The sequence below is a fragment of the Anarhichas minor genome, unplaced genomic scaffold, assembly GCF_050575085.1.
Source record: "Anarhichas minor isolate MPS153535 unplaced genomic scaffold, ASM5057508v1 ptg000034l, whole genome shotgun sequence".
In the NCBI taxonomy this organism is placed as follows: Eukaryota; Metazoa; Chordata; class Actinopteri; order Perciformes; family Anarhichadidae; genus Anarhichas; species Anarhichas minor.
In genome coordinates, this window is record NW_027466480.1 from 1,367,613 (window position 1) to 1,490,000 (window position 122,388).

A 122,388-nucleotide genomic window follows, 5' to 3' on the forward strand; every position below is an offset into this window, starting at 1 on the left:
CAAAATTATTACATATTTTCCACCATTAAACCTTGCAAATACAACAACCTGTCTGTTCCTTGGAGGATACGGTGCTGGGAAATATATTGTCAAGCTGGCTGTATAGCTGAAAACTACGTTTTACTAAAACAACTTTTAGTGAGGACAGCACAGTCTATGTTCCTACCCTCACCTATGGTCACGAACTCTGGGTCGTGACCGAAAGGACAAGGTCGCGGCTACAAGCGGCCGAAATGAGCTTCCTCCGTAGGGTGGCCGGGCTCAGCCTTAGAGATAGGGTAAGGAGCTCGGTCATCAGGAGGGAGCTTGGAGTCGAGCCGCTACTCCTTCGCGTCGAAAGGAGTCAGCTGAGGTGGTTCGGGCATCTAATTAGGATGCCTCCTGGACGCCTCCCACTGGAGGTTTTCCAGGCACGTCCAACTGGGAAGAGACCCCGGGGAAGACCCAGAACACGCTGGAGGGATTACATCTCTCAGCTGGCCTGGGAACGCCTCGGGATCCCCCAGAATGAGCTGGAACATGTTGCCGGTGAGAGGGAAGTCTGGGTCAGCCTGCTTGGCCTGTTGCCACCGCGACCCGACCCCGGATAAGCGGAGGAAAATGGATGGATGGTATCGCAAGAATATCGCAGTATCGTGATAATATCGTATTGTGACCCAAGTATCGTGATAATATCGTATCGCGGGACCTCTGGTGATTCCCACCCCTAATATCAACGCCTTGACACTTATTATTGTGTAGACAATATGCTGTAGAAAATGTGAATTTAAATCTGATAGAGTAAATGAAATGTTAAGAATTACTACCAACAGTTAAGCATCATGATTAATTCATTTAAACATAATATTGTTTGGTTTTTTTAATACCAATATATTTTTTGTTTCTGTATTGCCACTTACTGAAATAACAAAACAGCAACATTCCACATAGAGTTAAATTGATTTGGTTTTGCATTGTTCCACACAAAAAAAAAAAACTTAATACATGCGAAACAAAAAGCTTCAATGACTTGTGTTGTTATCCAATTGGAATTTCTATCTTCCCCTCCCCAATTAATCTACTGTACCATATATCCAAGTCTTGAACTAGGATTTTAGGGGATAAATACATATCAGGAACTACACATGTAAATTAGCTTATAGATATGAATAAGCTTAATATCTACTAACTCTTGTGCGGCTAAAAAGCGGTGCACTGCTAAACAAATCAATGAATAGAAACAATATGTGGTTATGACTGAGAACACGAGCCGGGTCTCACTTACTCTTGCGACACAGCCTGCAGTAGCTTGGCTTGAACAAAACAAGGCCATATGCTTGCTTGTACTGAAATAGGCTTTAATTGGTGCATGTGAACCCATGAAATCAAACCCTTAATCCTCACGCTATTAACGCCACACATTGTAGAGCTTTGGGGCCTGGATTAGGCTTACAATATGCAAGCAGTTGTTGTGGCGTTACATCCCAGTGTGTCCACATGGCACAGCAATTGGATGATTGGACAATTACATTCAATTCAAAGGTGTTTTGAATTTAGCAGCCAACCATACACCTAATGAATAATAATAAATCCTTATTTATACTGGTAAGATTTTGTTGATACAATTGTACAAAAACTCCCTGCGCACTTATTGTTATTCCTGCAAGGAGTCACGCTACTCTTACGACATATGCATCGAACTGAGATTTGTAAGATCCGCGGCCAATGGGGAACCTCCCATCGACCAATGGTGTAACTTCAACACCCACTTCGGCCATTGGTGTAACTCCAATCTTTGCTCTTATTTCAATGAAGAAATACCATAGACTGTATATAAGAAGTGGACGTAGTCATTGTGACGTCACCCATTGGTTTGTGTACTGCCATTATGAAGTTCGAGTTCTGCGATTTGACCGTCGCCATCTTGGATTACAGCCGAAGCCATCTTGGCTTTTTGCAACCAGTTAACGAAAGTGACCATATTTGGAATGCGGAGGAGTGACGTAGAGACTCTGTACACGGCTCTGGTAGCGGCAGTGACCTGTCAATCACAGTAGCCCTGCCCTAAAGCATACCCTGCTTTATGGTCTATTTGACTCTAAATGGACCATAATTTACTAAATGAACATCATGCTGTATTGAAGAAGACTTGAAACTAGAGATTGAGACCACGAACTCATGTTTACAATGTTTAATGAGGTAATAAATCAAGTGAGAAGTAAAGTAATTTTCTCATAGACTTCTATACAATCTGACTTCTTTTTGCAACCGAAGGAGACGCCCCCTGCTGGACAGAAGAGAGAATGTAAGTTTTAAGACACTTCCACATTGCTTTCACTCGTCAGAACCGGAGGTTGCCACATGAGAAATACCAGAGACTGTTCAGAAAGGAGACGGCCCACTGAGGGTCAGTTTCTTGTATCCTTGTCACGTGGGCTTTGCTACTGCCCCGCCCCTTTAGGAGACTAGCGGCAGGTCCCGAGTCTCTAATAGGACATGTAAACGTGAACACAAGTTTGTGACCAGTTCTTTTGCCCCATAGTCAGCAAAGTAAATATTGGACCGATTTTTCCCAACCCTTGAACACTAAAATGGCATTTTCCAAACACACAAATCGGGGAAAAGAAATTAACTTTGTTTGAGACCTTTCTATGTCTCAGCAACACACTCTCTAATCTAACCTCGCAGAACACAGGAGTTGGTTCCCAACCCGATCATTTGGACAAACCCCGACATAGTGGTGCTCAACTTGGCCTTTCTGATCTGACAGCAGCAAACTGGTCAGCCAGTGACACTTTGGCTCCCTGGTGTATTTTTGTCTTGCTGCTTCTCCCCCTCCCTAGGCCGATATGCGGCGACACCCCCTTAGAAGTCATTCCAGGAAGTTAAGGCTTGTGTAACAGCTATTTTTTTTTTCTCTCCTCCCACATGGCATCATGGTACGGATAAGTAGGAAACGCCAAGCTGATATGGTCAGAGATTAACATTTGGTTTGGCTGCAGAGCAGTAGGAAGTGGAGTTCAAAGCATATATGGAAAAAAGGCAAATCCTACATATTCAGTTCAGTTGTGATTTGGGGACACAAAAGGAGTCTCTATGGAGGCCACAAACAAAAATCGAGATGATATAGACAAACAAGCACTCTAATCAACTTCCTGTACAGTGCATTACAGGTTTGCCTTCAGGATTACGGTTCCTATTAGCACCTGTGACCTCAGCACTTCGTACCTAACTCCATTATTCACTCACAAAGCCTTCCCTGTCTAGACTTTAGGGGAAGCATCTACATTAAGGTACTTTTTCTTTCATGTGGGATCACAAAAATACTGTTCCAGATACAAGTCACTGCTGGAAAGCGGGTAAAAAGAAATACAATTTAGATTTGCCCCCCCAAAGTTGGGGTTGGGGAAAGTTTTAAATTGCACATTTAGTCAGCAGCTATTATGTAGACGCAGCAGCAGCAACATAACAAGCTTGTTTTCCTGCAATAACTACCATTTAACAGCAGCATTCAAGGATTTGCCCAAGTCCTGGACCTCTGACCCGTTAGCCCTTTATGCTGACCAAGCTGCTTCTTGGTCAGCTCAGATTCAGCAAATATAAGGCACTTGCAACAATTGCTCTTCCTGATGCTTATTCACCTCAAATCCATAATCCATGTGAAAGGAGCCACGCTCACTGGGTGTGTGTGTGACCGGTGGTTGCCCAATTTCTATCTGACTGGAGTCTCACCCGACCGGGTTTCAGGTCTCTGTGGATGCGAAGCCACCTGCTGCACGCGGGAATCAACATGGAAGATGAGGGGGGGGGACACACGCTTGTATCACTACATACAAAACTATACAAGCTCACTGGGAAACTCCTGAGGGACAAAGTCACCTTGAGACACAAGATTGTTCTGCTCAAGTTGGTGGACAAATAAATGGGCCTGTCCACTGTGAAACCTGGTCTCTTCGGCAACTTCATCTCCTCTTTGATGTCCTCCTTTCTGCCAAAAGTTCCAGCTTGTTTGAGTAAACTTCCCCTTTAAGCAACTTGTGTCCATTGTGGGATGAAATTATTAGCAGCCAATCGCCTTTAATTATATATAAATTATATATAAATAATGCAGTTCAATCAAGCTACATTTATTTTAATCTTTATATCTGTGGATTACAGTATGAAATCTATCTGACAGCCAAGTATATTAAATCCAACTATTCATTGCATTGATTGCAGTAAATCGGAGCAGGTTCATATCTGTTTGTCTCATTTCCATCACAGATTATAACTGATTCTGTGACCCAATTGACCACTAAACCTTCGTTCAGGGCCTCGCGCACGTCACCCGTTTGCACCTCCACCGTCTATAAAGTTACAGCCGCGGGATTAATAATTCAACGGCACCTGAAAATTCCCTATAACAATTAGCCACGCGCTAGCACCGCGCACAGACGGAACAAAATTAATAATTTCCCTATATGAACCATTTCAACATTCCCGATAAGCGCTCAATCGTATACTCACGCTCGCGGAAGGAAAGTGCGTCTGTCAGCTACTCACACCGGAGAGTCTATGGAGGAAAAAAAGAGCAGCAGTCCCGTTGCAGTTCTCCGGGTTTTATCCTCAATATGTCGCTAGTGGAAGTCCCCAAAACTATCCTCACAGGTCTGTTGCCGCATTAATGTCGGTGCTGCGGTTCACTTCAGCGACCTGTTCCTCACATGATAGCCGCCGTGTGTCCTCCACCCCCCCGTGTTGTAGACTAGCGTCAAGTCCGCCTGCAGGATAGGGAGTACACTTCCGGTTAGTGTTTCTTTTAGAATAAACCTCTCAGTAATTATTTAATGCTAATAGTAACAATGTAAATATTTCATTGTTCAGCTTGTCAGAAAGAGCAAGATGTTTCAAAACCGATGCGGCACACTTAAAAACATAAATATATGCATGAAACAATACATTAAATTAAATTTAGCAATGCTTGTTGGCTCATTTTCAATGCATGCTTAAATTCTCACACAGTTGGTAATGTACTCCATCAAAAATGTTGCATAATTAATTTCAACACAATACCATAGAAACATAATGTTGGTTCATTTCTGCCTGTAGAGTCATTTTAATTAGTGCTATAAATACATTATTTTCTTATTAATGTGTGATTCGGAAGTAAATAAAGCTCCTCCAAATAGTCTACTTCAACTATAATTTATAAAAAATATTATGTTTGATGGAAGTAGTCACACCTTTACGTTGGGCCAATGTAGGTATAGTTTTTAAATTTAAACTTTTATTTTGAAAGTAAATTTGCTCCATGTCCGGTAATGCTTTGACACATTCTTGACACAGCCGGTGACAGAATTTGAAAAAGCTGCGCTTCCCATTGCCCCTAAAAAAAAGAAGACCTGAGCGTTAAAATTTGTGTGAATTCTGACTGTCAAATGATTTATTTTCCTCGGTCAGCATTCAAGTCACAGAAAAGCAGACACAGAATGTGTCAGTACCATTTTTATACCAGGGTTTCAAAAAGAAAGTCTGTATGAAATCAGGACTTATAGTGTGAAGATAACACTGATTTAATAAAAAAGGTTGTAGTATGCAGATAGCACAGTATTGATCTAGATCCAGGAGGTGGCAGCCACGTAATTGATGCCATAAAACCCCAAAGACGAAGAAGAAGAAGTGTTCTTGCTCCCCCTGAAGAAGACACATGTGGAAACGTAAATAAATAGAGATTGATGAAGTGAACAGGTGTGTGTGTGTGCTGTCCTCCTCCTTCAGCCAGAGAAGAGTTCCAGCAGCAGCACAGGTTTGATGAGATTGAGTTGTTTCTTTGTTTGAAATTCATAAGGCTTCATAAAAGTCTTGTTAAGGGTTATAAAGAATAAAACATTGTGGAAATAATGTTTTATAAGTTCAGCGTTCATGATGCTTTATACCTCCATGTCAAAGTGACAACGATGTTTGTGTGTGTGTGTGTGTGTGTGTGTGTGTGTGTGTGTGTGTGTGTGTGTGTGTGTGTCTGTGTCTGTGTCTGTGTGTGTTTCTTTCCTTCTGCTTATCTTTCTCTCTGCCTTGTTGTCAACAAATTATGAATATAATGGTTTATAGGCAGATGGGAGTTTGTCAGTTTTGGGGACGTTGTGGATGATTGTTTACAAGTTTTTGATAATGACGATAATCACAATAATACTGTTAATATTCGTAGTAATAATGAGAACACATCAAAAAGAAGAATATGAGTCCTGTGTTACACAGCACATTATAACTACCATAACTTTATTCAGTTATTCAGACACATAGAGAACTGCTCCAACGTGTCAGAACAGATTATAATTTCTACGTTTCTGAAATGGAATAATGTGTTACAAACATCAATAACACGTTATAGCATACCTTTATGAGTTTTAAGTGAAGTGACAGCACTGTAAATTATTAGCTATTGTATGAAAGCTACTATAACACTCTTATAAGGACTTATGAACAGTATTTGATGGCTGTGAGTGAAGTGTGAGACCAAATACAAATTCACAATGATGATCAGAGACATGTCAAGTCTTTATATTCCAATAGTTGTAAATATGAATAAGCTGTGTATAAATTGATTCAACATTCATCTTTCTGGTGAAGTAAAGACACAGCTGATGGAATATTAACAATTTCAAATTGCAGAAACTCTGTTTTGGTCAGATTCATTATTAATGAAGGAATCCATGAAAAACTAGGTGTGATTTGAGACCTCATGTTCAGGAGTTCTCAGCCAAAACAGGAAGTGTTTTATAAAAGTCCTCATGGTGGTGCTCTCCCATCAAAAACCATTTGTTCTCTTGTTCATGGCCCAACTTTGCATCAAATGTCATTGAAGTGTGTTATGTTGTTTTTGAGATATCCTGGTAAACAACAGACAAACAAACAAACAAACAGGACCAAATAACTTTCACACTGTCTGTGAAATATAGTATTGTCTTCATACAATGTGTTCAGTTTATGGGGAGCAGCTCTGTGTGTTGTGTTTGATTTGATTTGGTCTGATAGAAATAATAAATGATAAATTCAAGGCAACGCTTTGGTCTGTTTGCCACAATATGAAGAAAATAAATGTAAAGTCTCTGATGTGAAATGAATATAATAATTAAATACAGGCTGAAGTTGGTTTAACAACTTATAAGAAAAGAGATAAAAGAAGAGGCAGATTTTAAGGAGCCCGTTGTAACTTCCATGTGATGTTCTGCTGATTTTCACTCAGACTCTGATATGAACTCACATAATGAACACTGACTTTTGACTTATCACAACATCGTTTTAATTTAGTGAAGAAACTTTCTAATTTAAATGTTTGGTGAGACCGTATTTAATAGATGTAGGCTATACCTGCTGTTATTATTATTCTAATAAACTAAATTCTGTATTTGTCTTTAGTAAACCAAAGAAATCCACCTAAAACTCTTTTTAGACTTACATTAAAGCTGACTTGATTTTTTTATTTATCTTGTCTACATATTATTTAATGAGGTTTGGTAAAATAACGTTTGTACTTGTCTTTACAAATCTTAAGGCTTTTTATTAAAAGCTGGTGATTTGAATGATTGTTCTGATGAAAATAATCTGTTGGTGAAGTCATTTACACAGAAACCTGCAAATATGCCTTTTATTTTTAACCATATTGTGTTCCCTAACATTTAAAATGTATGACAGTGATGATGAAGTTATTAATAATTATCAAAACTTCATAAACTGATTCAGTTACATTTTTTATGTGAAAGTCATCAGTGTGGCTCTTTGCATGAAGAAGTTCTCGATATAACTAAGACAAAAGCAATAATAAAATACTGTAATAAAAACACAACTATGCATACATAATATGTAAATATACAACAATTAATTATACGTAGACGTGACTGTGAAAACAAAATGGACGTAAATGATTCCATCGTTGCTAGGTTACATCTCAGTGCTTCATAAATATACAATGATCATTTAAACATAAACAACGCCTCAGACCGTCAAGAACAGTGTTTTCTCAACTTTCTCTCGACGATTTGTTGCAAAGTTTTGCTTCTACAGACGATTTGTTACATCCCGACATCAACTACAGACTCACAGAGACTGACTGAAGAGACACAACTGACTCCCACCATGGAAAATGTGAGATTTAAACACTTTGAGTGGTTTTTGTGTTTTAGTGCTTAAGCTAACGTTTTAAGCTAGCTAAACGTTAGCTAAGCTAACGTTTTAAGCTAGCTAAGCTAACGTTTAGCTTGCTTAAAAGATAACTTTTAAGCTAGCTAAACTTCAATCGGCTCTGCCATGAACACTCCCTCACTGAAACAAAAAAACGAATTCATATTATCATTAATATGATTCATATCATCATTATAAACATTGTAGACGGTGGTTTTCACTGTAATGATACACACTGTTTGGCTAATGGATCAGGTAGACTACTGTACTGTACCGACTCAGTTCATCTAACTTAGTCACTATAAATACATTAAAATCACTGCCTGACTTATTATAATGTTTTATCATATTATTATGTCTTTTATCAAATAATTCTTATCACAAATTCATATCAACCAGCTCCAAGCTAACACATTAATATTGGATGTTTAAATTTAGCCTATTAAAAGTATAGCTCTCAACTATAAAGTGCTTGAACTTTCATATTTTTAATATATTATAATTATATTTTCCTACAGTATGGAAATACTACATATATATATATAAGGAGGGTCCTGCTTTGTTATCAGACCTCGAGGTTCTGTCTTGAGGAGGTTTTAACTCCTTCACTCTTTCAGTTTTATGAGAACATGCTAAATATTCCTGTAATCATGTTTTTAATCAGGTTACCAGCAAATCTGAAACCAGCTCTAATAAAGCACAGCAATCCACACTGTGTAAGAGTGTGAGGATCAGGGGTCAATAGGGGAAAGTAGCTCATTGTAGCCCAGGGGCCTCCTGCTAACTTAATCTGGCCTCCATGAACTCTTTCAGTGGACTGATAGGCTCATTATGTTTGTGACAATGAATGTTATTATTCACTTTATCTATTGCCAGATGTTTCTTTGACTGTACTAGTGAAGCCTCATTCTAACATGAGTGTGTGTCGTTGCAGTGTGATGTTCCCGTCCACCTGCAGGACAACCAGAGAGGAAGGAGAGTCTCCGCTCGCAGACAGTGTCCATGCTGCAGGGACGGCCAGGTGACACATTTAGATCCTCATATTCAATATTGTTTGACCGATATTATGTGTTTTAAAATTTTAGTGTATAGCTTTCTTTTATATGATGATTTTAATGTAAAGTGTCTTTGAGCATCATGAAAAGCGCTCAATAAATAAAATGTATTATTACTATTATTATTATTAAATAAGTCACAGTGTAAACCCTCCAGAGAGTATGAGACAGGTTTTAGTTTGACATCCTCTCATGTGTTGCTCACCAGGTTCAGACTTTGACCCGCAAGCGCCGGCGCTCTGCTGCTACTGCAGACCGTCCCCAGAAGAGGAGGAGGAGCTCCGTGGCCCATCCTAAACCTGCTGAGACTCTTCCAAAGCCTCGGGCTACCATCCTGCCTGCAGACCTGCTGGTTGCCTCCAGCATGGCCCCCGGCCCCCGGCCCTCCTCGACTCCACTGCACCACGACGGCCTTCTGATCCACAACCGCTCTGACGAAGAGTACCAGCAACTCCACCACCAGGTTGTGGACAATATGCTGAGGTGTGTTGCATCAAAAATCTATCTGATGATTATCACATTTTCTAATCACTTTAGTTTTTCACTCAATTTATTCCATGTATAAACTTTTTATATCATGTCTTCCTCTCCTCACAGGTTCAAGAACGGCCGTCTGCGTCCGCCCACCTTAAATCTGAGAAGTCGCATCGAACAGAAGCTCTGGAAGAGACTGGACCGTCCCACATTAAAAGAGACAGTAGACAAAGACGGACGGGTGCACGTGGACATCTCATACGGTGTCGGTGTTCATCCTCCACATTATTCACTTCGGAAGAACCAGAGATCTAAGACCAGGCAGGTGCCGCCTCCGCCTGAAGATTCTGGCCGACAGCTGAGGTCAAACATCCACCTTCAACCTCCCCCTTCAGATTCTGGCCGACAGCTGAGGTCAAACGTCCACCTACAGCCTCTGCCAGCAACCTGCACGTGTTGCCTCCGCCTGCAGATTTTGGCTGACAGCTAAGGTCAAACTTCCAGCTTCAGCCTCTGCCAGCAACCTGCACGTGCTGCCTCCGCCTGCAGATTCTGGCCGACAGCTTAGGTCAAACATCCACCGACAGCCGCCTCCGCCTGCAGATTCTGGCCGACAGCTGAGGTCAAACATCCACCTACAGGCGCCTCCGCCTGCAGATTCTGGCCGACAGCTGAGGTCAAACATAAACCTACAGCTGCCTCCGCCTGCAGATTCTGGTCGACAGCTGAGGTCAAACATCCACCTACAGGCGCCTCCGCCTGCAGATTCTGGCCGACAGCTGAGGTCAAACATCCACCTACAGGCGCCTCCGCCTGCAGATTCTGGCCGACAGCTGAGGTCAAACATCCACCTACAGCCGCCTCCGCCTGCAGATTCTGGCCGACAGCTGAGGTCAAACATCCACCTACAGCCGCCTCCGCCTGCAGATTCTGGCCGACAGCTTAGGTCAAACATCCACCTACAGCCGCCTCCGCCTGCAGATTCTGGTCGACAGCTGAGGTCAAACATCCACCTACAGGCGCCTGCGCCTGCAGATTCTGGCCGACAGCTTAGGTCAAACATCCACCTACAGGCGCCTCCGCCTGCAGATTCTGGCCGACAGCTGAGGTCAAACATCCACCTACAGCCGCCTCCGCCTGCAGATTCTGGCCGACAGCTGAGGTCAAACATCCACCTACAGCCGCCTCCGCCTGCAGATTCTGGCCGACAGCTGAGGTCAAACATCCACCTACAGCCGCCTCCGCCTGCAGATTCTGGCCGACAGCTTAGGTCAAACATCCAGCTTCAACCTCTGCGGTTGGGCAGAATCTGCAGGCGGAGGCGGCACCTGCAGCTTGCTGGCAGAGGCTGTAGGTGGAGGTTAGACCTTAGCTGTCGGCCAGAATCTGCAGGTCAAACCTACACCTTCAGCCTTTGCCAGCAGATTCTGGCCGACAGCTGAGGTCAAACCTCCACCTTCAACCTCTGCCAACAGATTCTGGCCGACAGCTTAGGTCGAACCTCCACCGTCAGCCTCTGCCAGCAAACTGCACGTGCTGCCTCCGCCTTCAGATTCTGACCTACAGCCTCTGCTAGCAACCTGAAGGTGCCGCTTCCGCCTGCAGATTCTGGCCGACAGCTAAGGTCAAAACTCCACCTAGCCTCTGCCAGCAACCTGCAGGTACCGCGTCCACCTACAGCCTCTGCCAGCAACCTGCACGTGTCGCCTCCGCCTTCAGATTCCGGCCGACAGCTGAGGTCAAACCTCCACCTTCAACCTCCGTCTTCAGATTCTGACCGACAGCTGAGGTCAAACCTCCACCTTCATTCTCTGCCAGCAAACTGCACATGCCGCCGTCCACTTTTTATATATGTCTATGGTTTTGTGACAACGAATATGGCAACCACCTGCCCAAAAACAACAGAAAAATAGATTTCCAGTTGGATCATTTAGGACTGAGCCAGAACATTTAATCATATTTTTTAAAGAAAAAGTGTGAAACAAAATGTTTTTTTTAAAGTTGTGGTGATGCAGATAATTAAAGGATGTGCCCGTGTCTTGACGCTACACGTAATGACCAGGGCCTGAACATGTACTGTAATACATAAAGACAGACAAACACGTTCTAATGCGTCCTTGCATTTTTATTGTCCCGCTCTGCCCTCAAGTGGTGGGGGGGGGGCTGCTATGACATCATAAAGGAGGGCGCCGTCTTCTTTATCCAAAGAGAGATTTGTGAAGTGACAGTGAGGTCTGGATTATTACAAAAATAACAATACAATTAAGTTTATTAATTAATTCCTTTGCATTTAATCTATTTCCCAGAATGACAATAAACCGACACAATTATAATCTGTTTTCTAGACTTTATTAATTAAATTAATATTGTGGTCCCAGGGTGCACATTACTGAATCAAATTCACCATGAATTTATTAGAGGGGGGTTCAATGGTGGCCAAACAAGTCTATCTAACTTGGTTGGTTAGGATGATTTAGCCCTGCGTGACTCTAAACCAAATCCCTTTTAAACAAGATTATCTTAAAATATAATATATTAATATCATGACATTCCTTCTAAATCACACTTTGAACACACTACACACAATTTGATATATTTAACAAATCTTTTAACTATCAATTACAGACCAAATTAAGGTGTAAAAAAGACCTTACGGTTTAAATTGAATCAATAACATGACATGTTCATTTGTACTTTAGAATGACAACTTTACAAATTTACAAGTTCAACCCAAACAAGGAGATGATTCATGGATGTATTAGAGGATTGTAAGAAAATGATAAGGTGTTTTTAATAGACTGAGTGGGTTTTAAAGTTTAAAAAACAAACAAACTTAAAACTGAAACCATAGAAACCAATCTTGATAATTCCTAAATTCAGAAATGGTTTTCGTGTTTGTTTGTTTGTTGGTTAGTTCAGAGATGTTTAAACCTTTGAATCCATTAAAATACCATAAGATATTTAGCCCACAATCAATGATTTTAGATATTATTCATTCTTTTAAAATCCCATTAAAAAAAATAAAATAATTACATCATTACTAATGGGTAAATTATTAAAATTTTAAGGTTTAAAAAACAAAAAAATAAGGGTATCTTATTGCTCTGCCGTGAAAGAATGCTGTATTTAAAAGACAAAGATCATCCAGAGGCTATACTGGGTTATCTGACCTCAGACCAGCCTCTGCCTGGAATGCAATAGATTCTCTGACATGTTCCATGATGCTGTCACTAGAACCTTTGCACCATTCCACATCTTCACTGGAACATTTATTAAGGATAACTGAGTGAGAGAGATTAAGGTGTTTCCATTCAACAAACGTCCAAATATGTCGTTTAAAGAAAGCATCTGACATGTTTCACGACATCCCTCAAGTTTCCAAGATGTGTCCTGAAAAAGCTATTAAACCACAACCGAGAGGGAAAAACTTTGCCCGACCAACATTACAACGCAACAAGGTTGATCTAACTGTTGATTATGATTATTATAAAGAATCATTGGTTGAGACAAGTAATACCAGGGATTGGTCTTTTTCTTGAATTCTTAGTTGTTTTTTATGTCAAACAGTTTCCATCATATCAATGACATGCAAGTGATTTCTCACTAAAATTAGTCATTGTCAACTCTCTATTGGATTAGTGCTCTGGTATTAGTTTTCCAATCATTAAAGCAACTCAAAATAATCAGCTGTGTTTTTTAACCAAAACTGTCCAATTTTGGCCGTCCAGCTCACAAATCAGTACTACTCTCTATTGGGAAAAACCCACTTACAAAAATAATATATTATTAGCTATTTAATAGCTACGTCTATCTGTCATTACAGAAAAGGTGACCACTTGTTGCACAGACTTTGCAATATGAATGGCATATTGACGAGCAGAATTTCTTAACTGCAAAAGAAGAAAAACATGATGAGGCCTAACTAAGTCTTGCATGTCATGCAAGACTTTTCATGTCATTGGGATAGAAAACACAGGGATGTTTATGCTTGAGAGGAAACCGCTCCAAAAGGGAGGCTCTGTGGACTTAAATTCTGTCATCTCATTGAGGCGTTTGACACGTTTCCATTTGATATCGTAATTTGGCTTGGTAAATGGCAATGGACTTGTACTTGTATAGCGCTTTTCTAGTCTTACATCCACTCACCTTTTTGCAATTGAGTTTATGCACACTAGGAAGGTCTGCTTGCTCCGATATTTACGCAAAAATAAATGGTATGCACAATGCTTAAGTCATTTTGGACACATTTTGGCACATTGGCTTTCATTAACTCAGCCAAACCGGATTGGCATTTTGGATTTTGTGCGTTTTTGCGTTTTTATGAAACTCCTGGTAAAGGGTTTATCGTATTAATTTGAAATCTGGTTGGTAAAATCCTCAGACTAATGTGATGCTAAACTGTGAAGGAATAGTCAACGCCTTAAAGGACAGCACGCCGCTCTTCACCAAACAGGACGCTGTTGTAACTTAACTTTACATTGTCCAATCTGCTCCAAATTTCACATCCTCGAGCCCAAAAAAACGCGGCAGGAAATAGTAAATCCCAAAAACAAACGTAACGTTCAGTCACTAGAAACTGGGAGAAAGGCACACAGAAAGGTGTGTCGGAAAACAGGAGGGAAAACAGATTAAATCTTTACTAAAACAGCACATGGGGAGGGTGAATTTCAAAACGGACTACACAAAAACCCAAGACATTACTGTGGGCCAAGTCAATACGGGCCTTTTTCACAAATGACATTTTGAGAAAAACAGAAAAACATATTTGCAAATATCAAAACGAATTGGTGGGCAATGTGATTTTTGGGGGGTTTTAGAGTAACTATACTGAACTTGAATTTTTCTGATACAAGTCACTTTTAATGACTGTGCTGCACTTAGATGTCAGTCACTAAGGGAGATGAAAGTTGATGTAATATAGCTTGACAGTCAGTGAGGATTTAGATTTTGGATTTTCTGCTCAAATCTCCATAAGGCCAATCATGCAACCAATGCTTTAGTGCAATTGTACAAGTGTAACCGGTGCATTAAGTTGCTGCACATGACAGCCTGAAAGTTGAAAAGTCAGTTGAACAGTCACAAACATGTCCACTGTTTTTACTCGTAGGATAACTTCAGCGCGAAAGGCAGCATGACGGCACTGGAGCTGAAGTTTGTCACTAAAAAGGGAATCTAGCGGACGGTGCTGCCACCAATCGGCAAGGGCTCTCATAAAATCCCAAAGAATTTTAGCCGCGTTCGGCAAGCTGTCGTTCCTCCGATCGCCATGGGTCTGCGGAAAAGCCCCTATCAGCCTACTGCGCTCCCACCAATCCGCCGACATGCTATTCAGGTCTGTCCCTGCTACGCATTTATTTATCCGCCTCAGCGTCACCAGCAACAAGATGGTAAGCAGCGTAACGAGACCGTCCCCAAAGAGAGCTGTGATGACAAGGAGAAGCAGAGGGTTGGCGAGGTGCCCGCTGTTAAGACCAGCCATGTCCCCTCAAAGTGAGCGTTGTTTTGTAAATTGAATCCTGAGTACGGAGTCTTTTGTGATCTCCTTCTGAGAGCAAGAGAGAAAGTATCTGAGAGATCTTTTTACCTCATGCACAGCTGTTCTGAGAGATTTCAAGCCACATTTGACAGAGTATGAGCTGGAAGAAATCAAGGACTACAAGCAGGTGTGGTACCTGGGGAAAAGGGCCTGCAAGACTCGTCACTCAAAGGTTTCAGAAACCCAGGATATCAAGTCCTTAATTAAAGTAGTCCAGGGCTACTTTATTGCCTTTGAACAAGCCCTGTAAAGAAACAAGTCAAGTAGTACAATAACATGATAATAATAGTATAATGAAAAAAAGATTGAATATCCTGTAAACAATTTGATTTGGCTGCAAAATAGTAACTCAAATGAAGATTTTTTAAGACCTCTGGTTTCTACAGCAATTAAAAGCGAATTGGCCTTCTTTGTATAATCCCTAGACATGTAAATAGTGCTTTTATCAGTGAACTATTTGTGATAGTCATGTAATTGCGCAAGTGCGCCAAGTTAAAAAAATTCAGAGGTGCACGACCAAGTGCCTCGACCACTTACCTACCGCTGGCTTTACTACGGCGAGTATAAACTAAGCTTTAGTCTGGAAGATTCTAGTGTCAACGCAGCACCCGCTCTTAAAACTAAAAGTAAACGTTAACATTTTGTAACCTTAGGCGCTAGTCACATCACTCGTTTGTCACTTGCACGGGAGTCAGTAATGAGTCAAGTTAATGCCTACGATGCTCTTTTCCTAAAACTAACTTAGTGGTTTTGCAGACATGGTGTATTTTGAAAACGTGCTATATGCACGTAACAAGCGCGTATTTTGACACATTGTCCCGACACGTTGAAAACTAACTCTGGAGGAGTACCTGATGCGTCCATCTGCGGTGCCAAGTGGCAACGACCAAGCGTCGGTATTTGACGAGTTGGGAGTGAGAATGTGTTGGTCCGCCGTTTGGTGCTGGAAACAAGGTTTCCATCAGGAAACAAGGTTGATGAGAGCAGAATTTGCAGGCCTGAAATCCAAAACAAAGAGCTAAAAGATGCTGAAACACACTGTCATTTGACCCGTATTTTATAAAAATATTGATAAGTGCTGACTTTAATTTCATGGTAATACAAATGATTTGAAACATCCCATCTAATCACTTCCGTGCTGGGTTGATTTAAGTTTTTGTCTGGGTTTTTTTTCCACCCTAATGGTAAACTTTTTGAAAAAGCTACAACCCTTTAATCCACGGATCATCAACGACCACTTGGCCTACCACTTTGAGATCCTGGAGGTGATCGGCAAAGGCTACTCTGGCTAGGTCCTCAAATGCATGGACCACAAGACCGTGGAGCTGGTGGCGATCAAAGTCAACCGAAGCAACGACTGATAGCACACCAAAAACATTACAAAACGGGAAAGTCTGACATGTGAGACTCTTTAGCTTTTAATCAGAGGTACCCAGTGGAGTTGTGTTTGTATCCAATGTTTCATCTGGCACATTAGCGTCACCAACAGTTGATTAGTGTGACACTGTCAGAAACTCCATAGGGTGGCTTTAATACTTTAGTTTTTACCTGCAGCCACGTGGATAAAGAATTAATATCATTCTCTGTGGTCCAATGTTGTTGTTTTTTTAGAGTTTATCACCTGGGAAAGGCTGAGGTGGAGATTTTAGAAACCTTGCATGAGCTTGACAGGGACAACGCAGCCAACATTGTCCACATGAAGGAGCACTTCTACTTCCGCAATCACCTCTGTGAGGAGCAGATTGGGAAAACACTTCTGAATTTTATTGGGATGAGTCGCAACTATAGCAGCGCAGGTTGAGTGAGATGAAGAAGTTAAAGTAAGGTGTCTCACATTCATTGTCAGAACGGATCTACATAAATCCTTAAAGAAGACCAACCAGCAGGGCTTCAGTGAGAGAGCGAGGTGAGGAAATACGCCTTGGACGTGCTGAAGTGTCTGCAGATGCTCAAAAAAAATGGGATCGTCCATGGCAACCTCAAACCGGTAAGATCCATTTATTTGCCCTATATGCAATCATTTCCCATTTTCAGAAAAATTAAGGATAACTTCCATAAAGACAGGAGACAGAAAATACAAAACATACAGAGGCACTTTAACTGGGTCAACACAGGGTCAACGCAGGGGGCTCCAGTGTCTGTGTCCCCCAGCCCTCATGAACCCCCCAACACCCACGTCCTGGTCCCCGGATCCCCAGGGCAGAAGACTGAGTCGCCCCCCTCCTCTTCCCCTGTCCCCTCGCCAGTGGTTGAGTCCTCACCCCCTGGTCCCTTGGCCACAGCCCCCCAGGTGGCCCAGCAGCGAAGGCAGAGGAGGCCTTCGGCCATTTCAGAGACTTCCATCGGGGATGGGAAATAGTTAGAAGTGAGAGTCTACGTACCAGAGAGGGCAAGAATGCGCCCTTTCCTGTTCTGTGACGTAAGCTCTGGAGGGTTGTTTGTCATGTTCACTTTTGTGAGTTTGCTTGGCACTGTTTTGTGTGGTTTAATAAACCAGTTCATGCGAGAACTGTACTATTGTCTCCAACTCATAAGTGGAACATTACAATATGATGTTAATGAAGCTAACATAATAGGCTGGTAACAGTTAACAGGTGGCTTGACGTTAGCTAAGGGCGAAACTGTTAGCCGTTAGTGCTGTACTCCAAGCCTTCGCCACTTTTGAAAAAAAGTTATCTTTAAGCTTACTTTAAACTGGCCAAATTATCTGTATAGTTAGTTATCGTGTTACTTACGATAATTGGAAGTGTGCTCCCAAATCGCAAGAAGACGTCATACGTCACCACGCATTAATTTTCTTTAAGCTTTGTGGTTTAGCCGAACCGGTTCCACAGAGGAAGAGATCTGTTTTGACATGGCTTGGGGCTTAATAGAGAAATCTTGAGAGAAATCTTCCATCCCATAGCGCGCTGCCTGCACACCCTTTTACTGTGGAGCGCTCCTTCTGCGCTCTACGGGGGTAAGAGTGAAGACCCCACCCCCCCACCTCACATCACAGCATGTCGTAAAATAATGTTACAAAAGCTATCAGATCCACTTGGATCCTAGGCAAAGGCAACTTAGGGTTAACCAACAGAGCAGTCATGGCCTACGGTTCAATAAGTGTCCCAGTTAGCTCATTCAACAGTATTAAAAATCACAGTCATAGACAGAGACATAGATCAGGCCGGAGACTCTGGGTGTTGAAAGTAAGCGACCAATCAAAGGAGCGAAGACATCAGCCGTATCTAAGTGGAAGTAGCGTAGTGCCATTTTAAGGCCTTGAGCTCGGCATTTTGGCCGTCGCCATCTTGGTTTTTGCAACCAGAAGTTGTTATCAAAATGTTTAGATGTTTTTTTCACCATGGCAGTCAACTCTGGAAATGTATCTTAAATATAAATCTCTGTTTTGTTTCACTCTTTTGTTGACACTGAGTTGCTTATTGAGTGTCAGTTTTGCTAAGAGTGTCAGTTTTGTCTGAAGGAATGCTATCGCATTCAGCAAAACCAATTTTGCATATTTTTACTGCGGTAGTTCAGTAAGAAACAACGAACTGTTGGCCACCTTTTCGCAGACGTAACACCATTTCATGGATATTAATGGTATTGCTATAAGTTGTGAATAGCATGACAGTTTCACCAAGAATCAACTTATCAGTTTTGATAAGCAATCCATGTGCAAGTGTTTTTTTTGCAAAGTGCAGACAACTGCACATACTCTTTTGAATAAATGAGGAATTCAAATCTGTTGCAAATGGTAAATTAAAAGACTGCCGCAGGGATGATGTATGAATAACTTTATTATAATCATCATTTACATTAGGTACATGCATATGAAATAAATTTAACCTCTGCATTTTACCAATCCCTAGCATATTGGGAGCAGTGGGCTGCTGTGAAGCACCCTGGGAGCGATTATCAGGATTAGCTTTATTGGCGTACGCATATGGAATTTGACTCTGGTTTCCACTTCGCTCTCAATGTACATACACAAGTTTACAATAAACAAGAAACAAATATATATATAAAAAATAAAACAAGGGCAACAAAAAAAGTAGAACAGATGTAGGTATAAACATTTTACAACTATGTACAATACTGTAAGTATAAATATATATCCAAAAAAGTATATATATATTTGTATATATAAAAATAAACCTATAAACAACAATGGCAAAGGAATTGAGGTGGTGGTAATAGTGCAAACAGAGGTAGTAGTGCAGTATGTCTGATTAATTGTTCATGAGCATGACAGCCAGTGGAAAGAAGCTGTTCCTGTGTCTGGTGGTTTTGGCGTACAGAGCTCTGTAGCGCCTACCAGAGGGGAGGAGTTGGAACAGGTTGTGTCCAGGGTGTGAAGGGTCTGCAGTGATCTATCCTGCCCGTTTCCTGACTCTGGAGGTGTACAAGTCCAGGATGGAGGGCAGGCTGGCACCAATGATTTTTTCTGCAGACCTTGACAGCCACCTTATCTGTTTGATCTATTATTTATTATTGCTGCAAAGTAAAACGTTGTACATTTGCTTTTAATACACCAGAGGGCAATGTTGATGTATGCTTTAAAGAAAAGAAAGGGGGGAAAATAGATATTGCCTTGCACTTTATCATCAACAAAGGAATGACACCTTACATAAGTAATGTAAACCCAATATTTTCCTCTCACATCTGGGGGTGGGGGGGGGGGGGGGGGGGGGTTCTTCATCACCTTATAGTTTTTTTTGTTTTATTATTAGTATTAATGTATATTTAAAAAATCTGTACTCCGCGCCAACGTGCTATTGTTTTGCCTCCGCCATTAATATTACCAATCCGTTTAGCTTATTGGTTGATACGGCTGTTGAAATACCGCCTACTTTTAGGTGACGCATTTTATTGGTCGTGGCTTCGGTTTTGCATAAAGTGAGTCGCAAGGATTGGTCTACACAAATGTCAATTGTCTTCGGCATATTGTGTGAAGTCCCGCGTACTCTCGCGCTGATTGGATAAGAGGCCAGCCTGCAGCGGAGCTGAGACTGAAGATTGGCTAAAAAAGACGTCAGTCATGATTCAATCAAAAGTCATTGGTTGATGTTAGTGCAGTATTGAGGGATTTTGTTTTCTCCCAAAACCAGTCAGACAGGCAGAGACGGCAAGACATACTTCAGCGATTGTCACATAAATATAATGTTTTTATCAACGAAGCCGACGGTATATGCCCTGTGGACTTAACCCTACACCTACAAGTATAATAACTGTGAGTAAAACATCCATCTTTGTTTGTAGTTCCCACGCGGGCAGTCAGACGCGGACACTGAGTGGACTTATAACGTTAGCTATCTCAACTATGTTGTTGTCAAGAGAAATTAGCTCACTCAACGTTGGTGTTTTTATCAGTGAACGCCCATTTCAGAGCATGAGAGAATAAAGTATTTGTTTCGTGGGCACGTGTCAAAAGTGTGACTTTTAACCAGGTAGGTGTGAGACTATTAACGTTAACGTGAGTTAAGTTGAAAGGTTTGGCTATCAACAACACAGAAGTTGGTTTCACAGCAGAGCTATCGCTACCTCGTGCTACTGTAACGTCACTGCCCAACTTGTTCAAAATTGTAAAGATTTAGAAAGACGTATATATAAGGCAACGCCGTATAACACGTATTAATTGATCACATGTTCAGTTAGCAGCTAGCCAGAATCACACGCTGGTGTCGCTGATCGAATGACCGAGTTATTCGGTTATTAGCTCGGAGGCTAACTGCGAGAACATTTTCCAATCGCTGGGAAATTGTTAAGAATTTAGAGCAACTGGTCTTGTAGAAACCTATTTAATCGTATAACGAGTTAAAGCCGTGGTGTCAGTGAAGTGTCATTATCAGGTTTAGCTGTCAGTCAAAGCAGAGGGTCCCCCTTTGTTTTCACCCGTTTCTTAGTAACATTTCCTGGTCTTTGCAACTTCACGTTATTCTCTGATCACGCGGCCATGCTGGTTAATCATTTAACGATTTAAATGATTCAAGCGGGCCTGACATGGCTCGTGCACACTTCAAAATACAAGTGTGCGTTGACACGCGCACACCCTCTCTGGGTGATGTTTACTTACAGCGTCTCAGTGCCATGGTGTGGTCTCCATGAACATATTCCATTTCATCCTCAAAGGTTGATGAAAGAAATCAATTATTTATAATGAATTCATGTGCTCTGTTTGGATGAAGCTCTATTTATTTTACTTATTTGAGCATCGTTTATTTATTCTTTATTATTGGACATTTTAATTCACAGCTTATTGTACCACAATGTTGTCGTCTCGGTACATTTACAGGCAAAAAAATACTGTACAGTTGGTGTGTGACTGAGTGAGAGAGACAGTCTGTGTGTGTGTTAAGAAGTACAAATTCTTGAGATCTCCTGTCATCTTTGTACTGCCGGTCCTACAGTACAACTACAGTTGGTCACTGGGCGCTGAGGCCATACCGTGGCAAAGCATCAGATGTTGAGGCGCATTGGATTATTCATTTGATGAATTCATGGCCCAACCTCTGAGAGCCGTTACTTTATGACATTAGTGTCACAGAGCGAGAGAGCCTGATCTGCGTCTTTCCTCTCGCTCAACAATAGAGTGTTGGCAGGCAGCCTCCTCGTCTTCTCAACTTCCCTTCCTGCAGCTATTTCTAGCTAAATGGAAAGGGTTGCAAAAAACAAATCTTTAGAGACGACTGAGAGGCAGGCAGGAAAGTAAAGGAGAAAGAAAAGTGTTCATCCTTCTGTACAATAGAGAGAGGGGGGGGAACACATCATGGAGTTGAATTTAATGCACAAATGCTCTGCTTGGATTTCTCAGTTACATTTTGAAGAATTGTGCTTTTGAAAACTCAACCTAGATTTGTGAAAAAGGAGAATTTAGATTTGTGTTTGCCCTTAAGACATTGAATAAATGTCGTGTTTCGTTCTGTCATATTGAAGCATGCACACGTGTATGAAATCTAAAATATATTTTCTTTTTTTATAATTGCACAAAAGCTTGAATCTGGACCCGGTTGTGTTGGACTTTAAGGCCTTGTTCAGACTGCCAGCTCAAATTTGTTTTCCGGTAAATAGATACATTTAGGAAGTCTGGACAGCAAAAAGTCACATGAAATGCAATATTTTTTTTTGCAAATCTTATCCAAACCGCATTTGGAGGTGGTTTGAAATGTGGTTCCAATCGGATGTCTACGATGCGTCTGAGTCCGGACTTTCTGGCGTTTTTATTATCGGATCTCAAAGTGTGGAAGTGCGGAACAGATCCACAAATCTATGCTCAGTAGGAATTTGATTGATTTTGTTATTTGTGTCTCTATATACATAATTTGTATGTTGCCATTTATTGTGCGGCCACTGAGAAAATGACCAGCGTCAGGAGGATGACTTTGATAACTGCTTGTACGGCCTAACCCTACAACAATGACAACACATTAGTCTATAACGCTTTTTTCTCTGACGCGGAGCGAAACTCCAAATGCAAAGGAATTAGACATCACAGCAGTGGTATGTGGGGATTATATCAATCAGATCCATCGGTCCTGCATCTACAGCGCTCAATGATCACATAGGTTCAATTTTGGTTTGCTTCGGTCTGTCACTTTAAGATAACCTCGAGAGACTAATAATATCTTTGGTAGAGCTAACGTACGGTTGAGTGTTGGAGAAATACTCATTTTAAGTATGCAGCTCTTCAGAGCAAATATAGCAGAATCGTTTTTGCAATCTTTTAATGATCAATCCTGCAGCCCCACCATCCATTATATCGTTCAATGCAACTTGAATACATTATTTACTTCTACAGGTCTTAGAATATATATATATATATATTTTTTTATATATATATAGTATAACTGGAAAGAGTTAAAAAGACTTCTCCAGAAATTGGCCTTTTGTTGAAGAACCGTCTGCACACTTGCTCCCTTACTCAGTCACTCACACACACAGTGTGTGTGTGTGTGTGTGTGTGTGTGTGTGTGTGTGTGTGTGTGTGTGTGTGTGTGTGTGTGTGTGTGTGTGTGTGTGTGTGTGTGTGTGTGTGTGTGTGTGTGTGTGTGTGTGTGTGTGTGTGTGTGTGTGTGTGTGTGTGTGTGTGTGTGTGTGTGTGTGTGCGCAGATAGGGGGTATGGCCCTAGGATGCAGAGATCATAATACAAGTGATGACATTTTTACCAACAAGGATTCAGATGAAGAATGGGGCCAATGTCATCTTTAGTTCACTTCTAAATGTGGGTTCAAATTTCCTTCAAGCTGCTTTTGTTGAAAAACATATTTTTCACATGTCATCTGTTCTGTAGTTCTCTTGGTTGCATGACGTTAAAATTACTTGTGATGTTGACTTTGATCCAGCGGCACCGAAACAGTTCTGGTGGTCGATGTGGCACACCCACTCACTACTTTATGATATGAGTCGATACATACAGTGGCGGGTGCATCCTCCCTAAATCTCTTTGTGTTCACTGGTCCTGTGTAGCAGTCCTGGGGATGCAGAGCCCCCCCCACCTCCTGACCGTCAGTGCCTGTGCCTGGGTCAGCAACCTCTGTCACCGTAAGTTAGCCTGCAAGTGGAATGAAGCCCTGCAAACCCCCCCCCCCCCTTTTTTAAATGTCCCTTTGGTGTAGTCATCTCTGCCCCCCCCCCCCCCCTCCCCCCTCCATAAGTCCCATCCATGCTTCGTCAGCCAGTTTGCCGGTGCAACAAGGGCCGTGGTTACGCATGTCTTTCCAATTCCATGCCATAATTTCTTGTTATTGTCGTTTTAAAGCTCTTATCTTAAAGCAGCAATATCAGGAAATGCTGTGTTTTTTATGAGCAGTGACTTCCCTTTGGGATGATGGAGACGTATGATAAGTTGTCCTGATGTCCACATTGCTGTCCACACCTCGCTGAGGTCCGAGATCGATGCCAGCCAGACCACCTCGGCATGCTGATCGGATCCCGATGCGAGTTATCACTCTAATGAAGGCCATGGAGTGAATGGTCATTGACGGCCCAGTAGAGATTGGTCATTTAGCTGCAATGTTTCCATTTTGTGTGTGTAACGGATCACAAACCTCACGGTTCGGTTCGGATACTTTTTCGGATCAGCAAAGAAAAGGGGAGGAGACAAATATAACTTTGCTTTCCATTTATTAATTAAAGAACTTTAAGAACACTTAAAGCAAATAACTTTGGGCTCCATAAAAACAAAAATATTGAAGATGTCCAATTTGAAATAAATAAATAAAAATAAAACATTCAAGAATACTCAATTCTGTTAAGTTTAAGTGCAACATGAGGTATGTTGATACCCTCGTCCTTTGATCAATATTGAAAGAAAAAAACAGCCGGTGAGCTAGCTTCCACTGTTTCAACTGAACTGAACTGCTCGGCAACAACTTTGGTCTATGTTTACTTCCTGTCAGATTATGTCATTCAAATACACAATAATGTTTACCATTACTGTGAAATGGTCTACAACTTAAATTGTTTTTTTCAAAAAGACGAGAATATCTCCACTGTCTGGGTAGAGGGTAGACCTTTCTGTGGTTACTATTGGACCTGTCTAGCTTCCACTCTGCTGCTTCTGTCAGCACCTGCGCCAGGTGTGTGTCTGTGTGGCTCTCACAGAGGGGTCGTGTCTACAGCACCGGACTATGAATCTCCCACTCCGCCGTGATGAAGTGAGCGGTCACTCTTTTCCTCTTCGTAGCGTGGCTCAAGCACTTTAACCAGATTTTGAAATCCTTTTGTTTTCCACAACGGAGTGGCCCCCGTCGCTGACAGACCGGGGTGGTGGCGCTTCATATGTGTGGACATGTCCGATGTACGGCCGTTGTCGTATGTCTTTCTCTTTAAACAACGCCTACATACCGTAATGGTTTTGTCCACCACCCTTATCCGTCATTATAAGTTACAGGGAAGACAAAATGCTCCCAAACTTGCGACTTAAATGACGCCGGGGGCTTCTGAAGTTCCTCCGCTCGCCATGACTTTCATCGTTAAATGCTTTTAACCTGATCCGTTCACGTGAACACACTACTGCTTCATATCTGTTCACTGACATGTTGCATTGATATTCAGGGACTTGTTACTTGAAAAGGAACAGCAGCAGTAAAACTTTATTACACACTGATGATTAAACTGTAAAAATACTCAATTGATACGAACGGGGAGGTGTGATCCGAACGGGGAGTTGTGATCCGAACCGATCACGGCTCGATCCGTGATCCCTTACACCACTAGTTGTAACCCAAGCTTCTCTGTTTGTTTGCATGTCCATGTAAGTCAGAGATGTACCAATCGATCGGCTGACGACCAAAAGCGGAGGGTTTTCAGCAAATTGTGCCGCCAAATTAAGCGGTGAAGGAACAACCCTAAAACACTTGGAACAGCTACCTTAATCAGACACTGATTTTTATTTATTTTTTATTGTAATTCATTCACATGCATGCTGCTCAGAGTGATCACACTGACCGGCTCGTCTGCCTCTCCATAGCACAGTCCTGCTTGTACCGGAGCTAACAGCTAACATTAACGGAAGCTGCATTGACTTGCAGGCTCTGGTAGCGGCAGCAACCTGTAGCGGCAGCAACCTGTCAAACACAGTAAGCCCGCCCTAAAGCATACCCTGCTTTATGGTCTATTTTCCTCTAAATGGACCATAATTTACGAAATGAACATCATCATTGAAGAAGACTTGAAACTAGAGATTGAGACGATAAGCTCATGAGGTAATAAATTAAGAGAGAAGTAGAGTCATTTTCTCATAGAATCTAACTTCTTTTTGCAACCGGAGGAGTTGCCCCCTGCTGGTCAGTAGAAAGAATGCAAGTTTTAAGACACTTCAGCATTGCCTCCACTCGTCAGAACCGGAGGTTGCCTCCTGCCAACAAGCGCAACATAAATCTGCAGAAATGCAGTTTTCGACTGTTTGGCGAGTAGCTGCCATCCTCTACTGCAGGTAACGCTAGCGATGCCATACGGAGTTTGCTAATAAGAAGAGGTTAATAAATGAAAACGAATCATGTAGTTTATTGTTTAGCTGCGAGTGCAAATCTATCGTTTATATACAAGAATAATAAAGCAATGTCGATTCTTTTATTAATTAATTGTCTTTTTTAAGAGTACTAGTATCGATAAAATCCTAACGATACCCGTCCCTATTCAAATGGTATCTTGTTAAATGTAGTTTTGTGCGAGAAACGTGAATAAATACAGTTGTTTGAAGGAGATGTTTTCACTGCAATATAAAATAGACATAAGAGAGAATCATGACCTGTTTGACTTTTTGCTGTTTTTATTGAACGCACCGATATCAGCCAATACGCAAGTCCAGGTATCTGTTGCGAAAAGAAAGAAAACGGTATCGTAACACCCCTGAGCTGTTCTTGTGACTCCCCCGGTGTGCGCCTCACCTCTTTGTTCGTCGAGCCCCGCGCTGTGATCCATGAAACACAAAAACACCCCGTGACTGATCTGTTGTGGCCCCAGTCGGAAACTGCATGTCAGCAAATGTAGATGGACACACACACACTAAACAAAAGCAGCGTTAAGGGTGAGGACACAGCATTCCTTCTCATCCGCCGAGTGTTGTTAAAGTCTGCACGCGTCCATCTGCCTGTGAAGACGTCCAGCTGTGCTCCTGTAGTTTCTTTCAGAGTGGATGTGAGATGATGCTGCTTAATTAGTCGCTATGGTCTGATTTAACTGTCTTGATATTTGTCTGTTTATTTATCGGATTTCCTTTATTTTGTTGATGACTTTCATTATCAGTAAAAGAAGAGACCACAGTTGAACGAATGGAATAATGAGCAGCAGGGCTGAGAAGAGTGAAACATCTGAGTATGTTAATGAAGGAATCTGATAGGGATGCTGCAATAGGATGGAGATTTCAAACTGGTTTTGGGACTTCCAGTACTTGTGTGTTTTGGGTTGTAATGAACAACGCAACCTGATGTATTGGTATTCATTTAGCCTGTAGACTTATATAGTTTTTAAAGGATAAGTTTACATTTATCACGCCCATCACACTCGCATGTACACTGATGAAGCTGAATCAGTTGCTGTGATTATTCCTCCGTTACACAGACTGTGTTTGCTTACTGAGATGGTTAAACAAACAGAATTTTGTACTTCAAAGTATAACTTTCAGCTAAACGTCAGAGGTCATTTTTACACAACCTAGAGGTACGGACTTTGTCATCCATCGGAATAACAAGCGACTACTTGTCCACATTTACTGTCAACTTTCTCAGTAAACGAATTGTTCAGCCGCAAAGCATGCTGTCGGTGCATATTTTTGGTCACAGCTCTTTAATTATCAATCAGTTGTCCCGTTGAATGCATACAAATGCCATTGAATTATGTGTACATGTAGGTTTTGGAGACATTTGTGAATCAGCAGTTAACGTGATGCTGATGCATAGTTCCAGCCCTCTTTGATTTATGATCAAAATGTGTGTTTTATCAACATGGCAACTCTGTTCTTCAACCCCAAAACCTGCCAGCGGGATGGATAAGCATGTTTTCTTCAAACAATCGCCAAAACGACACCGTTTACCACAGCCAGAAGCTGTAAAAACTGTCATAATCTTCAGACGGTCCTCGAACAGAAAGCTGACCTCAAAAAACGCAACCGAAACTAAGCTTAAAATTGTGGTATTTCATCAAATGATTTAAGTCTACATGTCTCATTTAAAATTCCGCATAAATAAACCATTTACTCAAACCAGATGCTGTAAATAACATTCAATTCTGCGATCCTCAGCACTACTAGGAAGCCATGATTGATTTGACTGAGACCAAGGATCGTCTCAGAAAAATTCAGTAAAAGTTGGCCTGAACTGCAGGAGAGGAGGGGCTGTAGAAATGCGAATAGCTTAACGTATGTATAGCCCGTGGAGCCTCCATTCTGAGAGCGAATTAAACCAGATTTTGAGGGTGTAGTCTGTCGCAAAGAGGTACAGGATAAAGTCTACTCGCTCAGTTTCCTTAACTGTTGTTTTTTTTTGTGTCACGGCGGCGATTACGCCCTCTCATTTCCAGGTTTAATGATGCTAAATAATGTGCTGTGCTTTGCTGCCCGCTTCTGAAATGTATACACATATTCATGTCATCGCTGTTGATCCAGCAGCGTGACTTAACTTTTTTCCGTTTTTGCCGCCATGGAGCAGTGGGAGAGATCGTCCCGGGCGACTCCCTGGAGGTGCGAAACGAAGCCGCCATGTCGGTGACCGTTCACGAGAATCGCAAATCCCGCACCAGCACGGGCTCCATGAACATCTCGCTGTTCCACAAGCCGTCGCACCCCGACAGCGTCCTGACCCACCTGAACACGCTGAGGAAGCAGTGCCTGTTCACCGACGTCACCCTGTGGGCCGGTGATCGTTCTTTCCCATGCCACAGGTAAACGCACGGCGACGACATTTGTGCGCCTTTCAATTCAATTTCAACCATCCCGACCTGTGACCTTGACGATTCTGTTGGTCGCTGACCAAATGCCGTGTTTGTGTCTTGCAGGGCCGTCTTGGCGGCGTGCAGCCGTTATTTCGAGGCCATGTTCAGCGGAGGGCTCCGAGAAAGTCTGGACAGCGATGTCAACTTCAGAGACAGTATACACCCCGAGGTACTGCTGCTTTTACTGAGGACGGTTATACCGTACTGGGTGCTTCAGACAAAAAAACACAATCTTTTATTTTTTAATCATTACAATTGTGTGTTTTATGCAAATAACTACTATAGATGTGTATAACAAAGTAAAAGGATACAATTTTGAAATTTTGATAGTTGACACTGACTTCGTTGAATTTATTTTCCTAGACTGGTTGAAAAAAAAAAAAATGTCTGGATCCTTGCTGTTAATTACAGTTCTTAGAAAGAAAATCGTAATCGGCAGGTCAGACTTTTATATAATTGATATCTGTCCAAGAAAATTGCAAAAGTGTGTGTACATGCATACTAAAGAGATTGAAAATAAGTCATGTCCTTTCAATCAAACGGTATTATTAATGCACTATGTATGCCAAAAAGGGTGTAATCATGATTTATTGGGAGAAACCAAGCAATTTAATGTACAAAATCAGACCCTTCAGCACCCCCATATAGCCCAAATGGAATGATCCTTTGTTTTACAACCACATTTTCTTCTGACGGTTTGACTTCTTCAGGTCCTAGAGCTTCTGCTGGACTTCGCCTATTCGTCTCGAGTCATCATAAATGAGGAGAATGCCGAGTCGTTGCTGGAGGCGGGCGACATGCTGCAGTTTCACGACATCCGAGACGCGGCGGCTGAGTTTTTAGAAAAGAACCTGCACTCCTCTAACTGCCTGGGGATGATGCTGTTATCAGACGCCCATCAGTGCAAAAGACTGTATGAGCTGTCGTGGAGGATGTGTCTGCTACACTACGAGACGGTAACGAAGATTTACATTGTCTCCTGGCTTCTGGCACTAACTCAGTGTTGTCAATGTCACCCTTACGCTTCTGAAGTTTTTTCTGATTATCCTCACTTCTTCAACTCTTTAAACCTTTATTTGTGCGATTGAAGACGACTAAATTAAAGTTGGCAGCTGTTCCTCCCTCGGTCTTCTTCTCCCTCCCATCACTCAATTAGAGTTAACAGCTGGACTAGAAATAGACCATAGATGTTTTTGAAGATCCATGCGTTGCTCATGTCATGATCTACAAGTTTAACGTATGACATGTGTAATCAAAATGTCGGTCTGTCCTTTAGGTGAGAGAATCCGAGGATTTCTACAGTCTGTCTAAAGATAAACTGCTGGAGCTCATCCTTAGCGATGAGCTGGAAATAGAAGATGAACAGGTGAGTGGTCCTCTCCATACCTTTCCTGGCTTTCACCAATAGCAACAGTGTCCAGACCAGCTGAATGCTCCTCTCTGAATATTTGATTGTTATTTGTTGACCCATGGCAGGTCGTGTTCAACTCTGTGATGCGGTGGGTCCGGTACGACCTGGAGGGTCGGCGTCACCATTTACCGGAGCTGCTGAGGGGCATCCGGTTGGCTCTGCTGCCGTCCGAGTGTCTGCTGGAGGCCGTGGCCTGTGAGGAGCTGGTCATGGCTGACAAGAGGAGCAGGTATGGGGCCGTGTAAATCGATACAAAAAGCTCTGGAGTCTGTCTCTATTTCAGTGTCTGCGACCTATGACTAGAAAGTACAAAGATACACATTTTTAAATACCAGCAGATATTGCTACACTACCGTCTCACTCCCTCTTGCTCTCCTTGCAGTTCTCATACTCAAAGAACTCAAGTTACATACTGTTACCAGGGGAAACACTGTATAAGCATAGAATAGCACAGCATAGCATGATCTATTCTAGCCTGATAAGAATCATCTGAAGTCCATTAAGGAAACGCATGTTTAGTACAAGATTGGAAAAGCATTGATTTACTGACCCACTGATACATGAGGAGCTTGGTACATAGTAGTACTCACTGTGTTTTTCCTTGTTGAAAAGTTCACTGTGATTGAAATCAACTTGTTAAAAAAACACTGAGTTATTCCACAAATTCCGATTTTAGCATGTGATTGACTTCTCTTTTTTCCTCTCCTCTTTCCCTTTGTCTTATCCTCTTTTGTTTCCTCTCCTGCTTCCTCTCCTCTTTCCCTCTGTCCTCTCCTTTTTCCTGCTGCTCCCCCCTCATTTCCTCTACTCTTTTCTCCTCTCCTCTTTCTCCTCTTCTCTCCCCTCTCTCCTCTCCTTTTCCCTCTCTCTATACCCTTCCTGTCGTCTCCTCTTTCCCCTCTCTCCTCTTCCCCCTCTTTCCTCTCCTCTCCTCTCTCCTCTTCTCTTTCCCCTCTTTCCTCTCCTATCTCCTCTCCTATTTCATCTTTCTCCTTTCCTCCTCTCCTATTTCATCCCTCTCCTCTCCTTTAAAGCCTTTAAATATTGAGTTCTGTTCAAAGTTGAACTTGTCTTTAAAGGACTCTTGTGGGAATTGAGACATGTCAGCAGTTCATGGAGAATTAGGCCAAGCGTTAAGTAAAGACACGACGAGACAAACGTGTCTTCATCTCTCAGACGGTGTTTTTACTCTCCTCTGCAGGTCAATAGTAGAAGAGGCAATGCAGTGTAAGAAGAAGATCCTTCAGAACGACGGGATAGTGACTAGTCCCTGTGCTCGACCGCGTAAGGCAGGCCACACGCTGCTTATCCTGGGAGGCCAGACCTTCATGTGTGACAAGATATACCAGGTGAAAGACATAAACAGTCCTTTTTATACAGGACGACCTGTTTTCATGTATAAAAAGATACCGCATGTGTTGTATGAAGTATCATGTTTACTTGGCTTAAAGTATATCCAACACATGCAGTGTTTAGTATTTAATCCTAGCTACCATCCCCCGTTAAATGTAAATAGATGGGAGGCATTAGCTCAGTTAGTAAAGCAGTGTTAGAAGATCATTGACTTCCAGATTACATACAGCAGCTCAACTACAATGTAAGTAAGTAAAATGTATTTAGTCACAAAGTGCTTAACAGGAGTGGAATTACAAGCATAAATAAAGCACAGAGTGACCATATAGCATTCTGCAGCCTTGGTGCTACTGCCTCAACAGCTCACAGGTCTTAAGGCGAGTGCGGGGGACATACAGATAACATAACACGTTTGACCTGAGAGCGCGAGCGGGTGAATATGGGTGAAGTAGTTCAGCCACATAAAGTGGATCCTAAATGCTACAGGGAGCCAGTGAAGAGATCGGAGTATGGGGGTGATGCAAACAGTTGAGAGCAGATACACTGAGTGAGGAGAAAAGTGAATTGCAATAATCAATGCGTGAAGAGATAACGGCATGTATGATCATCTCTTTTTCAGCTGTTGATACTACAGATCTCAGTTTGCTGATATTTCTTAGGTGGAAGAAACAGGATCTAGACAGCTGCTTAACATGGGGGTCAAACAACACTGATTGGTCAAATATTACCCCTAGATTACGCAGGTTGAAGTCGGCAGCAGAGGAGAGTGGACCAATACTCTGCTTGATCGTAGGGACAATCTGGTGCAATAACCAGAACCTCCGTCTTAGTGCCGTTGTAAGCAGTTGTCTGCCGTCCAGTCTCTAATAGCATTTACACAGTCCAGGAGCCTAGTTACTGTGAAAACCTCACTGGGTTTGAATGAAAAATGAAGTCTGAGTTCACATTACAGGAGTTTACTAGAAACAAGTCTTGCATAATACTTGCTTGAATAACACATGGTGGTTAAACAAGGAGTGTAAGATGCACACCATGTAATCGCAACATCAGCCAGCCATAAAGGGAGGGGTTGGCGGTTCGATTCCAGTGTCTTTCTGTTCACATGTCAGTGCCTTAAGCAATACACTGAAACCCACATTGCTCCTGGTGTATGTTTGTGATAAAGATTTTCAATTCAATTTAATTTGTAGAGCTAAATATCGCAAATTTGCCTCGGGGGGTTTTACAATCTGTACAACAGAAGACATCGTCCCGCAACAAATAAGGAAAAACTCCCCACCAAAAAAAAGCTCTAATGGAGTAAGCTCACCCAAGATGAACAGAAGTGTACTAGATGTCATGTGTACAGAATAAACAACATAATAAAATAACAACATAGTCAATTCATATGACAGAAATGAGAGCAGTAGTAGCAGAAATAATGTGAACAAATGAATATCATTTTAAAAATGTATTGCCACTCCCAGATGATGTCCATTTATATACATTTCCCATACATATCATTAAAAACCAATGCAATAAACCAATACAGATGTCTTTCAAAGTCCACCTTTCTGTTTTCTGCTAGCTCTCAATGTTTCCAAGTCCTACACCTGCTTCGAGCCATCCACAACTTTCCTACAATGAAAGAAATGTCGGATGAATGAATAGCATGAACTGTCTTCAAAATGTGTTTTTTTTTTTTTTTTTTAATTAATTTATTAATTTATTATATTTTTGTTTAAGTGTGTCTTTTTATTGACCTCCACTAATATTCCGTTGACAAACTCAATAGCCACCATTGTTGATGGACCTTCTTTAGGTTGACCATAAAGCCAAGGAGATCATACCTAAAGCAGACCTCCCAAGCCCCAGGAAGGAGTTCAGTGCGTGTGCCATTGGCTGCAAGGTTTACGTCACCGGAGGAAGGGGATCAGAGAACGGAGTCTCTAAAGACGTCTGGATCTACGACACTGTCCACGAGGAGTGGTCTAAAGGAGCACCCATGCTAATAGCCAGGTGAGCTACATATGTTGCATCATAGTAAAAGGAATATCATAGTACTCTACCACTATTAAGTGTGGTCTGGCAATATTTAAGTTTACAAATTCACATAGAAGGGTTCAAATTTATGTGGAGTGGCACACGTTGATATAGAGTGGTATAGATTCTTATAGAGTGGCACACATTCATGTAGATATAGACTGGGACAATAGGGTTGGGGCATTGTACAGATACATTAACAGTAATAACGGTACATTTCTGATTTCTTTTTAAATTTTGCTAATTAAATGGTCTTTTCGGAAGAACAACTTAATGCAAAGTAACACAAAGTTGTGTAAAAAGAAACTCAATTATCCACTTGGCCATGAAGTGAGTCTGACTGTTGTATACAGACAATGTCATAACATAACACAAGTGTTGTAACGGACGGATGATCAGGACATCGGCATTTAATAATGTCACATTATAAACAATCAATCAATGAACAGGAGAGCAGGTAACCGTGGTAAGACCGCTAACGAACGAAGGTTCTGTTTGGTTACATTATGATGCGTTCAGGCTCTTTTCAGTGAAACTGGGTATTGGGCGAAGGTCAATAATAACGTTATGTGTTCACATGTAATCTCGTAAAATGTAGTCTTGGTGAGAAACTTGCAATAAATCCAGTTGTTTGAAGGAGACGTTTTCACATTAATACAAATAGATATTAGAGATGAATTTTGACCTGTTTACACTAAACTCTAAACAGTTTATAATACATCAGTAAGACTACTAATGACAAGATTTGATTTAAACCATGAAAATACTATTTTTCATTTGCTTATCATTTGAATTGTGTATTTTTGAAGAAAAAAAAAACTATAGATTACTATAACAAAGTCAAAAGATAACATTTAGAATTTGTGATGATTTATGCTGATCTTAGGGCAGTTAAAATGAACGTTGGCCAAAAATAAAAATAGTCCGGAGCCTTGTAAACCAGCTGCTATAATCAATCAACAAAGGGATCTGTATCTGCCAATATGGATCATAAATGAGCAGCAATTAGTATCGGCGCCAAAAGAATCATCGGGGATCTCAAACAATTCTATTTGCCGCCTTTTTTATTTTGTACTGATCCAATCTGTGATCCGTTGCACCAATACATAACACAAGTGTCTGCTTGATCGTGCATGTCACAGTGCATGACAGTTGTACACAATAATGATTTTATAGTAGAGCTTAACTTAACTTAATGCCACTTGAATGACCTTGCTTTTGCAGTGACTGCAGTTTGTCTTCTTTCAGGGGGTCCTCCCAAAAAATGAAGGCTAGTTCATTTTCACCATTTGATTGACTATAGATGTGATTAACAGTCATCAGAGGGACTATTCGGATCATAAGTTTTACTCCCCTTCGCGGTTATCTCCTCAAATTAGCGGACAACTATGGAATTCTGGTCCTAATCAACTAAAATCTTTTCCGATGGACGTCCCTACAGCAAAATCTTAGGTCCATGACCTAATGTGTATCCATTAAGGGGTCAAAAAGATTGAGAACCACAAAAGTTTATGTGGGTCTTCTCCTCCAGGTTTGGCCATGGTTCAGCTGAGCTGGAGAATAGTCTCTATGTGGTTGGAGGTCACACAGCCATAGCGGGAGTTTTTCCTGCCTCTCCATCTGTCTCCCTAAAACAGGTATTGACAGTTTCATTTTTTTGTCTATATTCATAAATGTGTGTGTCCCGTACACATACAGCCAGTAATGTTATTGTTATCATGTGAAATATCTGCGCTGGTCTGACTTTGACTCAACTTGCACACATTCTTCACCTCTAAGTCGTATACGTCTGTTGGAAATCAATTATGAAGTTAAAGTGTGACTGTATAACATCCTCCTAGGTGGAGCGGTATGACCCCCTCAGTAATAAGTGGACTATGATGGCTCCTCTAAGAGATGGAGTCAGTAACGCAGCCGTGGTCAGTGCCAAACTCAAACTCTTTGTTTTCGGAGGGACAACCATACACAGAGACAAGGCCTCCAAGGTTGGTGGATTTGTACGTCAACCTTCCTTATAATTCCTCACAATTCACTTTCTAACCAACTAAATAAAACTTTTGTGGCTGAGACTACACTCTAAAATGACGGTGTCTCTATATCTAGGTCCAATGCTACGACCCTGTGGGTAACCGCTGGAACATTGCGGCCGAATGCCCCCAGCCGTGGCGCTACACGGCGGCTGCCGTCTTGGGCAGCCAGATCTTCATCATGGGCGGCGACACCGAATTCACCGCCGTCTCCGCCTACCGCTTCGACTGTGAAACCAACCAGTGGACCCGGGTCGGGGACATGACGTCCAAGCGGATGAGCTGCCACGCCGTGGCCTCGGGAAACAAGCTGTACGTGGTCGGGGGCTATTTCGGGACGCAGCGGTGTAAGACGTTGGACTGTTACGACCCCACGTCAGACAGTTGGAACTCCATCACCACTGTGCCTTATTCACTGATCCCCACCGCCTTTGTCAGCACATGGAAACACCTACCTGCCTAACTGGAAGAACACCAGCAGCCAATAATTTCAGGTACATTGTCGAGACGGACACTAACGGCAAAATAAATGTAGTCTATTTTTGTTTCTTTATTCCGTGCGTAACTGCAATGATGGTGAGTTGGGTGAGCGCTGCCAAAACGAAGGTCACCTACACTCCGCACTGTGCTTGAATGCATCCTTTGTAGACACGCGTAGCTCTGAATCTGCTGAGTAGACAGTTTGCTTCAAATCTTACATCCCACAGCGGATTTGCTTTCCCCTGCATCTTTGCATTGAGCGGATATGGACTTTTCTCTCAAACTCTCTCGAACTCAACTTCAGACTTGTTCATTTAGCTAAATTGAAACCAAAACACACGTGGGTGAGGGAGCAGTCTTTCAAAATGAAATGCAGACTTAAATAATTACATAATTAAGACTACCCGTTTTTTTTACCTATACCCACTAAAATAGCTGGACCTCTCTTCAAATGATCACTTTAAAACCAACGAGAAGAAGCCGTTCTTAAAATATATTATCGGTTCAAAACATTCTCTTATGCTTAATGGAGCTGTGACTTCATATCCTGGCCCGTCACAGTCAGCACTTTGCAGAGAATAACGATGAATGATTGATGGGCCCTGAGTCTCCAAAAGGATTTACAGCACTTGAACTGATTGGTGTCACATGGAGTCGCTGCAATTCAGAAAATTCAGTACGGAAGCACAAAAATCCACAGTGTTGATAAAAGCTCTAGGACTGACTGAGTTCTTATCATTGAATTTATAAGTTCAACTCTTGCTCTAAATGACATGCATTACAATTGAATGCAGAATATAATACTAGGTAAATATGAAGTGTAGTAGGTTGAAGAGAGTCAGACTGAGTGTATTTATGTCTCCCGTTGCTACAGGACTGGGTTAGGTTATATGTTCAACAGAGCTTCCACAGGTCACAGTGGCTCTAAATTGCTCGTGAACGTGAATGGTTGGTGGTATGTGCGTCAGCCCTGTGATTGAATGGCGACCTCCAGCCGAATGTCAGCTGGGATTGTCTCCAGCCCCTCACAGCTCTTTAAGGATAAGATGATGATGGTGATGATGGATAGATGCGACTGGACATAACGGCAAATATACATTTTTCTTTATGTCCCGCAGTCCAGTTGTTGTTTTCTTGGATCATGATTATCATCAATATTGCCCAAAAGTCTATTAGTAAACTAGTAAACAGTTTTTTTATTTATTTTTTATTTATTTATTTTTTTAATAATGCCATAGATATTATAAAAAATCCACTCCAGTGATCCACCAATATTCCACTCTGCAGCGTCGCATCCCTGTGAGTCCGTGAACGAGGCACGTTCCTGGGGTTAGGTCACATGTCTGTATTTAATAGACTAAAGTCAGCTGAACAAGTGATGTGAAGAATAACGTTGTCAACAGCCTACCGGTTACAAACTGGCTCGGTAGTGAATGACACAGGCCCAAACGCGTCTGAACTACACCTATTGTTTTAACCGGCCAAACACGCACCAGAAGCGCGATGAGCATAGGCTGTATATAAGAAGTGGACGTATTCGTGACATCACCCATTGGTTTGTGGACTGCCGTTATGAAGCCTCGAGTTTGGCGATTTCGCCATCTTGGATTACGGCCGTCGCCATGTTGTGTTTTTGTTTTTTTGCTCAACTGATGAACAGAAGTGACTATATTTGGAATGCGGAGGAGTGACGTAGAGACTCTGTATAGTCTCTGGTAGTAGCAGCGACCTGTCAATCACAGTAAGCCCGCCCTAAAGCATACCCTGCTTTATGGTCTGTTTGACTCTAAATGGACCATAATTTACTAAATGAACATCATGATGTATTGAAGAAGACTTGAAACTAGAGATTGAGACCATAAACTCATGTTTACAATGTTTACTGAGGGAATAAATCAAAATAGAAGTAGTCATTTTCTCATAGACTTCTATACAATCTGACCAATAATTACGCTTTTACTGGTTAAAACGCCACATAACGTAAATTTAGTTTGTAACTCAAGAATTCCAACTCCATCTTGTGGTTTGTGTGATGTGATTTTACATGATGTAGTTTAACTTTTATCCATATCATGTTAGTAACTTAATCGATTTATAGTTTTGAACCAGGACCTTCAATTATTTAGATTAAGGTGTATCTGTACTATACAAAAAATGTGCCTAAATAGCGACCTTTTCATAAACTACTGCTCGTTCTATGGTGTTGGCTTCTCACATCAGGTGCCTGCAGTGCAAATGAGGCGCATAAATGATCACCTTCAGTGCGCTTGGGCCTCAACACATTCAGTGTTTTTTGTGTTTTGTGACAATACAATAATAACGTCATTATTTAGTTTAAATTAAAACTCTCACTCGATCTCAAAGAAGGAAATAGCGAGAGTAACGGGCAAAGCAGCTTTAATATTGACGTAGTTTCTTTTAGTGCTGTGCGGTGGATCTGATTTTTGCCGCTGTAGAGTGTGGTTCATGCTAGCTCTATTCTAACACTATAATCACATTAGCACATGTTGTTGTCTGTGTGCATAGTGACCGGTCTATGCTGAGGTCAAACTGAGAAGAAGCCGTCTTCCTGAGGTTCTGTTCTCCTCGTCCTCTCTAGTCCTGTGCAGTGGGACTGCAGCACATAAATATCCTCCATCCATAATCCACCCACTGATGCGTACTCTCCTACATCCCCCCCTTCTTCTCTTCACCCGCCCCACCACCTCTTCAAAAATTCATGTTATGAAACCGGAGTCCCGGAGCAGCCTGTTCCTCCCAGCACCATCTTGTCCTGTGTCCCGGTCTCGTTCATTCGTTAACTCCCTCTGTGTACACTACATCTTTAAATATGTATGTCACGTTTTCTCCTATCTCCAGCTTTTCCGCCATTTCCCCCTGACCTTGTCTCGGTTCTAGCTGTGACGCAAAGATTTGTGATGGATCATTCTGGAGTTTAGTACCACTTCCGGCACTCAGGTGCAGCAGTAACAGCCCCCTCCCATGGGTCTCCACTGAGCCTGGCTAATTGAGAATTGACTGCAGGCGATGTTTGCCTCACTTTGTTTTTATGGTTATGATTTATTCATCATCAAAACAGGACATCGAGGCAAAGACTTTAACAGCCCATTGACATCCATTTTGCTTAGGATTAATTTATCTCAACACCAGGAATGTGAGCAATCCACGCAGATTCCCTTAGCAGGGGCCTCATGGAACCTGATGGCGTGGTACGTTGTAGGAGAGTAAACAATAACTGATCTCTGATAACTCTCGACAAGAACTCGTTCTCATTGTTTCTCTTTCTCGGCTCACGTATCGACACATTCGGCACAATCGCGGAGATCTAGATTACAGGATCGGTAGTGGCTTCCTCTCTTTGTTGCCTTTACACATCCCGGCGTGACTGCCGGGGTTAATGTTTCAAGTTTGTCAGCCAGAACAGGATCAATCGTTGTGGACTTGGACCTGTTTTGCAGAACAGGTAAAACAACTTTCTCGGGTCCTGAAGGGACCGACGGCCGTGCTCTATATGCACCATGGGCACCTTTTAGGGTTTGTACTTATACAAACACTAAACACACACCGGGCCTTCAATCAACACCAATGTAAACCCATCTGTGCCTTTATTATTGCAGTCAACTGACGTAGTATTAGGTGCAATAATATCGGTGGTCGGTCCTGTGATTGTTTGACCCGCCCAACCTCCCCTCCCGTCACCCAGGAGACCCTTGTTTGGGTCCCGTGTGAAACCAAGTTAACGACTTGTTTCACCTTGCTTTTGTGATGTAACTTTCGTAGCCTACCTAACACCAGTTATGGAACAAGCATAATTATTTTATGCAACAAACATGCTTGTTTTAACCCAAACCAATGTTTTCCTAAGCACAAGCAAGTAGATTCGATGCCCAATTAAACCATAGAACTAAGAACCTTCGTTGGAAGTATATTTATGCATGTAACAAGCGGAAACTTTGTTTCCTGTCAACAGGGAAGTTTATTTTGAAAAGACACTATCCGCGCTTAAAACTGACTCTAGAGGGGAACCTAGAGCGTCATAGTTTGAAGTGTTGTCTTTGATGAGTTGGGAGTGAGAATGTGTTGGTCATGTAGTGTACTGTCTACCTTATCAATTGAAAGCCTGTGCCAACTTTCCAACAACACAGTAACACTGTTTCTGCTACTTAATCTCAATAGGACAGCTGCCGATTGTGCAGCTGTGGACATTTGAAATGAAATGAATGATTCATAAGGTTTCCAAGTAGAGTTCAGAACAAGAAATGTCTATTTAAGGCTGCTTGGCTATGAATGGTAATGTCAGTTGGTCAGTGGGTGGGTTAATTAGTTGGTGTCTATGGATTGTCCTGACTGTTGGTGCACACAGTCATGGTCCCATTCATCTAGGATGAATTGTGGTCACTATGACCAGTTTTGCTGGTATTTGGTCCAAATCAATGACGTTCCCATCTACCTCAGCTGTACTGTGATGAGCTAATTAGCAATGCTAACATGCTAAGCTAAGACAGTGAACGTGGAAAACATAAGTGTGTTAGCATGCTCATGTTAGCATTTAGCTCAAACCACCACTGGTTTAAACCCCACAGAGCTGCTAGCATGGCTGCAGGTGGTAGAATGTGAATTTTGACAAACATGAATTATTCTGTCACTGTCGAGGGCGAAAAACTTTGGGTCACCGCACTTTTCTTCAGAAGAATTTGGTATTTTTAATTTCATAGCATAAGGGATGCTTTTCAGTTTTACAGCCTATCGTGGCCTTTTGGGAAAGTGTTTGTTCAAGTTAGTTTTTTCCCCGTCATCTTTAGTGGCATACTTTTTCAAGGTGAATTCATTTATTTCCACCCTTTTAAATGCATAAATTGGGAGTCGGAGACCAAAAGCTCCGGTGTGTCATGTATCCTGAGGGCAGTGCCAACGAAAACGCAACAGGAAACATAACATGCACTGATAACGGTCCACTAGAATGACTCAAGATTTTTTTAAATGTTCCATGGTAAGAAAAAAATAATAGAAAAAACGATTTTGCACTACATTTTGGTCTGTGACTGTGATTTAAGATTAAGAAGCCCTTCTTCTTCAGGCAAGAGCTGTTCACCCCGGCTTATGATCACTTGTGAATATGATTGCTTTAAAGTATCCCTACTGCCTGTCATCTCCACTGCATCACACACACACACACACACACACACACACAATCCTTACTTCTCTATTTTCCAGCTCAGCAGCTCATATTTTCACTGCTCCTGCTCTCAAAGCTTCTTTTTTTTTTTTTTCCCTAGTCGGGCGTCAAAATATTTAGCAGAATGCAAACCGGTTTTAATGTGGCGCTCTTTCTTATGTTAATGCATGACATCAGATTAGTCCCTGATCTGAGACCATCTGCGAGCTGAGCCCAGTGAGAAGCATCGAGAGACACACACACACACACACACACACACACACACACACACACACACAGTTTAAATCTATGTGAAAAACTGTCTTTGAGACTGTAGTCAGACATTTCTGTATATTTCTGCGGTTCGTCAGTGTGTGTGTGTGTGTGTGTGTGTGTGTGTGTGTGTGTGTGTGTAAATCATTGTAGGGATTAAGCGTTGTGTCGGAGAGCCGGCTCAGAACATGTCAGGATTATATTACTGAGAGAGAAAATCCCATAGATACTTATAGCTGAAGTGTCGGCCTTCTGGAAAAAAGAGGAGATCTTAGGAAGGAAGCAGTTCATGGTTTTGTCGGGGAAAAAACTGTATGAAATAAAGAGTCTGCATTTTGTGTGGTCCCAGTGCGGTGTTTGCAGAGGAACCACCCGCAGATATATATAAATGTAAAATCTGCACACCATATTTGAAGGTTTTTTTTTTTTTTCTCAACACACATGTCCTCCAATACAATATATTTCTTTCATGAACAACAATTCTTTTTTGAAGCATTCCAATCTGGCTTTCGTTTCTTTCACAGCTCTAAAGCCGCACTCATTAAAGTGACCAATGAACGCTGCGATTGGCGAGCACTACGCCCAGCGCTACGTCACATGTCGTTAACCAGCTAATAGCACTCCATGGTAATCCAAAATGAACTGAGAGGTTCATAATTGCAATTTTTGGTCTTGCGACAGCTAATGTCACATTGTTTTTTTTTTAAATTGACAGCCGGCATGTTTTCAGCCTGCTGTAAAACACCAAAAAACATTTCGGCAAACCAACTCTGAACAGACGTGAAAATTAAACCTTTAAGCTGCTCTCTCTCAAACCCAATCGATTTGAGATCTTTTACAGACGATGAAGGAAAAACAAAAGCTCATGGATTGATGTGATTGTTCATCAGAAACACTGAACCAGTCGCTGCAGATGAAAGAGACTCACTAGCGAGATGTTCTTTGATTGAGGACGGCACTGATCTTTCTCTTTTAGGTTGATTGCCCTCTGAGAAAGTACTCGGACTGGAGGAGGAGGATCCTCCGAGACTCCAACCCCTGCAGTCGGCAGCCGGCCGAGGCTGGAGTTCCACACGGGACCAATCCTTACAAAAAACACAAATCTGCACCTCACAGACTCTGGATCAGTGCTGGGCGGCGTGGTGAACAAGCCAACAGGCACAGCACAGGTCTTAACACACACACAAAGAGAGAATCACTCTCCGTCTGATGCTTCCTGGATAATGTGATACTCCACAAACAGACACTTGTCTGGTGGACGAATGCTTTTGACGATCGCTCATACAAACCTTTGTTTATTTGTTACGGGGGGAGGTTTGTGTGTGTGTTTCTATAATGTCTTATTAGTCATGAAATTCACTACTAAAACCATTCCAGTGTAAAGACAAAAACTCTTAATTGATGACAGCATTAACATACTCCAGCGGTTTCCCTGAAAAATACAAAGAAACCCAAATGAAATGGTTCCTGTGAACCTGCACCCAGTAAACCTTATTTCAGGTTGCGCTGCACACACTGACTGTGTTTACTAGTATTGCTACCACATGTGCACCAATACGGTGTTAATGAACAGGCTGGGTTTGAGAGTTTTAGATCCCATCATCGAAGAGGATTTAAATGGTCTCTTCATCATTAGGAAAAGTCTGGCTGATTCTTTTTGAAATGTATTTTTACAATTAACGGTGGATCATCATATCAGGTAACTTATCAGTGCACATCAAGAGAATATTTGATTCTTTTTTAAATTTGGGAGGTGTAAATTAAATATTCCCGGTGGATGACTGAATGTTATTTGTAGGTTTTTATTGGATGCTCTGCAGTTACATCAGAAATATAAACAAAATAATGTACAGTTAACACAATTAGTAAAGTGAACATGTTAACGCTGCAAACACAAATGTGTGTTAATTAGGTCGTTATTGACCCAAAAAATGTATCCATTACTAAATACTCTGCTCACTTTATGCGGCGCAATTGACTGTCCAAAAGTCAAAGCAGTCTTTGATGTGTTGACTTCCATTAATTTTCTCAAAGCTGAGTACAGGGAATTCTGTATAGCAGACTGTTTAGTGTGAGAGAAATGGAGTCCTCCATGAAGGGTATAATCATTCTCACTATCCATTCAGACAGCACTGCAAAACAGCCAACACACTACATAGCGGGAAAATGGAAACTCAACACTAGAAAAGTGCACCAAAAAAAACTACGTCTTCAATACTGATGAAAGTGGTGAATTATAAATTGAAGGATGCAGTAAATGGAAGATGTCGGGTTTTGTCCTGCCACACATGTAAACACTAAAAATATTGAAGGGTGACTGAAGAACGAATGCTTGTTCTTTATTAAGAATTGAACCGTTACCATAAGATGACTTGTTGGTTTGCATTGGATCTTATGACCCGTGGTCACAGTGTCACAATGACTTCGTCCACTTCTTATATACAGTCTATGACGCTAATCACGCCATCTGACTTTAACACACCGCATATACCTTCTGCAGGCTGCAATACATCCGTTACTCATTGGTTAAATGTTTTTGCAACCACATTAAAGGACAGAATTGCTTTACGGCAGCTTTTACGAATTCCACAAGGCTCGTCTCACCGGGGTTTAGATCTCGGCCCCTCTATCGCTCCGACAGGTCTGACAAGTTGGTAACCACCTCGACGCATAAACATAATCATTTCATCTGTAAGTGTCTCTAATGTCCCAAACATTTTATCTTTGGGTCCCAGGTGCTATTTTTTATTGTGGACTTTTGAGCACTGCCTTTCAATTGTCATGTCAAAGGATTATTTTTAGCACACTTTTCTACAAGAGAAGAAAAAGTGGCTAACAGTCTTGTGAGGCAGTTAAGTTGGACTTTTGGAATTTGAAACAGAAATAATTTCAGTAAAATTACTAATTTCAGGCAACCAATCAACAGTATACAAAGGACAGCCAAAATAATTCCAATTCTATAAAATAAAGATGTATCATCTCTCTATGCCTCTCACACATTTCATTTAAAGTGACAAAATCAATGGAGAGCGATGAATTGTTTTTCCCTCCGGGTGTGGGCGGGACTTAATTGCGCTCCGTCTCGATACAGAAACTATTGGATGGTGATTTTGTTAAGTTCTTGGCAAAGACCTACTCAAACCCGTAGTGTCAACATAAAGGACCAAATATCTCTTTAGGTCTCATGTGAGACGCAGTAACAGATCTCTGCTGAAGCCTGGACGTGTGCCCAAAAAAAACCTTTTAAATGACAGGAATTTTCTTTTCTTTTTGTTTTATTTACTTTGCTAAGCTCTAAAACAATGTTTTCCTATCATTTCTGTACATGCATTTGCTTCCAAAAAAATACCTTAAAGGCACAGGAAACATGTGGGAGCATGATCTGTGGATTAAACTAAAAGGCACAAAGGACAGTTGGGATGTCTCAAGTTGCACATGCACTCCTTTGTATTTCCAGGAGCATGTTTTAGTGTTGAAGGAACACGTGGAAGTGAAAGGCAACAGGGCTGCTGGTGTCGTGTTGGTCATGGGGAAAGTCTTTTGTTTCGATATGTCATTCTATTTGTGTTTTTTACAGGACGAAGAGCACAGTGTGTCCTGCAGAAACATCACTGCCAAAGAGCCGTTCAGAAGCTGAACCCTGAACTGATTTATATATATTCTTTAATTTTTCTGTAACACCTATGCACTTTTGATATTTATCAATGCATTCGTTAGCGGTGGTGTGTCTTTATTCCACAGGTGTGGAATGTTTTCTACACGCTGGAGATAACACCAGCTGTCACAATATGGAGAAAAAAAGACAGCACAAAAATGGATGAACGAGATTTCTGCAGGACACAGAGATGCACTCTAAAGTCTAAAACGTGGCTGATCCATTGTATCGTCTCTGTGATGCGGTATGTGCCGGTGTTGTGAGTCCGCTGTCTAACAGTGAAAAGAGCTGCCGTGAGGAGGCTGCACAGAGAGCTCAGAAACACTCCACCTGTTCTTCAGAAATCTGAAGTGAAAGTGTTTTTGAAACAATATGGAAAAACTGAAAGGTCTTGGAGAAGGATAAAAAAAAAGTAGATGCTGTATGTTTTTACTGGTGAAAATAAACTCACTTTTTCAACTCTGCGTGGTTCTTGGATGAGAAGGATGATGAACGCATGTCTCACTTTAGGTCAGAGAACATTCATTTATTAGTGCAAGTAAAACTGCTACTTTTGTTTGTTCGTTAAACCTCTACCTGATATGTTTTTTTATTTGGCCAGTAGAAACATATCCAGGGGTTACGAAGCACCATGATCATTCATTTGGATTTTTTCTCTTTGTGTCTCTCCCGCGTATGTTTAACTGGAGTTGCAAGACTTATCAGAATACACACATTTGATTGGCTGAGTAGCATCACGTGATGTGATTTACAACGCATATAATTGGTCTGTGTGTTTCCTGGAGTGTTAAAGTCAATCTCCCCTCCATCAAAAGAACCACACAACATGAGTCACATGACAAACACCATACTCATTTATTTAAAGAGAATTACTGTACATTTAAAAAACAGGAAGAAGAGATAAATAAAGCTTTATTATTTATAATAAAAAAAATTATCATCAAACTAAACAAAATCCAGTTATCAGTACTTTGGAAGTTCAAATTTGTACATAAAACATATTTACAAAATTTGTTGCTTTGCCCTTTTTTCTTTGTACATAAAACAAGAAAAATAAACATTGTACCTTTTTGTTTTTAGTACAAATACATTTCAAAAAGCTCACAGTGCAAAAACTGTAAGGTTTAATGTGAGTGCGTAAAATTCCTTGTGAATGGTTTTAGTAAAATTCTAGTGCACACTGAATGGTAATGTGGAGGAGGAGAGAGCGGGGCCTCAGACCACCACTAAACTCATGATCGTACATCGTTTCTGTGATTTTAGCTTATTATGTTTCAGGCATCCAAAAACTGCAGATTGGGTGTTGAACCGTACAATGGGAAAACAATGGAGAACAGCCCTAAACTCAGGAAAGTGAAACCCACTGAAGGACGTCACTCTGGGGGGTTATCTGGACCAGAGAGGGGGCTGGATGATAAGTGTAAATTAGTATTTAAATGAATCTCCCTCTTTACAGCAGGACTCTGGCTGCCACCATGTGAACGTGTTGCTGTGATGTACTCTTACTAAGAAAACATCACTTGAATCCTCTGTTCCCTTAAGATTGAAATGCAGAACAGTGTTGGAATAAAGACAAATGAAAGAAAGGACACCTTGTGGTTTTTGAGAAGGCGAATAGATTTGGACTATGTGCTTGGTAATCTTTCTAAAGTTTCAGACAGCTGAGGCAGCTGAATTTATAGTGCAGCATTACACCAAATACTGTGTATCAGTGTGATTTTCAAAATACTACTTTAATAGTCATTAGATACATACTTTTAAAAATACTTGCGGCACATCCCGATCCAACACATTAAAGACAACAAAAGTAATAAATTAAAAAGGTTTGCGATCTTAGACAATTATCTTTAAATTTGGCAGTTTTTTTTTTTTTTGGATCCATTTCACAACAGTTCATCTACTCAAGGCTAGCTTTGTAATTCAGTCTGACTGGAATCCCAATTAGCCAATTAATATATATATATATATTAAAGCAATTTTTACATGTATTGCTGATATTTGTATTACTGAAAAGGGAAGAAAAACAAAATCCATACAAAATGCTGCTTCTAGCCAACACACCATGTAAAGAGGCTGGTGCTGCTAAATGTAGCTTAAAAGCTAAGGACAAACAGTGTTCTGTTAGCGGTGGCGTTAAAGGATAACGGCTACATGACTTAACATGTAAACTGACCCGTGTTTATGCTTGTGGGTAGATTTTTTTAAAAACTGTGCACCACAGCTGGCTAGCTAACTAGCTCTCTAGTCTTCAAACTGAAGTCAGTGGTAAAGTTTGAAAGCTAGTTTAGCGAGCCAAAGCAGGAGGAGGAGAGGTTAGAGAGCTGAAGTAGTAGTTCAAAGTCTGTTTGAGGTTCCTGTCCCAGTGACGGTTCTAGCTTTAAAGCAACACAGTGTTGAATTAAATATCCGTTGTAGACGGAGAACGATTAGTTGCACATAGGGCATCGTATTTACAGAGCAGATCTGTATACTGAAGCACAAAATGCACATAACAGGTCACTCATTTGAATCCAATTAAGGCTGTGTGGTACTGGGGTCATTTTTAAATATATTACTGTTGAAGGAACTGGTTTTTGATGTGAATCGGCGTGAAAAAAAACTGTTTTGTTCTCGAGTCTCCAAAGGAACCCAAGTGTGTTTTCTTTGCCCTTGAATCGGAAAACTGAAAGGAAGACCAACCACCGCTGGTGATCACACACATACACAACAGTGAGAGGAGCGCAAGAGAGCTGCAAGTGCATTAAGAAATGGAAGAGTTTCAGCTAGAAATCGGCTCCTCTCAGCAGCGCGGCGGAAAACGACAGAGGGCTGAAATATTAATCGCGCTTTGGATGCATTTGTCCCTTTCAGATGCATTTAAAATGACGGGGACATCTGCAATGCAATGCAGACACTCAAAGGGATTATAAGTAGATTTAAAGTATCTGTAAAATTATTTTGAGAGAAACTATTTTTAAATAGTTATCCTCGTTTCACTCTTGATCCAAAGGACATATGAATTGTATTTACAATAAAATAAAAAAATATGTTTTGAGTAAAAAAAAAAAAAAAAAGGCCCCGCTGTTTATCCTGAGTTCAATTCACACTTCAGTTTCAGTTCAATTCAATTAATTCAGGGTTGTTTGTCCAAATAATAAAATTCTGGCTCTGGATTAAACCTGGTTTTTGGTTTGTACTGTAAATTCTCAAATAATGGCTGGATGTGAAATAACGGCAAAAAAAACAATTGAAAAAGTCCAGTAAATATACTAGACGTTAAAGGTAACGTGGACGTAATGTGTATTTCCATCGGTCGACAGAGTCACCCTCCGTAATCTGAGCGCAGCAATACTCTTCTCTTTTTGGCAGAATTCGCTTCCATTGATTCAAATTTGTTTCTAAATAAAAGACCTAACAGACGGAAGAAGTCTTGAACGGCAACAAACTAACATGACAAATGGAAGTGGAATCAGAAAACAAGTAGTGTCCTACTAAAACACTCAGATCCGATGTGCTTAAAAGGACCAGGGGAGGTTAGAAATAAAAGGCCCGTCTCTGCTTCTCTGTTACACTGAGCTAAATAAAGTCTCCAGCCACTATTTGACAATGTACAGTATTGATGATTGCTCAATAATGATTGGTACCGATTTATGTGACAGTTAACCCTTTAGGATTCATTTTTCTTACATGACTTATTTACAAATTTGAATGTAAACTCAATGATTGTCTCTCTTTGAAGACTTTCTACAAAGTTTGGCTTGGCGATATTATTTTTCTTTCGCATATCAACAATTATGACATAGGGGCAAATGTATACAACATTACTTGTAAAATAATCAAAATTGATTTACATCAACATGGATGTTAGAGGTGCTCAGAATCGTGCCAAATTCAATCTGCTGATGAAGACCGCTCGATGTGGTCGAAAGCTCCGGGAGAGCTGCTAAATGGATCTTGAGGGAGGATTGTTTCCAAAGTCGAGAGTGAACTAGCGAGCTCAGTCATAGTGACATTCGACGAGTGAAGCCCTTTAAATGTGTAAAACATAAACGACTGCAAATTCGTTTTGTTCTGTTTCTTAACTCGCAGAGAGTCGTTCATTTTGACCTAAGAAGTTCACAAAGGCATTAACATGATATGATCACGTCATCTCAATATAAATCCAGGACAAGTCGAAATATTCTGTACTGCTGCTCTCATGGGGCGATGCTTTCTTTTATAATTCGGTCATTTCCAAATGGTTGCCTAGTAATTTACCACAAAGAACGGTGTCAAACTATAGGGACGTGCAAAACTGTACTTTCACAATACAATTTAACATATACTGAAAATAAAGTTTGCAGTAATGAAAGGCAGATTTACTTGGATTTAAATGGAGCTAAGCTATTAGGGACGTTCCCATTTCCCCTGTTTAGTACCAATTACTGAGACTAATCATGATTCAATTATTAAAGGGGAAATGACAGACCCTTAAAATCAAGCATCACTCTCTCGTGTGTGTGTATATAAAGTGCATGTTGAAGATCTCTGTATTCCTCATCCTGTTGAGCTGCAGTTACAGTTGCACTGCTGTGATTGTCACACCGAAAAAGGCGATTAAAGATGATTTGTTGAATGATGAATTCTCTAGAGATTGGCAGTGACTTTCCGACGACATTATGAAACACCTGCTTTGAGCGTTCGTTGCACTGTGGTTGCATCCATCAGACAGAGACTGTATCGGAGACTTAAGGCACTAAAAGTCTTTGGTGATCATTCCCACTCTTGTGTCTCCACGGACTCATCCGTCTCTCTCTGGTGGCCGACGTGTAGTCGATCGATTGCGTCTGGAAGCCTGCGGCCTTTGTTCTGCACACGGTGACCTCGTTCGGAGGTTGCTATCTGCTGACACCACGTGGTGCGGCGGTCTGTTACTCCCTTGACGGACGAAGCCAGAGTTGAGGAAAACGTGCGGACAGACGCGTCACACGTTGGATTAAAAGCTCAGTTTCGGACTCAGGACTGTGTAAACTACTCCCGGAGGAGTCACCGGCACCACAAAGCGCAAAAAGTGAAGTTAGTTGAAAGAAATGGTACTCGTTGGTTTGTGTTAAAGCTACAGTTTGAAGTCTCGAGGAGATTTGAGTGTTCTCCCGACAGCTGGGAGAATTAAAGAATACCGTTTCCTCTCGTTTGATCCTCCTTGGCATCTCTTACTGATGGAAGGTTGTGGGAAGGTTGTGGGAAGGGGGGGGGGGGGGGGGGGATTCTTGGCATATTTGTCGAATAAAAGTCCCCCTGATTGAATCACCAGCTCAACATGACTTCACCTGGAGACTCAGTGAGTAGGTCAGAGTTACTTTTTTTGCCTGGGACGCATGCAGGTTAGTTGGACTGTCATCCCTTAGGTAGGGACAGTGTCCAGAGGCCAGGTCGTCTGCAGAAAAAGACCCCATGTGGGCATTTCATATCCAAATAGAGAGTTAAGGGGACACTTGGGGGTCCTGTCTGCTGCACTGGCCAGGTTAGAGGTTCACATGTGAGTCATCACCGTCCTCAGCAGAAGAAGATGTCCCCGTCGTTCTGAGGATCCGACATCACTGCAGCTTTGCTTTCTGAAAGAGACACAAAGACACAAATCATAATCTGGCCTAGAAATGGTCCGGCACATAATTAACATAATAAGATAAAACATGTTAGTCAGTGAGTTTTAGAGGAGCTGGTAGGTGGATTTTGTTACTTTTGGACACAGCCAGGCTAGCTAATTCCCCCTGTTTCCAGCATTTATGCTAAGCTAGGCTAACAATCTCCTGGCCTGGTTGTACGGATTGTAAAGCCCTCTGAGGAAAATTTGTGATTTTGGGCAATCCAAAATAAATTGAATTGGCCATAGCGTGATATTTACTGTCATGTATTACCAAGAATCTGGCAATACATTATGTATCATGATACAGGGGTTACAATTCAATACAATTGCGATACTGTAAGCAGGGCGATATATTGCAATTTTTCAAAACTAATATTAGGAAAACTATTATAGTGTAGAAGAGAACGCACCATCATATGCATATAATCTGAGCAAAAAAACAGGGTTTCAATCAGAACAGTGGGATTTGCATTTATCACAGATCCCCTTGACATCATAGCACTGCTTTCTGTGCTTACTGAGCCGCTGTCTGCCACAAATCTTTAGATGTAAACTATCTATAAAAAAATAAGTTTAGTGCTGTTGATAAATGATACAGTATCACAAAACATTATAATGCAATACTCAATATTTTCTTCACTACCTTACATTAAAATGGTATCAGCCGGACTCTCAAGGCCTTTACACACCAATGGGAATGAAGAATAAATTACACAAAAATGTGAAATACTCCTGAATATTATATTATATTATATAAAGGACGGAAGGAGTGGATCTGGCGTGCGCTGCCTTTGTCAAGGTTGAAATGAGTAATAAAGTTCGCCATCTTTGTTTAGAGCCTCCAGATCGTTGATTTATAATCCTCATAACTGTATGCACAACTCAACACATTCGGTAAAACATGATTGGTTGATTATTCAAAAGAGAAGAAGCAAAGAGATTCTGTCTTCATATTAAGATATATTCCAGGTGAAGAAACAAGAGGACCGGCTAATACCAGGATAGACTTTGTTCATTGCACCTGTCTGTGTCTGCTCTCCTTTGCCGTTCTTCTTCCTCTTGTCTTTCTTCTCCTTGGGTTTGGCCAGCTGGAGCAGTCTGTTGGGGAGCTGGGACTCCTTCTCGGCTCCCTGAGCCTTGGAGGAGGACGAGGAGAAGGGATTGAAGTTTTTCCCCATCCTCTTGGATCCAATGCGGAGGAAGGGCTCTTTGGTCGGGGCGGAGGATGAGAGCTCCACCTGTGGTACATCAAGAAACAAAGGACAGCTCTTTTTACTTGTTCCGAGACTCGTGGAGCAGCCGACTAAACTGTAGGTAAACACTGGTTTGGTCTCCTTCTGTCAATTATTTTTACCACTTTTTGCTGTTCTGCTGCTTCTTTTGAGTCAAGATCCAGAGACCCGGAGCTGTGGAACCTTATGGAGTCCTCAGAGGTAGTGGAGGGAGTCCGCTGGTACCGCTGAAGCTGCTCCGACTGTAAATTACAGAGACACCAGAGACATGGTCACACACACCGATAACCCAGTAGTAACAGCCTTAAAGGGAACTACTCCGTCCAGCTGTCAGAGCTACCATGGAGCCCACACTGTCACTAACTTTCCACCTGTCTTCTTATTATAGGATCAGTTGTGCATCTCTAGAATGATGTCTTATGACTTTATTACTTCATGCTTTCACTGATATTAATGCTTTTCTATAACCTATGAAAGAATGATCCATTTTCATGATCTGTTTAAGTATGACCTCCTGATTTTGTAGGTCTTATTATTTCATTTTATGTATTTGTTTTTGTCATATTAGGAATCGTTTGATTATCTTGTTATTTTTTGTTAAATAAAGGATGTCCATACAACTGCACGCCCTGCATCATTTTTTGGAAAGAAATCGATTTCAGATAGAAGCAGACAAAACAGTCTACAATATGCGTTTCAAGGATAAATCGAGGATGTCAAACTGATTTAGCAGCAAATACAGGTTAAATAAATAACAGAATGAAAGTGAAATGAATTTCAGGAACAACACTGTTCCTTTCAAGCTGGTTAGGTCATTCACTAAAAACTAAAAATGTGTAGAAATTCAGTCTACCTTCAATAGCTAGCGTAGCATAGAAGTGCTGACGCTATTAATGATGTGCTGACGTACTCCGCTAATGTTAGCTCCATAGGTTTTTTGACATAGAAACGTAACATAACAATTGCATGAGTCATAGGAGCAGAGCCGGATAGTTGTCAGCCGGGTGATGCTACACTATGATTGGCCAGTCTGCGTTCCGGGGGGCGGGACTTGGAGAAAGGTCAATTGAGTGTTTGTGGGGTATCCCCATAAATTTGCGACAATTTGTGACAAATTGTAGCGCTAAACTCGTGTTTGATTTTATATGGTTACAACTATGGTTATATTCATGTGTAAAAATTTAACAAATTAAATACCCAAATCTGAAAAACCTAATTCACAAAACATAATACAAATCAAATGTGATCTAAGATTTATGTGACACTTTTATCGCAAACATGAAACGTGACGAAGCCAGTAGTAAAAAGCTGTCCTCTGAAAGTCTGGTGATAAAATAATAAAAAGACACAAATATGTTGCAGCAATTGTTTTTAGTCTCATTGTCAACAGTGTCAGTGTAACTCAGAGAGCAGCTCTAATCACACAGAGGACCAGAGGGACCCGTGTAGGTGGACGTCTGCTCCGACTACAGCAATGGACTAACATGGTCACCCTTGTTCTGACCCAGTTTACATTCAAATCTCTGCATCATTACAGGACTCTGCATGGAGACAACCCCCCCTCCCGGACTCTGACCTCGTCTCTCTTCATGGCTTCCAGTCTCTCGGTGTCTCTCCTCAGAGCCTCCTTGTCTCTCTCCAGCCTCCTCTGTGCCTCCCTCAGCCTCTCCAGCTCCACCTGGTATTCTTCTTTCCTCCTCTGCAGTGTCTGCCACTCCTCCGTCACCTCCCGACGCCTCCTCCTGGTCTGCTCCTCGTCCACCCTCAGCCTCTCCTCCCGCTCTGCCAGACATTTCTCCTTCAACTCCCAAGCCTTCTCTCGCCTCCTCTTTTCCTCCTGGTGTGCGGCCTGCTGTTTCTGCAACGAACCACAAAAGAACACAAACATAGATAAACTAAATTAAAAAAAATTGAGTGGACATGGCTCGAATGGCGCCATGATCATTATGTGAAAGAAAGACTAAAGAGGAAGTGGCAGTGAAAGTGAACCTGCAGGGTGGCCGCCTCCTGCCGCTGTCTCTCCAGACTCCTGTGTTTCTCCTGCTCGATGAGGGAGGAGGGGCGGGACGACGAGGACGACGAGAGCGAGGAAGAGGATGAGTGTCTGGAGGAATTGGCGGTGAGCCGCTCGCTCAGCGTCTGCCGCTGGTCCTCGACGTACGAGTCCTGCTGGACCACCACGGCCTGGAGGCAGGAGAAGAGGAGTTAGAATGAAAGTCAGATGTAAACAGGGCCTCTGTGTGCGTTTGTGGTATCTTTTTTTACTAGAGGTGTGTCGCTGGTACCTGGAGTGAAATCAGCAGGTCGTGGAGATGCGTCATACTGTGCTGCACCTGCTGGAATCACACAGCGTTAAATTACATCGCGGTTTCAGTGATGATAGATTGAACTATTTTAAGACCCAGCAAGTTTGTAGACTTGATCATTTGAGTCTTCTCTAAACAATGATGCCAGAAAATGTGTTCAACTTTCATTCTGACGTAATATTAATGTACAGCTTTTCAAAACAATAGTGTGGCAATGCTTGCTGGGTAATTTACATCAAACACAGGGGAAGACCAAAGTCCTAAAACAGCAGCAGCGCTTAAAGTTGTAGCACAGTTATTTCAGATGTTATTTTCTATTTTAACTTCTTTTTTTTTAAAAAGCCTCCTGTGGACAGGTGTTGTAAATTTGCATTTCGCTACAAACACTTAACACAGCGCATCTGGGCTTTGTGTATAAATGTATGTTACAATTCTAATGCTACTGTGATGTCCATATCAAATAAAAATAAACATTAACATGAATCAGACGTTTACAGTGAAAACGTCACGACAGTGAGGGCAGACTATCATCGAAGAGAAGCCAATGGTAGACCGACATGGAACTCAGGAATAATATCACACTTTTCAGGAGAATGTTCAAAGAGTAATATCTTCGCTAACTGAGGATTTCTGTAAGTAAGAAAATATGCTTGTTTATCAATCGTATTTTTTGGAAACAAGCCTTTATAGAGGGGAACAAGGGCCATTTTTAAAAACTGTATATTACTCTGGAGGCTATATAACATGAAGGAAGAAAATACTGCAACCTGCTAATGAACTTGCATATTATGCGGGAGTGCCGGGATATCACGAGGGGACGGTAAATGGTAACTGCCTGCTGCTGGCGATATGGATGCAATATACTTAAACATGCTGTCACTCTCTGAATCTATTTTATGCAAACAGTAAACACTTGTGTGACAGGGAAACTGTGTCATATCTTTCTGACTTAATTCATCTTCCAGTAATTGTAGTTTATGCAAGCGCTGAGCATCTCGCTCTCAGGGGAATTGCGGCTAGCAACACGCACGACACATTATGTTTGGTAGCTAGCTAGCTAGTTAGATAGTAAGATAACGGCAGCGTTAGCTTATTCCATGAATACAGTTCTCGACTTTTGTTGACGAAGTAAGGCAAGTGGTTCTTCAATGTGGAAACTCTAACCTATGCCATATTTACTGTGTACAGGTATGGTTTCTGTGTTTCTGGCTACAACTTTGCCCTGCAGTGAGTGTAAGAAACAAGCCAGTAGGGTGGGGCAGGGTTGAAACAAGAAGCCCACACACTTACCTCATTGTTTCTCTTCAGCAACATCTGAAGGCTGGCAGTGGCTCCCTGAGGCACACACACACACACACAATTCATATTAATGTTTACAGCACATTTAATATCACACAGCCATACTGTAATATAATGCTAGCAGAGAATGTGTAAGGACTGTGAGCAGCAGTGAGATATTACACAGAGGAGCATATGGAATATTATAAGACATTGTTGTGGCTCTTGTTTCTATAGCCATGCTAGCAGCTCTATGAAGCTGCATTTAGACACAGCGGTGCCTTTAGCTAAAGGCTAATTTCAGCATGCTAACACGCTCACAGTGATATTGTTAACATGCTGCTGTTAAGCAGGTAAAATGTTTCCTATGGTGACCATTTTATTTAACATGTTAGCATGCTAACATTAGCTAGTTGAAGTCCGGGGATCACCAATGCGGCAATCTCCGGTTCTGCAGAGTTAAGTCGATGTGGAAGTATCTTAAAACTTTCATTCTCTCTAATGACCAGCAGGGTCTCCAGCAACTCCTTCGGTTGCAAAAAGAAATCTGATTGTATAGAAGTCTATGACACTAGCGGTGACTTTGCAGATTTAAACCAGCTGAAACTTCTCAAGTGTGCCAAGCGTGAAGTAAAACTGCAGTAGCCAAGTCTTTGGTTTATTCATCATATATGTACTGTCTTATTTAAAATGTATTTATAATTAATTTATTCAAATTAATTATAAATTCATTTATTTGTTGATTATAATTTGCATTATCAATATAAATCTGCAAAGTAACTAAAGGTTTTAAATAAATATAGTGTATAGCAGTACAAAGTAGCAGACAAAGGAAACACTCAAGTAAAGTACCTCAAAACTGTACTTAAGTTCATAACTTGAGGTTTCACCACCACTATCTTATCATTAGTTATTTATTTTATAGGTAATACAAATCAATTTGTCCTTCCAGATAACAATATTGATTTTAACAGTAAAAATGTTCGTATAAACGTTTTACGCACAAATACAGGATTCATCAATATTTTCTTGGCTGGATTTGTTCGTTGACATTTAGAACTCTCTCAGACCATGTGAACACACAATGGATGACGAAAATGTCTTAAAAAATGTAAACACAACTTTCAACTAAATGCAGAGCATATTAAAAGTGCAGTCATTAAATTAGGCTTAACTATAACTATGAAATTGATGCATTTGATCCTCATCAATTATTGTCATACTTAAAATACTCAACTATAAAAAGTCCCAGTCCTAGCTTACAATGGAGTATATGAGAATCTCCATCGTGAAATGCAACACTTTGGGGCTCCATTGTTTGTATTTGTAGTGCCTTGAAATTGCATGAATTTGAGAATTAGTTTGTTTCCTTATATAAAGAAATCAATCAGAATAAACTGATTAGCGAATTAAACCCACTGTGAGTGTGTTCACAGTTAACCAGACATCTCACTGATGAGAACTGCAGGAATTAACCGCTGGCTCGGAAACATTTTCATCCATTCCTGCTTTGTTTATCTAGTACACTCAGTGACACCGACATCCATTTTTCAAAACAGATCTTGGAACAAAATGCTTCCATAAATAATGCATTGTGGAGACGCAAATATGGACCACACACACACACACACCTTCTTCAACACGCTGTCTGACTCAGTCCTGCGGAGGTCCAGTGATTCCTCCCCCTCTTCCTTCTCTCCATCTGGGGACAAAGAAGAAAAGAGGAGCCGAGAAGTGCATCAGGTTTTTTTGTCACAGCAGCAAACATGTGAGATAAAACAGCTGTCCAGTTGTCAAGATAAAAAAAAAAAAATCATTCCTCAAAAGGAAACAATGTACATCAGCACTGACTGTAGTACACCTGTTGTCAGCTGGAGCAACGACATGAAACGGCATTTAAGTAACTGCTGACCAAAAGACACGATGTATGTGTGTGTGTGTCTGTCTTACTCTTGCTGCTGTTCATCTGATGACTGTCGAAGCCTCCGAATGTTTCCGCTCTCCTGGGCAGACACACCGGTCCCACGCTGCCCCCTGTCAGGCCGACTGGAACGCTGCAGCCTGCTCCACCAACGCCACTGTTGACTAAACCGTGCAGGGTCTCCACTAGAAAGACACAGGGATATCACACACACGCACACGCGCACACACACACACACACACACACACACACACACACACACACACACACACACACACACACACACACACACACACACACACACACACACACACACACACACACACACACACACACACACACACACACACACACACACACACACACACACACACACACACACACGACAATGCCATGTGACCTCAGAAGCCTTGCTCGCCTTGCTCACCTTCCTTCAGGGCATCCTTCATGATCGGCTCCCCCTTTGTGACGTTGTCGGGCGCGGCCATGAACAACATCCGCTCCCTGACTGGTGGATTCGTATCGTCAGGGGCGGGACTATAGTCGCCCAGGTCCCTGAAAATGTGGACTTTCTCCTCCAATAAAGAGATGATCTGCTCGTCTTTCCTTCGTAGAAGCTCTGGAATGAAACACAAGAGAACGTATGAGTGATATTAACGCAACGGCATTGAGCAATAGAATATAATACTGTGGGGGGAGGGGTCACCTCGGATCTCCTTTGCTCTGTTCTCCTGCTGCCTCCTGTCCTCTTCCGTCTCACTGGGGACTCCCTCGTCCTCGTCTTTCTCCCTGTCAACGCACAAACACGCCCTCAGTGTGAAGCTCAAAAGTTATCAAACAAGTTTTATTCTCGGACCCAACAAACTGAAGAGCTATTTAAAAGACACTGTGCCATTTAAAGAACGCTGAAATTCATAATCATGTCATAGCTGAGTGGCTGGGAGAATCTGCCTCGTCATCTTAGAAGACTTCGCAGGACTCTGAAGCTTCCCATCCCCTTTTAGGTGTTTTTCTTTGCACATATGAAAACATCTCAGTCCATGTTTTAATGAAAAAACCTAACAGGGTCTTAGTTTTGTAATTTTGGTCATTGTTTCTTTTTCTTTTTCTCACTCACTCACTTCACTCTTCACAAACACTGGTGTTTTTTATTTTGGTTTTGGGACGAGCCTTTTGCTTCCATTACATTTCACTGACTGTAACTTTAAAATCCTGAGTTATAATATTTTTTCAGTAACAAAATGGGAAATAAAAATGAGGGCCCAGCAGGCAAAATGACACCTCCTGTGTGGGTGTGGCGGGGCGTGGTGGGGCGTGTTGACACGCGACGGTGATGTATTCAACCAATAATCAAGCATGCGTAAATCAACAACCCACTACTTGTTCTTAAAAGTAGCACTTTGTTGTTTAGTCTTGGTAATCCTGGAGGCAACTTCGTGATTTGTGATGTTGGGCTGTATAATTCGGATTGACTTGCAATAATGATCTCACCCATCGACAACTGGAATCATCAGACTACTCTGACACATTTGGTTTGAACAAAGGTAAAAACCTTCTCCCCTTCTCTTACATCACAGACAATTTATGCTGCTATCCCACAATCCCAGAGTACGGAGGAGTATTAGAGGCAGGCATAAGGGGAAAAATGGGGAGAAAAAAAAAATAGTTTGCATTTCGAGAATTAAGTCGAAATGTTGACAATAAAGTAAAAATTGTGCTAACGCTAGTAGTTTAATTTACTGTCAAAGTTCAATGTTTATTCTCAACATTTCAACTTTACTCACAACAATCGACTAATTCTAAAAATGGTATTTCAACTTCATACTCAATATTTCAACTTTATTTTCGATAGTATATTTTAACTTCATTCTAGAAATGATATTGAGATTCCCAACATTTCAACTAAATCCTTTAAATGATATTTCGATTTTTTTTTTTTAAATAGAAAAACTTGTTTTAATTAAATTTATTTATTTTTGTCTTATGCCTGGCATTATTTCTGAACACATCAACTTTATTGCAAAAAAACCCTCATTATTTTCCTCTTATGCCTGGCCCTAATGGTCTTCCGTACTAGAGATAGTCACTTTTTTCACACTGAACATTTACAGTGATGAACACGTCGGCGTACTGGGGGGCCTTCATCCTGAGAGAACTTTGTTTAAAGCATGACCCTGTAGTTTACATAGAAAACGAAAGTGCTGAATAGAACTCTGACGTAGTTTTGTACAGTAACGGTAAGAACATAAAGCATGCTGTATCCTCACATGCAGTGCATGGCGTCCTGTATGATAGCCCTCCACGTGTTGCGCTCCTCCTTGCTGCTGGCCAACACCTCCACCATCTCTGGTCTCTCTGTACCAGCTGTGATCAGAAAGAGACCTGCAGGAGACATCACACCCACTCAGTCTACCATTTTTCACCCAATTCACTGATCACATCAACACAATCGCGGGCTCGTTCGTGGATGTAATGCTGTGTATGCGAAGCAGACTGACCTCGCTCCTCATTGGCCACTTCTCTGACTATCAGATTCTGTAAAGAGATGACCGTAGAGCGCTGATCCTGAAGGAAAAGAGTTCCACATCAGACTGAATCTTTGTAAAAAATATATATGGAAAAATGAGCAGATACTGTCACTGCAGGTACTTACCAATGAGGCAAAGACATATTTCTGGTCTTTTTCCTGAAGAAAGATCAACACGTCCGATAGGAGCATGGCCTGGACATCTGCAACACAAAAGACGATGATTGCAGCATCCTGTATGGTGTCTGAGTCAACTGGTTTACGTCGTTTTCCATTTTCCTCTGTGCAGAACAAAGCAATGAGTGCATGTGTTTCAAGAGACCGGAGTACCTTTGAGTCGTCCAGCAGAGTTCTTCAGCTGCAGCGCTCCATCGTGCAGCAGCCTCCTTCCTCTGATCAGGTCCTCTTTAGCAAACATCTGGCCGCTCTTCATCCTCATGATGGACTTGCTGTCAGTGCGACTGGGAGATCACAGGAAACATATTCCATGTTTAACCTTTTCAGGCCCTTATCTCTCATCCACACAACGCTGGAGTTGCAAAGACGTGTATTGATAAAACACATATTGGACTGACGGGTTCCAGCTCTGGAAACTTTTGTTCTTATGTGAATTTAAAAAAAAGTAAATGTCCACATCTAGAGAGGAGAAATTAGGGAAGCAGATAATATTGTACACAGTAGTGTGCTGCTCAATGTATGTTTATTATCCTGTGTTCATTACTTCAGCAAGGAGATCATGTATTTAAACGTGTGCATCTCTGTTTCTGTCCATCCACATCTAATCTCTCATACTGCTGGACCCATCTAAAAGAAATTTGCTCATTTATGAATGTTAGCTCAAGGACCTCTCGTAGTTGACATTTAATGGATAACATATTTCATTGTCAGGGCCAGCTAAGCCTTCTCTGCTGGCCTAAACAGAATCACAAAGTTATAGCTATTTTATCATTTAATAATTTTTCACAAATACACTACATGTATTATAATTTTTTTTCCCATTAGCTTATTGTCTCATTGCACAGCTACTGTCTTCCTCAGTTGCTCCGCTTCCAGCCTGCAGCGCTGCTTCCAGCACAGCTTGTTTTAAGGAGAGCTTTTATCCAATCAGATTCATCCCCTAGTTCTCTATGTAAGAAGAGAGGCCCGATGCCCGCTAGAGAGCCTTTGCAGTTTAAGTGAATGGGGACGATATTGTTGATTGTCATAGTCTTCAACCAATCAGATGTTTAGTTTGACATGTTGGGCGTATTCTTTGACGTGCCAGTGGTCCCGAGGTAGCCTCCTAAGTACATCTGCATTAACGTGCGCTGTGATTGGTCAGTGGGCCAGCGTGACTTTTGTCAAACAGAAAGCTAGCTAGCAGATGCTAATATTTATAAAGAGTTCAGGTTGAAACATATGTAAGAGAAGTTATGACATTGACATGACATTTTTAGCATTTTGCTTGGTGTAGATTCTTTTTTTCTTACCTAGCTTTGTTTTTTTTAACACTCAATGGCTAAAGGAGGAGGAGAAATGGATTTGGGAGTTACGGACTTTGTTATCAAAGAAAGGAGGATGGACTGTGAAGGCAGCTGTGGTAAGTGAACTGCTTTTGTTTTTACATCTGCAGTAGCGTTACTACTGTGTTCATTTGTCTATCGTGTTATTTTTATGAATAATATGAATGGCTCGTGCTCCAGCGCTGCAGTGTTGCTGGATTGATTTGTCATGCTTGACGTTTTATGTTGTAAGTTTGTTCTTGTCATTGTGTTAATTACATTGATTCTGACTTGTCCGTTAATGACGAAGCATCCCGTCATCGCGGGGTTATTTCCGACATTTGATTCTGTTTGAATCATTAGGGAACAGCTAACTGCTGTTGTTTCCCCGCTAAGCTAGTTTAGCTTAGCCTCCCCGAACACACGCAGGGCCTCAGCTGTTTTTTGTTATTGTTCTGGATTCAAAATGTCACACAGCCCGTTGTCTGTTACTTGAGTGCTGTCCACCGAAAACATTATATTTCCCACAATTTAAGCTTCTGCATTTTCCAAATGCACTAGTATTATTCAAACGTATTGTTCGGTTCGTAAGCCTCGTACCAAACGGTTTAATACGAATACGTGTATTGTTACACCCCTAGAAACAAATAACCGTAGCTCAGTAGGACAGCACAGAAGGCCCAGGTAGCTATAAAATGCACGGTCCGCCACTGGCTTTAGTTTCGGACTCTTATTTCTTCTACGGTGCGATTGGCTAAAAGGGTTAAAAAATCAAATATCTAATGGGGCTAATACAGCTAGCAAAGCTAATGGACTGACAGTTTCTGTTCAGACAAAGCGTTTAACAGTCAACATGGATGTTACACAGTAAACTGCAGTTTAATATGACAACACAATTGGCTCAGCACATGGCCGGTTGCTTTTTGTCGGGGCAATTTTTGTCGTTTCATTTTGCCAATTTAATAGTCTGCCTCAGAAGAACAAGTTGCTCAGAGAAAGAGACAGCTGGGGAAAACCAGCATCTAACTCAGTAAACGAAGAGTTTATTTTGACCAAACCAGAGTTGGCGATTGTTGGAACAAACTAAACGAGAAGTTTTTTGTGAGTTGTATTTTGTGTCCGTTGAGTTTGAATGATTTGTGTTTTACAATGAGTCAGCAAGCCATTTTTAGCTAGTCTTAGTTCAGTGAAAGAGAGAAACTTGAATTCAGAAGGTGTGCCATTATATTTCTCTGTTTATTAAGAGGCCTAGGTATTAGAAAATATTTTCTTTCCTTTTTTCTTCTACATTGTTTGTCACTGAGTCTGACTGTCTGTTATTTAGCCGCCATGTTATATATAATTCTTGTAAAGGGCAATATTTGACGTGTAATATGTATAGGCTGAAAGAAAGAGGTTTTGCAACTTTAAGTTCCAAGGGACCCCAGAAGAGCTAAGTTCACAATATTTATTAATATTTTTGTTATTGCGGGGTCAATATGGAGAATGATGGTCTATGTTGTTTTGATTTTGTTTCCCTTTTTTTTTGAAAGAAAGAAAGAAAGAATACTTTCTTGACAGAGAAACAACACAACCTGCTCTGCCAAAGGTGCAAAATGTAGATAAAGATATTTAGTGCCTTCTTATTGGGCATCAACCTCACTTTTGCACGTGCATTGTCGAAAAAATAAAAGCTTACGGACATAGTTAAGCTCACGAGACGCAAAACCTGTACAGATCTGGTGCAGACGTCTGCATAGATTAAAACAAGAGTGAAAAATGCGTCTGATATGCTTGCGGGGGTTCGACAATTGTGGTTTGTATTCGTTAAATCAAACATTACAGCAGCGGTCGTTGCAGACTTTTCTAGTTACCTTATTTTTTATTTGTTCAAGTGGACATTTGACAGGAAACTGTATTTTAATCAGTTCTGTGCATAGTCTGAACTGCCAGGGTGAGCTAAACTGCTGATCTAGGATCTGATGCATACAGTGTGTCGTCTCTAGTCTGCCTAATGTACCTGTACACCTCCCTCAGCCTCTGTTTCTTCTCCTGCTCGTTGACTTTGCTGTCCACAGCCGTGATCAGCTCCTTCACAGAGCGCAGAGCTTCACAGACACAGCCGTGGTCTTCATCCGAGTCTGTCAGAGCAGAGAGGAAACACATAAAGCGTACTCAACATGTACCATACACCGTTCCTTTGAGGCACTTGTTACAGGACGAGTCCTTCATCCTTACCTTTAGTGTGCTGCAGTATCCTCTGGAGGAGAACGGGATATTTGGTGATCCTCTGAGTGACCAACAGAATGCACTCTGGGATGCTGAGTCTCCGCACAATGCTGCTGCTCATCGTTCTCTGCACGAACGCAAAGATACACAAGAGGCGACTTCACAATCAAATCCCATGCAGGCGAAACCGTGGCACTGCCACACACACATGTATAGAAGAGAGAATGCCGACCTTGATGAAAGCCTGGAAGCGTTTGTCTTTGGCGTGCAGGTCTTTGTAGAGGTTGACGGCTTCGTTGTGGTGACTGCAGAATTTCCCGTAAGCTTTCTTCATACGATCAGCACTGCAGCCTGAGAACTGAATTTAAAAACATTAGATTTTTAATATTTCTCTTCTATTTAAACTTCTTTTAAGGTACAAATTGAAGGAAATGGTAGGATCACATTTCAATGGAATTGTAAATAATAATGAGCGTAGTAATTTCTTAACTAAATTAACTTGGCTCAAGGATTGACACTAGGCCTATATGAGAGATAAATCAGATATTTTACTGTATTTAATAGCTGCAACTGCATTTTAGTAGTAACTTAGTTGTAAAGTATCTCTGCTCCATGACAGCCTCAGAAACTTCTGTCTTTCAGCTGCTGACTACAGCTGAGGCGTCATAATTGCATGCAAATTGAACATCTTTGGAAATGATAAATTCAGTATATCATGCTGCGTTAAGATTTGATTCTGACTGGTATTTCCGCACACATCATTGCAGTTTGAATGACAGCGTTGGATTGTCCACTTTATAGGACTATATTAACAAGGTACATTTTTATGTTAAGGGGCCTATTTTACTAAACCCCTCATTAACTATGTTTTCTACTGACGCCTGAGATAGCAGACAAATTATGTTTGTAATTCTACAAAATGCAACGTTTTTGTTGAAAGAGCTTTAAAATAATTTTGGACCCTCATCTTGGTGTTTTGAACTAGATTATTTTTATTAACATGCAAAAACAGGATTAAGGAGTATTTGAGACCTAAATGTGCTTGTCCTGACATTGAATAAAAATCATTTGGTTAATGCAATTTGTCGTTTTTTAACTTTTTGCTGTTTTTGTGGTGAAACGTTTACGCTGCCATCTTGACCAGGATCCCATTTAAAAAAAAGAGATTCAAATATCCTGAATAAATACAGGTTTAATAAAATGAAATAAAATATTGTAGGGGGTCACTGGTCTGCCTTTACAATGTTGCATTTGGTGATAACTCTTTTTTTCTTCTTGCTCACCTGGTTGAGCAGGACGTCCCCGATGCTGAAGATGAAGAAGCTGTCGTTGTTTTGTCCCTCAGTTGATGAAGCTTTCTTTCTCTCCAGGAGCAGGGTGAGGAAATGTGTGTGCGTGTCCAACATGTCATCCAAAACAGGGAAAATCTACAGAAAAACGATCAATAGACTAGCTCTTAAGAGTGTGTAGTTGAAGGATGATTTGTTTATTAATATTGCTGGTATGCATGTCCACAGGGGAAACTGCTCTTTAGCACATCGGTCACCTTGTCCAGAGTGTGAGTGTCGAGCTGCAGCTCCTTCTGAAGACCTTTGTAGTAAACTTCCGACATGATCTTCAGCGTCCTCACATGGTGGAACTCTGTCTGGTACAACTCTGTGGAGAGAAGGGACTCTTATCTCCACGTTTATGGACCAGACAGACGCATTTACACATGAACTTTATCTTCCTTCCAAAACGAGTCGCAACACATTTTTACCGTAGATGACGTCTTGTTTCTTGATTTCATCTTTCTTTAACGTTTTCAAGAACTTCTTATCTATTGTGCCGCTCCAAGAGTCGGCTTCCAGATCTTTAGTGTCGCACTCAAACTCTCCCATCAGCTGGCTGTCCATCATCTCCGTACCTTTGCACACGCAAGAATGATTAGAAGGGCACACGCAGGAATCTGAGTCAACATCATAGACACAACCTTCTGTTAATTAGCCTGTAAATAAAAGATGGATGACAAGAACAGCTCCCCAAAAGTGAAGTCAAAACACCTTGAAACACGAATCATGAGTCTTTGTGAGAGAAGATGCTTCAATTTGACCATAAATGTATCTATAGAGATATTATGGTTAGCCGTTGTGTCTTTCTAGCCACACAGCTACCGCAGTGATAATGCAGCAGCTAGGTGGCTCTTACGCTAACAAGCTGTGGCCGTGCTCTGCTTGCGAATGGCTTGGGTGGGTGTGTGGGCGGGACCTTGATATGCCACCTCCACCTCCCTGATCACACCTGCTCAGTCTGGCTCCAAATGCACAAGATGGCAGCGCTTTTATCCGGGATATTTTGGCTTCATTTTTGTACAGTGGAAGAAAATGCAGATGCGTCATCCATCTATATATACAGTCAATGTGTGTCAGACACACAAAAATACACCACAGTTTTTCTACGTGTATTCACAGTGTGCGAGTATGCTACCTTCATCGGTGAGTGACTCAGTCGAGGCATTGACCTTGCTCCCCTTATGGAGAGAATCAGTGGACTGGGACAGAAACTTCAGGCCTTTGAGTGAAACTTCATCTAACCTACAGGGAACAAAAGGATGATTGAGTTTCTAATAGGTCCACTGCCTACAAATTACAATCACAATCTTTAGTTTGACAGCATATATAACAGCTGCTTCATACTAAGACAGGAATCACAGAAAGATAGACCAGGACAATAAAATACAACAGTAACAAACAAAAGTGGGGGATGGATACAGAAGTAACGAATATATTCAAAACAGACGAGGAACAAAACACACTGCTTACTACAGCTAGAGTATGAAAATGTATTATTTGTAGTGAATTAAAAAGGAAGTCACAAGATGAATGTCAACAGGATGGCTATAAGTACACCTAAATAATCTGTACGAGCATTTCAGTTATAACACAACCTTTTATATAATTACCATGATAACATTTTTGATAAGGAGCCTTTCATTTTTTCAGTCTGAGCTGCGTGAGTGTGTGTGTGCTTGTACATCTATCTTTATGAGGACCTATTTTTTAGACCTGAAGTGTGAGGACATTTTGGAAAGTTACATTTTCAGGCCTGCTTGAGGGTTCAGACTTTGTTTTAAGATTCGGGTTAGAATAAGGTTAGGTTAGCTGTTGGGGTCAGGCACTTAATTGTGATGGTTGAGGTCAGGGTAAAGGGCTAGGAAATGCATTATGTCAATGAAAGTCCTCACAAGGATAGCGGTACAGGGAAGTGTGTGTAAGGTTTCTCACCCTGCTATGTTGCTGGTGGAGATGCTCTTGGCCAGGTTGCTGTGTGGGTTGAAGAGACTGGGGTGTCTCCTTGGGAAAATCACAGGGAGCTGGTCATCAGGGGTGGTTGCTGTGGACCAGCGTTCCCGTGACGATGAGGAGGACGTGGAGGATACAGATGATGCTGAAGATGTAGCTAGATGGGAACATCAAAGTGCACATTTAGGACTTACCATACCAGCAGTAGACTTTCATGCCTAGTTTATTAGGAAATAGTGATTCAGAATTGAGTACTATCACTGAGACCACAGACTGTACATAAGAAGGGGACGTAGTCGTCGTGACGTCACCCTGCCGTTTGAAGCACTAAATGAACATCATGCTGTATTGAATTTGACTTGAAACTAGCGATTTAGACCATAAACTCATGTTTACAATGTTTACTGAGGGAATAAATCAAGTGAGAAGTAGAGTAATTTTCTCATAGACTTCTATACAATCTGACTTATTTTTGCAAACAGAGGGGTCACCCCCTGCTGGTCAGTAGAGAGAATGCACGTCTAATGCTGCGTTCACACCAAACGCGTCGCGAATTATTCGCACGAGTAGATTACATACAAAGTCTATGCACAGACGCGATGAGACTGGCGCGGCGCGAATTTGATTGAGACTGTGATGTGTTTATCAACAGATCTTTGTTCTCAAATGGAGACTTTTTTTCACTGCACATGGCAATACATACAACAAATGAAGCAATAAATGACAGGAAGTGGCAGTGTAACATTAAACTGGAAGCAATCTGTTTTTTAATCTCTTAAAACCCACCTGCCCGCAGTCGGGTTAAGGTAAAATCACGATCAACAATGTTTTAAATGATGTTAAAAGGTTTTATAGTCATCACAATGCAGTTTGTTCATCTTGACTATGTCATCTTGATTGTGACACAATTAACTCGTTCAATAAGAATTTGCTAGTTTGTATGTGCTCTTACATTTACTCCTCATGTTAACAGCTGACCCAGGAACAGCTTCTGGCACCAGCGACTGCTGCTGGAAACAAACAGATGACATCTTTAGGAGAAAGGTGAAAAACTTCAGCATCTAAAAGTTGTTCTGTTTCCTGCTACAACATGACACTGATGATTACTGATCATTATTTAAGTCCCAACTGGAGTCTGTATTTTTAAAAAAATCTGATTTCCACCAAGAGTTTTGCATGTTATCTTTATCTCCACTGTCAAATTAAAAGTAAATTCAAAGATTCTTTTAGATAGATAAATACAAAGTCTGGATCAGACCTACCTTTGTTTTGCTCTTTATACAGATGGAGAGGTTCTCTCTGCAGCACTTGTGGACATGGGCTCCACAGTCTGCAAACAACACATTATGATCATCAGAAACAAGCATTGTTCGACTTCCGGGTTGTGACGATCAGGTGAAAGAGGTCTGTCCATGTATTTGTCAATTCAGTCCATTAAACGCCAAGCTTTACCTATTGAAACTGCTATGGACAATAGCTTACAGTTACGTTTTTATTCTGGTGGTGATATGAGCCTTTCTAAATCAAAATCCTTCAACGCACAAAGTTTCACAAAAGCTGGGAAGATCTCTAGATGCCCGATAAAACCCCTGAAACACTTGGCCTTGATAAAGAAACTCTCTCCATGAACCTGCTGGTGCTTGAACTGGAGACACAAAGCGCCTGCCTCCGAGAGAACATGTCAACACGAATTCAAGACTCGGTCAAGTCGCAGCAGATCTCCGTAGGCGCGTTCAGAGGGACTGTTAATAACTTTCAGGGCCGTCTTGCTGAGTTGCTAGCTGGTGACGAGCGCCTAGCAGCCACCAAAACGACGGCGAAAAACAAACACCTGCTTTGGTGACCTGGAAAACCTCGAGATAATAAACATCCCAGAAGGCCGTGAAACAGGCCAGGACCTGATCGAGTTCATCTCCGCCCAGCTGATGGAAACTCTGGACCCCAGGGAAGAAAGCTTCACTTTAGAGACAAAAGAGGACGTGCGTGGATGACGTCCACGCATTTAAAAACAGGGGAAGGCAGAATATTTTTGGCATCATTGGGCCAAAAAAACTTCAACAATAACCTTTCAGCATATTGTAATTCAAATGGTCTGAGAGAAAACTAGATGTCTGCACCTCCTCTTGGCTCTGTAGTGACAAAACTACTGTAAAGTCCAATTCACTCTCTGTGAGGACAAGCTACAGTTCTGCTCACAGTTTTCCTCTACGCTAACACTGCTCTAGTAACTATGACAATAGCAACACACACACACACACAGAGACACTCGAGTGATGCAACAGACTGTAAGACTGGTCGAGAAAGTTAGCAGAAGGCCCCTCCTCTCATTCTACCACTCATGGAACAAACTGAGATGCACACACATCTCCACCCTTCAGTCTAAAAACACTCTGAAATAAGAGCAAAGAAGCACTAAGTCAGCAAAAAACTGTGTGAAAGCTGCAGTCCTCATTTATATAAAAAGAGTGGCTGTGTGCATATCTGCCTCTTCAAACCTACAACTTCCTGTTAGTTCCCACTCTTCTCATCTACAGTCACACGGTGAGCTTGACGATTGAAACATAGTTATGAGCTAAGCTGTTTCTTCATATGTATGTCTACATCAGTGATACGGGACAAACCTGCGGCCAAACGAGACACAGATTGAGACATTCTACACGGTAACTCACGCCGCTAAACTCAAACCACAGACTTTAACATCACTCAAGTCAGAAACTCTCCAAATATGAGAGTGTGTCCGGCAGCTTCACCACGCTGCCGGAGGTCCAGGCCGTATTGCCCGGCCCGTGGGAGTGAAAGGAGGCACGGGAGAACCAGAACCCAGGACTGAGCGGGGTGGACTGTCAGACCCCTGCTGCTTTAAACTAAAGGGTTTTCTAAAGGGGATCTGGTGCTCTGAAACACGACAGCTTTTGTCCACAGGCGCCGCCAAAATCAAAACCAGAATGAAAGTTTCCTGTAGTAACTTTAAGTGCTTCCTTCACGCAATCTATGTTTAAAGGACAAGGATAGGAAGAGGAAGAAGTTGTAAATCAATTTTTAATAAGTTTGGTTATATCCTATGTTTTATGTTTGATAATTTTTGCTGAGGAGCGATGGCATATTGATAAAAAAAAGCTTGGAGAGGGGAAAAAACAAACAAACATGCAGTTGTATAAATGTCACATTCAGTTGATGATGATGACCATGATTACTGGATGATTTGTAATTTTGAGATTAACAATGGTAATCTTCAACACTTGTACTGCAATACTACTAGAAATAATGTGTTGATGTGGGGGTCTGCTGCAGTACGCCTCACTTTATTAATTATTGTTTTGAAAAAATGAATATTTTGAAGAGCAAAATCAAAAGTCACCAGCTTCTGCTATATTTTTGCCACTTTGGAAATGAATGTGTTCCTTTTTATAAAACCCTGTGGACTAATGAGGATGTAGCGTTGATTCCATATGTGGTTTCCTACTGTGAGACACGCAAATATAAGGGAAATGAGAGAGAGAGACACATCACAGTGAAATTACTGAAGGAATAGACTACATGAGAAAGAGGTGGCCACAGATGAGGAGAAGGAATGAAAAGAGGAAGAAGAGGGGAGGAGGGAGAGAACAAGAGGAGGGAAGGAGAGAGTGGCGAAGTTAAGATGAGACGGAGGAGAAAAGAAAACTTGAGTGAGTCTTACTGTTGCAGAGGAAAGTTTCCTTGTTGTGCAGGAGTTTGGTGCAGTGCTGACAGGCTGTGGACGGAGAGGGGCTGACTGGGATGAAGAGGTGACCGTTTGCACTCTTCTTATCTTTCTCTTTACTCACCCGCTCTCCTTTCTTCTCCTTCTCCTGGAAGCAATAACAAGAGATAGAAAATCAATTACAGAAAATATTCAGGGACTACTATTGTTTATTGAAAAAATAACCTGTTGAGAATATCTGTTTTTTTGGTTTTCAAATTATTTCAATTCATGCTTTCTTACATTTAATTATTATCATATAGATTTAAAGCTAGGGTAGATAATTTTACACCTTTTTTTTTAAACCTAAATGTTATATTTGTTGAAATTTTCTTTAACAGCAATCAATAAATCATATGCTCTAACAAAAAAAATAAGAAGGAAAATATCTGGTATCTGGCTGTCGCAGGACTGTAACTATCCTGTCCAATCATTTCATTGGACGGGATGAACAAACTGAGTTTTTAGGTTGGATACGTTCATAATCGAATGTCTCTAATGTTGCTGCATTTTTTTTAATGCCCATCAGGGGGCGACTCCTCTGGTTGCAAAAAGAAGTCAACGTATAGAAGTCTATGAGAAAATGAACCTACTTCTCATTTGATTTATTCCCTCGCCACGAAATTGTCTGGTCCGAGAGTTGTCCGCGTTTTCGTTGACAATTTGAACCTTTTCACAGTGTGTATTCAGCCCATGAGAGTTAACTTTTTTGGTTGCCGAATATGTCTTATTTTACTATTACTTAGCTCCACCCTCTCGAGTCACTTCTGGTTGCAAAAACAACATGGCGCTGGCCAAAAACCAAGATGGCAACTGCCAAATCTTTAAATGTGCTGAATCGGGCTCCAGTCAATGTCCACCAGTCATGTACTTTTTTCTTATTGCACCCTGTTGCCATGTGATCGACAAACCTCTGGCCACAGCCGCTGCAGACTTCTTAAAAACAATGCATCTACTGTAAAACACCTGATTGGTACATTCCTAATCTTCATCATCACAACTGTTGCACCCTCCCACACACGCCTTTATACTTAGGTCACTTTTGGGGACATTTCATTCATTTCCTGGAAACTAACCCTAACCATACCCGTTACTTATCTACCCTTAATCTTAAACGTTAATACAGAAATCTGCTTTTTTTTAAATTGGGGCCATGGCTTTTGTCCTCAATTCCACAAGCCGTCCCCAATTAGCTTGTCTTAAGTCTGAAATGTGTCCCCGAAGTATTATACACACACACACACACACACCATAATCATCATCGTCATAATCATAATCATCACAATCATCTTCTTCTTACCTCATCCAATACGGTTTCTCCTCTCCACCTCACAGAGAGACTGAACCTCTTACTCGGCATGGCTGTAACTGTCCTCCTGTCTCCTTTTCTCTCCCTATACTGTCTGTCTGTCTGTCTTCTTCTAATCCGCAATGGGAATCCTGCCCGTCTAGATTTCTTTATCTGTCTGAGCATCCTGTTGTCGTCTTTTTGATTTAGCCATTGTGTACAAGCTGCTGCTGCCCGCCTGTCTGCTTTTAAATCAGGAAGTGAACTTGCATCTAAATTCTGCGCACCGGCCCCCCCACACACACACAAACGCACACACACCAAGTTCCTCTTTCACTTTTCACCTTGCAGACCTCTGCAAAATTATTGTCATCTTCACAAAGCAACCATTTCAGCATACATGCCCAAAATGAACGCTGGTATCTGATGACAAAAACAAAAAAAACAAAAATATATACATAGGTTTTAATGCAGTTGTGGACATTTTCGCTTGGTAAATATTCTCTTTGAATATTTAGTTTCACTTCAGTTTTAAATTTAGTTTCAGTTCCAATTTAAGTTTGCTGGCTAGGGGGTCATATGCTCCTGAATATATAATGATGGAGGACCTGGGATCAGTTGTATTTGGGATGCATAGATGAAATGCACCAGCTCAAATAAAACTAACCTGAATTCAGCCTAATAAACTTGAAATAATCCCAAATGGGCCATTCATCCCCAGTGACTGGATGAGGATTTGTACTGTACATGTTGCTGTAGCATCAGTAATGGTGGCTCTGCTTGTAAGAACAAGCCTCAGGGCTTCATTGTGTAATCCTGACTTCCTTTGATGTAAGCACTCACTACTCTGGCTAAGGTGGTGTTTTGTTTTTTTCTGAAAAATTTCCCCTTGGGGATGAATAAAGTATATTTCTATTCTATTCTCTTCTAAAATGAAGATATTCTTTGAGATTAAAGTGGTAAATTTGCGGGGAAAAAACAAACTCATCTCTTTGTCTCCGTCTCTGTGTAGCAAAACGTGTCTTATTTTTTTTTTTCAACATAAACTTGTTTGTAAGAGATTTTAATTTATCTCTGCCCTCCATTAACAACCAATGACAGGGCTAAGAAATGCAGCGATATACCCAACTACAAGCACAACACCGACATAAATGCCATGGACCGACTGCGGCGAAGCCATCTGAAGGGAAATAAGAAAACCACAGAGCCGTTTCAACTTCGTATTATGAGATGCTGATGATGTTACAGAGCCGAGTGCACCACTGAAGACACAGTGTATTCACACTGTTGAGTGAAAACAATCTTATAAATCACACTCATACCGATGATTAGGATGTCGGTTGTCTTGTTACTGCGGTTTTGTCTTATGAATGTTCCAACTCAACATAATTCTGCACAATAATTAGCCATGTATTTGTATTATCGTTTGTTTTCGGGGTAACTGACTGTCGGACAGATGTCAGGTTTTTATCCGTCCAATGGGATATTTTTCGGACTATTGCCGTTTTTGAAGTAATGGGCCTTTGGAACACCTTCTCAACACTCAAAAAGGTACGACAAACACCGTGACGACTACCTCAACAATCAAATACATGGCCTTCTATCACATGCATAGTCTCAGCTGTACTCCGAAACAAACGCATGCCTTAATAATGAGTGTGATATTGCAGAATTGTTTGTGGGGGTTTTCCTGATCAGAATCAAGGCTTAGAGAATAGACGTGTCCCACGCTGGACAGGTTTTAAAGCCCGTGGACACAAACTGATATAGGGTTGTGTAAAAAAATGTACTGTAGACTATACAGTTGATTAACAGAACAACCACTTGCATGATATCCCATCATGACAAAATAGATCAATACCGTCACAGCTCTAGTGTGAATGAACATGCGTGTGCGGGCACATGGCTGTAACTTGTCACAGGTGTTCTCACCTTGCTTTTCTTGGTCATCTTGCTGCGGATGTAGCTGAACGTCCGGCTGATTTTAGGTCCTCCTTTGGCCTCGGTATCGCTCCGCAGAGGGCCCGGCTCCTCCTCCGAAATACTGACAAACATACACACGATTGAAGCCAATCCGCTTTAATACACACAACAAAGGAGTGACAAAGTCTGCTCATACTTTTTGCTAGGCACGCCTAAGATCTCATGTTCATGAAGATATGACGGAGATGAGGTCACAGTGATCTTGACCCTTCATCAAAATCTGTTCTTTCTTGAGTTTAAGTGGAAGTTTGGGCCAAATTTGAAGGAATTTGGCCCAAAGGTGTAGAGATTTCGCTTTCATGAGAATGAGACAACCCCGGTACAGAGCTGTGAAAAAATCTCATCTTAATTATGGTACCATTCATTGAATTACAGCCTGTATCAATATTTGGAAAAAGACCATTCCCAACAACACAGTAAAACAATTTTAGCTACATCAGTTCCCTTCTTACCTGTATTCCAGTGACCCGGAGTTACTGGAGAATGCGCTCGTCCCTACAAGAAGCAAAGAGGACAGACATAATCTGATCAGACACAGCTGCTACAACACTGCATGGCAATACATGTTCATACCTGCGACAAAAGTGTTCACGGCCAAATATATTATCTAAATCTGGTCCAGCAAAGTGGCAGTTCAAGTGAGGAGATAAAGTGCTGAATGATTAGGAAGTAAAGAGGTAAACACAACATTGACCGGGGGAGACAAAGAGGGAAAGTATATTACCAGTGATAAAAAAACATAAACAGGAGGTCACTTCTACAAGACCACCTTTCCATGTAGCAATTACAAAAAGAAGAATAGGTTTTTGTACAGCTACATAGAGTAGGCAGAGAAATATAAAAGTACCTCCAACAATCTCATTAAAAGCAGGCCTGTTATGATAAGTAGAAAAAGAGTACACTTATTATTTCTTATTTAATTCATATTCCATATACTGTATTTTAAAGCCTTAATCTTATACTGTATTGTATATAACTATGAGATGCAGCTGAAAGATAGCAAGTGGACCTTGAGTTAAGTTTGTTTTGTCAGAATACTGTTTCCAAGGGCAAGACTTTTTATGTCCAAAAGTTCACAGGTTTGGTTCGTACAAAAGCTGTGTTTTAACTCTGTTATGTTGTTCATTCTGTACACATGACATCTATTGCACTTCTGTCCATCCTGATAGAGGGATCCTCCTCTGTTGCTCTCTCTGAGGTTTCTTCCTTTTTTTCTCCCCGTTAAAGGTTTTTTTTGGGGAGTTTTTCCTGTTCCGATGTGAAGCTCAAAGGTCAGAGGATGTCGCATGTGTACAGATTGTAAAACCCTCTGAGGCTAATTTGAAATCCAAAAGAGTGCGGGGGCTGCGTGGGAGGGGTGCTGGGTGTTTTTGTTAAGGTGACAGTGACACATAAAAAATGATCCAGGAAGTCCATTGGGGGTAACAGATTGACGTGTTTATAGGTTATCAGACGGCAAAACTCAGAGGTTTACAATACTCACAGAAAGAATCATGGTGGCATCTGTTGTAACTTTTTTTGGGGGGGGGGGGGGGGGGGGTCAAATGGACAGACTGTAAAAAGCTGGTGGCTTCCAGGAAACCCGGAAGTGTCTTTTCTATCCATCTGCCTCTGCAGTTCCAGGATGAGGCGGACACGTTTTTAGTTGGTTTTGTTGGACAGTGTTACGGGACACTGCACTGACAGGGGAAAAACGGGAACACGTCTACATTCATCATACTTACTCCCTCCCTTCTCCTCCTCCTCTTCCTCCTCCTCCTCGTCGCTGGAGGAGGAGCCAATAGCAAAGAAGCGTCTACTTTTGGGGAGGAGCGGGGAGATGCTGAGGGAGAAGCGGATTCGTCGCTTTGATTGAGGAAATCCACTCGCTAAAAGGGCGGGGGGGTGTTGATGGGATGCGGCGGGATGAACAGGGAAGCAGAAGAACAATCTTACCGCACAAGGTTAAAGAGCATATCTTCAAAACTAAAAGGAGGGCGACAGAATGAAGGAAACGATGATGAAAAAAAAAAAAAAAAAGATTGTTGAGAAGCAGAAACTCACCATCTATATCGCGGTGACTGATGGTAACCATGGAGATGGATTTGGTGAGGGTTTGGTGATGGAACATGGTGGGACAGCTGTTTGTCACTGACAGTACCTGATGTGATGTCTAAAAAACACACACACACACATGATGGGAAAATAATTATCAATATTATCATATCCATATTGATTATATTGATGTAATATATAACATTAGATCACAATCCTTGATTGAAACTTCCTGTTACTCCCCATTGTAAACAAAAGCAGATCAGACAATTGTTTTCCAGTTATTGTAGATATGGATAATTTGTATTCTTGATCTGGCAAATTATTGCGTACGCACCTCATTTATTCTGAAAACCAACATGAGCAGAAAGCTAGATTTAGCTTTCTCTCCATGCATTCTATTGTATTTTAAGGAATGTAGGAAAGCTTACATGGAATGTTTGAGCTGCTGTCTGCAGGTTCACACACACACACACACACACACACACACACACACACACACACACACACACCTGGCTAGCCATGCTGCTTCCATCTCCCTCCTGCTCCTCCTCGGTGAGGGAAACCAGCGAGCCTCTCTCCTGGCTGTCCAGGTGCGAACTCCTCCCCGCGGTAATCTCCTCCTGACCGCCGATGCTGGGGCACTGAGCCCGGACCGCTCCCCTCTCCACCGCCAGACCCTCCAGGCTGTAGCTGCGTGTGGGGGAGGAGACAACACAAGCATGTAACCAGAATGTCTTTTTTTACATGTTGTTGACGCCGCGGCCTCTGAGGGGAAGTTATCATCGACCTATGCTAATTACCTTCTGTTGTCTATTTGCGCCTGATCGGGGCGGCGCAGGTTGGATGGACACCAGCTCATGCTGGACGAGCGGAAAGATGAAGGGTGGATAATGGAAGATGCGCAAAAAAACATGGAATAGAAAGAGGAGAGAGGATTAGATGTTTAATGAAAGCATGAATCCAGAATGAGATTATGGTGTTACGATGACAGAAATGCATCTCAACTCAGAGTGACTGTTGAAGTGACCTATTATTGTGCCTTGTTTCAATTATAAAACGTATTTCTTGTTTCCAGCAGAGAGAACAAAAGATCAGTACAAAGCCAAAGCCTCTGTTTAGATTAATGTGGCATTAATCAGCGTTTGAGGTGACAATAAATTTAACTTTGGCCGTGGTTGCAGTAGTCTTTTCTATTCGACTTTGCATCAACTGTCCAGTCTGTACGCTACGAGATTGGATCTTGCTTGGGATCCGATCAGCCAGACCGCATGCCAAGGTGGTCTGGCCTGCATTGAGTTTGGATCTCAGTGAGGTTTGGACAACATATGGACACAATTGGGACAGTTTATCCAAAGTGGTTCTCCATATTCGACATTTTGGTTTTATTTTTGAGATGCAAAAGACAACCAAAAAAAATCTTCCTCCTCATATTTTTAAGACTCTTCTGTCCCAGTTGGACGGTATTGGCCTTACTATCATGATAGAAGCTTGTTACTCTTCTTAATTCCTCCTGTTCTCACTGGAGTAAAGTAAAGCTCCAGTCTGCGCTACAGGGAAAATAAAGAGGGATGTGCTGTGAAACAGATTCCTCGAGTCGACTTGATGCAGACGTTTGTCTCCGGCTACTGAGGTGTTCAGAACTACTCCAGCTCCCAAAGCCCTAACTGCATTGGATACCATTCAAGGTACTGGGAGTGTGTGTGTGTGTAAACTTTCATGTGAGCAGTCAGGAAAGACGACTGAATCGCCACACTCCAGTCATAAAAGACAAGAATGCTAAACTTCTTTTCTACATTCTTGTCTTTGAGACAGAGTTTCCACAGTGTGTCTGAAGCGCTCCAGTCATTAGTGACTGACTTGAAAGAACTAATTGAATCCAGTGCTGACTTACTGGCTGTCCCATTTGGAAAGGCACTGGACAGTGACTCACATACATATCAGTGTCTTTTGTGGCCAGTAGTTTGGTGTAAAAACACACAATGTGCAGCTGTGAAGAGAAGGAGAATGTGGACGTGCGTGTGACGGATGAAAGTGTACCTTCTCCGGTGGAGGGGGGAATTGGCTCTCTTCACCTCTCCTGACGGACTCTTCAACGAGCTGAAAGAAGGGACAGGTGGACTGTCAGTGGAAAGACGGGTGAGGGAGTCGTTTACGTTCATGTTAAAGCCACTAAAACTGTTTTCCCCCACCTAAATACGTACACTGTTTTCCCCCACCTAAATACGTACAGCCACACATTATTGGATGTGATTAAACGAGTGTCCATGCAGGCAAGGTGCAACGTATCCTCATAAAACGGTTCATATGACATCCTACGAGTAGTTACTTCTCATTTTTTGTGAGTTTTCCTACGAAAGCCAGCAACACGTGTTCATTTCCGCTCATCAGATGCATATGAAAAAAAAAAATAAAAATGAAAAAAAATTCTGTCTTCACAGGAAACAGGTTAGGTTTAGTCAACAAAACTACTTAGTTAGGTTCAGAAATGATCGTTGCTTGGGTTAGAATAACCACGGAAGTACCAAAACTGAAGTACGTAAGTTATGTGAAAAAAACATCACCATTTACTTCTTTTTTTACAGGGGGAACAAAGTGCGGCCTTTGTTGGACAACACGCCCGCTGTGGGATTTAGCGGTCCCAATACGTTCTCGTTCATGATTACGTGGATGACATTACGAAAAAATATCGTAGGCAATCTACGAATTTCGGCTCATTATTTTCCGCAGGTTTTGCTACGAATGCTGGATGGGACCAGCCCTGCATGGTGACGGGTGACAGGATGCAGAACCTGAGATGCATTACAACAGCCAGACAGAGTGTAAAATAGTATTCATGCAGTCAAACTTGAGCTTATTTTGTTTTAAAACATTAATTGATCGAATTAATTGATTTAAGTCCTTGAACGTCACATATTTTGTCAGATTATTTGAATGGGCAGGCTAACAATTAGCAAAAGGCTAACGCTATCTGCAATAATATCTGTATCATGTAACCACAGTTCATTGTCCAACACCATAGATAGACAGATTTCCGACTTCACTAACTCCATAAACCAAATAACCCTGGCAACAAGCATGTCCCAACCTCGTGCATCACCTTTTAGTGTCCCCTGGAAACAGTTCTGTTGTCGTGTGTGCAACATTCCTGGGAAGAGCTAGCGCTTCCACACAACAAACGCACTGAATGACTATTCCCACCCAAATAAAAGTTGGATAAAGTATCACACGAGATATTTTTACTCTGCCGATAAATGTGGACAAACGAAGAGTGGAGTGTGTTTCCACATACGTATCATAGAGAACAGAGGTAGAAAGATGAGATGAACACAGATGTTGGGAGATAGCAGCAGCTGCTCAGAGGTCCTGAGAGAGTTTGGGTGGGTGGGACGCTCTGGGGTTACTCTCTGGGACAAAATAGTCTAACTCCTCCTATGAGATCCTTTGGACGTGGAGTGCCATGAGGACTGTATTTAACAATCCTAACCCAGAAATCCTTTCAGAATGCCGTTTGCCGGATTTATTACCTGCGCTGTGCAATGTTGATCTCCGCGGCGGCGTTGTTCTTGCCCGGCTCCCAGCTGTGACGACGGAACAGAGACAAGGAACAGATGGGGGCTCGCATAACGGCAGAGGGGACGGGATTCTCTGGAAGCTGGTCTTTTTTCTCCTCTTCTTCTCCTCCTCCTGTCTCTCCTCCTCCTCCTCCTGGGATTCATAACAGAAATACAAAAATATTATCAACTGTGACTCTTATGAAAAAGATGAGTTTTTTAAAGGATTATTTTTGGGGCATCTAAGATACGATAGACTTTATTAGATAGAGACAGTATAGAGGAGACGTGAACAGGGGTTCATAGTCAACAGTTATTCTAAATCAGCAGCTTCCAATAAATCATTTGGTGTTTCTTGCCGGGAGGTTTTCTCGTTATTATAGAAAATATGAGCCCAAACTTGTGTGGAAAAAGTATATGAACATGTAGGATTAAAGAGATGCAAAGTAAAAATTACAAGTAATTAATTAAACTACAGAAATCAAATGTAACAAGCATAGAAATATGAAGTGAATCACACTGTAAGTATGAGTTATTCAGATAATATAAGAGCTAAATTTAATCTCATTTAATTGAAACTATGGCGGGTACAAAGCTGACTGTTTTCCGTTTTTACACATTTTAACTGATATACCAAGATTTGGGAAAAATACAAATACATCCCTTAAAAAAAACATTAGAAATGTGGAGAAAATGCAAAAGAGCTGGTGATTCTGCAGAGCGGTGAAACTAAGTGTTTGTGAAGCGATCTGTAAAAAATTTAAAAATTGATATTAAACATAAATACATTTTTGGAATCATTTTGAAAAACAAAGAACAAACAGCGTGCTTTACCTCTGTCCTCCGTTTTGGACTTCCAGGACAGTCTGGACCTCCGAGGGGTCACAGGGTCAGGTGTGCCCACCGACAAAGCCCCCTCAGTGGGACTGAGGGCTCCCTGTGTTGATGCATCATCGGTGGAGGACCAGGAGACTCGAACCCCTCTGTCCCTGTGTCCATCATAGGAGGGAGGGTCTTTGGGCTTAGGAGGAAAAGAAGACACAAGAGATGAAGTGTAGACTTCATTCGCTAAGTGGAGAGCAGGGTCGTCCTTGAATCAGAGGATCGGCGGTTCGATCCCCGACTCCGCTAGTCGCATGTCGATGTGTCCTTGAGCAAGACACTTAACCCCAAAATTGCTCCCGTAGCTGTGCCTACGGTGTATGAATGTGATAGAATCTGATAGACAGGGCACTTAGCCCCTGCCATCAGTGTGTGAATGGGTGAATGACGACAAGTAGTGTGAAAGCGCTTTGAGTGGTCTGAAAGACTAGAAAAGCACTATACAAGTTAAGTCCATTTACCATTTAGACATTTATTAGGATAAACCCCTCAAGATGAAAAAAACTTTATTTTTAAGGAAGTCCTTAAAACAATTATAAAAACATATAATTATCCATAGACTCTCATGCGATCGTTTCAGATTTTCTTCATTTTCATACTCGTTACCCGGAGAGGTTAGTAAGAAGTTTTTGGAATTTTTGGAAGTTTCTACGTATAAAACGGTGGCGCTAAAATTAGCAGTGCACGTTAGCACATCATTAACCAGCGTTAGAAGTTCTATGCCACGCAAGCTACTGAGGAATGTATAAACATGCTGCTTTAGCTTTTTAATGAGTCATCTGTCTCGATCACCCGGTGATGGTGGTGGCTCACTTTTACACTGTGATCGGCATGCTTTAGCTTCTATCTTTATCTTTTGAACCTGTCTTCGCTGCTAAATCGGTTTGACATCCAGGATAGGTTCTTTAAACGCATATTGTAGACTCTTCTGTCTGCTTCTCTCTACAATCGCTTTTCCCCAAAAATGTATTTCTACTTCTTCAGGGAGTGCAGTTAGTGACAGTGTGGGTTCCATCTTTACGCAACCAGTGAAAACGTCTTATTAATTTAGGTCTTAACCAATCCAGCAACTCCTCACACATAAACAGTGATAGGTTATATGAGGACACCTATGAACTACATTTCACCAAACACAAAAGCCTTCATCCTAAACTAGTCTTGTTTGGAAGTTGCAAATCTTCACTTTTTGGTCTCTCTATCCCTGTGAGGACATTTGGTATTCATAGGACTCAAGTAGTCCACATACAGACTCCTGCCTCTACAATCCCTCCCAACAGCAAAAGAGTGTTGGGGTCAGATTTCAAAGGATCCTGTAAGACAGCAGCCACATGTCGTCTCTGGAGTTGCAGGATTGTGGGAAAAGTCAGTGGAAAAATACCTCATCCAGAACAAGTGAGTCACACTGAGCTTCACTCCGAACGAAAAGTCTCACAAATGTTTCACAGCTTTCACAAATGTCAAAATGTTGAATAAAAATGCTTATCGATCCCTGATCTAGAGTGAGGACTATGAGGTCATTAGCGACAACTCTTTTGGTGCCACATGTCGTCCCCGTTGCTATCCGTGCAGTTGCGTGGAACGGCCAGTCAACTGGTTTTCCTCTGGTTCCTGCCCAGCTGGGGAGGGGGGAATGTCTTTTCTGTCTGTTGCGTAACACTCCTACCATGTTTTTGTCCCCCACCCTGGTTCATTTTTGGAAAAGTGCAAAAGGCGCCGCCGTTATTTCGGGCCCTGGCACGGACAACGTGCTGTAAAATTATGAATTTCAGCTGCAGTGCCGACTTAAAATAAAAACATCCGACACCGGCGTTTATGTAGAGTACCACCAGAGATCTGAATGCAAGCTCCTGCCCAGGAGCAAACACGTGGATGTGTTTCTTACCCTTTTAAAGACACCGTCATCCGGTTCGGCGCCAACTTTCAGGCCGTCTTTGTCTCTGTGCAACAAACACACTGACACACAACCTCTGTCTGGATGGACGTCTGGAGAGAGAGAGAGAGAGAGAGAGAGAGAGAGAGAGAGAGAGAGAGAGAGAGAGAGAGAGAGAAGACAAAAAAGAACAAAAAACACCTGGCTGTGTCAGTGATGGAGGTAAGGAGGTGAAAGATCTTGTTGTGCAATAGAATACTTGTTGCCGTGTCTGAGAAACAGTGGCTTGTTGCAGCGCTGGTTGCAATCCAGAGACAGGAAGTTGACCTCATATCACCCAAACCACAGAGAACCAGCCTGAGTGTGTCTATTTCAAACAGTGAGCAGGCCTGCTGAACATAATGTCTGTGAAGGGTTACTTCAAAATGACATCATTACGGTTACAGCTGAACAACAGACCAGACACTACATAAAACCTGTCTATGATGCCCGTGTCTATAATAGATTTTTAACATACTTATAACGCATTATAATCTATATTACAAGTGTGGGAATTATAATGCACTGGGATCCTTGCAAAGACTAAATGTCAGTGAGTGACCAGCAATTATAAATAATTATGATACTTGACCTTAAAGGTCATTGAAAAATTATTTAGAATGTGTTAGGATTGTTGTTATAAAGCAATATGAATATTTATGAGGGCTTACAATTATAAATAAATATACAGTGCTACAAGTCGATTGCAACGGGTTACAAGTATGTTTATAATGTGTGGGAGTCATAGAATGTTTTAATCGTTTTCCACTCAGCTTTTTTAGCAAAAAGCAGTGAAGCAATCAATAAGATTACGAATAATGTGAACGCCAGCACAATCAAAGTTAGCTGAGCTAATGTTGGAGATAACTGAAAGGGTCAGTTTGGACTTTTTTGAAGTGGGGTTGTATGCATACTCCCGCGTTCTGCGAAGGTAAAGTTACTGTTTTTGTCAATGTAGTCTTGTGGTTGGCTTTGACGAGAGCAATATAAAGGCTTCAGTTCCCTGTCGGAAAGGGCTGTCTGACGGCGAGGTAAAGTGTCTGTGGACGGGGTCAGCAGAAAAACGTATTTTAGCCACCTAAAAAAGATTAAAGTGTTTGCTATATTTACAATATTTACAACCCCTTACCCTGGGCTTCAGACAAACATTTCCAACATGGAGCTAAAGCCATTATAACAGTTTTTTTTAAAGTCAGTTGCTGGTCTACCACTGCATCTGATGCATACGTACAGTATTTTGACCAAAATCTGTTCTGATTTGAACACAAAGAACACCGCTGGGAAGCTACAGAATGATATAAAAACATAAAAAGAAAAAGTTAATGATAGTGGACCTGCCCTTTAAGACTTTACCTGTACATGTTGTCACTGTGTTGGGTTCAGGACAGAAAACATCCCTCTCCCTCTGGATCTAAGAGAGAAAAAGAATATAGAGGAGGAAAAGAAAGAGTCATTTCTCTGATGAACATTAACTCATTGAATTGTTTGGAGTTCCAGATAAATTTTTATTAAGGTCTTTGTAGCACCATTTTTGTCTTGTGGTACCAGCCCAAACAACCATCTACTGGTTCTGTGTTCTCAGAGCCCCATAAATATTATAATATCCTAGCGTCACACCCACTGGCTTCACATGTGACATGTGACCCCACACACACAAGCATTGTGTTTGTCTCAGATGTTTGAGCTAGAGTGCGAGCATATCGTTCACTAATGCACACTCGCATCAGTTGCAGGTCACAAGCGAATGACTGTTCCACCCCTGCAACCAGACACAGCCGGTTTCAGTGTAATGTCAGAGAAAACGTAGGAGGGGGTTCTCTACGAGACCTCTGTGTTTATTGTACAGAGAAATAAAAGACAGACGAGCCATATCTGAAACAATAATCCGCAGTAGCAGCTGATGTGATCTGGTGAACGAAAATGTCCCTTCGGCATCGCCCTCAACCCCTCACCCTCTTGACCCCTGCATTTGTGTGAAGTTTGACTTGAGTGCGAGTTAAGCAGAGATTTTTAACCAGCACACAGAGAGCCAGTCTGATCTAATCACAGATATATTGGTATCTACACTGGATCATTCAGAAAAAATGTTTGACCACCAGAGGTATGCATGTATTTAATGTACAAGATACAGCAGTCTAACTCACTCGTTTAGAATTCAATAAATAATATATGGTTCAATACAGTTTAGGTCGATGGCATATAAGATGGTTTCATCAGCACCACTGCGATGTTCAGTTGGAAAATAAATATTTACGTATAATGTAAATATCGGGGGGACACCTTTATCAACCGTCTGTGGATTTGTTTTGATCAGACCTTCAAAAAGTGCAGTTCAATGTTGCCTTTTATCAAGCAGGTATAAATCCTGACTGCTGTGGCTGAAGGACAAAGAAGGAGAACGAAGCGAGTTGGCTCATTCATTCCATCATCGATTTCAGGAGCAGCAATCGATTTTTTCGTTCCATGTGAATTTTACTTACTAGCCGTCACACAGTAGCTCTCGTTCTGAAGGGACACTCCAAACTAACCAAACCAAAGCTTCAGAATGTGTTGGATATTACCAACCTGACGTGTTTGAAGCGATGGATTTTAAAGTCCCCACCACTGGTTTGTTTTGCAACTCCTGTAGGCCGAGCCATCAGAATGACTTCATATTTAGTTGTGTCATTGTTTAATCACTGAAGCCATTGAGTCCTTTGTCCCCTCGTCCACTTGTCTCAATGGATCTGTTGTCTTGGCTCCATGTTGCCTGCTCTGTCTATTATCAACATCCTGCACAAAAGACAAATCTGCACAAAAGAGCGACTCTCCAACACGTAGGCGACAATCTAGTACCGAGCTGCACATGCTGGATGTCTGCGTGAGGACTTGGTGAAATCTCATTTAAATCCTCATTAATATAAATGTTTCTTCCCCTGTACTTTCCCGAATCTCCTTCCCAAAAAAATGTAACTACAGATCATACTGTATTTATTTTCGCATCAAGATGATCTTAAAAGATTTTTTTTGACAATGTATCATGTTCAACTTTAAAGCCCTGATCTGTAAAACTGAGCTTCTCTCCAAAGACTAATGCAAGCACCACTTTAAATGTTTACCAAAGGTGTGCTCATAGCTTTCCTGAAAATAATTCATTTAGCATGAAAAAAGCATAAAAAAAAAGAATAGAGAATGGAGCCACCTTTACTCAGATTTGCAATAAATGTAATGCATTTGAAATTATTTGCAAAATGCCGCTATAATAAGGCAGCCAGTCAAACAACTTGTACTGATTACTATATAAAACAATAATCCCTGATATGAAGACTCCACAGTCTCTTTGGACACCAAGCTGGTCACATTGTAAAAACTCCTGAGATTAGTTTGTTGTTAGAAATGGTCTCATCTAGTGATGGCGAGATGAAGCTTCATGAAGCATTGAAGCTTTCTAACCAATTGGTTCACTCGTGGGCCAAAGCTTCATGGTGCTTCATTTGCTCTCCTGTGCCATCAAGTGGACAATAAATGTAAAACAGACAGAGTGATTATAATGACACCATGGCTTTGGTGTGTGAAGCTTTGAATTGAATAAATTAATGAATGATGTTTGTGATGGTCGAATAGATTGCAAACAAACGCACAATAAAGTCCCAAGTCTTCGAAATGTGAGGGGGGGATCCATTGCGTTTCGCAATGGATCCCCATTTCGCTGCCTTATATTTCTAATCGCACGCCAAACCCGAGAACCATTTCCTGAATCAGTCACGTGGTACGGCTGGCTCGCGAGGCTTCGAACGTCACCACATACTGTACGTCATCAACACAAGCCTCGATACGCGTTTCACAAAAATGTTCCTGATTACTCGACACTCGCTTCGAAGCCTCGACACGGAAGGACACAACACCAGTCTCATCTGCTTAGTTTTTGCCATAATTTTTTTAAACCGCCATTTATTCTCCTCATACATAACCTAAGCTGACAAGAAAATATAATAATTTAACTCTGGAGCTGAATTAATCAAACAACAAAATATGATTTGTATTTGAACCTCACCTTTAAAAATAAATAAAAATGTCAATGGTTCAAACTCAATAGTTGCAATAAAACTGCACATTAGTGTGAAAATACAAGTCAGAATTGCATTGGGTCATATTGGATGACTTTCTTTACAAACTGGAGGTTGTGCATGCGGTGGGATCAAGCCCAGGTTAAATAAAAAGTTATTGGCTTTAAAAAAAAGTTCCTTTGATCCATTAGCTTGCAGTGAAGCGACGATCTCCAACTTGCACCCCTGCTTTCCTGTCTTCGCAGCATCAAGTGTCAACATCAGATCGTGAGCTAAAAACATGTCAGCTTCATTCTGAACTGAACAGGAATACTACTGCAATAATGTATTTGGTTACACCCCTATTACACATCTGAAATAAGGAAGGTTTCCTGGCTGTGGATCTTTGACATGACACATACAGCTCTCGTGTCTGTAGCATAGTGATCTTTTTAGGCAGGGAGCTTCAAATCCAGCGAGGTGCAAAGGAACCTAACAGAACTACAAACATGTAGACAAGGACAGTGATCTTAAGTGTATTCCAGGACGTGTTATGCAATCATTTACTTTTCCATTATTAGCCACAGATGCTTGTCTCAGCATTTCCAAGGATGCTCTTCAACACTCTTGTGAAAATGCGCCTGGACTGGTATTCGGCTGTGAGTTTTACTTATGGGTGAACAGAGCAGACTGCATATGCGTGTTTCACAATGGATTTTTGCCTCCATGATTGTCTAGAATGACGGCATCATTCTGTGATTCTGAGGGACTGACATCAAATTATGGAAAACATTTTAAGCAAGGTACATCTTCTAACTGTATTAAAGGATAAATCTATTTTATTTGTTGTTCCTTTTATGATATAAACCGCATGCCCAATGCCTAATATATCTTCTTCTTCTGTGCCAGAGAGCTCCATTGCTGTTAAAAACACATCAGTGAGTAACAGTTGCAATGGATGACACGTTCCTTGACACTTCAGTTTATTTTGAGTCAATCCCACAGACTCCGTGCTGCTGCCTCAAATACTCACTAGAGCACCAAACGTGGATTAATCCGCTGCTGAAAACAGTCCCTAACAAATGCACCATTTCCTCCTGTATGAGCACAAAAACTACAGTGACCAGCTGTTTTTGGATAATTGAGTTATATATACTGTACATATATATTTTAAGTGTTTTTTTTAAAGATTTAAGGAAAGTGTGAAGAAGTTTAGAAGAATACTGAGAGTTCAGTTGAAGTTTAATTTAAGTGAGATGAAATCATTCGGGTATCTTTATTCTGGTAGTTGCATGTAGATTTATTGGCAATGTTTTGTCCTTAAAAGAAGCACACGTAGGATGACCCGGATGGTTCCCTCTGCTGCCGCTCAGCCAGGACACACTAGACATGGAAACGAAAAATTTGCTGTTAAAAAGACAACAACTTGACTTCTTTGTGTATCCAACTCAAACTGCCTCATATGAACTTCAGATGAATTTAAGGACGTATTTTCTGCACAGAATGAGGACTGGATTTTGTGCTTACAGTGTTCCGTCTCTTCAAGTGTAGTCTTGTTAGGATGAGATCGCTTCATGGCAAGTATGGACAGGGTGAATGATTACAGTGAGTTAGCAATAACTCAACGTACAGTAAATGTGCCAAGTAAATCTGAGAGAAATAAAAGCCAAAATTACAAGTCATGAGATTTTCCCCCTTCACACTCATGATGTATATAGGTGTGCCTCAGTGTGACACGTACAATGAGAAGCTGTCCGAAACCCTCAAACGTAGAGCCAGACATGAGAGACCTCAAATGACATGTGGGCCTTGGTGTTAAAGAGAGCAGGAATAAACAGCCTGGTGAAATGATCCAGATGAAGAGAGGATGTGAGCGATGTGGGATGAGAACACCACTCATCAACTCTGTGCTGCTGCAGTTGGTGTGGCCTACTGTATATATCTCTGTGTATCACCCAGGCGGCAACCTCCGGTTCTGCAGAGTGAAGCCGATGCGGAAGTGTCTTAAAACTTGCATTCTCTCTACTGACCATCAGGGGGCGACTCCTCTGATTCTATAGAAGTCTATGAGAAAATGACTACTTCTCACTTGATTTATTACTTCAGTAAACATTGTAAACATGAGTTTATGGTCTCAACCTCTAGTTTCAAGTCTTCTTCAGTACATCATGATCATTTCATAAATTATGGTCCATTTAGAGTCAAACAGACCACAAAGCGGACTATGCTTTAGGGGCGGACTTACTGTGATTGACAGGTCGATACCTCTACCAGAGACGTATACGGGCGTCTCCACATCACTCCTCCGCATTCCAAATATGGTAACTTTAGTTCATTGGCAGCGAAAAAAACATGGCGATGGCTGTAATCCAAGATGGCGACGGCATAATCGCAAAACTCAAGGCTTCAAAACGACAGTCTAAACCAATGGGTCACGTTCCCATGACTACGTCCACTTCTTATATACAGTCGTTGCTGTCATCTCTGTCCAGATGACTTTTCTCTGAAATTCCTTCAGCTATAGCATAATAAATATGACTTCCTACTAAGGACCATCGAACATTGAATATTTCTGCTGACGCTACAACACAATATGTCAGTATCCTAGCTTCCGTGTTCAGAAACATTACATAAGCAATCTGTTTCCCCCTTTGAGATAAATAAACACTTCATCTCAGAATCATCTCAATTAAATCTTAACAGCATCAATCTTTTTGGTTATCACATCTTTTACAGTGCTGTGGACATGGCTAGACAGACTACCTGTAGAAAGAGGAATAAAAGTCTCAAAAGTGCAGACTCACTGTACCTGCAGCCTCCACTACTGTATGAATAGACATTAAATGGAACATTTGTGGCTGTTTTTTATTGTACCCTAAAGTCTGGTCTGGAAATACATCTCCATTCTCACGTCTCTCCCTCACTTTTTTCTCCCTGGGAGAAATCCGAGAGGATCTGAGAGGGTGAGACACGATGAGTGAGGGAAGCAAGGAGCCACGGTAGCACCACACCGTCTCCGTGGCAACGCTGCACTTCCTGTTTGCATCACACCAAAGCGTGATGGAAAGTGTAAATTCCATAAGTCAGAAAATGTTTATCCCGAAAAAAAACAGAGAATAAAAAAATCTTATTAGGAGCGAGAAGCCTTTTTTGTGTTTGTTTGGCGGAAGGTTTTTGACAACACTAAGGCCCAAAATGTCCCACAGAAGTTTCTTTAACCTTTTTTTGTCTTTGTCAAGGATGTATGTGTTCATGCTGGGACAACATTCCAAGAAAAATCTTTGTTGTTTAATTTGACCATATGTGTATTTCCTGATTTGCACCGTTTTGTCGTTAAAAATTAAAAAAAAGAAAGTGGGGAAAAAAATAAATAAAAATCCAATCCAAAAACCCAGAAAGGAAAAAATAAAAAAGATACTTTCAAATACGCAGACAAGTATACCTGTTTATGTACTCACACACACACACCTACCTTAATCAGCACCACATCCACTGTCCTCTCTCCCTTGGCACAGAAGCTGTACCTCCGCTTGTGTCTCTCGTACATGCCGCCTGCAGCCGAGGATCGACGTGTTAACACGTGAACATTTCACAGGATAAATCCCGAACTATTTCCCACATCCCTCTCTCTGCTGTCTCTCCTTTCTCTCTTGAACGCAACTCAGTCAGGAAAAAAACAAATAGCGGCTGAAGGTGGAGTTCCCAGGGACAAAAAAGCAAAAAAAGATCCAACTGGTTTCCAGAGCTGCAGGCTGCTGAATTTCTTCACACCATGAGAGAAAAAACAAACGGCACAAATCAACTGAGCAACAACAGTTGGTTGTACGACCAATTAAAGCCACAGAAGATGAGAGAAATGTGGTCGAATCAACCTTTAACTCCGGCGCCGCATATTCCGAACTGAACCCAGATGAAAAGGTCAAGTGTTAATTGTGACGTTAAAACAAAAATAAAAAGTCCCGTGTGTCCCCAGTTCGAGGTGTGTAATCCAGTGAAGTCTACGTATTGCCGTGTTCCTTTTCGCTGCAGTTTGGTTCGTGAAAATAAGCCCTCTCTGCCCACATCTGTTCAAAACGGTGGCCCCTCCTTCCATCCCACTCTCTCTGCCTTTTTTTTCCATTCCCCTCTCTCTCTTCTTTCCTTCCCTTCATGAAACAAACTCCCTCTCATCCATTTGCTGCCTCTCCACTGCTCCCCTCTCACACACACAGTACGGGAACAATTGGAGCCCTATCTCGCTAAGTGCCTCCGCATTTTTAAGAGCGAGAGGCAACTTTTTATCTGCTGGAACTGAGAGAAAGAAAGAACAAAGGAGAGGAAGACGAAGCATTGGACTCCGCTGCTGCCCTTCAGCGCTTTGGTAACTATAGTTCCCATCATGCTTTGGGTGCTGCAAGCAGTCAAGCGACCAAATTACAACCAACAAGTGGAAACGTTCAGCTCCATCTGTAACCAATCAGCGGCACACAAATACTGCTGTGACCCGCAGAGCAAGAGAGCGAGAGAGACATGTGGAAGTGGTTATACCTGCTCTGACCACAAGGGAGCAGCAAAGGACCGACACACACACACACACACACACACACACACACACACACACACACACACACACACACACACACACACACACACACACACACACACACACACACACACACACACACACACACACACACACACACACACACACACACTAAGTCCCACTATTAGATACAGAATAATTACACCTTAAAAATACAAAATAATTTGATTATTTGACACCATCTTGTCTACACTGCAGTAACGTTAGCAGTGTGTTATGGTGCAATAACTTCATTTATTTCACACTGTGAAAATGTCATCACTTGTCCTTTAACTTAATGTAGAACTTGGCTCTGTGACATTTAATGAACGTGTTTTTTAAGAATTTGAGGATAAAGTAGTCTCATACTTTGCTTCTGTCATTTCCTACTGCACTTTCCTGTGTATTCATCCCTCCCTATTCCTTCCTCCCTCCTTTCTGCCTCTGACCTCACACTATGCAGCTCAACCAAAACAAGACATGACTGAGGTAATGCTGTCCCCACACACACACCCACCCCCACACATTAAAACCCAGGCCTTCAGGTTCCCATATCTCCTGCTGTGACCTGCTGCTCCATGAGACCAACTACTGCGTCATTAGGAAACATTGGAAAAAACGAGTTATATGGTCTTAGAGGTGAACATGGCCTGGTCTGATCTAACCTCGAAAGACCTGGAGAGCAGTGAGGTTGTAAGTGCAGCTAACTCGTCTTCATATCATTTGGAGGAAGGAGTTTGCAGGCTGAATCATGGGACCTGTGAGTCTGGCATTCAGCTCGTGCTCTTTATCTGGAGACTTATCAGTGGACGCGGACTCTTATCTTCGGGCCGGTTCCCACAGCTTGTTTTGGTTTGTTTGGCATGTTACCTGCCTTGTCTGCTGTGTGAACGATCTTCATGGTGCCAAGAAGCTCTTTTTATTTTATTTATTTTTTAAACTATAAACTATTCGACAATTTTTTGCAAACGCATCAAAATAGACAATGCAACAATAAGTGATTGGTCAGGTGTGTGTAGGTGAGAAAGTAGGCAAGGCTTCCCTCTCATTTTTTACAGAACTACTTCTATCGCCTTTTGGTTTGAACGACCGAGTGAAGCAAACATGAATGACCTTGAGCTGTGTGCTGTCAGTTCACCAGATGAGATGTCATGGGAACACGAGTTCCCACCGCCATAACCCAGAATATGATTGTGGTTTATCTTGAACACTGGAATTAATATTATTAGGCTCCATGTTTCAGGGGAAAATAAGATAATATAACTCATCAAACCCGACAATCAGGAATGATCAGCCTCAAGTGACTGAATGAAATGATGATAAATGATGTAAAAAGTGTTTCGTCTCTCCAGCTCTCTCTGACTTTAATTGTATCCATGATAAAAGTTATTAAGGAACATAACAGATCAAGAAAAGACAAATCTTTCTAATAAATGAAGAAAGTTGTTTGTGGTCCATTGTTCAGACCTACAATGAACATATATTTTAACCAGATGGTGAATCAGAAAATTAATCAAATATAAAACTTGAGTTTAATCTGATCTGTCTTCACTCTGGTATGAAAGTGATATTTAGAAAAATCAGATCAGTCGGATCAGCTGCAGCATCCAATCAAATAATTGATGAACAATGAGGGCGTGTCGGCCGCTAAAACACTTCCTGGAAGGCTGTTCTCGTGCGTCCTCGCTCATGGCTCCTCAGAGATCCCTCCTCCATCCTCCACCCTCAGAGCAGAAATAAGAGCTTTGGGACAGCAGTAAATATGGCAGAGCAGAACAACTTCCGGTTTAAGTGAGGAGCGAGGAAATTACAAATAAGAGACTTGGGATGTACCCTCTGCATTTCAGTGAAAGGACATTGGACCACATTAAGAAGTGGTCCAGCCCACTGTATGGCCACATTCTTCTGTTCCGTTCTTGCCCACATTGAAGCACCGCCTACTAAACTGATGTTCTCTGCGGTAGCGGAAGTACGTGCTTATTCCTGGTGCTCAGTAAAGAGCCGACACCTGCCTGCCCGCCCGCCCTCCCTCCCTCCTGCTGCTCTCATCCCCACCGGTAGACAATAACCATATATTTTTAGGTTCATAAAAATGTACCAAAAAGTTGTTACTACTGCTGCCTCCAGCGGGTTAACCCAAGATGCATGTTGATGCCAGGTGTGAACAACAACTCAGCCACTGACATGTAACGTGATATTATCCCAGACTGCTGTGGAAACGCGTCAAGACATTATTGGTCACATTAAAGGTGTTCGTATGGACAAACCAGCCCACCGCCATTAGATGATTAGACAGTGTTTCATGCTGCTCATGAGTGTCTGTAACTGTCTCCGGTCAAACAGATGTTTGAACATTTTCATTGTATTCATTCTTTAACAGTCAGTGTAAACTCACCTGCAGATTGTGTGTGCCATCCGAGTCCCGCCTCCTCTGTTGCCGCTCTTCTTCTTCTGCTGCTGCTGCGGACAGAAAACACGAGTTCATCATCGAGTCGGTGTTGATTTCATTAACGTAAAGTTTGCCGGAAAAAAACCCATTTGTTAGCTATTTTGATTTTGCCTCTTTGTCAATGGGTATTGCATTTTTTTTTCTTTGTGCTATGAAGTAGGTTTAGTTTATACAGAAGTTAGCCCGCTGCAACGGTCGCAATGGCAACGATACACATAAAAATGGCCGCCGCTTTGATGGTCCTGCTACATTGATTTGATTGGGGATGTCTGTTCTACTCCTTGTGTATTTATATTAAATAAATAGGGTAGAAGAGGTAAATGAGAGGGATTACTTACCTATAAAATGGCAGGTGACACTAGGCAAACGCTCAGAGCTGCTTTAAAACTGCCATCCAGCAGTGTATTATCAATAAATAAATAATGCGGAAAACGTAGGTGAGTCAGGTAATGATGATGAAGATCCTGTTAGGGAGTTTCCTCCAGTCATGGTGAGTCAGTAATGTTTCTGGTTGGAATAATTAAGGGGGGAAATGGTAAGCTTCTCTCTGACCCAGGAAGCCATGCAAACTGGAAAATGCTGGAACATTAGATACATCCAGAGCTGCCTCTCTGGATGCCTGTTTTAGCTCATTTTTGTTAACGGCAACCTATTTTGGGCTTTTGGGTATTACTTCATTTTGTTGATTCTTTGGCTTATCTATGAGGCAGATCATTTTTACAGGACTCTCTTCTATGATGTGATGGTGGCTGTTGGCATCTCTTTTATCATCTTCACCTGCACCCACAAAATATTCCCTGAGAGCATAGAGATAAGCATAGCAGAAGAGTTTGGTATGATGGCTCTACATTTTTCTGTCCACGTTTATTAGCCTTATAGGGACCTTATACAGATCTAATCTGTCTGGTCGGCTGATTACTCGATTTGTTGACCTGTCAGACTTCTTTTTAGTGATGTTTACCAGATCTCAGCAAGAAGAAGTATTCGGCATTGCCGAGGTGCCTCTTTTAAAAACGGATGTTCTATCTGCACAGCATCCTTTCCTACTATTTGGGGGAACAAATCGATACAGCATAGTATCGCTATATTTTGCGTGGTGATATTGTATCGATACACGGACGCCAAGTATCGATCTTTTATTATATAAAACTATAAAAAAAAAAAAAATTTAAAATAATTGAATCAATTGCTTTTTCAATCCACTAGATGGTGCTGAGTTGTTTTCTGGTGAGGTCAGCAAAGGTCCCGGGTCAGCGTAATTGGTAGGAAGTTGGTCAAAACAAAGATAGAGACATCGGAGAAAGAAATCAGAAATGCGCCGTCCGCGTCTAAAACGTCTGGACTTATTTTGGATTTTTTAACAAGGAAGGGAAGAAGGACATGGATATGACTCCGTCGTGGCGTTTATTCACCGACACATCCGTGCCCAAGCCCTACAGAGAAGTGAAGCTTAAAGTTGAGGCCTTTGAGTACAGCAGAAAGAGTTGCATTAACTTGCGATGCGTGGACGTCAAGCGCAGTGGATTCCTATGTGACTATAACAGCACATTATCTCAGGGGACTGGCAACTGCTGTCTCTCGTTCTCCAAACTAGAGCAGTACACGTAAGTCACACCGGGGCAAACATTACAGACCTCCTGCTAAATGCAGCACAAGAATGGGGGATTGCCGACAAAAACCTGGTGGTTGTAACAACGCTTCTAACGTGGTCATTGCCGTTCAGTTAGCGGGATACCTGCATGTAAAGTGTTTCGCTCACAAGCTCAATCTGGCCTCACAACGGGGTTAAATCTGCCAACAGTAGCCAGGCTCATGGGGAGAGTGCAGCGCATAACTGTCTCTCTGCCCTTGACGTCCACGCATCGCAAGTTATACTAAGTTATATACAGTGGGTACGGAAAGTATTCAGACCCCTTTAAATTTTTCACTCTGTTTCATTGCAGCCATTTGCTAAAATCAAAAAAGTTCATTTTATTTCTCATTAACTCAGCACCCCATCTTGACAGAAAAAAAACAGAAATGTAGAAAGTTTTGCAAATTTATTAAAAAAGAAAAACTGAAATATCACATGGTCATAAGTATTCAGACCCTTTGCTGTGACACTCATATTTAACTAACATGCTGTCCATTTCTTCTGATCCTCCTTGAGATGGTTCTACTCCTTCATTGGAGTCCAGCTGTGTCGAACGGATACAACTCAACTGTATTGTGTATATAGAGATGAGGAACTCCCAGAAAGATTTTAAAAAGTTGAAAAAGTCATCTGGTTCAATCTTTTTTTTTTTTTTTTAATTAATGCAATAGATGCTAGCTGCCTGAGAGCCTCGTCTGAGCTCCTGTATGAGCTGACCCGCGGATGTGTCGAACGGATACAACTCAACTGTATTGTGTATATAGAGATTGGACTGATAAACTGATTGGACTTGATTAGGAAAGGCACACACCTGTCTATATAAGACCTTACAGCTCACAGTGCATGTCAGAGCAAATGAGAATCATGAGGTCGAAGGAACTGCCCAAGGAGCTCAGAGACAGAATTGTGGCAAGGCACAGATCTGGCCAAGGTTACAAAAGAATTTCTGCAGCACTCAAGGTTCCTAAGAGCACAGTGGCCTCCATAATCCTTAAATGGAAGAAGTTTGGGACGACCAGAACTCTTCCTAGACCTGGCCGTCCAGCCAAACTGAGCAATCGTGGAAGAAGAGCCTTGGTGAGAGAGGTAAAGAAGAACCCAAAGATCACTGTGGCTGAGCTCCAGAGATGCAGTAGGGAGATGGGAGAAAGTTCCACAAAGTCAACTATCACTGCAGCCCTCCACCAGTCGGGGCTTTATGGCAGAGTGGCCCGACGGAAGCCTCTCCTCAGTGCAAGACATATGAAAGCCCACTTAGAGTTTGCCAAAAAACACATGAAGGACTCCCAGACTATGAGAAATAAGATTCTCTGGTCTGATGAGACCAAGATTGAACTTTTTGGCGTTAATTCTAAGCGGTATGTGTAGAGAAAACCAGGCACTGCTCATCACCTGCCCAATACAATCCCAACAGTGAAACATGGTGGTGGCAGCATCATGCTATGGGGGTGTTTTTCAGCTGCAGGGACAGGACGACTGGTTGCAATTGAAGGAAAGATGAATGCGGCCAAGTACAGAGATATCCTGGAAGAAAACCTCTTCCAGAGTGCTCTGGACCTCAGACTGGGCCGAAGGTTCACCTTCCAACAAGACAATGACCCTAAGCACACAGCTAAAATAACAAAGGAGTGGCTTCGGAACAACTCTGTGACCATTCTTGACTGGCCCAGCCAGAGCCCTGACCTAAACCCAATTGAGCATCTCTGGAGAGACCTGAAAATGGCTGTCTACCAACGTTCACCATCCAACCTGACGGAACTGGAGAGGATCTGCAAGGAAGAATGGCAGAGGATCCCCAAATCCAGGTGTGAAAAACTTGTTGCATCATTCCCAAGAAGACTCATGGCTGTACTAGCTCAAAAGGGTGCTTCTACTCAATACTGAGCAAAGGGTCTGAATACTTATGACCATGTGATATTTCAGTTTTTCTTTTTTAATAAATTTGCAAAAATTTCTACATTTCTGTTTTTTTCTGTCAAGATGGGGTGCTGAGTGTACATTAATGAGAAATAAAATTAACTTTTTTGATTTTAGCAAATGGCTGCAATGAAACAGAGTGAAAAATTTAAAGAGGTCTGAATACTTTCCGTACCCACTGTAACTCTTATATCCTACTTATATAAGTTATAGTTCATATACTGAGTCCACATGTTTGCATTTAGTTAAGTTGGACTATGTAGTAATAGAAACAGTTCAGTTTGTCAGGTTCATGCAACATTTATGACATTGTTGGTCAGTCTGTCTGCTTGACAATCCTATTTTGCTGCAAAAAAAATGATTGAAGTGAGATGAACAGACTGAAAACTTTATCTTATTAGATAAAACATGTTGACACAGTTTTCCTTTGGGGACATAATATGAAGTTGAAAAAAGTAATAAATCGCAATATAGGCCTATGTTATCGCAATACTCAGAATATCGCAGTATCGTGATAATATCGTATCGCGGGATCTCTGGTGATTCCCACCCCTACTATTTAGAATATGAGCTCAATTCTGGATACTATAGTGTGCCTCTGGTAGGGATCGGACGACAAGCTCAGTAAAAATGACAGATGTTAGAATTACCATCATTAGTGGCTATGAACACAGACTCAAGCCACTGCAGCACCTAAACAGGAGGATGTGACAGACTAATGTGGACTGCTTCCAACTCACACAGCGGGTCAGTCACTGAGTTACAACTATTACAAGATGATGATGTGGCTCTGCATCACAGTCCTGCAATAACTGACCCGCACTTACATACACACACATCCCTGTACTTCTATCTTTGTGAGGACCCTCTATGCATTCCCTTGCCACTAACCCTAACCATGACAAATAAATGCCTAACTCCAACCTTACCCCAACCTAAACCTAATTCTAAACTGAAACTTAAAACCAATTCTGAACCCTTGAACTCAACCCTTGCCTTTGACAAAGTGAGGACCGGACATAATGTCCTCACTAACTAAAAAATGTCCTCTCTATGCTGGTTAAAAACTTTTGGTCCTCACTATGTAGCAAGTACGAGAATATACACAAACATAAAACATGAACACAGTGGCTTAAAGAAACTGCCTATTCATTTCACATAAAACAGAGAAGTTGGCCTGAGTCATATCAAGCGACACGCGCACACACACTTTATGCACGCGCATATTATGCACACACTCGTATGCAACAACCCGTTCACACAGTGACACATTCAGACACACATACATACAGCACAACCATTTCTCAGCCCACCTCTAGTTTCACTGTTCACTGATGACATCATCAGGTTGCCTGGATACCGTGCCCCATACAAACAGTGCACGCATGCACCCACCCACACACACACACAGTCTCTGCCCCGTTACTGAAATTATTCTGCTGTGTCTCTTGGCTTCCTTCTATTCTAAAACTATCCACCACTGTTCAAAATGGAGGGTGAAATAAAAGGGTCACTACATTTTAGACACTAATTAAATCCCACGAAGCTGTGATGCTACAAGTAAAATCTCCCTACATGGACCTTGAGATGCTAACGTAAATTAGGAATGCCAGGATATGTGTGTGATTTCCGCTAAAGCAAAAGATGGTTTTAATATTAGAAAAGAAAGAATGGATGGTGTCGTCCATTTGTTCAAAAAGAGCAAGTGAGTCTTTCCCTAGATACACGATGAAGCTGATCACATCATTTTCAGACAGACGGTTAGCAGCTAGCTTGGTTACTGTTGAGTGAAAGACAAGCAGCTGAGTAAAACTTCTCAGTATGTCTTAGCTTAAGCGGCTATAGTGCAGACGCGACCAACCAGCAGACTGCCATTATTACCACTGGCGTACAATAAATATAATTCACTTTTTAAATGTTCTAATTATTTCAAAATAAAAGCACTGAATGTTTTATACACCACTGTTGTAAGATGCTAATGGTTTTTAATTACTTAGTGGTTTTAATGAAGCTGCCCAGCGGGACCTTAATAACAAGCAAAGTGCTGATTATTTTCATGCACAAACACGTATGTGATTATGCTTCCCACATATCTTATCCTGACAGGGCAGGAAATTAAAGATGTAATGGCTGTACTAACGGACACGGTTGCACTGTGATGAGTTTAGACACAAACAGAAAGACACACTATAAGGAGAGTTATTTACCTGTCTGGGATGTGACGTCCACTGTGACCAGCTCTTTCCTTGCTTCCGCTTCACTTTTCATCTTATTCTTTTGTCTCTCCTTCCACCAGTCCAGTGTATCCACAGAGTCTTTCTCCAGCCCTTCAAACACACCATCCTCATTATATGTAGCGTCAGGCTCTTGACCTTTGCTCTGGAGGGTGCAACTGCCAGCATCAAGTGGGACGGCAGGGACGAGCTTCATCTCCGCTACTGACTGGTATTGGCCCGTCTCCGCATTCAGGGGGGCCGTCGAGTCACAGGGGGCGATGGAAAGTGTTGAGCCGCAAGTTAGCGGCAAGGTTGGAATCTCCCCTTCAAATGGTGTTTCTATCCAACCCTCCGGCTGTGGATCTCTCTCACACTCTCGGTCAGAGTCCGACATGTCTTCGAACGCTTTAAAGCTGTGTGGACTATCCTGCCTTCCTACCTCACCATCAGTAGTTATGGATTCCAAAGGGGGACTATCATCTCCATAGAGTCTGTGTTGCATCCCACTTTCTTCCTTACAGATAGACTGATGTTGGGGGCCTCTATGCACCCCTTGTCCAGGTTTCTCCTCAGAACCGGTGCAGAATGTGCCAGAAGTCTCTGGATGTTGCCCTGGGTCTGCAACAGGACTGGGGAGTTGCTGCTGGATTTCTACCTGAACGTGACCCTGGCTGTCTACAGCGGTTGAAATTGTTTCATCTGCTTCTGGCAAAGGTTTTGCATTGACGTGCGGCAGGCTGTCTTCTTCTTTAGGTAGTGGACATGTAAAGACTTCGTTTCGTGTAGTTTCTGTTTGGATTGCCTCTTCGTAGAGTTGTGGTAAACTAGGAGTTTCTGCAATAGGTGACGGGTCAAGGTTAGCCTGCTGGTTGCTAGTTTGCTGTGCTGCTGATAGCTTTTCTGTCTCAGCGTTACACTGCCACACTGCAGAATCAGACTCCTCTGATATTTTAACAGTAGCTTGTTCTTTAGAGGCAAACAGATCAGTAGGTTCGATGCGTGACTGCTCTATTGGGTGGTTTTCTGTCTCAGCTGGTAGCAGTTGACAGCTTTCTTTGTCCATCAGTTGTGCGGACTGAAAAGTGTTGAGTAAATCGTCTGGGGTCTGGTTTAATGGCTCTTGGCTCTCTGACTGATTGTCTACTAACTGTTGGCTCAGCTCTATGCTAGCCATGGCTGATGCTATTGCTACTGTAACGACTGCTACCGCTGTTGCAACCACGCCTTTATTGTGGTCCTGCTCTGGGTCTATAGAAGACAACTCCTCGCCACACACCATCCCACTATCATTTTCCACAGTCCTACTCCTTTCCTCGGCCGCTTCCTCTTCATCCACACAAGACTCACTCCTCTCTTCCTCACCGTGCTGCCGATCTCTCGGCAACCAAGGGGCCAAACAATGCTCTAAATATCCCCCCGCAGTTGTGTCAGCGCTTCCTTCCCACATTTGAAGTGGTAAAGCATCCGCTATGCCTTCAAATGACAGACCCCTGGCTTCTGCAGGACGCGCCGATTCCATAAGTCCTTGGGATCTTCCCGTGGGTTCCACAGGTTGCCCTAGTTTGTTTGACTCTGCGGATTGTTCGTGTTGTGTGTTTTGTACAGGAAATTCCGCAAGATACGAGTCCTCTGTGAATTCTGTAGGATCTGAAAGTTGGACAGGAAGTTCCTTTGGGCAGTTAGATTCCACCAAGTCAGCCCGGTCCACGGATGGTACAGGATTACCAGCAACCATTGAATCCTTATTTACTGACAATTCCTTTGACACCACATTATCCACTATTTGTAGGACCGGACCGGCAAGCCCCTTTAATTTCAGCTCTGTCGGATCAGGTATTTCCTTTTCCCTCCATGTAATTCCCTCCATATCTGCCTCTCTGATGTCCATTTGAAGGTCTGAAGCAGTGACAATAGAATCCGGGTTCTTACTGTCATCCTCTGATAATTCCTTTGCTTCTAGAGTTTGTGAGGCCGTAACTCCAGTGAGATCTGTTCCCCCACACTCTGTCAGACTGAACTCTGGAGTTGATTCACTACGATCCGAGTTTGTGATGTCGGGTCCATGAGCGTCCCCGGTCTGGCCCTCTGGCTGGCTGGGCAGATGCATGGCGTCGTTGGTTGGAGACCCTATGTCCGCTCCTCCTGTCGTATCCTTGGCTTCTGACTGAGTGCTCAGGTCTGACACTTGTTCTCTCTGCGTCTTTATCTCTATCTGACTCTGAGATTCGATGCTGGAGCTGGAGCTAAGCTTGGCCTCTGCACCTCCTCTCCTCCCCCTCTTTTTCCTCCTCTTTTTTTTGCCCTTTGCTCCTTTGTCTCCGCTCCCTTGCCTCTCTCCCTCCGCTCCGTCTTCGATGTCTGCCGTTTCAGAACTCTTTCTGCTGTGAGTCGTCTCTCTGTTACTGACCTCCGCTCCGTCTCCCTCCACTCCTCCCTCCTTCCAATCTGGCCCTACTTCCTCCTCTTGCTGTGATCCGTGTACTTCCCGTCTTTGTGCACCCGGCCCATGTGACAGCGCTGGCTGCGTTCCAGCAGCATGTGGCTGACTAAGAGCTGAAGACAGTTGATGAGAACTAAGAGGCTGTTCTAACAGCTGTGGAGAACTAAGACCAGAAGCCTGTGCTGAGTTCAAATAACATTCTTTCTGCTCTTTCATTACCTGCTCCAGCTGTTGGCATTTTATCTGATCTGCCGTGTCAAACCAAACTGACTGTGACTTTGCATCCAACCTGTTCAAGTCTTCATCGGCACCCTGGTCCAGCTTTTCGTCCTGATACCAGACTGCTTTTGCTACAGTTTCTGCTCCATGTGGGGGTGATCCCATTCTGTTTCCAATCCAGCCTCTGTCCCGCCATAGCACTCTCCGGGGTTTCCTTCCCGTGTCCGGTGACTTGGGGCTGGTCCTGCCAGATTGAGTACCACTGTCCATGGTGTCAGATTGGCCTGGCTCCTCCGGGTCTGACTGGCTTTCCTGGTGATCCTGGGATTGTTCTTGACCCATGGTCGCTGAAAGGAGACAGGATTAGATTAAGGACTGCATAAAAAACCTGTTATTTTCTTTAAAGGGTACATCTGGTCTCGTATTTGTAAAGTTTGGGTCATCCTTTCTATCGAAGCAAAATGGGTCACAAGCAGTCAGCCGATCGGACAGGTTGTAAACCCTTATTGTACAGATTAACTGTGTGAACACAATTGTAAACCATAAACTATGATGATATCTAAAACGAGAACACAGATCTTTACATTTGAAACAGAGAATCACAGTTATTGAAAGCTGTGTCTCTTATCAAAGGTCCAACTCTATGGACAATTCCCGAGCCTCCGTCTCTGCATCGAATACTTCCCTCAGAGCAGCTGTCAATCATGATATCACCCCCCTCCCTTTTTTTTAATAGAGCAAATGACTAATTAAAACCAAATTTATAACAAAAATGAACACTGCATCAGTTTCAAAAGAGCTATATATCATGACAAAAAACATCTTTTTTTTTTTGTTTGGCACATGTCCCATCATCTAAAATAGAAGGGGCGGAGTTTATGGCCTTTATTACAGCAACATGTTGCTTTGATGTTTTGGCTTCACTAGGGGAGCTGTCTTTGGGTCAATAACACACCTGTTCCATTTTTTTTTTTGCATATGTTACTCTTAAGCCCATGCTAATATTTGTTGACATTTCTTCAAGCTATCGTAGAAGCAATCTCGGAATCCATCGGACATCGGTCTGACGTTGATGAGCCTCGAGGGGGAGGGGCTATATTTCTTGTGATCCAGTGTAGCCAGCGGCTATCCGGGACTTCCTTTTCCGTGAGCTGCTCATTGTTTACAGTCCGATTAGCAACTTGAGATGCAAAAGCTGGAGTTGGACAATGTGTATGACCAGACTGTTTCACAAGTAGCCGGTTTGAAAGCAAATTTTAAACCAATAATAAGCTAAATCATCTTCAGAAGATAGCCGGTGGGTTCCAAGCTTGGATTTCGATCCGCCTCTTTCTTTCTCTGTACGGACTGTTTCAACCAAAGCATGAGCTTGAACGTGATTAGTCAACACTACTCGGACTGCAAACGGTCTGGTTGACTACAGATTCATATGAATGTAGAATCTGTTTATAGAGATTATTGTCAATGATTTTTCACAACTGACAAAATATTTTGATTGTGTCTGAAGAAGACAATAAAATTATTAGCTTTATAGTTATAAAAAGTATTTCTAATTTAGTACAGATTCACATGTTAGAACAGTTACTCCGATATGCTACAATCAACAGTGACAGTCAAAAAAACACCAACTCAGTGTTCCTGTACTTCTGTCTGCCCAGTCAATCTGCTTCCCAAATCACTAGTTGATTTGTACTATTTAGGTAAAAGAGCCTCTCTGCTCTGCCATTTAAAATAACAACATTCATTGAGTGAATCTCAAAATAACCCACTCGTTGACACACTGTTGGACTTACCTGTCCTCTCTGCAGCAGATTCCAGAGCAACATTCACTGGAACTTCTTCTGCTGGGAGACTCTCAGTGTCTCCCTGCTCTATCTGTGTCACTGCTTCTGTCTCTGAAACTCGCTCACATATCAGCAGGTCAACTTCCCACTTCTCTTCTTCCTGTTTTTCTACGATGGTGGTGGCGGGCAAGGCCGCAGCCTTCCTGCCAGCGCACTTCCTTTCACCACCTGGTGCAGACACTGGCTTTATGGGTAATGGAGTCTCCCCTGCTCTGTTGTGAGTTTTTGTGGCTCCCTCGTCTTCGCCAATCACAGATGCCACCGCAGGTCCCACGGGTGAAATAGTCCCATCTGTCTCTGTACTACTTCCTGTAGCCTTCGCAGGTCTCCGTGCGCTCCGTCTACTGGCCTCTGGGGTGCTTCTGTTATTTCCTGGAGATTCTGTTGCATGTCTTGCGATTTTTGTAGTCCTCTTTCTGTTTTTCCTGCTGCAGCCAGCAGGAGAGTTGGCAGCTGGTGTGCCCTTCTGTTCTCCCCCAGCTTCCTGCCTCTGACAATGAGTTCCACTGGTACAGGATGTGTGAGTGACAACAGCAGAGTCCTCCCCCTGTGATGTTTCCTCCAGCGACGAAGGACGTCCCCGTTCCTCTGTTGTCGTGCTACAAGTCTCTATGGTTACCGCAGACAGACCGTTGGAGCAGGGCTGCGGCCAACAGGCAGGGCTGACCGGGTCACACGTTTGTGCGATGGTGCCAGCAAAGTCAGAGTTTCCCTGCAAGAGGAATGATGGGAAATGTCAGTACACAAACTGCTTCACTAACAAGTTAACACAACAAAATATAATTTAAATAAAAAATGAAATACAGTGATCACGTTTTTCCGGGTCAAATTGATCACTATGGGCAGATGATTATTAGCCAATTTGTGTTCTTTGTCTGAATTTCTAATGCAAGATTACCATCTAATTGACACCATTTATTATTATGAATATAAAGTAATGAAAGGGACAGCTTCGCTATTTACTTAATATTAACGATTGGTTCAAAATACAAAACAGCTGTTTCAAAACGCTTTTCAAATTACAGTAATGTACTGTGTAAACTTCAAATACAGCGATCAATCGCTTACATGGATCGCAAAGCTTGGGACAATATAATTTCTATACAAATGCTGTAAATATAATTTGTTTATAGTAATCAAGTAGTCCACTAACAGAGTTAATTTTGTGTCCTTTCTTAAATAACAAAAATGTTTAAAACTATGGTAATAAAAAATAAAACAGTTTTTTCTATTTCTTAATTTCTTAACTTACTCCAATGATACTTTGTACACTTTCTGTGGTTTTCTTATCACCTGTCTCAAAAGCTCATTGTAAAGTAAACTTTTTTTTTTTACATCAGGCTCCATTGTATTCACCGTATTACGGAAGCCTTAATTCTCTAAGACCCTGAGAAGGCGCATATATTTGCAAATGAAATTAAGTATTGGCGGAGTTATTTTGGTTGCACAAGTTGAGATTGGTCGTTAAACGTTAGCTCTTCCTGTTCCATTAGCTGGTGTCTTGCTAAGTGTGCTCTCAGATCTGTTGTGCTCCCAGAGTATTCGATTTTTGCAATGGTACATTTTGTAAAAGGCATGGCTCTTGACGAACATTAGCTCTCACACAAACACTGTAGCCAGTCTATCTCTATGGGATTCAGCCATGGGTGGTAACGTTACTGGTCAGCTAGGTTTGCTAATGCTAACGTTAGCGGTTTGCCGTCACGCTACTTCCCGTTTCAGTTTACGTTTTTTTGCGTGGAACAGTCAAAATCACTGAAGATAAATTACAACACTGCAATCTAGCGGTCGGGGGTTTAAACAACACAAAATGAAGACACAAATCTTTAAATGTAAATTGATACAATCTATTTTGAGAATAGAATCTCAGTATCTCCAAACATATCGCGTTCCTCAAGTGTATCAATATTTTCTTAGACCTCTAGGGAATATAGGACAAGTCACATATGATGCATGTGTCTAGTGTTGTGGTGATCTGAATATAAATGTAAATTTATAAACTATAAATATACACCTCCTGGTAACCTCTGGTGTCGCGTATTAAAATAAAGCTGATACACATGATAAAGCTTTGTATTGTGAGGTGAAAACTGTGAATTTACCCAAAATAAGTCTTGTATTAAAAACTGTGTACACACACAACTGGAGTACAGTTGAACCACAAATTAGCTTGAAAAAATGTAACCGAAATGAAATGAATATCTAAACCTAACCCTAACAACTAAGATTAAATTTCACTTTCACATAAGTACTTTAGATAATATGATTGAACTGAGAATCGGACTCTAACAATCCTATGTGCAGGTGTGTGTGAACTCCAGAAAACTGTGTGAACTCGCTGCCGGCTCACCTTTTCCTCCCTGTGCAGGTGGATACGCCTCCTCAGCTCCTCCACCTCCCCCTGTATCTCTGCCCCCCCACCCCTCCTCTGACGGAGGGCCGGGAATGTTAGGTTGTAGGTACCGAGGTTTGCGTGGTGCTGGAACACTCGGCCCCCCGGGTAAAAGTGCGGCTGCTCCTTTGGTTCCGCATGGACACTTGGGAAAGTCTCGTACCTGCATTGACACAAGATATGTTTGTCTGAGAAACATTTACAACACAAACTGCTTTAATAGTTGTTTTTCTTTTTGTGACACACATTTGAACTCTTTCAATCATGTTGAAAAAGTACATAAACAAGTAATTTATCTCTGAGATTCTTATCTCTTCTTACCCGAGTCAAAGTACGGACAAATGATTCAAATGAACAAAATAAGGAGTAGCCAAAATTAATTTATAAAAAATAAATAAAGTTAATATCTAAAAAGTCCAGCAAGGTCAAACAAATGCACAACTAAACCCTGTAATCCGACAAGCGCAAAACACTCAGCCGATTTGCTGCACACAGCCCTGTATGGTGGATGACATCACATCACTCATTGCAGACTTTTTTTTCTTTTTTTAACCACGCCCTCCCCAGATCCACCCACCACCCTAAGCAAGGATCAGATGAGCTGCCAGTCAGTTGCTCTGACGCTCATTGTTCTGGGGGCACCACCCAGTCCGGCCCGAGCCACCACGGAGGAGCTGCATAGGGAGACAACATGCTAAGTGGGTGTTTGATGCGGTGACTGTTTAACCGGCACACACCTATACACACACACACCCTCACACAGCGCACTTCATCAGGTAGTAACTGTCAAAAGACACCACCCCACAGTGACACAAACGCACAGAGATTCCCAGACAGCGTTTTGCTTGAAAACCAGTTTTTCTTCATAGTGAGAGCATTGGATTGTCATGTCTGCCAACTTGGTCCTTAACTGATTAACACATATAGAGGATCATTGTTGCCGCAGATTTCAGCTTCAGTATTTACTGTTTTGGTTCACTGCTCTCATGGCGTGGTTTCGAGAGACATAGCTCCGATAAACCGAGTGTTCACTTCCTGCTCGGCAGCCAACGGCAGACGGACACAGTTAGAGACCAGCCAGTGACTATAGTAGAGCATTTACCAGCAACGGGATAATTTGGTTTGGAGTGGTGTTTGTGTCCACCTGATGAAAGTGCGATATCAATAATAATAATAATAATAATACATTTTATTTGTATTGCGCTTTAAGGCAATTTTGTGATGGCCTATTAGTGCCACTGCTATGCATAAAGATACCTGTTATCTTGCATACAATACTGAACTATTAAAATAATGGACAGATTCATGTTTGGGGAAAGTTAAAAAAAAAAAAGAAAAAAAAAAAAAAAAGAATTTTAAATGAAGAATTGTCTAATCAACCAAAAATTTCAGGACCCCCTGCAGTACCACCTAGGGGTGGATGAACACAATAATATAAACACCTGTACAACATAATGCACTCCAGTTTGGCAGCCTTGATGACGTTTGGGTTTGGGTATTGTTTTGATCGACCCCACCCTATCAAAAGTTAAGAAATTAAAAAGTTATACATTTCTGATTGGGTGGGCAGCCTACAGCCCACCTCCAAATTCTCCCACCACTGACCCCCTTTTCTTGACGCAGAGAGCTCTGTAGAGGACCCGTCCACTGCACAGAGTGTCTGTAGGAGCATTAGACATAGTTTTTCTTGGAAGAATAGTTAGTGGATGCTGTGCTGCAAGTAGAAGCTCATAGTTTCACCTACATTACGTTCCAGTCACGTACTTTATCCAAAGCGACAGACAACACTTGCTGTGCGATGAATCTTTTTTTTTTTAAGACTATAAGCAAGCCCAGTGCTGCTTTTTCCTCTAGCGATGCTGCTGCTAGGACATCAGAGGCTCCATCTACTGCCCCTTTATTCTCCACACTGTCACATGACCGAAGTCATGACCACATGTTTTGTATTGTACTCAAAGGCAAATGGTGAAAACAGAAACAATAAAAGCAATGATAATATAAACAAGGCAGAGAGATGGCATTATAACAGTAACAAACTAAACAAAAACATTCATAACTAGCATCACAGGTTAAAAGCAGATTTAAATAGGTGAGTTTTAAGTGCAGTTTTGAAAATGGCGAGAGAATATCTGAGGTGCTGGGGGAGGGAGTTCCAGAGGGAGGGGCAGCAATGGAGAAGGCCCTGTACCCCCAGGGTCCGATATGTGGACAGAGTATCAGGGGTAATGAGGTTGGCGTCGGTGGATCTGAGGTTGCGGGGTGGGAGCGTGTTGGTGCAGGAGGTGCGAAAGGTATGAAGGGGCTTAGGGTTGTGGACGGCTTTGTATGTGATGAGGCAAATTTTGAACTGTATTCTTTGCTGTATGGGAAGCCAGTGGAGGTTTTGAAGTTTTGAGTTTTAACTCTCCTTTTAGCTCTGTTTTTGGTCTCCACCGACCCCTGAGGGAAATGTTTGGCTCTCCAGCTACTAAATGGTCCACTTTGTTCACCAGCGAGTCGGCGAATTAGATGAGAGTGGTAAGACTGGGGTACATGTAGGGCCGGGTACAGAAACCTGGGAATCAAACGGGCACCGGTGCTAAATTATTAAAGACTGAAGTATTAATAAGCTCCGAAATTATCGGTTCTTTTAGCGGTGCTTATTAACGTTTCGGTTTAATGCACTACCACGCCGCGGCCTCTAACCCCTGTTCTCTGTGTCGCGGTCGAGCCAGAGAAGAGAGGTCGCGGTGGAGACGGTGAAGTGAAGATAACTGCGACAGCGACGCTCGTTACTGTGAGAGCACTAAAACCGTTGTGACTAAACAGCCGACAATTCATCAATACATCTGTTCAACAAGCATAAACATGACGCGAACTTGTAGAAAAGACATACGCAGTCTCTCATCCACTCACGCCGTGTTTACACAACCACGGAGCGCTAGCTCGGCAATTAGTGAAACAAGCTAAGACAAAAGCTGTCTATATATAATCTACTTGTTTAGCTTAGTTTGCCGCGTATCTTATAATTATTGTAAATTTATCTGCCGACTGAGACAAAGAAGCCCCTCTCTTCTATCAGCTGTGCCATAATTTATCTTATTAACATTTCAGATTCGTTTCCGGTAAAATATAAATTACTTTATATAGTGACTGCAAATATTTCATTATATTTAAACTAGAAATTAATTCTAATCCTGTTGTCCCTCTTTTTTTTTTTTATAAATGTCTTTTATAGCAATTATTTAGTAATAGAAAAAGAACCGATAACAGTGTGGATAAAGAACCGAACTGATAAGGAGTACCGATAAGAGTTGTAGTATTAATAAAATCCTAACAATACCCATCCCTAGGTACATGTGCCATGAAAATTCTCTGCAGAAGTCCCCCCTAAAGCCTTAAAACCTGAACCCTCAGGGACTTAACTGACGTTACTTGTTGAATGGTTATGTGAGACTGCCGACTGGGATTGGGACATACATGACTCAGAACCAACACGCCTCCCCTCGCCGTCTGTGTTTATGTCTCCCTCAGTAACCAGCAGCTGTGTACTGTAGAACACCATTGTTCTACGACTCTCCTCCCTCTATTCATCTGTCCCCCCCTTTTTCCCTTTTCCCTCCCCAGAGAATGGACGGGCTGACTCAATTACTGTGATGTCATCAGTGTGAGACAACAAATGTAAAAAAGGAGGGGCGAGCAGGCGGCACAGTACTTTCTTCAGTGTGCGAGGAAGTGAGTCTCCGCTACAGCACACACACACACACACACACACACACACACACACACACACACACACACACACACACACACACACACACACACACACACACACACACACACACACACACACACACACACACACACACACACACACACACACACACACACACACACACACACACACACACACACACACAGAGAGAGAGAGAGAGACCTTTGACCACCAAACTCAAATCAGTTCATCCTTGATCCTTAATATTTGTGCAAAAATGTATAGACATTCCTGACAACCCGAAAACATAATGCTTTAAAAAAAGTTGACCAGCTGTCAACTGGTGAAGCCAGCGTGAAACAAACACGAGTTAAATATAGTTGAGTATTAAGAGGCTAACCCTACTGTATTTGTTATTGATTTCAAATGGGCCAAGATCCCCAAATTAAATGCAACATGGTGAGAGTCATGATAAGGGACTTAGGTCATGTGACAGTGTGGAGAATAAAGGGGCAGTAGATGGAGCCTCTGATGTCCTAGCAGCAGCATCGCTAGAGGAAAAAGCAGCACTGGGCTTGCTTATAGTCTTAAAAAAAAAAAGATTCATCGCACAGCAAGTGTTGTCTGTCGCTTTGGATAAAGTACGTGACTGGAACGTAATGTAGGTGAAACTATGAGCTTCTACTTGCAGCACAGCATCCACTAACTATTCTTCCAAGAAAAACTATGTCTAATGCTCCTATAGACACTCTGTGCAGTGGACGGGTCCTCTACAGAGCTCTCTGCGTCAAAAAAAGGGGGTCAGCGGTGGGAGAATTTGGAGGTGGGCTGTAGGCTGCCCACCCAATCAGAAATGTATAACTTTTTAATTTCTTAACTTTTGATAGGGTGGGGTCGATCAAAACAATACCCAAACGTCATTAAGGCTGCCAAACTGGAGTGCATTATGTTGTACAGGTGTTTATATTATTGTGTTCATCCACCCCTAGGTGGTACTGCAGGGGGTCCTGAAATTTTTGGTTGATTAGACAATTCTTCATTTAAAATTCTTTATTTTTTTTCTTTTCTTTTTTTTTTTTTAACTTTCCCCAAACATGAATCTGTCCATTATTTTAATAGTTCAGTATTGTATGCAAGATAACAGGTATCTTTTTGCATAGCAGTGGCACTAATAGGCCATCACTCATTTTTGTTTTCACATTTATGTTTAAAATAAAAACATCAATTTGAATAGCTTGTATGCATGATTATCATGAAATTGACAGACAATGTTGACAAGGTATGTTTATAAATGGCAGTGGCACGGCCATCCTACTCACTGTACCTTACACATGTTTAAAATAAAAACATGAATATATGAACCTGTGTATTATTTGAATAGCTTAGTATTGAATGCACAATAACAAGGTATGTTTATACATGGCACTAGGCCCAGTTTACCCCTGCTATAGAGTGTTCTCCATCTGTAGAGTATTGTCTGTCTGATGAACGAGGTGCTTTGCAACAACTGTTCTGTCTAATGTGAAGCCAATGTGGAAGTTTCTTAAAACGTGCATTCTCTCTACTGACCAGCAGGGGGCGAACTCCTCCGGTTGCAAAAAGAAGTCCGATTGTATAGAAGTCTATGAGAAAATGACTACTTGATTTATTCCCTCAGTAAACATTGTAAACGTGAGTTTATGGTCTCAATCTCTAGTTTCAAGTCGACTTCAATACAGCATGATGTTCATTTAGTAAATGATGGACCATTTAGAGTCAAATAGACCGCAGAGTATGCTTTAGGATGGGCTTACTGTGATTGACAGGTTGCTGCCGCTACCATATACCATAAACATCGTCTCTTCCGCATTCCAAATATGGAAACTTTCGTTAATTGGTCGCAAAAAAAAAACATGGCGACGGCAAAATTGCTGAACTTGAGGCTTCATAACTGCAGTCCACAAACCAACGGGTGACATCACTGACCACGTCCACTTCTTATATACAGTCTATGCTACACAGCAGACAGTTCTGGGTACATTGTTTGGTTCCAAAATGACCATTTTGTCCCTCCATCAGGACGTTTAATCAAGATACACAACAGCTACAGTCATGCACTTTAGATGTTTTTATTGTCTTGATATTTATTTTTTTGTCTTTTTTATATACTTTAGCAACTTTTCCCTTGAGCTCAGTGACAGGTTTTCTTTTTCCACAATAAACCGAATGCCATCCTCATATTCAAATAACATTTTGTCAAAACAAACGTTAACTCAATAGCTCCGTTTGTTAACTTGTAGTGTAAAAGTACTCACTGCATGAAGAGCTCTGCCAGCTGCCGATGTCCTCTGCTCTCTGCCTGTCGTGCTGCAGTCAGGCCCTGAGCGTTGGGCCTCCTCATCGCCTCCCTGGCTCCCGGTTGCTGCAGGAGGAACGCCGCCACCGTCCTCAGACCGTGGCTGGCTGCCAAGTGCAGCAGGCTGGAGAGCTGCTGGCACTGAGACGCGGCTGGAGAGGAAGGAAGAAAGAAAACACTGAGGGGGGTGGACTCAACTGATGAGACGGAGCGGAGCGAGGTGGACACCTCCTGGTGGAGAGAGAGATGTGACAGCAGGTTTACACTGACAGATATTAGTCTTTATTCAAAACTTGGGTATCAGCCAGTCATGGCTCCGGGTTTCGGAGAAAGTTTAATTGAAATTCTGTGATATTTTCTTATTTGCTCTACACTATTTTCACAAATAAATCCCAGCATTCAAAGCCCAAAGTGTCCCGTTATCAGCTTTTACTGTTGATTTTTTACCAGCCTAAAAACAAATGTCTTTTACCACATTTTGAGGGGTTCTGAATCAATTATTTTTATGGTATTTTAATTGTATTATCTAAAAACCCATTAGTGACAAAAAAGTACCAGTCTGGTGTGTTGCATCAAAATCTGCCAAATGTGACCGATCAACATTCCATAAAGTTTTCAGTTGTTCTCAGTCCGTTGATTGCGCAATGCAAAATGCTGCAGCTGATACTGCATCATCACTTACTGTATGCACCTAACAATAAACAAATGCAATATAAAGACAGTCGTAGGCCTTTACTGTGAAACCTATAGCGTTGGCACCAATTGTCAGAGTTAGCGAACAACTTGACTCAATGTCTTTTGTGGAGCAAATGGATTTTATCATGTATTTAACAAACTCGATAAAGAACAGACAACATTTTTAACAACTGGAAGAATATATATATATATATATACTGTATATACAGGTGCTGGTCATATAATTAGAATATCATCAAAAAGTTGATTTATTTCACTAATTCCATTCAAAAAGTGAAACTTGTCCATTATATTCATTCATTACACACAGACTGATATATTTCAAATGTTTATTTCTTTTAATTTTGATGATTATAACTGACAACTAAGGAAAATCCCAAATTCAGTATCTCAGAAAATTAGAATATTACTTAAGACCAATACAAAGAAAGGATTTTTAGAAATCTTGGCCAACTGAAAAGTATGAGCATGTACAGCACTCAATACTTAGTTGGGGCTCCTTTTGCCTGAATTACTGCAGCAATGCGGCGTGGAGTCGATCAGTCTGTGGCACTGCTCAGGTGTTATGAGAGCCCAGGTTGCTCTGATAGTGGCCTTCAGCTCTTCTGCATTGTTGGGTCTGGCATTTCGCATCATCCTCTTCACAATACCCCATAGATTTTCTATGGGGTTAAGGTCAGGCGAGTTTACTGGCCAATTAAGAACAGGGATACCATGGTCCTTAAACCAGGTACTGGTTGCTTTGGCACTGTGTGCAGGTGCCAAGTCCTGTTGGAAAATGAAATCTGCATCTCCATAAAGTTGGTCAGCAGCAGGAAGCATGAAGTGCTCTAAAACTTCCTGGTATACGGCTGCGTTGACCTTGGACCTCAGAAAACACAGTGGACCAACACCAGCAGATGCCATGGCACCCCAAACCATCACTGACTGTGGAAACTTTACACTGGACCTCAAGCAACGTGGATTGTGTGTCTCTCCTCTCTTCCTCCAGACTCTGGGACCCTGATTTCCAAAGGAAATGCAAAATTTACTTTCATCAGAGAACATAACTTTGGACCACTCAGCAGCAGTCCAGTCCTTTTTGTCTTTAGCCCAGGCGAGACGCTTCTGACGCTGTCTGTTGTTCAAGAGTGGCTTGACACAAGGAATGCGACAGCTGAAACCCATGTCTTGCATACGTCTGTGCGTAGTGGTTCTTGAAGCACTGACTCCAGCTGCAGTCCACTCTTTCTGAATCTCCCCCACATTTTTGAATCAGTTTTGTTTCACAATCCTCTCCAGGGTGCGGTTATCCCTATTGCTTGTACACTTTTTTCTACCACATCTTTTCCTTCCCTTCGCCTCTCTATTAATGTGCTTGGACACAGAGCTCTGTGAACAGCCAGCCTCTTTTGCAATGACCTTTTGTGTCTTGCCCTCCTTGTGCAAGGTGTCAATGGTCGTCTTTTGGACAACTGTCAAGTCAGCAGTCTTCCCCATGATTGTGTAGCCTACAGAACTAGACTGAGAGACCATTGCAGGTGTTTTGAGTTAATTAGCTGATTAGAGTGTGGCACCAGGTGTCTTCAATATTGAACCTTTTCACAATATTCTAATTTTCTGAGATACTGAATTTGGGATTTTCCTTAGTTGTCAGTTATAATCATCAAAATTAAAAGAAATAAACATTTGAAATATATCAGTCTGTGTGTAATGAACGAATATAATAGACAAGTTTCACTTTTTGAATGGAATTAGTGAAATAAATCAACTTTTTGATGATATTCTAAATATATGACCAGCACCTGTATCTGTGTGTGTGTGTGTGTGTGTGTGTGTGTGTGTGTGTGTGTGTGCGTGCGTGTGTATGCATGTATATATATATATATAAATAAATAAAACAGATTGCAGAGCATCAGGTCAGTTTTTAGTTTGTGAGAAAAGATGAAGCCATGCTCAGGTTAAACGGCTACGTGAAGAGCATGCAGAAGCGTGGGTTGACTCCGAGTGAAGCCTTTTCCCTCAGCCGTCCTGTAGACATACAGAGGACAGCTAATCAGTGTTTATCTGATGTTGGGTTGACACATTATAACAACCTCCTGAACATCGTTGACGTGCCTGCAAAAAGCTGTTGGTGTCCAAGCATCTCCACTTCTAGCCAAGGGAGTAGAATTTGGTGGGGAAGGTCGGGAAACATCCTTACCAACATCCATTGACACCCAACTTGTCCCTGGCAATAGTTTTATTAGTGTTAGTTCATTAGCGAGAGAATAAGACCAACCAAAAGGCAGAACTCAAGTTTGTCAACTATGACGAAGTATCACAGCCACTGTTCTCAAAAAATATCTTGGATTTACGGAAGTAAGTCTTAATATTATATTTTGAGACCAGCAGCTCTGTCACACTTTGTTTCCTGACTTTAGATATGGCTGCAGACTAGGAGATGACATTTCAGCACCTTACAAGCAGGAAATAGAAGCCTAATGCCGCCACTGTTTTGGATCCAGCAGCCCCGGCACACTTGACTTCACGTGTAGCCACTTAGCCTCTGTCTAACAGCTGCACGGTCCAGACCAAGGAAGGATGATTGGTGTAGATGTGGTGATCACATTTGTCGACTCAAAGCGACAGATCAGTTTGACTGCTGATCTGTTTCGTAAAATTAGTTTACAATGTCAGTAGGGAGGAAATAAACAGTTTTACCCAATAATTCCCATGCCCACATGAATGCCATGTTTATGATCTTGTGATTTTTCCCCCCTGAATTTAAGCTGTCGATTTGAAATGTAGGTGAACACTTTTTATCATATAAAAGACAAATATGCATCTATTTTCAGAAGAGGATAAAACTGTTTTTGGACATATTTGTGGAAACAATGTCTCAACTTCAGGTGCGCAAAACACCTTGAGTTAAGATTTTCCTTTAAGTGAGAGTTAAGGTTTTCTTTTTACTTCCAATAGATATTTTAGGTTTTCTCCTAATCTTGGTCTTAAACATAAGCAAGCCCTGAAAGTTAGGGAAACAGTTGGACAAAAGACCTTAAAACTAAACGTGCCTCTCAGGCTATCTTAACCACAACATGGCAGAGTTTATGGTGATGAATGAAGAAGATTAACACATCCAGGGAGGAGTGCTCCATGACCGGGAGACATTCAGTGTTCAAGGTGGGACAATTAGCTGCTAGGTTTCTATTCCTCTTGCTGAGTGGAAGCTAGTTAGCCTAGCTCGCCAATGGAGCGGAAGCAGTCTCTCTTTCATGGCTCTTTCAGAGAGCGGACATGCGGATTGAGCGAACAGGCAACAGCGGTGGCCCAGCTGGTGCCTGTTAGGCTGCTGAACTTAAAGTGATAAAACATACACTGCATGTAAATGAACCCGAATGCTAACTAACAGTGCCGACTTGTTTTGTTGGTTCGTGGCCGTCTAACTCACCGGTGCGGCGGTCCGGCAGTGTGGAGCCCTCCGCGCTTGTGTCCATGTGCGTCTCTGTGCCACTGTGTGAGTCTGTGACAGCCATCTGTCCGTCAACACCCAGTCCGGTCCTCTGGTGGGGCAGGGTGAGGTGTTTCAGGGCCAGGGCCAGGCTCTGATCCAACCGCTCACACTCTTTCAACGGAATCTGACACACAAACAAAATAAAGGCTGGTCGGACATTTTAATTTCATTTAAATCCAATATGAACAATACCAAAACAAATGTCTATGGTAATCAATATATCAGCATGAAAAACTTAACTGATCGTGTGTAGACCTCGGCTAAAAAAAATATACATATATATGGAAGTGAGTCAACATTTCAGAGCCCTCAAGGTCTTTCCCAACTTACCTGCTCATCGTCCAATAGCAATGCTTCCTGTGGGGCAATGTTGTCGAGTAGGAAGTGGGCCATGTCGAGAGCCAAGTCCTACACACAACACACACAATACTGCCATCATTATTTTGAGGGACTCAAAGCCAAGTTTTTTACTGTTTAAAAATAGTTCCATCTACTTTTCATTGCGTGCCATTCTTGAACACGATGTAAATGTAAAAACATTATTACCAATTATTGGAAAAGAGAAAAATTTGATTTTTATGTACTCGCGGCAAAGAAATGTTGATGTGCTTGAGGTCACCTAGAAATTGAATGAGGCACATAATATTCCATATTCATAAATACAGAATAGACGTCACACATTTTTACTAGAGGACAAGGCCATTATCTATGTTTAATAATAAATTTAAAAAATCTGATATATCAGCCAAAATAATTTATTTATTACTGACACATCTCATCTGCTTCTAATGAAACATATCTTTGTCTTCTGTCATTTCTTGTATAAAAGTCAACATAAATACTGGCCATTTTATTAGGTAAACCATTCTCATGCAGGGTAAGATCCCCATCCCTGTAATTTTTCCCCCGGAGCAGCCCGAATTCTTGACGTTGTGTTTTCAACAAGGTGCTGGAAACATTCCTGAGAGATTCTGCTCCATGTTGGCATGATAGTGTCACATACCATTAGGACAGCAGACAGCATGATTTGCTGACACAAGACAGGATGGATCCATGGATTCATTTTGTTTACGCAAAATTCTGACCCTACCATCTTTACGTGGCCGCAGAAATCTAGATTAGTTTCACCAGATGACATTTTCCCATCTTCTACCGTCCGGTCTTGGTCCTGTACTTGCTGGAGCCTCAGTTTCCTGTTCTTAGCTGCAGTAGTGGAACCCACTGGGGCCTTCTGCTCCTGTAGTCCGTCCAATTTACTTTTGCTGAAGTACGTTAAACTTTCATTCTTTCTAATGTCCATCAGGGGGCGACTCCTCTGGTTGTATAGAAGTCTATGAGAAAACGACTACTTCTCACTTGATTTATTAACTCAGTAAATATTGTAAACAGGAGTTTATGGTCTTAATCTCTAGTTTCGAGTCTTCTTGAATACAGCACCATAAAGCAGGGTATGCTTTTAGGCGGGGCTACCTTGTGATTGACAGGCCGATACCAGAGCCGTGTACAGTGTCTGAATTGTAACAGAATTATTTTCATCCAGCAAAGACAACCTCAGGTGGAATAAAAAATACTTTACATATCATTTCTGTTTTTAGTTCTTGCGTCAGCTCTGTCCCAAAACGCACACATATTGCAAACACATATTGTGCCGTTACCTGAACGAAGCAGAAGGTCTCCTGTGAGTGTGTGCCGACTGGTCCACCGGGCCGGGCCCAACATAGTGTCACCGAGACCTGCTCACACACATCATGGGCTACACACACACACACACACACACACACACACACACACACACACACACACACACACACACACACACACACACACACACACACACACACACACACACACACACACACACACACACACACACACACACACACACACACACACACACACACACACACACACACACACACACACAGAGAGAGAGAGAGACCTTTGACCACCAAACTCAAATCAGTTCATCCTTGATCCTTAATATTTGTGCAAAAATGTATAGACATTCCTGACAACCCGAAAACATAATGCTTTAAAAAAAGTTGACCAGCTGTCAACTGGTGAAGCCAGCGTGAAACAAACACGAGTTAAATATAGTTGAGTATTAAGAGGCTAACCCTACTGTATTTGTTATTGATTTCAAATGGGCCAAGATCCCCAAATTAAATGCAACATGGTGAGAGTCATGATAAGGGACTTAGGTCATGTGACAGTGTGGAGAATAAAGGGGCAGTAGATGGAGCCTCTGATGTCCTAGCAGTAGCATCGCTAGAGGAAAAAGCAGCACTGGGCTTGCTTATAGTCTTAAAAAAAAAAAGATTCATCGCACAGCAAGTGTTGTCTGTCGCTTTGGATAAAGTACGTGACTGGAACGTAATGTAGGTGAAACTATGAGCTTCTACTTGCAGCACAGCATCACAGCACACACACACACACACTTTATCTGTATGTTAAAACATCCCATAAATATGAAAAGTAACTTTCAATAAATATCAATCATCGACACAGATGAATAAACACAAGTGCGCTCATAAAGCCTGAGGAACACTATGTTATTCTGTCATAGAAGTGAAGCGTGCGCGTACACACACACACACACGCTACTTAGAAACAATGAGCTGTGTGATTTGTCTGTTTACCTGCTGTATAAGCAGATGTCATACATAAAATTACTTTTCTATTTTAGTTTCTATTAGGCACTGGTGTTAGTATTACTTCTTATGAACTTTATCTTTTTACTCTTGTTTTTATTCCCATATTGTTGGTATTTACTTTTCCTATTTTAGTTCATTTATTTAACTAAATTGATCTTAGTCTTATTGCAATTCTATTTTGCACTGCTGTCAGTATTTTGGTACATTTATTCCTCTCTTTTTTATGTATGTTTATATGACTATAGTTTTTTTCTTATTCTTCTAAAGAATTTCAGTTAGGATTAATAAAGTTCTATGTATGTGTGTCTTGGGCCTTCACACATCAGTACAGTTTGAGTCGCCACAGAGATCCACAAACTTTAAGACAAAACGGACAACATTAAGGGAGCAGACAGTGATCCGAGTGCATAATTCTTGAAGGGCAACTTCAGTATTTTTCAGCTTGGACCCTTTGTTTTTGTGTCTAACTGACTAGTCGGGACAACGATATCTGAAATTGTTCCCGTATTGAGTAAGAGCGCTGCAGCCGCAAAACGAAAGTTCGAAATTCACATCACTTATGCAACTTGAGGGAGAAATTTGTGAAGCTGCGTCAGAGTCACCTGTCATCACTGACGCCCCGACGTTGTTGAATCGGAAATGGAGGGAATAAATATTGTCGCCGTCTTTGGGCACCCAGAGTTTTACGATAGTGACTCATTTTGTACAGAGACCCAACTTACTATGTGTTTAAATGTGTGTACAAGTCAAAAAAACGTTGCTGCCGTATCGCTTGGATGGCGTTATTTTGAATGTTGATGGAGGAGCTTAAATTTTACCATAGCCTAGCACTGATCGATCGGAACTCCACTCAGAAGACAAGCATTTTAAAAGATATTTGCTTGTCCTCTTGAGACAGACCTGACTAACAAGGATTTCAGACTTTCTACAAATTGCACCATTGTGTAGTTATTTCGGCATCCTTCTTATATCTTTATTGCAATTAAATCACAGCAAAGTCTGTTTATTTGGGTTCATACCACTGTGGTAAGCCAGCTAAAGTGTGGCTTGCTGGATACAGTGAATACAGCTTGTTGAAATTCACGCTGTTATAAACTCAGACAGGACGGCATTTGGTTTCCCATCATAGGGCTTTTTGGGAACAGGGATGACGGCTGTCTCCTTCCAAGCCCTAGCAAAGCTTGGCCAGCTTGGTTTTGTGCTTCGGCTCCCTTTTCAGTTCATTGTTTTTGTCTCCCTGTATAAGTGCTTTTTTTGTGGTTGAGATGGTGTTTCGGCCCTCTGGTGACCTGGTGTCATTGAGTGTGTTCGGTTCCCCTCACTTCTCTGGAAGTCAGTGAGCTCAGAACCGCCCCCTCAGCATTTCCACAGTCGTTATTCCAAACCTGAATGGTTTTTGACTTGATCTTGTGTGTTTTCAATTTTGGTAGCAGTAATATTAGATTATGGTCTGAGAAACCAATCCTTTAATCTGCCGAGGGCTGGTACCACAATCGCCTGTGTAAGAGTAACTACACCCAGGCTAATAATCCTGCTCGCACTGCCATCTGGAGGTTTCTACATGCTCTGTCACAACCACAACAGACCACACCCTGAGAACACCTACCTCACGTAATACTGGGTGAGGTGTTGAGTGAAATCCATCAGCTCATTATAAACTCCTGTTCAGACTATGACTAACAGATATGATGTTGTTGGAGACGCCTGGTGATGATCTGAATCTTGAGAGATGCAGTAGGTATTAAGGCGTGATATCCACCGAAGAGTTAATGCCATAGATCTAACCATGTGGAGAGGCATGATTCACTCCATCCATCCAACAATCTCTCCATACTTCTATCCATCAAACCATCAATTCCTACATCCCCCATCCATACATCTATCTCTCAATCCATCCATCTCTCCATCACTCTATCCAACTATCATCCATATATCTCTCCATCAAACCCTTCATCCCTCCATCCATTTTCTGCTGCTTATTCGGGGCCGGGTCAAATACATATAGAGTCATAATGATGTACTCATACACTTGAGCTGGTATTGGTATCCGCTTTATAGAGCAGCTAACCCGACTATTTCAACTATTTCAGACCAAAATACAAGAGTATTTGGGCCACTGTTGGGAATAAAGTTATAATGTTATGAGTTCTTAGCAAGAAAAGGGTAATTTATAAAATATTTGGAGAAAAACAGTTGCTGAAATTTTTGGAAGAAAGAAACGTCACACTACAGGATAGAGTAGGATAATGAACTTTTAAGACCTAATTTTAGGAGAGAAAAAAATAATAGTACAAGAGATTATGTGAGTGTGTTGTACCTGGACACACAGCATGCAGTGTGACGTGGCCGACTCGCAGTGTGCTGGTCAGATGTCTTTGGGTGGATCCTGAGAATAAAAGATAAAACTCTGCCTCCTCCTCTTTGTCCTCTTCTCCCTCGGCGCAACACACGTCTTCATCGTCGAGCTGAACGGTCAACACACACTCGCCCTGAAAGGACAGAGAGGCAATGAAATCAACTTTTATGCATTTACATAAACACACCTTCTTGCTAATGCAGATGGATCATGTTTAATTCATGCTATGCACTTTTTTTTTTTAAATGATGTGACTTCTTGTGTCTGACTGAAACTTGGTAGCTATCTAATAGTTATTTAACACTGAACCGAGCAAAATGATGACCGCGGGTCACCAACTAGAGCATGTGTGCAGGAAATATGGCTCAACTGTCCACGCACAATAATAATAATACATTTTATTTATAGAGCGCTTTTCAGAATACTCAGACACTTTACATTAAAATCATCATATAAAGAAAAAAAGCTATACAGCTATACAAGCCTATACAAAGATCATGTCAGGACCTCAGGAAGCTCTGAACAAATTCAAGGACTACCGTGCTTCTCTAAATCACGTCTGCCTGTGCTCTTCCCTCAAATCATTAATGAAAAAATAAAGTGTGAATTCAATCTACCACTTTTTCTGTGAACATCAGTTCATTGGTTGATGGAGATAAACGGTAGGTGGAGCCGATTCCCCAGTCGGAGCTAAATCGAAGCTTGGAAAAACCACGTGGTATAACATGACGGAAATATGACATTTGTTTGTTTAATGTATTAGTGTGAAGAATGTTTTATGTGCAAGCTCAAAACACACCGACAGCGACTCATGATTCACTCATGATCTACCTCAAAAAAGGTGCTACTTGCTACTGTTTGGAAACCAAAAATGTACATGGATGGCAACATAGTCTGGATCTCATGAGGCTCGAGCATGAGTGTGACCCATCGGTAATAATGGAGTGTAATAACTTAATTATATGCTTTTAAGACTGTTCCCAAAGCAAATATAAAAAATGCCAACAAAAAATTTGTCCAAAACAACGTGACAACATGCCAAGTTCAAGTTGGTTTGTTCATTTGGAATAGTGAAAGTGAGATAGAAAAAAAATATATACCGTATGATTTACACCAACTGAAAAACTCTATGTGTGGTTAAACGCTAAGAAATGAATGAAGTCATCTGTGGTGGGGCTGCGTGTGTGTGTGTATGTGTATGTGTCAGCATCACGAGGAGCTGGCCGTTGCATTGAGGTCAGCGTGCGTGTTACTCTCCCTGCAGTAGCTCGGTGCTGTGTGATG

General features: G+C 41.8%; 3 protein-coding genes across 17 annotated transcripts in view; 1 reads left to right on the top strand and 2 right to left on the bottom strand.

Annotated features, from left to right (window-relative positions):
- Positions 1-4,706, bottom strand: part of LOC142965565 (F-actin-monooxygenase mical2b-like) — an 83,580-nt gene extending 78,874 nt beyond the window's left edge. For all 4 annotated transcript variants that reach the window (XR_012957706.1, XM_076106554.1, XM_076106555.1 and 1 more), the window contains exon 1: positions 4,486-4,706. The gene's annotated coding sequence lies outside the window, so the exon portion shown is untranslated. The remainder of the gene's footprint in view (positions 1-4,485) is intronic.
- A 15,570-nt stretch (positions 4,707-20,276) lies between these two features.
- On the top strand, positions 20,277-45,447 carry enc2 (ectodermal-neural cortex 2). 12 transcript variants are annotated; one of them, XM_076106539.1, is made up of 13 exons: positions 20,284-20,413; positions 23,648-23,722; positions 28,327-28,561; positions 28,676-28,781; positions 29,323-29,568; positions 29,889-29,978; positions 30,089-30,252; positions 31,225-31,372; positions 33,178-33,374; positions 34,930-35,035; positions 35,240-35,395; positions 35,502-35,919; positions 42,310-45,447. In XM_076106539.1, the coding sequence occupies exons 2-12, from the start codon at positions 23,659-23,661 to the stop codon at positions 35,886-35,888; spliced, it is 1,899 nt and encodes a 632-aa protein (XP_075962654.1). In that variant the 5' UTR covers positions 20,284-20,413; positions 23,648-23,658; the 3' UTR covers positions 35,889-35,919; positions 42,310-45,447. The 12 variants fall into 12 exon arrangements, with proteins under 12 accessions (XP_075962663.1, XP_075962654.1, XP_075962661.1 ...); XM_076106546.1 differs by having other exon boundaries at positions 35,240-35,383; XM_076106542.1 differs by having other exon boundaries at positions 28,330-28,561.
- Positions 45,448-45,819: 372 nt separating this feature from the next.
- On the bottom strand, positions 45,820-121,298 carry LOC142965573 (uncharacterized; the record flags this gene model as incomplete). The annotated part of the gene is made up of 45 exons (XM_076106564.1): positions 45,820-50,561; positions 51,615-51,831; positions 51,948-52,067; positions 53,402-53,683; positions 53,815-54,009; positions 54,111-54,161; positions 55,422-55,466; positions 57,041-57,111; positions 57,360-57,515; positions 57,758-57,949; positions 58,037-58,119; positions 59,598-59,712; positions 59,829-59,895; positions 59,984-60,060; positions 60,188-60,318; positions 63,338-63,458; positions 63,556-63,673; positions 63,779-63,904; positions 64,830-64,973; positions 65,093-65,202; positions 65,306-65,452; positions 66,013-66,119; positions 66,810-66,984; positions 67,780-67,837; positions 68,090-68,157; positions 70,507-70,657; positions 73,769-73,880; positions 74,272-74,314; positions 75,863-75,971; positions 76,366-76,546; positions 76,657-76,716; positions 77,894-77,953; positions 79,381-79,561; positions 80,242-80,428; positions 82,172-82,272; positions 83,552-83,609; positions 93,180-93,244; positions 98,991-102,005; positions 103,452-104,214; positions 105,853-106,057; positions 111,883-112,075; positions 116,032-116,218; positions 116,425-116,502; positions 117,750-117,847; positions 121,066-121,298. Coding segments are annotated over 45 exons (9,115 nt in total), but the record flags the coding sequence as incomplete, so codon positions are not given.
- Between the last annotated feature and the right edge of the window lie 1,090 nt (positions 121,299-122,388).

Excerpts from the sequence above, each read along its gene's own strand:
- enc2 (XM_076106539.1), top strand. The coding sequence starts at position 23,659 with ATGCAGAGCCCCCCCCACCTCCTGACCGTCAGTGCCTGTGCCTGGGTC. Across the intron at positions 33,375-34,929 it reads GCACCCATGCTAATAGCCAG|GTTTGGCCATGGTTCAGCTG; the intron begins GTGAGCTACATA and ends CTTCTCCTCCAG. Across the intron at positions 35,036-35,239 it reads CATCTGTCTCCCTAAAACAG|GTGGAGCGGTATGACCCCCT; the intron begins GTATTGACAGTT and ends ACATCCTCCTAG.